This window comes from Eublepharis macularius, chromosome 6 (assembly GCF_028583425.1).
Source record: "Eublepharis macularius isolate TG4126 chromosome 6, MPM_Emac_v1.0, whole genome shotgun sequence".
NCBI lineage: Eukaryota > Metazoa > Chordata > Lepidosauria > Squamata > Eublepharidae > Eublepharis > Eublepharis macularius.
Genome location: NC_072795.1, coordinates 86,904,354 through 87,048,532, shown reverse-complemented (window position 1 = coordinate 87,048,532; position 144,179 = coordinate 86,904,354). Strand labels below are relative to the sequence as shown.

General features: G+C 42.9%; 1 protein-coding gene across 4 annotated transcripts; it reads right to left on the bottom strand.

Moving 5' to 3' along the window:
- Positions 1-43,819: 43,819 nt before the first annotated feature.
- Positions 43,820-139,242, bottom strand: LOC129331768 (deleted in malignant brain tumors 1 protein-like). 4 transcript variants are annotated; one of them, XM_054982270.1, is made up of 28 exons: positions 139,169-139,242; positions 134,971-134,997; positions 130,585-130,611; positions 130,428-130,460; positions 126,753-126,782; positions 126,602-126,628; positions 126,448-126,477; positions 126,291-126,317; positions 125,995-126,021; positions 125,853-125,879; positions 122,910-122,930; positions 122,189-122,203; positions 122,045-122,065; positions 120,518-120,538; positions 118,011-118,043; positions 115,266-115,586; positions 104,600-104,920; positions 103,324-103,644; positions 92,658-92,978; positions 88,095-88,415; positions 83,866-84,186; positions 82,562-82,882; positions 69,327-69,371; positions 67,793-67,828; positions 66,083-66,261; positions 61,169-61,557; positions 57,575-57,837; positions 43,820-46,106 (listed from the first exon to the last, which is right to left on the bottom strand). In XM_054982270.1, the coding sequence occupies exons 1-27, from the start codon at positions 139,230-139,232 to the stop codon at positions 57,582-57,584; spliced, it is 3,582 nt and encodes a 1,193-aa protein (XP_054838245.1). In that variant the 5' UTR covers positions 139,233-139,242; the 3' UTR covers positions 43,820-46,106; positions 57,575-57,581. The 4 variants fall into 4 exon arrangements, with proteins under 4 accessions (XP_054838245.1, XP_054838246.1, XP_054838247.1 ...); XM_054982271.1 differs by lacking the exon at positions 122,045-122,065; XM_054982272.1 differs by lacking the exon at positions 125,995-126,021.
- Positions 139,243-144,179: the final 4,937 nt, after the last annotated feature.

Sequence of the window (144,179 nt, the reverse complement as noted above, 5' to 3'; positions counted from 1 at the left end):
GTGAACTGTTTGAAGTTACTATAGTCCATACACAATTTTCATTGATTTGATAGTTTCCAGGATAATTAGTGCTGTGGAACGATCCATGTGAATATGTAAGAACACCACCACAATGATGACTTACTGTAAAGAAAAAGACAGCAAGATCAAATGCATAAAGGAATTTATATTTTTGCAATTGTCAGTAAATCAAGCCATCTCCATCCAAGTCAACTTATTCACATTTGGGAACAAAGACAGCAGTGTGGAGCCACAACCCTATGTAATAGAAGTCCACAGAAATGGGGCTGTTTGAGGGTCACTGTCACAGATAGAGCTAGAAATATAGGGGAACTGGTGCAAGATATCATCTAGAAGATGCATTTGCACACAGAAACAGGGCTGGCCCGGCCTCATAGTTAGAAATATCACAAAGGGAGTCTAAAGGCCTAGAACAGAACAACCTTAGAGAGGGGCACAAAACAGAGAAGTAATACAGTTGTATGGCCTTGAGTAGCTTAGCAGAGGTGTCTAACCCATATCAATAGAAACTTTGTGTTGAGAGACCCAGGTGCAGAGAGTGTCTGAGAATGACAAGATGCCCAAGGGAAGATTATAAATTCTCAAGACCTAAGAAAGAAGGTTTCTTATACTGTCTTTTTCTTGTTCATCTTCCTTGGATGGACACAAGCCACAAAAGACTGTCTTAACCTAGGAGCTCCATCTTGACCATGTGTTGAGAGAGAATGGGAGAAGTCCCAGTCTGAAAACTAAGATAATGATGGACTTTTACATGCCGCAACTTCAAGATTTACTGGCTTATCCTAGCAAGAACAGTGCTAGGATATGTGTAGATTTTAGGGTTTAGAGGACTGTGTATTTTCACAATTTCCTTTTGTCCTTGCTCAGCCTGATGCTTGAACAGACCAAGTTTACTCTTTTGATTAGCTTATTAAAATTCCTTATATTTTGAATGCTCAAAGCCTGATCTCTGTAAACAAACTATGTCTATTTGGTCTTGCTTTCCAAAGAGTGACAAAGGGAAGGGGCAGCAATTGATCTCACAGTCCCTAAAGTCTGAAAGTGCCCTGTGCTAACTAGTACAAGCAGGGGATGTGGCAACTAGGTGGAGCCTCTAAATGCCAATGCAGATACAGAATAATGTATATATAAATCCATCTAGCAGATTGTTGGTGGCAGTGGGTACTACCCACAGAAGAGTTGGTATCTCCCCCCCCCCCGGAGTAAGAGAAAGGGTGGCATTGTTGAGCGGAGACTGGGGACACCTGCAGAGTTTTACCAGCCTGGGACCCAAGGTAACAAGGTTTGTGAGTCTGCTCCTTCATAGTTTAGTTTAAAATCAGCCCCACTGAATTCAATGGAATTTCTTCTGAAATAACAATAATAATTGTTATTGTTTATTTATAGTCCACCTTTTCACTGAGATCCAAGGCAGATTACATACTGCAAGTCAATACAATATAATCAATATAAAAGATATTCACAGAGGAAAAATATAAAATGATCAGCAAATAGGACATTCAATAAAAACAGATACAATAGGGTATGGTAGCCACAAGTTTGAAAAACTGTTATGTAGGTTTGGTTGAGACGGTCAAACCGGCTCACGGTCACCCAGAAGCTCCCATGGCAGAGTGAGGATTTGAACCTTGGCATCCCAGATCCTAGTCCAACACTAACCTGCACCATGCTGGTAAGGAACAATGGATTTAGTTCAGAAGAGCAGTTCTGGGTGCTCAAAGACAAATAATGTGTAAATGGAAAGATATGATCGAGCTGGACACAGATGACTGGACAATAGAGTCAGAGAAGCTGGTGGACAAACAAATGGCATACAAGGATCAAGGGATGGAAGAGTTGTGTGTGCAAAGAATTGTGTGGAAATATTGTGGAGATAAATTCAGTGTAAAAAGTAGGCAAAAGTGAGGACCATCTAGTGTTGGTGGAGTTTGTTTCCCCTGCTCTTTTCTTCTTTATTTTCTCTAATCCTCTCTTGCCCTTCTGTCATGCTCTTCTGCTCATTTGAGTTTCTCTTGGTGTGTATGGAGGTACACAAGTGAAACTGTATTTACCAAAATGTTTTCCTGACTCACCTTATCACCTGTTCCTTTTCTATTCTAGAACCAAGCCCAAAATCTGCAGGTAAGTGGCATCTCATTGTTCCATAACATAATGATAAATCCTCATGGATGTAGACAAGAAAGAGCATCTTTCTCATGTGGAAATGTGTGATGGAGGAGTCCAGCAATGCAAATGGTGTGTCCAGTTCTGCCCTAGCACACCTTACCCTATCTGAAGAAGGTAGCTCTGACTCTCTGGAGCCTGAAAATCTTGGTAGTTTCTAGGATGGCAGTAGACTCAAATCCTAAATCCATGTCAAATTCTACAAGGTAAAACTAAGAAAGGAATATTTTATTCGTTCAGAAGCTATGTGTGATGTTTCTGCAGGTCATCCTTTCCCTAATTATCATGTCTTTTTAAATTGCTGTTATTGTTGTTTTTTTAAATAATAATGGTATACTGGTCAGGATCTGAGAAAACCATGTTCGAATGGGTGCTCTTGGGACAGTCACATAGTCTCAGCCTAACTTACCTCACTGGGTTGTTATGGGGATAAAATGGATGAAAGGAGAATCATGTAAGCTACCACGGCCATGCCTCCAGGCAGCTTTAGCTGCTCACGGAAGGGGCCATGCATTGCCCTCCTGGAAGGAGGGGAGCAGAGCAGCTTTCCCGGGCATCCGGGGCTTTGCCGGGTGGGTGGAGCCAACAGCCCTTTTAGGCAGTTCTGCCTGCCCAGCTTCAGTTGCTCTCAACACTTAAAACAGGATATTATTTGTCTACAAGAGACTCATATTAGAAAAAAGATATAAAATATTTGGTTTATAAAGCATTGGGTGAAGAATTTATTTCAGCAGATATCAAAAAGACAAATGGGGGTGTTTTATATATTAAATTTCATCTGAAATCTAAATTGGTATTGAGTGATGAGCATGGAAGATTTGTGGGGGGGATCAAGACTATGGTGGCAGGAATCTATGCCCAAAATAAAGATAAAAATGAATTTTATAAAAGACTCTTGGAGAGTATAATAGATTTACCATACAAACGTTAGTATTTGATGGGGGATTGGAATGGAGTTATTTCCGCACAAACGGATAGGAGTTCTGAGAAAATATTAAAATGTTCCAAGGTAAACTACCAAAGATTTTTTTGATTTGTTGGATAACTTGGGGTTAATTGATTTATGGAGACAGAAAAATGGTAATACAAGAGAATATACATATATTTCAGAATGGCGTAGATTCTTTTCAAGAACAGGTAAGATTTTGGCATCAAGAGATTTAGCTACCAAGATGTCTAATGTAGAGATTTTTACCGAAGAATTTTTCAGATTACAATCCTGTGACTATGATTTATAAATGAAAAAATTGTATCTATGGACTGAGACAAAATGAAGTATTGTTACAAAATGAAACCATTGTTAAAGATTGTAAAAGGAAATTTTACAATCCTGAATTTCCTCCTTAGATTAAAGACTGGGCTTGGAGACTCCCATGTGGCTACTCCCATACACCTATTGGCTAAAACTCATATTCAGTCTGGTGAGTCTAACACCTTTGATTCTTGTTGATAGTCACCACCCAACGCAGCAAAGAACAATTGGGGGGAAACTCCAGGAACATGGTCTTTCTCCCCAAGCCTTATTGCATCTTGGGTACCAAAAAGGAAAAGAAACAATTAAACAGTGGCTCTGGGATCATGTCCGACAATCAGATAGGGCACAAATACAGAAATATCCAATTATTCTGCAGCATGCCTGTCCAGTGACAGCAGCGGCCTCTGGGACCTCCCCCCCCGGCGCTCCCCACCCTGACAGTGCACCGCTGGGGTACTCATCAGGTGGCAAAAGAGCCCAGATGGACAAGGAAGGCTACAGCAGCCTGCAACAACGTTGACTGAGCCAGCATGAAGGCAGAGAAGGTCATGCAGGCCTGACCAGCACAGATCCCGAAGAAATAGGCAATGTCCACAGGGGCCTGGACACCATTACATTCACAGCCAAGAGCCCCACAGCAGAAGAAGGCTGCCCCAGCCAGCAGCCCAGTAGCAGTCAGGGGGCCAATCCAAGGCAGGAGGGCTGCTTGGGAGCAAGACAGGGAAGGGAAGCACAGTAGGCGGGCAAAAGGGGAAGGAGGAGCTGGATGCAGAGAGGCAGGGGTCCTGCAAGCATTAGGAATTAAGATCCAGCAGGTGTGGCTGCCAAGGCAGCTAGAGAAGCCGTCCAGTTGCTGGGCATGGGACTGGGGGCTGGGGGCTGGAACTGAGTGGAGATAAATAGACAGTCATCTAACAAGCTAGGGAGGAGTGGATAGTATCTTACCAAGAGCATCCAGGGGTCAGAGCTAGTCCCAGAGAGGAGGGACTCGGGTGCTGTTAACCCCCTACTCTCTTTCTGAGGCTTGTGAAGCTCCAACCAGCCAGCAGGGGTCACCACAGCCATGGCTGACCAGGCTGATAGGGGTCCAGACAAGGGGGACCCTCACAATGCCAAATGCTTCTAACCAGCATGTTATCTTAGATCCCTTGAGATCTCAAAATATCAGAGATCCTTTACCCTTGCATGCTTCAGTGCTTCACCTACAGCCCTCCTGGAAGGCAGATACCATCGTGTCCCACTCCTTCAGTGGCTCTGCCTATGCCATATAGGGAAAGTCGAGTCTGTTGGTGACCAGCTTGAGAGCTAGTTTGGTGTAGTGGTTAAGAGCGCAGGTTTGATTCCCCACTCTTCCACTTGAAGCCAGCTGGGTGACCTTGGATCAGTCACAGCTCTCTGGAGGTCTCACAGCCCCACCCCACAGTGTGTTTGTTGTGGGGATAATAATAGCATACTTTGTAAATAACTCTGAGTGGGTGTTAAGTCATCCTGAAGGGCAGTATATAAATCGAATGTTGTTGCCTTGAAAACCCCACCATGGGTCACCATAAGTCAGCTATGACTTGAGGGTATTCTCCACTCCATAAACTGTTAGAGACTTCTATGAAGTTGATTAATTAGAATTCAGAAAGAGAAGGACATAATATTTCAATGCTTCTTGCTCAGGATGTGGTTACATTTCTAGCCTCTACTCCTGATTCATATTGTGAGGTACCTGGGTATACAGATGTGGGCTGAAAGACATGTGGAGGCAAAGAAATGTCTGAAAATGGGGCCTTCTGATCTAAAAGTACCAAAAGAAGCAGCAGAGGTCAGCACTCGCAGAAGCTTAGCTGCTGCCTCTACTTTCTAGCCATGTTACTGTACAGATTCCCCTGAGAAAACATAGGTAAAACACAAAGGGGTTGTGGAGTTTCATAAATTATTTTTTCCCCACAGCACCAATCATTTTTTTACCTTTTCTTGTTCTGTTTACTGCTGTGGCCCTCTCTTCTGGTCCATTAAAAAACAGGAGAGACAAAATTACCACCCCCATGAAAGTGGGGCAAAGGCCAGCATGTAAATCTTTCAGTTCCTCAAAGCCAAATCTTCAATGAGGTCAGCATATTGAGAATTAGCATTTATCATTATATGATTGAGGTGGAGAGATGTCTCTTAATAGTTATTTCCTGCCTTATTGTTCAAATGGCAAAAGGGGGGCATTTTCAGAGGAATCAAAATATGGCCACTTCTGCAAGCGCTGTGCAGTTCAGCAAGTGATGCTTTTACTTTTCCTCCCCATTCTGAACAGAGGTGAGATACATTGGCACTGTGAAGATAATGCTTTTTATAGTATGGGTATGGTTTTTAGATATAAGTTGCCTAGAGCAAGACTCTGGAGAGGTGGCATATAAATCCCCTAAGTAAGGAAGGAAGGAAGGAACTAAAATAAAATAAATAAATAAATAACTTCATCCCCATTCCCAGCCAGCTATAAGTAGTTGAGGGCTCTTTCTTGACAAAGAAGAACAAAATGCGAGTCTGGAAAATATTGTGGTCAATTCAGCTCAATTCACTGAACTCAGATTAGAGGTTTACAATGAACCAATGCAGAAGATGCTTACCTGTGGATGTTTGCGTGGTTGTTGGTGCTTGAGCAGAAAAAGAATAGCAAAATGCAAATCAGGAAAATATTGTAGTCAATTCAGTTCAATTCACTGAACTCATATTACCGGTGTGCACTAAACTAATGCTGTCTAATATGTAGCAGAAGATGCTTACCAGTGGAAGTTTGCGCAGTTGTTGGTGCTTGAGCATAAAAAGAAAAGCAAAATGCTAGTCAGGAAAATACTGTTGTTAGTTCAATGTACTGAACTCAAAGTAGAGGTGTACACTGAATCAATGCTGTCTCATATGTAGCAGAAGATGCTTACCAGTGGAATGTGGAATGCTTGTTGCTGTTTCTTGAAAAGAAAAAGAAGAGCAAAAAGAGAGTTAGGAAATGTTGTGATCAGTTCAGTTCACTGAAATCAAAATATAGGTGGCCCATGAGCCAGTGCTGTCTACTGCTATCACACGCCTAAAATGAGGATGCCAAACAACAGTATTGGTTTAACTAAACGAACAACTTTAACCAGGACTGCTTTCACAGTTTAACCAGGGCTGCTTGTTGTTGTTTCTTGAACAGAAAAAGAAGAGCAAAATGTGAGTTACAAAATGTTGTGGTCAGTTCAGTTCACTGAAATCAAAATACAGGCTGGGTCCTCCTGAACCAGTGTTGTCTATTGCTACCACACACAAAATTAGATGAGACTATTGTAATGCCCTATACATAGGTCTCGCCTCATAGGCCCTAGCTGAAGCAGAATACCACAGCTCTATTATAGAGATGGGCATGAACAGCAATATGAACAAAAAAACCCCACAAACAGCCCAATCTGCTGATCGCAAACAAGCTGTTTGTGAGGCCCCATTCTAAACAAACAGGTGGTCATTGCAAGCCTGGTTCATTGCTGATCGTCTTGCTGTTGGTCAAGCCAGACAGTCTGGCACCTACAATCAATTCCCTTGGCAATTTAGGCAGGGATTGTCTGAATTCTGTCTGAACTCCTGCTGTTGCCCTGGAAACCCCAATCTAAGCCCAATTTAGCTTGATAGGCAGGTTTTCCTTTCAAGTGTGGAGTTCCAAATTTGTTACAAGGGCACAAAGACCAGGGGGGAGGGGGGCTCCCAGCTCTGGCTTTGCAGACAGTGGAGAGGGAGAGAGACAGCTGCTGTTGGTATTTTGATAGAGTGCATTGGAGCTTGAATTTTCTTTGTGTGTGGTGGGATAGGGATCTACCCCTTCAGGTTCCAGGGCTGCTGCCAGGCTCTGGGCCAAGCTATTATTTATTATTGGTAACTTTCCTGGTGCCTGCTCAGGTCAGGTTTCTGGGAGTAGTGCAGTAGGGATCTTGACCAAACTTGGATGATGGCTGGAGGAGAGCCTGCTGGCCCCCACGAACATCCAATCACGAACATGTTCATGAACAGGTCATGTTCGTAAGTGTTCGTGAGTCCCTGTTTGTGGATGGCAACGAACAACAAATACCATGTTTGTTTGTTTTTCTGTTCATGCCCCTCTCTAATTATAATCGGAAGCTAGATATTACATGCATATTTCTCCCATTCAGCAGTTACTCCATTAGCTTCTCATCAGTTACCAGGATCAATTCAAAGTATTGGCTATCACACAAAAAGCCCTTCATGTCCATGGTCCCTCATATCTATGGGACCACCTCTCCCCCTATGCTCTACCATGGTAGCTTCACTTATCTGAACAAGCCCTTCTGCAGGTGCCACCCAGCAAATGGGTGAAATCAAAAGTCGCCCATACAGGTGCATTCTCTGTAGTGGCCCCTCATGTTATAAAATAGCCTGTCTAAAGAGGCCAGGAAAACTCCCAGGTTCCTGGCTTTGTGCAAGCAGTGCAAAACCGAATTATTCAGGAGGCCTTTCATATACCGATAATAGAACTATACTGTAAGGAAATGGTTCAAAGTGATGCTTTGATAAAAGATGTCACTATTATTTATTATGCCATGTCAAATTGTTGATAATTCACTCGGTATGGGCCAATTTTGCTGATTCAGTTCCCATACTGCAGTGTTTTTTTCATGACCATCTGCACCCTATTTGCTGCCATTAGTAGTCACTATGTGTAAAAAACAATGGCTTCTCCCGTAATATACCACCAGAATTACCAGAGAGAAAACTCTCGTGAGAAATCAACCACAGCCTTGTAACTTATCACATTTATTTCAAAAGTGCAATGTGCTATACATCAAATTCATATCCAATAAATATATATCCATATACAATCATTCATATACATATACAAGAATAACCCAAACAAGACGGGCAATAAAGTCCAAAGAGGATCTCCTTCAGTATATAACTTCTTTTGCCTTTTTGTAAACACTCATATGCATGTATGGAAGTAACCCAACCGGGAACGGCAATAAAGGCCAGAGAAAACTCTTTTTCAGTGATGTGTCTTCTTTTCTCTTTTTCTTATCCTTTAAGCGGCAGAAAACGGAACGGATGGAATACAGTTCCACGCCATTTTTCAGTCAGCTGTTTCCCCATGCACACTCATTATTCTGTTTTTAGTGCTCCACCCTCTTCTACCCCCCTTCCACCCTCTGCCAGCCCACTTCATTATGATTGGCCATTGTTGTCTATCCAGTGACTCCCTCTCCCCTCCTTTCCATAGCTCCCCTTTCCCTCTTTTCTCTCCCACTCTTTAAATTTTTTTAAAAGATCCAGTCTTAGATTAATGCACAGATGGTTTCAAAGTGTGCTGGAGGAGAGCAATTCCCCCTTGCTTTTTTATTGCCTATCTTCCTCCCCCTCCCCCAGCTGTGATTTTTGCTTTTCCACACAAACATTTCAGTTTGTCAGGCCCTTCCCCTCCCACTATTCCCGTCAAAGACTCTGCAGGGAGATATAGCAGAAATTTGAGGAAGCTGTTTGAGGCACTCTGCAAGCTGCTTTGACGAATTTCAAAAAGAGTTTGACTTGTCCACCACCATCATCCCCCACAACCTTGAAGAGTCCATACTTGGAGAGCAACTTCTGCTCTCCGTAACATTTGTGTTTAAAACCATTTCATGTATTAAAAAAAAGAACGGCCCAAAGAGAAGCTAAGGGGAAGCTTCTAGAAATTCTGGCTATGGTTTCCCTTCTTTTCAATGATTCTCCACTCCATACCAAACAGAATCAACAAAGGGAGGGGCGGAGAAGGAGAAATCCAAGAAATAGGTTGATCCAGCATTCCAGCAATGCATCAATTCACCGCATCCCTCCCCCCTGCCCCGGCAATGCTGGCTTTGTGATGTCATCAGTGGTGAAAGCATTTTGACATGGTACAGACTGAAAAAAGGCACTACACCGATCAAACCTAAGAGCGGCAAAACAACCCAGACAAGCCAATTCCATGCCTTTTGCTTTGACTTCTGAGATAGTGAGAAGTTATGTCCCTGGCACAGAAGTTGCTTATGTTTAGTCTCAACCTTGTTTTAAATTTCTGCAATGTACATCTTATTGTATTGTTTATTGAATATCTCTGCTGTTGATTGTATTGACTCACACTGTGTAATCAGACTTGAGTTTCAGAGAAAGGCAGACTATAAATAATGTAAATAAAAATAACATAAATAAATAAGATGTCGAACAACAGTATGGGTTAGACTTAATTAAGAACTTTAACTAGGGCTGCTGTCACACCAAGGGTTTGCCCTGTTTCAGTCACCTGAACGGTCATTTTTTACCCCCCCCGCCCCCCCGTTTCCACATGATGTCATCCTCTGTGCAGAGACCATTAATAGACTGTTCCTTCCACGCACACGCGCGCGCGCACACACACACACACACACAAACCCCACCCTGCTTTATTTTAAACTTGTTAAAAAACCTCCAGTGTTTCCTGGGCAGGACACTATCAACAGAAGCAGTTTCTTGTGGATGAAGAGGGAAACAGCATAATTGAAGGACTTAAGCAGAGTGATACCCAGTTATTCTATTCATTTGTTGTTGAATTCAAGGAGCCAATCCCCAGAAGAAATTAACTTAAGAGAGGACAATGGCCTGCTTTTTAGACAAGTAGAAGGGGATCCCTAAACTGCTTGTAATTGTGAGGTTTTTTTTTTAAAAAAAAATCATTAAAGGTGTTGCGTTATTCTGCAAAGATGGAGTTCTTTTAAGGAAGTTTTTAAAAAGATATTGTGTTATTTTCATGCAAAAATTTCCTCAATTTTTTTTTTAAAAATGAAAACAGGGTGGGTGAAGAATCCCGAGGTTCATGTGAAAACATGGGGGGGGGGGGCTTCTCTGCATATCAGCTGTGAAAAGGAAATTACATCTAAAAATCAAGAGAAAATGGACTACTCTGGCTTGTCTAGAATCTCTGAGTCTTTCTAAACGAGACACCTGGGGGTGCGTTTGTCAAGTGTCAGGAGACACTATGTTAGCCGGGAAGCATAGTTTTGCAAGACAGAGCCAGCTGAGATCACTCCAGAGGGGACGGATTCTCTCACAGCCCTCTGCTGCCTTTGGTGTCTCCCCTTCTGGAGCCTTTGCCCCGTCAAGGTTCACTTAATTCAAAGTTTTAAACAGTGGTAGCGGCAGGATAAAAGCTCCTCAAGGGGAGACAGCCCAGCATGCAAGAGGTGGTGAAGGCTGTGAGAGAATCTGTTCCCTCTGGAGTGATCTCTGCTGGTTCTGCCTTTCAAAACTACACTTTCCAGCTAACATTGATTCTCCAGACACTTGATGAACGTGCATCCTGATGTCTCATCTAGAGATGCCCTCTGTCACAAGGGCAATTTCACACAGATTCACATGAGCAACCAGGCTACCACAGAATATCACTCTGATGTGGAAACAGCCCTGAACTGGTAAAAATTTAAACTCAAAGTTTTAATTTGGTTATTAGTGGGGGGGGGGGGTCCTGAAAGGCTTCTGCACAGGATTGCCAACATTTGGGCAGACCCACCCTGGCTCCAAGTCTGGTTTTGTAACATCGCCATTCCTTGCTCTTCCTTGCTGGCTCATCAAAGCTGAGTTAAGGGATGTTGTTCATCAACACCATTCCCATTGGTTAATTCATGGGTTGGAATGATGTGGTTCAACTCTGAGGGAATTCATTCCCCAGGCACACAGACAGTGTTTAATTTGGTCACCTCTCTCCATATGTAGATGTCTCAGAGAGTTTGCCAATTTCACCAAAATGATAAAATGTCCAGACCACACTAATCTTATCATAGCTATGGCCTAAGCAGCTAAAGACAGTGCTAATAGTATATTTTCCTTCTAACATCTACTCCCCCACAGTGTGTTAAAAAAGAGAGCCTTTCAAGATCAATGAACCCATAAAATTCTTGGATCATCTTCCTGAGGCAATCAGCTAATTCCATGTGGCTTTGAAGAGAAGGAAGGTCAAACAGCTCCAGCAACTATGCTGAGCCAAAGGCTCAAGCAGCTTGTCAGCCTTGCACCTTCCATGGCCCCTGGCTGAGCCCCAGCAACAAGCTGGCCAATATGGGCTACAGTGGCATGGAAATCAGATCCTAATGAATCAGAATCCTATCTATTTGTAGAGAAAGATGCTTACCAGGGCTGGTTTCTGTGACAATAGTTTCCAGGGTTGAGGTTTCTTGAACAGAAAAGGAAAAGAAAAAAGCAAGTTAGGAAAATATTGTGGTCAGTTCAGCTCAGTTCATTGCACTGAACTAACACAAAACAGAGGTAGGCACTCAACCAGTGCTGTTTAATACGTAGCTGAAGACGCTCAGCAGAGGAAGGAGAGTCTAAGGAGGTTGAAGGAGAAGATAAGGGGAAAGAAAGGGTAATTTCTGAACAAGATGATATTTGCTGCAATTAGAATGGTATCCTACTCCCCAATCCTGAGCATGCTAATACGTATGTAGCTAAAGTTCTAAAACGGGGAATTGTTGCAGAAACACCTCAAAGGTCACATAGCTGTGACTCACGAAAACTCATCCCCTACCACAAATTTTGTTAGTCTTATAGGTGCTACTAGGCTCTTGCTCTTTTCTACTGCTACAGACCAACTAACACAGCTACCCATCTCAACAATGCAGTAAGATATTATTATAGCTAAAATATAAGACATTTCAAGGTGTCTTAAGGAAACTAAAGTTTGCAAATTAAGAAATAAGATAAACATTAGCACATAGAACCAGGTATTATTCCTTATATTACTAGATATATTTGAGATATTTATGCTTTATTATGTGATCTCCAAGAAGGAATTTACCATTATATATTTCTAAAGCAAAGTCATAAGCCAGGAACCAAAAAACGCATAAAATTGTCCATAAGCCCAAGTGGTCTTTCTGTATATTATTCATTATGCCATATAGTAAACCACTTTTGAAATTGGTGAAAGCTTCAGAAACAGTTGTATATATGTTGCCAGTGCCTACTCCAAAAAGAGAATGGCCAGCATAACAACTCTGAGCAGTTAAAGTTACTATTTGGATCCTAGCATTGCTAAAATGAGTCCCTCTTTGTGAGGGAATGTGTGCATTCATCTTATGCGCCTAATGCTATCCTGTGTCTTCTCTTTAGCTGTACAAAGTTTCTTTGGTTTATACTCCAAGAAACTTAAGAATGCTTCAGTGCAGAGAAGACACTGACGTTTTATGGATGACCAGTGTCTGCACTACGTGCAGCCTTCACATCTGCTGTAGTCCTAATAAATCCTTCACTGTCTTCATTGCAGTCCTTGGCACTCCTCTGAAACAGGTTTTCTCTCATTTTAACTAGCAGCTGATGAGAAATTCCATGAATGCATGTGTGTGTATGGGGGAAAGAAGAAAAAAGGAAAAGAGAGATAATGCAGATAATTATAGCTACATTACCTGATGCCCATAGACATCCTCCATGCAATAGTAATAACCAAGTAAAAATCAACATGGAATCCATTTTTACTGGATTATCTGCAAAACTACTGAAATATGCTTCAGAATATATATTGTAAAAAGGTGAAGGGGCGTGCCATGCAATTTGATATCTTTACCTCAATATGAATGAACAAAGGAGGTACAGTATATTTTTTCTGGCAATTCTAGGCTTACGATAATGCTGTATTTTTGTTATTTCAAGTTTTTAAAAAAACCCTTTAACTTATTCAGAGGCACAATTTTCTGTATACTTTTCTTGGAATGGAAGAGATAAGAATCAGTTGCGTCAGATGCAATGCAAATATTGGCGGAACATTCTGACTTTAATGCTGCCTTGGAACATAGACATGATTCCTTATTGGCCTTGTCATTATAAGTGGAAAAGGCATTTGATAGATTGAGATGGGAGTTCTGGTAGATAACAGAATAGTTTGTTGCTGCTTCCCTGGTATTAATTTTTTGTACATAGAAAACTTTGCTTTAGAATACCTACTAATCCTTCAATCTGTACATGTACTGTAGCCTTTGGCACATGCCAGGAGTTCCCTCTTTCATATCTGTTATTTAATTTGTTTTTTAGGATGACTGACATTTGCTCTCAGCCAAAAAGATTACAGAATTTCCTTTATGAATATGAAGTCACAAGTCAGGCACACATGAACCTTCACAGGGAACTGCCTGCTGGCTCCCAAATTCCTCTCTTGCTCATCCTTCATCTTCACTTTTACACTCCACCGAACTCCTACAGTCATTTCCCTCATTGCAATTTTTCTTCCCCTTCCCTTCTCATCAACAGTTTCTCCACCGCATCCTTTTCCATTGCCACTTTATGCATCCTACCCCTCTCCTGTCACTACTTCTCCCTCCACAGCATCACTTTCTCCACCCATTCCTTGTCACTACTTTCTTCCCTGTTGCCACTTTTTCCACTCCCACCCTCAATTTTCACCATTTTGTCCAAGCATCTGTACTACTTTCTCCCCATCACCACTTTCTCCATCCCAGCCCCCTCCCCACTGAGACTTCTGTTGCTCACCTTCAAATATCTCCATTATCACTTTTGCCTCTCCTTGGCCAATTGCTAGGGATTTTACCACAAAGTCTTGGTTGCTAGGCACCCACACAGTGCTCACCAGGCTCATAGAGATCTTGGTTGCCATTGCTTTACTTGTTTTGAGACTTCAACCCCCCTCCTAACTTTCTGGATTCTTCTGCAAACCTAGGACTTTTCCTGCTTTGCAGAAACATCCTCCATTCTGACCCTGGTCTGATTGTGTGGCTTTTATGATCAATACCCTGGAGCCAGGCTCATGTTACATACTGATGAAGCACTGGTGTTGGTTTCAAAGCCGAAATATTCTATGCCCCAGATGATACCTCTTGTTATCATTCCAAATACCTAACCCCTCAGGTTCAGCCCAGAAGTAAACATGAATTAATCCCTGATGAAAGCACTATGCAAGTGTTAAATACCCATATCTCATGGCTATTTTTATTAACATGAAGAGTACTGTGACAAGCATATTCAAGATCCAGAAAGGTGAGCTTTCTTGACAATGAATCTCTGCAGCAAAGTCAATGTTTCTTTATGTGAAGAGGATCGTATGTAAAATTGACACCTGGAGAGACTTGCCGCTTTGTTCCATTAAAATTAGATCTTTACTTAGAGAATGTATATGAAATCTGGTGGACAGGCTCCGAGTTGCTTGCAAATACCTTCCACTACTTGAGAAAAAGGCACGGCTAATCATCCTTACATTAATCAGTATCCTAGCCTTCATGTTCTCTAATGTCAGATATTGACTTTTGAATCTTGCTCAAGGAAATCCTGGGTAGGCTCATTTAGAAATGGGTTGGTTATGTCAATTCTTTAACTAATTAATTATATCTTGCCACCCCTCCTCCAATGAGTACCCAAAGTGGCTTACATCCTTCTCTTCTCCTTTTTATCCTGACAACAGCACTGGGAGATAGGTTAGGCTGAAAGTAAGTGTGACTGAACCGAGGTCACCCAGCAAGCTTTCATGGCAGAGAGGAGATTCAAACTCTCAGATGTCTCTCAGATCCTAGTTTGAAACTCTAAGTACACTGGCTCTCAAATAAATGGGCAGTGATGACTTCCAGCCTTTTGAAATATTCTAAAGCTTTGATTGTGCTTTGATTAAAACTAACAGACTGGCATGGCATGAAATGGGTATTTATTCAGCTGGGTTTTCATCTAGCACACACATACCTGAACACACATGATGATGTCACTCCTAGAAGTGATATTGTTGTGCCAGCCACAGGAGCACTCCCATGCTCCATGTGGGACCGATTCTGCCCATTTGGGGCCAAAATCAGCCCCAAACAAAGCATGGGAGTGCTCCCCACAGCTGGTGTACTGACATTACTTCCAGGAGTGATGTTATCATGCTTGTTGGGAGCATGCGGGCGGCATGTGTTCCTGGGGTGCCTGCCAGTGGTGGCCAACTTCTGGGAGCTTGCCACCTTCCACCAATTGCTGGGCAATTGGCGGGCAAGGGGGCAAACCCCCAGGAGTTTTCCCACCACAGGAGAATGGGTTTTGAGGGAGAGGGATTAGAAGCAGAGAAATTAGCCGTGTCAGTCTGTGGTAGCAAAATCAAAAAGAGTCCAGTAGCACCTTTAAGACTAACCAATTTTATTTTAGCATAAGCTTTCGAGAATCAAGTTCTCTTCGTCAGATGCCTGATACAGAGACATCTGACGAAGAGAACTTGATTCTCGAAAGCTTATGTTAAAATAAAATTGGTTAGTCTTAAAGGTGCTACTGGACTCTTTTTGATTTAGGGATTAGAAGGTATCCTGATTTGGCAGGGAGTTCAGTAGGGACTTATGTGCAGGACAGGTTTGAGTGCTGTTCCTTTCAAAAACAGTTAAAAGGAAAAACTGCATCTATTGTGGTGGTCATGACTATAAGCCTCACAAAGATTTCAGACTGTAAATGTATACACTCTTCAGACCCATCTCACAGTTACTTTGTTATGGTGACCAGTTAAACATTTGTATTTTGTTTCATTCTCTATGTCTCCATTAAAAAGCACTAAAATAAATTTCAGAGGTAATAGATAAATAAAGGACAAGCTGTCCTGGTCAACTATAAATCTGTCTCAGGATTATCTATCTATTCAAAGTATATATCTTTGCCTTACATTTAAACATCCTGGCACAGATACAAGGAATGGTGTGGTTGGTGAAGTGTAATACCCCAATTCGTCCTGAGCAACTTTAAGAGAAAGGTTGGAAGAAAAAGAGGGTGTAATGACAAGAGGCATCTAACTGTGCCTAAATCTGAGTCAGCAGCTTCTGGACTTCACAGTGATATAGTTTGGAATGCACAAAAAGGTACTTTTTGACTGTTCAGTGCACAACAACCTATAGACAATCAATTTAATGCTGTGAGTCTAAGAACAAAGCCTGCAGAATACTGAACAGCCAGCAAGCTCACCTTTTGTAAATATGTGAAGAAGTTCTCTTTGTTTTTCACAGAATTAACATTTAAATTTTCAGATCTTTAAAGCAACTGAGTAAAATGAATTCTTTTCATTCTTCATGATGTTTATTTTCATTAATCCCTGTCTTTATTTTGGAAATAGAGCAGTTTAACTGGGACTACCAGGCAATTTCCCATGTCAGCAATTTCAAAAGCTGTGACCTGCTTCTGTTTAATGAAATAACATATGGCCTTGGACTATTATCTGGGTGTTCAGTCTAAAGTTTCATATAACTGAATCAAAATAGTAATTAGTTATATTTATACTTATATGTATTGTCGAAGGCTTTCACGGCTGGAGAACGATGGTTGTTGTGAGTTTTCCGGGCTGTATTGCCGTGGTCTTGGCATTGCAGTTCCTGACGTTTCGCCAGCAGCTGTGGCTGGCATCTTCAGAGGTGTAGCACCAAAAGATAGAGATCTCTCAGTGTCACAGTGATTCTTATGTGATTCTTTTTCTCTTTTCACTATCACTATCATTCAGCTTTTTGAGAGATCTCTGTTTTTTGGTGCTACATCTCTGAAGATGCCAGCCACAGCTGCTGGCGAAATGTCAGGAACTACAATGCCAAGACCACGGCAATACAGCCCGGAAAACTCACAACAACCATTTATACTTATAGTCTGCTGTCCCCATGAGTGGGCTCTGAATGGATCACAATAACAAATAAAACATATAAAGAATAAAAACATGGTAGTGTAAAAAATAAATAAATATAATACTATAATACAATTCATTAAAAACAACAGTGCACATATTGCACCTCCTATCAGACAACAATGAAGTCCATGGGGCTGGGTGGCTGGCTTCCAGATAAACAGCAGAATCTGGGTACATGCCCCCTATGGCAAGAGGCCAGTAGGGTAGCTCGCCCACCTCAACCTCCATATGCCTGGCAGAACAACTCTGTCTTACAGTGCTGAACAGAAAGACAGCAGATCCCACTTGGCCTGGGTTTCCATAGACAGAGTTCCACCAGGTTGGTGTCAGGGCCAAAAAAAGCCCTGGCCCTGGTTGAGGCAAAGCCATGGGGCAGGGGACCACTAGTAGGTACTTATCTGCTGAATGCAGCACTCTCCAGGGAACATATGGTGAAATGCGGTCCTGCAGGAATGCTGGCCCCAGTCCACTAAGGGCTTTAAAGGTTAAAACCAAATCCTTGAAACTGATCTGGAATTCCACTGGAAGCAAGTGCAGCTGGTGCAAAACTGGTTTTATGTGTAGCTGGAGCGGAGTCCCAGTCAATACTAGACATGGGCATGAACAGCATTACGAAAGAAAAAAACCATCAAACAGGCCGCTCAGCTGCATGCAAACGGGCCTTTCATGATGCGCAATTCCAGCCGAACAGGTGGTCAGCGCAAGCCTTGTTTGTTGCGCTCATCCGCCGTTCGGGAATCTAGACACTCAGGCGCCTTCAATCAATTGCCTCAGCAACAGAGCGAGGGAGTGCCTGAACTCTGTCTGCACTCCCTCTGTCGTCCCGGACACCCCAATCAAAACCCAACTTAGCTTGATGGGCAGGTCTTCCTTCTAAGAGTGGAGCTGCAAATCGGTTACAAATTGGTAATGTGGGAGGAGACACCAGGGGGGAGGGAGGGAGGAGGGGGATGTTCTGTGGCCATGGGTACTCCAATCACATCCCTGCAAACCCTGTTAGTCAGTTCTAACTGCCAACCACAGGCCTCCTGCATTTCTCAATGAGTCCTCAGCTTATAAAAGGGCACTGCACTCCCAGTTCTGGTTTCACTTTCAGCAAGCAGTGGAGTGGGAAAGAGATGTTAATAGCATTGAGGGAGAGTGCATTGGAGCTGGGCTTTTTTCTGTGTGTGGTGGGTGGGATAGGGAGCTTCTGGTTCCAGGGCTGCTGCCAGGCCCTGGGGCCAAGCTCAGTGGGCACCTCGGCTGAGGGCTCACCCTGATTATTAGTGCCTGATCTGGCCAGGTCTCTAGGAGTGCTGGGCTAGGGCTCTAGCCCATCCGTCTGGGTCCAGGGCTGCTGCCAGGCCCTGTGTTGTCTCCTTTTCTTTCCTCCTTGTTTGCTGGCACAATGAGGGTTTGAGTGGGGGCAAAGGGTGGTCATGGGGGGAAGTGCAAAGATTGTCCTGGTTGCCCAGTGGGAAGCAGTACTGGGCAGGGCTCTACGGCAGCAGAGACTCCCACTCCCCAAAAATCACCTGTGGAGGCTGTGGAGGAGGCCAAAGAGCTCTTGCCACCAGGGGAAGAGGAACTCTTTCAAATGTTTGAGGAGGAGGAGGCCAAGGGATCCATGGAGGAATGGTTTGGGTTTGATGAAACATCCATTACGTCCCCATACAAAACTCCTGGCGCTCTCCCTGCCTGCAGTCCACCCCTCACTCCATCTTCCGTTGCCTGCTCCACAGCACATCCAACAACCCTTCGTCCTCCTTCCCCTGGGTCGAATCCACATTCACCCATTACCCGCCTGTTTATCGGATATCTTCCGTTTGCCTCCAATCCACGATTTTTTCCTCTTCATTCACATTCCTGCTTGCAATCCGTCTTTCTCGCACATCCCTCCGGTTACACGGCCGCTCGAAAACCGCTTTTTTGGGCGGGACCTTTTTTTCCCACCCATTTTTTTTTAATTTTTTAGAGCGCACTTTTCCGTTATTTCGATCTTGCCTTATAAAGAAACATCATTGAAGATAATGATGCCTCTCTTTCCCCCACTGACAGCACTCATGGCTCTCTCTCGTTTCTTTTTTGGAAATTTGGAAGCATGTGGGAAGCTTTCGTGGGCATTTCCTATGCAGGACAGTTCAGTGCCTGAATTTTACTGACGTTTCACTTCCTTGGAGTATCATTATTTCGATATTTCGTAATTTTGATATTACAGTAATATAAAATAAAAAAAATAAAAAACAGTTAAAAAGGAAGTTTCGCGAGTCCGTTCTGAGGATGGATTCACCCCAAAATGATTTTTCAAACTACCAGATTTGATTCAGAAACAGCATAATCAATAAATCCAATGCTATGAAGTCAAAAACAGTCTTTTGCAGACTACGGAGCACTTGCAAGTTGAATCAGCCAATAGGAACTCTCGGAACGGCCGGAGAGACAGGAAGGGGGGTGGTTTTTAAAAAAAATGCGTAAATTGCGCATTGACCCATTCACGGCCACCATGAAACTCCCGTTGAAAACCTGTGACCACATATTCGGGAGAAATGCGAATGAAATGCGTCTGTTTAATGAGGTAATGTGACTGGCACTCGGGATTGCGTGGGGAATGCAGGGAACATGCGACTTAGAATGAGTAATGTGGATTTGACCCTGGAAGAGTTAGTGGGACACAGTTCAAATCGGTTGCATGGAGGCCCTTCCAGGCCCTTCCAAATGACCCGTGTGGTATGGTGCAGTTTCTGTGATGAGCTGGTGCACAGGGGCAATGACCCAAAGCACCTGTCATTGATGGTCCTGACTAGGCACCTGAAGATGCACCACCCGAGCCTGTGGCCTCCGTCCTCGGCCAGCGAAGCATCCGGTGGGGGGAGACAGAGGGCTACCAGCTCCTCTGAGCAGGGATCAGTGGGATGGTCACCAGAATCCACCCCAAGCAAGATGCCTTGCCTCGAGGGTGCTGCCAGAGGGAGCGGAATGGTCAGGCAGGCCTCCCTTGGGGAGGTTGTTCCATCGGGGTCGGGTATAGTGCCATTGAAAAGGGTGAGGTCAAGGGCTCAGGAGGTGGGCATTCGTGTGGTGGCGGAGATGATTGCCCTGCAAGGATTCCCCCAATCCATCGTAGAGGGTGTGGGCTTCTGAAGGCTGCTTCAGCACTTTGCCCTATGGTTCTCTATGCCATCATGGTGCACCGTTGGGCATTGAGTCCTGACTGCCCTCTACCAGTCCGTGTGAGACATGGTGCTCAGGGAGCTGTCGGCCACCAAAGGCTGTACCGTCCACTTCATGGCTGACCTGTGGAGTGGCTGCCACCACGGGTACCTTGCCATCACCGCCCACTGGTGGCAACCAGAGAACCTCCGCTGCCCCAGGCCAAGAACTGTTCCCCGGAAAAAGGCACCATGCTTGACACCGGGCTACAGGGTGCTTCTTCTCCAGGCCCAGGGGATGTATGAGGTCCATATGGGGAAGTACATTGCCCACCGTGAAGCCGACTCTGAGGCAGTGGATGGTGGGGGCAGAAGGGTTTGTCCGTGGATTCATGGTGACGGACGCTGGAAGCAACATGTTGGCAGCCCTGAAAGAGGCATCCCTCCCTGGCCTGGTGTGCATGGCGCACAAGCTGCACCTGGTGATGAGGGATGTGCTCAGGCTGGGGAGCAAGCCAAGGGACAGCTGGGACGAGGGAACTTTGTGGATGCGCAATCTGCTGGAGAGCTGCTGCCGCATCTCTTCCCACTTCTCCCACAGCATCAATTCTTCCTGCGAGCTGTTCAAGAGGCAGGGGGAGGAGGGGGGGACCCTGAGCACCAACTCTTTCAGGACTTGCCCACACACTAGAACTCCATGTACGACATGATATGTTGTCTGGTGGAGCAGAGGGGCCCTTTGCAGGACATCCTGTCATCCATGGATGTTCTGAGGAGGGGAAAGGAGCTGAGCCTCAGCTCCATGGAATGGAGAGTCCTTGCCCAGATGTCCCGGATGCTGAAACCCTTCAAGGAGGCCACCGAGCTCCTGTGCTCCTATGAGGCCATCCTGGATCAGGTCATCCCCCTGATCCACGGGCTTGACCAGTTTCTGGCCAAGGAGCTTGAACGCAAGAAAAAGCTGCTCCCCAGGGTCCAGGACTTCGTGAGGAGGATCCAGGCGTGCGTGGTTGAGTGCTTGCATCCTCTGCGCCATGAGGTGCCGTACCAAATGGCCTCCCTCTGTGACCCTGGATCAAGGGCAGCATCGCCATAAGGGCAGGTCAGATGCTGTGCTGGAAAAGGAGCTCTGTAAAACGGTGGTCCGTTACCAGAAAGAGAAGGCTAGCCTGAGGGAACCGGGCAGGGGCTAGGGGTGGGCAGTGAAGAAGGAGGAGCAGCAGCAGGAGGAGGAGCAGCAGGAGGAAGAGGGATGGGGGGAGTTGGGAAGAGAGCCATGCCAGGAGAGACCCTCCCAAACAGCCCCATTTGATCTCTGGGCCACATCGGTGGGCTGTGTTGGCCACAGCACAGTGGGCGCATCGCTCTTGGTGGAGGACTCGGTGGGGGCTATGGTGCGAGAGTACCTGGTGGAGCCCACTGAGCCCCCCCACTCTAATCCCTTGGAGTATTGGGTGAGCAAATCTTCCATCTGGCCGTACCTGTCCCTCGTGGCAACCGACATCCTGTCCTGCCCTTCCACCAGCATGCAGAGCAAATGGGTGTTCTCCCACCTGGGCGACCTCCTCCGTCCCCGCCATGCATGTCTGCACGGGGGAATACAATACTTTGGCTGCCATCTTTGGACCTTCCCTGTCCAGCTCTGTGATGTGGCTGTGACAAGCAACCCGTTTTGCTCCTCTCCCTGGCAAGGTCTTGGATGTTCCCTCTTTCGACCTCTCCCTCTCTGGAACCCTCTGGCCCCTGCCAACCTCTCATTTCCTGCCCACCCCATTCTTTCTGCAAAGGCAGGAAGGTGGGTGATGCCGGCGACAGCCTCCACTGTGACACAGGAGGGGCAGACCAGTCTATGCTGCAGCAGTTTGCGCAATCTGACACATTGGATGTTGGGATCCTCCTCGTCCTCCTCTCTCTGTCAATCTCCCCCTCCCTCGATGAAAATGACCCTCTCTGGAACCACTCCAACTCTCCCCAATGACCTCTCTTGTCCTGCCCATCACCATCCCATCCTTTCTGCGAAGGCAGGAAGGTGGGTAATGGCTGCTTCCACCACTGACAAGATCAGTGGCTTTCAAAGACGAAGGCTCTCAAATCTTTGGGTGTTCCTGAATGAGGCAAATATTACCTTGATACCAAAAGAGTCACAGGAACTGACTGATGTTAAAAACTACAGACCAATTTCATTAATAAACAATGATTATAAAATATTGGCAAGAATACTAGCAGATAGACTTAAAATATGGTTAATGGATTTTGTAGGAGATGATCAGGTGGGGTTTCTACCGAACAGACAATTAAAAGACAATCTGAGAGTGGTTATAAATGCCATTGAATATTATGACAAGTGTCCAGACAAAGAAGTTGGGGTTTTTTTTGAGGATGCAGAGAAAGCCTTTGACAACTTGAATTGGGATTTTATGTTTGCATCTATGGAAAAGATGGACCTAGGTAAAGAGTTTATAGAAGCTGTAAAAACAATCTATAAGAACCAAAGAGCAGCAATTTGTGTTAATGATGATCTGATGGAGAAATTTGAAATAAGGAAAGGAACAAGTCAAGATTGTCCACTGTCGCCACTGTTATTTGTAATGGTCTTAGAAATATTATTGAGGCAGATAAGAGAAGATGAGAATATAAAAGGGATTAAATTAAAGGGGTCTTCGTACAAGCTAAGAGCATTTGCAGATGATGTGATGTTTATAGTGGAAGACCCAGTACAAATTCTGCCAAGACTGTTAGCAAAGATCAAAGAGTTTGGAGATTTAGCAGGCTTTTATATAAATAAAAAGAAGTTGAAAATAATAACAAAAAATATGACGAAGAAGAAACAACAAGAATTGATGGAAGTAACGGATTGCGAAGTGGTACAAAAAACAAAGTATTTGGGAATAGAGCTGACAGTTAAAAATATTGATCTGTTTAAAAACAACTATGAAAAGCTCTGGAGTCAAATTGAAAAAGACATGATAAAATGGAACAAATTGAATTTATCATGGTTAGATAGGATTGCTACAATCAAAATGAACGTGCTGCCTAAAGTTATGTTTTTGATGCAAATGATACCAATTGTTAAGGACAAAAAACAGTGTAAAAAATGGCAGAGGAAAATATCAGAATTTGTGTGGGCAGGAAAGAAACCTAGAGTAAAAATGAAGGTGCTCTGTGACGCAAGAGAAAGAGGTGGCATGCAATTACTGGATTTTTGACTGTACCATGAAGCAATATGCTTGGTATGGCTAAAAGAATGGGTGTCCTTATCTAATCATAAGTTGTTAAATTTGGAAGGCAATAACAAACTTTTTGGATGGCATGCATACTTATGGTATGATAAGTATAAAATGGATGCAATGTTCCAGCACCATTACTTGAGAAGAAATTTACTGTCAACTTGGTTAAAATACAAAAAATTTATAGAGCAAGAGAAACCAATGTGGATTGTTCCTGTAGAAGTAATTAACCTGAATTTGGAATATAAAGGAGATGAATGGCTTACTTATAAGGAACTAATAAAAACCGAAAACAATGAGTTGAAACTTAAATTGAATGAAGAATTACCATTTAAATATGGTTGGCTGCAATATCGACAAATTAAAGACTTATTTGAATCAGATCAAAGGAAATGTATAAAGTATTGTTAAAATAGTATACTGAAGATGAGATGATTAAGGTTCAAATGGTAAAATGGGCAATAAATTGTATTAATGAGATTATGATGGATGCATGGGAACAGTTGTGGAAAAATACTTTAAAAATTTCAACTTGTACCAGTATCAAAGAGGATGGCTATAAAATGACATATAGATGGTATTTAAAACTGAAAAAGTTAGCCATTGCTAATAAGCAGCTATCCAATAAGAGTTGGAACTGTAAAGAGCATGAAGGCTTTCTATTTCATATGTGGTGGACTTGTGATAATGCTAGAGACTATTGGACTAAAATATGTACTGAAATGTCTTTAATACTCCAAAATAATGTAGTTAAGAATCCAGAAATGTTATTGTTATCTTTGCATTTAGAGGACATGGATAGAAAGGATAGAGTAATACTGTACTATATGATAACGGTGGCAAGAACTTTGTACGCACAATATTGGAAGAAAGAAGAAATACCGAAAACTGAAGAGTGGATACCAAGAGTGCTATATATGGCGGAAATGGACAAATTAACAAGGAAACTGAGAGAGCAAGACCCAAAGGAATTTTTTGAGGACTGGGGGAAATTGAAAAAATACTTAGAAAAAAGATGGGATGTTAAAGGACAATTATGGTCTTTTGAGTGTTATTAAGTAAGATAAGATATAATGTAAATCTTTACCATTAAGTTTAAAATGACAATTAAGAGGTAGTATTTGTAACAAGAAACGGGGGGTTGCACAAGGAAGCTCAGAGACCTTGATCCAGGACAGTTTAATATGGATTGGGAGAAACTGAAGCAATATTTGGAGAAAAAATGGGATGTGGGAGGGAAACTGTGTCAGTTTGAAAATTACTGAGATTCTATAAAAGAAGAGAGAGGTGGCTTTACCGGGAAAGGGGGATTTAATTATTATTCTAAGCTAGTATTAGGGTTAAGATGAAAATTATGTTTTATTATACACAGTACTAAATAACAGATGTATTATTATGAATAGATATTATGAATATATGTGAGTATGCCAGACAGGTATTTTTTATTGTAGTTAAGTTTTTAGTGTAACAGATATGCCATATAATTAAAATAGACTGAGAATAAGAATAAGAAATGTTTAAAGAAATATATAGATTATAAGTTAAATTGATTAATTTATAGGGGGAAGAGTAAAGAGATTAAATAAGGGAATAGAAAATGGATAAAATGTTATACTAATAATATAAAGGCTATCAATATATATTAGCAATGTGTTATTTAGAATATAAGATCTAGTAAAGGAGGGGAGAACAACAAGCTTAGAAGAGAGTTATACAGTGCAATCCTAAGTAGAGTTACTCCAGTCTAAGCCCATTTAATTCAATGGGCTTAGACTTGAGTAACTCTGTTTAGGATTGCACTGTAAGTGTATGTTTAATAGATTATATGAGGTATTAAGGAAGTGAGCAATAAGATAGATAAAGGGTTGGAAAACTGTTGGAAGTCAAATAAAGGGGGGAGGAAAGGGAGGGGGTTAGAAGTAGACATTAATAAAGGGGGGATGTTTGTATTTTATGATTAAGTAATCTAATCCAATAAAATCTTTCAAAAAAAAAGAAACAGGGGGTTGCAGTGCTGTTGGAAGTCAACAGAGGAAAGGGGGTGGGGAACATACTATATATATAGGGGATAATTAGTAAATAAGATGTAATAATATTATATATGTTATGTTAACCATCCAATAAAAATTTTAAAATGGAAAAAAAATCTGTGGGTGTTCCCCAGTCCTGCTCTGCAAGGCAGCCAGGAAGTAGTAACCCTCTATCCCTGTCTCCCTGAAAAGTTCACCATCCATCTTCGAACCTTGCCGGCTCTTATACCACTCTGACCCCTCCAAAGAATATCTCCTCTCCCTCCCATCCTCTCTGCGAAAGCTGCCCCTCTAATGCCATAATGGTCCCATCTGGTGGACGTGTGTTGGTGTCTCCCCTCCCCCCACAACTGACCCACCAGGGAGTGTGTTTGTGTGATCAAGGCCTCTGTCATGGCCCAGTCTGAGAGTGAGGTCTCCTCTGGAGGAGAGGAGCCTCGTGTAGCCAGCCAGGACTCCTCAGGAGAAGAGGAGCCCTGTGTAGCCAGCCCTAGCCCTGATTCAGCAGAAGCCAGCAATCAGGAGCAACAGCTGCTGGCTGATCAGAGCTTACAGCCAGCAGCTGAGGCACCAGAACCCTCTAGCTCCAATACTACAGAGGAAGCTCAGCCAGGGACTTCTACAGGTGCAGTGCAGCCAAGAGCCTCCACCCCCCCAGGTTCACCCACGCCCAAGGAACGCCGCAGGCAGCTCCAGAGACTGGAACTGCAGGAGAGACGGCGCAGTGCTCGCCTCTTAAGCCAACGCCAGCTGCTGGAGAGTGATGATGAGTAGTGGCAGGATAGAGCCCCAGCAGCTGGCTGAAAACCACGCCTGGCTATAAGAGCCAGTCTGGAGGAACTGCTGGGCATGGAAGCAACATGTCTACTGCCTGCAACCACTCTGTGTTCCGTGACCCTTGCCTGTGCCTGCTTTTGGACCTGACACTATCGGTGACTGACCTTGGACTGTGTCTGACCTTGCTTTTGGACTCTGGACTCACTCCTGGCTTTATCTCGTTCTCTGACCACCGGTTTGACTTGGCTTTTGCTCTTGGAACTCCCCCTTTGACTTTGGCCTTAAGGTTCGGACTTGAACCACCCTGCTTGGGCTGGCCCAGCCCATGACAGCCTCTGTGCATGCCATCATGTCTTGCTGGAGGGTAGGGGTGTGCAAAGGCACATCGTTTCGTGTTTCTTGTTTCGGGTTTACCCGAAACAAGAATCTGTTTCGGAAACAGCAAAATAGCGTTTCAGGTTTTTTTCGGGTTGTTTCGGGTTTCATTCGGGTTTTTTCAATGGGAAAATGCCTCCATCTTCCCGGATGCCTGGATGAGGCATTTTCCAACTGAATCAAGCCAAAATTGGTGGGGACCTTCCTCTAACTCCTCTATAACAACCTCCCAAGTTTCAGACCGATTGGACCAGGTCCCCCTATCTTCGCATAAGAAAGGGAAGGGTGAGCATATTGTTAGCTTGCTGCTGCTCATCTTCTTCTTCATTATTTCCTATGGGGAAAAAATGAAGCGGCAGGCTTCCTTTGCCAGGGGTGGCATTTTGCATGCAAAATGCCCCCCAACCCTCTGGGGCCCTTCTCCCACCTTTCCTCACCCCCCCCCCACCAAGGCTCAGCCTGCTCCCACTTGGGGGGGGGGGCATTTCATGGCCTCCCCAAGTAGGTGCTCTTTTCTCTACTACTTACAGCTGGGGGAGGCTTGTCTTGCCAGGGGTGGCATTTTGCATGGGAGCCAGCATTGCTGGACAGTGCCTGGCCTTGTTTGAATGGAATGGGGAAGGAAGGTGAAAACTCCAGGGCAGGGCAGCTGGATTTCCAGTCCTGCTTACCTGTCATTTTGTGCTTACCCCTAGGGCCAGGGCCTCTGAAGATAGGGTGCTTGTTAGGGTTCTGAAAAGAGATGTTAGCCACCCAGTCTGGACTTTAATCTCTCTCTTGAGTGTTATTGGTAAGTGCTCTCCAGTAGTGCTAAGTTCATACTCTGTGCTTCTCTTGCCACTGAGGTGTGACAATGTGCACTCTAAGTCCACATTGCAAAGAGCTCTGAGACAGAGTCCCATGCTGTACACCCTACCTGTTGAATTGTGGGGTATCCTGGTTGGGGTTTATGCTGTTGGGAGGCAGTGATTGGGAGCTGGAGAGGGGGGTTGGCTACCACTGGGAAAGAGGGGATTAGTGTTGTCAGGTCTCCCAGGGCTGAAAACGAGGGATGGGGGGGGTCAATGAGGGGCCACACCAGCGGAGCATTAACGTCCATCATTCTCCCACATCATTTTGGAAATGATGTCATTCCAGCATGATGCAGAAGCAACAGGTAGCACTGGGGGTTAAGTAGGTAAAAATCAGCCCCAAATTTAGTGTTTGGGGCCAATTTTTACAGTGCAATCCGGCACTTCTGTATCACACCAAGAATGACATCCTTCATAGAGCAACCTTTACCTCCTTCACCCCCTCCCCACCAGCCTGATGAGAGGTGTCAGAGGTGAAGGCTGGGAGTAGGGGATCCCCACCTCCACCAGGTTGGGGCTTGTAACCCTAGATATGATTGGTTGTGGCTGCAGTTGGCATTCCCCACTAATCTTAATGTTGCATATGTTTGCCCTGGCTGTAAATCTCTTGAACCACAACTCATCACAAAATGTTCAACATCACTGCCACTTTCACCCAAGCTGTTCTTCAAAACTTCATAAAGACCTCAACATAAGGTTGATGTGCCCTTTGCACAGATGTTGCTTCTTGAACCCAAAATCAATAACTTTCCCATTCAGGGCTGCTGCTGCTATTGATTGAATGGGTGCAGATCCTTTCCTAAGTTCCAGAATTCTAGGTTTGTCTTTGATGATTATAGAACGATTGCAATCTAGCATTTGTCCTGTCTGTGATAGTGTGTCTTCTTCTTTCAGCATTTTATCATGTCTAATTTCACTGCTAAAAATGTGTCTCCTTTTCCTTGATGTCGGTGCATCGCTAGCACTGTACTTGTGATCAACCATGATTAGGATTTTCTGGTACCCTTATTTGCCCAGCTGGAAGCCAGTGAAAAGGATATTGTGAGGTGTATTCCCTCACTGGCATCAGTGAGTTGTGCTGTTCCTGAATTCATCAAGCTGACTCAGAATAGTTCAAGGATGCCTACCTGGCCTCAACCTGGCACCTACCTGGTGGAACTCTCTCTCAGTGGAAACCAGGGCCCAGACAGATTTGCTGTCTTTCCGCTGGGCCTGCAAGACAGAGATGTTCCACCAGGCATATGGCTGAGGCTGGAGTTGTGCAGGACTCCTTGTTTAATCGTTTTTAGGCGGTCTTTTGTTGAGGAGAGAACACAGCTCCCCTCTTCCCAACAGTCTGCCAACCCTCTTAATAAGTATACCATCACCATCCTGTGGGATTTATGGGATTTATCTGATTGGGCTTCAGCATGTGGGTCACAGGAAAATTGTTGCCCCTTGCAATGATTTGTATGATTTTTTGTGATTTTATGTGCTAATATAATATAATGTATGCAGAGCTTTTTTATGGGGAAAGAGGTGGTGGAACTTGCTGGGTATCATACGGGTGCGCTTTGCAAGTGTGCGCTCCCAGGACCATGCGATAACATCACTTCTGGGAAGTGATGTCATCATGCAGGCTGTGGCTGTCCTGAGAGCACTCCCGCTCCACAGAGGACCCAATTTGGGCACAAATCAGCCTGGAACATGCTGCTTCTGTGTGGGAGAGCACTCCCCTGCCCAGCTGTGGCCTGATCCTGTCTGTCTTGAGTCCATATTGGGCCAAATTGGGCCCAAAACAGCCTGGATTAGGCCCAAATTGGCCTGGAATGAGCCGCTGCCATGTGGTGGAACCCTCCCCCACCTGGCAACAGCCTGATCCTGGCCATTTCAGGCCCAAATGGGGCTGAAACTGGCCCAAAATAGCCAAAACGAGCCCAAAACAGTCCAGATCAGGCCCGAATTGGCCTGAATTGGGCCACTGCCATGAAAGGGAACCCACCCCCCACTCAGCAGTGGCCCAATCCTGGCCATGCCAAAACAGGCCTGAAACAGGCTGGATTGAGCCTGATTCGGCCTGGATTGGGCCACTGCCGTGCAGGGGAGTGCTTCCAGCACTGTACTCCCACCCTCCTTCTGTGTGTGCTTACTGCCCCCCTCGCATGAGCAGGCTTACCTTAACAGCCATTTGCTCCAGGGGAACTGATCTCTATTTGGAGATCAGGGGGCAGGGCCACCACACACATACAGGTGCCGGAACGCTGTTCTAGAGCATTCCAGCAGGAAAAAAAGCCCTGGTTTTAATGCAATTTTTATATAATGTATTTTAATGTGTTTGATTGTTGTTTGCCACTCTGAGCCTGAATGTGGGGACAGCGGGGCACAAATGCAAAATAAATAAATAAAAATAGTGGTTCTCCCACCTGATTTGCTTTTCCTGTGAAGCAAACACTAAAGCACATGTGCTCTTCCAGCACCAGCCAGCTCACTCAGCTTCACTTCCAGTGTCTGTCCAGGGACTCCCTGATATGTTTGTAACTCAAGCAATCACAACTTGGACTTACTGTATAGAGATTTGCTCTATTTGAATGTTGTGTAAATTGGTAGTAGCTAGGAAAAATTACTTTGGTAATCTGACTCAGCGCTAGGATGTTGCACCAAGAAGTATCAGTTTGGGTTGTAACTAGACATGGGCACGAATGGGGGAAAAACCCGAACAGGCTGTTCAGTGTTCATTCTTGATGACAAACACGAACAGCTGACCGGAATCGAACATGTCCCATTAACAAATGTATTCATTGTTTGGTGTTCTTCGGTGCCAGAGCGGCCCCCTTAGCACTTAGAGAATCCACATTCAAAGGAAATGTGCAGCAGGCTCTCCTCCAGCCATCACCCAAATTTGCTCAAGATTGCAGTATGGATCTGTATGGATCTGTATGCAGATTGCAGTATGGCTGTGAGGAGATAATAGACTGTGAGAAAGCTTCTACCATCGCGAGAGCTGCTGTGAGGAGACGGGAAACAGGAAGTACGTAATTGTGATAGAGCTGCTGGAGAGAGACGGCCCTAAGGCAGACAGGAAGAGGGCAATCGCCATCTTTGAAGAGGGAAGGGCACGGGCTTCAGCAGAAGAGGAAGTATGCCATATTGGATTACAAAAATATAGAAAAACCATAGAGAAAAGACGCCCGGCATTTTGGATTTTGTAAGTGCTTTTTTTTCCTTTTGAAACCGGGACATCTGAATTAAATTAAATTAAAGGGACACTTAGCCAAGCGCCACGGAGTTAAGGAAACGAGCAGATTCGTGGGAGCGAGGCAAGTCAAGCCCCACGATGTCGAAAAAAGAGTGGCAGACGGCTATGGAAAATTTAGACAAAAGATTTTCGGAAATGTTAAAGGTCCAGCAGGAGCTGGTGAAAGAGATCAAAGAAGTTAAAGAGACAGTTAAAAGTGAATTGGCAGAAATGAAAAAGGGAATGGAAGCAACACAGCAAAAAGTTAACGTGGTGGAGAAGGCGATGGAGAATCTCTCAGACGCGCAACAGACAGATATGAGGACGATGAGGGGCAGAATGGCTATTGCGGAGAGCAAGTATATGGAAAAGCAGCTAAGGTTTCGCAGTTTGCCGGAGATGGAGGGAAAGACAGCTCAAGAGCAAGTTGCTGAAGTGTTAGCTGGATACCTGGGGAAGGAAGAAGAAGAAATCGTGGCTATCCTAGATGTGGTGTATCGTATAAACTCAAGATTGGCGACCCAGAGGAAGTTACCAAGAGACGTGATTGTGCAATTTACAACCAGAAATATGAAAGAAATGATTGTGAGCAAGCAATTCCAAGACCCATTGGAGGTTGATGGCAAGACGGTGATTATTATGAAGGAGTTACCTAGATCGGTGTTGCTTGATCGGAAAAAATATAAAGCCTTAGTCCAAATTTTGAAGGACATGAAAATAAGGTATAGATGGGAATTACCGGAAGGACTGGCATTTGAGTTTGGAGGAGTGAAAAAGCACATCAGATCTGAATTTGAAATGGAAAAGTTTATGAGGGACAATGAAAAGGACTTACCAGCAACAAGGCTATGAATATGGAATGTAAGGTTATATCTTGGAATGTAAATGGACTTAATTCACCCAATAAGAGAAAAAGTACTTTTCACTGGCTATTAAAACAGAAATGTGATATTGTTTGTTTACAAGAGACTCATATTAGAAAACAGGATGTAAAATATCTAAAACTGAGCAAATTGGGCACTCATTTTGCAGCGGCCACAAAAAAGAAAAAAAGGGGAGTGGTCTTGTATATTAGAGAGGAGCTGCAGCCAAAGTTAGTGTTTAAGGACCCAGAAGCCAGATTTTTAGTGGTGGAATGTACATGGAATTTAAAGAAAGTGCTGGTGATTGGAATCTATGCACCTAATGGAGCAAAAGAAAGCTTCTTTGAGGATTTGAGGAAGCAATTAGATGAACTTTCTTACGACCAGATAATTCTTGCAGGAGACTTCAATGGAGTTACAAATTTGGAGCAGGACAAGAAATCAGCAACTGCACAAAAGAAAAGAGGACTACTACCAAAAACTTTTTTTGCATTAATGCAGCAGGAAACTTTGGAAGATGTATGGAGAATACAGAATCCCAAGGGCAGACAATTCACATTTTTCTCCGCAAGACACTCTACTTTATCACGAATCGACATGATCTGGGCCTCAAAGGACTTAGTGTTATGGACTAAAGAGGTGGAAATAATGCCTATGGTAGGCTCAGATCACAATCCAATTATGTGGAAGTTTGGGAAAAGAACTAAGAGGAAAGGATGGAGAATAAATGAGGACTTGTTGCAAGAGGGAGAAAACTTGGAGATGTTGAGAAGGGAAACTAAGTTCTTCATACAATACAACATGAATCGAGAAGTACCAACCAACAAGGTATGGGATACCTATAAGGCAGTAATTAGAGGCATACTAATGGACTTAAACGGAAGAGCCAGGAAAAAAACAAGAGGAGAAGAGACAGGAGATTACAGAGAAAATAAAAGCCAAAGAAATACTACTAAAGAAAAGACCAGGGAAGAAGAAAGTTTACAAAGACATTAAAATTTTACAAGAACAGTTGACAGCAATGAATAATAAAGAACTGGAATGGAATCTGAAGAGAATGAATCAAAAGTCGTTTGAAGGAGCAAATAAACCTGGGAAATATTTGGCATGGCAATTGAAGAAGAGAAAGGAGAAGAAGACAATAAATAAAATATGTGAGGATAATAAAGTATATCTGGAACAGACTGCTATTAGTAGAGCCTTCTACAAATTTTACGGTAAATTGTATAATAAAAAAGAGGTGAATAAAGATTCAATAGCGACATATCTGGGGAAAATGAGGCTCCCAGTGATCTCGGAAGATTGGAGAAATAAATTGAATAGTGAAGTGACAGAGGAAGAGACAAGGAAGGCAATACAGTCAACAAATCTGGGTAAGGCGCCAGGGCCTGATGGACTCACAGCTAAATTTTATAAGGTAATGGTCAATGAACTGGTGTCATTCCTAAAAGAAGTGATCAATGGTGTTATGAGAGACCAAAGAATTCCAGATACTTGGAGTGAAGCTAATATATCATTGATCCCTAAAGAAGGACAGGACTTGACTAACGTCAAAAATTACAGACCTATTTCCTTACTTAACAATGACTATAAGATCTTTGCGAAGATCTTAGCGGAAAGAGCAAAGGGATGGCTATCCGAAGTTATTGGGGAAGAACAAGCTGGTTTTTACCGAATAGACAAATCAGAGACAATTTAGGGACAGTTATAAATGCTATTGAATATTATGATAGGCGTTGTTGTTGAGCACAGATTTGTGCCTCTGTGGTTGCTCTCTTTTTTCCCAACCAACCACAATAAAAATTAAAATAAAATCCAGGAGTCCTTCTTGAATTGAAGCAAAACAGATGGTTCTTTATTAACCCGGGGGATGAGCTTCTTCCCTTACACAGAAGTAGACGGTCTCCTTGTGTGTAAAAAGCTCAACCCCTTACAATAGAAGTGTAGAGTAATTAATACTTTCAGATAATCATAACAATATTACAATATTCTAATATTTGCTATCTTATTGGCTCATAAGGTATCTAGGGTCAGTTCTGATTTGAAGATGCAATTCTGGGTTGGCTCTTCTTCTGGGGAGAATTCCAAATCCTGCAAAATCCTTTATCTTGTCCTAAAATCAGAAGGACATAGGCTAACCTCTCACCCACTTTCCTCTGGGCACACCACCTTCAACAGCGCCAATGCGTCTCGATCTAGCAACCTTGATACCCTCTGATAACTGAATTCTGCTGATAAAAAGGATGTTTTATTTTCTCTGTTCCTTTCCTCCAGTTCCTTCTCTGCCTTAAAGAAAGTAGGCCACAGGAGGCCAAAACCAGCTTGCTGCATCAAATCAGATTTTTTTTACAAAAGGCTCTCTGGTACTGATTTCTTCTGGAATCTTATAGAATAATATAACATATGCATAACATTTTATAAGTGCATCTCTAAAAGCAGTATATCAGTTCTTATACAGTTTCAAGTCTTCTTGTTTCAAGTGTCATATTCTTACAGGTTGCATTACAAGTACTACATTGGCTCCTGAGCATAGGAAGAAAGTGCAAGGCATATATGTGTTGTATAAAAGTAATATATAAAATCCTTTTCTTTAATTCTATATCCATCATTGTGATAAGGAGGTTGGGTTCTTCTTTGTGGACGCTGAAAAAGCATTTGACAATTTGAACTGGGATTTTATGTTCGCCACTATGGAACAGCTACAGTTGGGAGAAAGATTTATCAGAGCAGTAAAAGAAATTTACAGAGACCAGAGTGCAGCAATTGTGGTGAATGACGAGGTGACTAAGAAATTGACTATAGGCAAAGGTACAAGACAAGGTTGCCCGTTGTCTCCACTGTTGTTTATAATGGTTTTGGAAATTTTGATGATACAGATCCGAGAAGATAATGCAATCCGTGGAATAAAGATAAAAGACTTTTCCTATAAGGTCAGAGCATTTGCAGACGATATAATGTTAATTGTGGAAGATCCAATTGAAAACATGCCAAGGGTAATAGAAAAAATCACAGAATTTGGAGATTTGGCAGGTTTTTTTGTAAACAAAAAGAAGTCAAAGATACTGTGTAAAAATATGACTAAACAAAAACAACAGCAACTTATGGAAATAACAGACTGTGAAGTAACAAATAAGGTGAAATATTTGGGAATTGAACTGACTGCAAAGAATATAGATCTATTCAAGAACAATTATGAGAAATTGTGGACTCAAATAGAGCGAGACTTGATTAAATGGAATAGATTGAATTTGTCATGGTTGGGAAGAATTGCAGCAGTCAAGATGAATGTGCTGCCAAGAGTGATGTTTTTGCTACAGACAATACCAGTTATTCGGGATTCCAAGCAGTTTGAGAAATGGCAGAGAAAGATATCGGACTTTGTTTGGGCAGGCAAAAAGCCTCGAGTGAAAATGAAAGTGTTACAGGATGCGAAAGAGAGAGGCGGAATGCAACTGCCCAACCTAAGACTTTACTATGAGGCAATCTGCTTGGTTTGGCTGAAGGACTGGATGATGCTTAAAAATCGCAAATTGCTGGCCTTAGAGGGATACAAAAAAATATTTGGATGGCATGCATACTTATGGTATGATAAAGTAAAAGCAGACTCTATGTTTTTACACCATTACATTCGGAGAAGCCTCTTCACAATATGGAAAAAGTACAGAGATTACCTACAAGAAGGAATTCCCTCCTGGGTTGTTCCTTATGAAGCGATAGATCTGAGAACTGTTGATAATGAACAACAGTGTTTAACGTATAAGGAGATAACACGAATAGAATTTTCTAAATTAAGAATAAAGACGCAAGAAGAGTTGTCTCCAAATTATGACTGGTTTCAATATAGACAGCTCAGAGACCTTTATAAATCGGATTGTGCCAAGGGAGGGATAAGAATGGAGAACTCGGACTTGGAGGAAGTAATTTTACAAGAAGACAAAAAGGAAATTTCAAAGGTCTATAAAGTGTTGTTAAAATGGTATACTGAAGAAGAGGTAGTTAAGGTGCAAATGGTGAAGTGGGCTATAAATTTTAATAAAGAAATAACAATGGAGGCGTGGGAATATTTGTGGAAAAATACTTTGAAGATTACGACATGCACTAACATTAAAGAGAATGTCTATAAAATGATCTATCGTTGGTACCTGACACCAAAGAAAATTGCGCTAGGGAATGTGAACACGTCTAATAAATGCTGGAAATGTAAAAAGCATGAAGGATCTTTGTACCATATGTGGTGGACTTGTGAGGTAGTCAGGCAGTACTGTCAGGCAATAATAAGAGTAATAAGTGAGATTTTACAGTTTCAAGTCAATAAGAACCCAGAAATCCTGCTACTGAATTTGGGAATGGAAGATATTCCAGCACAACATAGGACACTGCTTTTTTACATGACAGCAGCGGCTAGACTTTTGTATGCGCAAAAGTGGAAAGTACAAGAAGTGCCAACTATCGAGGACTGGATTCACAAATTGCTGTACATGGCGGAGATGGATAAACTGACAAGAAAACTAAGAGACCTTGATCCAGGACAGTATAACACAGATTGGGAGAAGCTGAAACAATATTTGGTGAAAAAATGGGAGGTGGGAGGAGAACTGTGGCAGTTTGAAAATTATTGAAGAAAAACAAAAGAAGAGAGAAGTGACTATACCGGGGGGAGGAGAGTTAAAGAAGAATTACTAAGCAATTATTCTATTTGATTATTCTATACAGTATTAAGTAATAGTTATTATGTGATATATAAGAATAGAAATTAATTAATTAATTATGTTGCTGGCAGATAGGGGTGTAATTGAGAATTAACAGAATTAAAATTCATGAATACAAGAAGGGGGGGAATGAGAAGTAGCATATAGAATATAGGTTAAATTGATTGACTTATGCTGAAGGTATTTTTGGTTATAGCGATATTTAGAAATGTGCAGAACATGGGTCAAATTGATTGACTTATGTCGAATGTATATGGTGTTTATAGGTATATTTAGAAATGTGTAGAATACGAGTCAAATTGATTGACTTTATGTTATAAAGATAAGAGATATAAGAGGAAGTAAAGAGTAACATATAGAGTATAAGTTAAATTGGTTGAATTATAAATGTATTCATCACTCATGAGTACTCAAGTTATGTATAGGGAGGGATAAATTGTTTGTCCCATATTGATGACATTAGAATGAATAAGTTAGAGTACAGGATATTGAGAATATTACCAGTATTATTACTATTGAATAATATGCCAGGAATGTATTAGTTAGTTGATAAGTGAAGGGAAATTGACTTAGCACTGTGTTATAATAGACTAGTTTGAAGAGTGTGAAAGTATATGTTTAATTGACAAAATAAGTTGAAATGAGTAGGGGAAGAATAGACAAAGGGTTGGAAAACTGTTGGAAGTCAACAAACGGGGGGGGAAAGGGAGGGGGTTAGAACTGGAATATTAAAGTAATTTGATTGTTATAAATGACAAAATATTTCTAATTCCAATAAAAAATTTTTTTTAAAAAAGATTGCAGTATGGATCTCTCCGTGCATGCCATCATGTCTTGCAGTACTGTGTGTGTGTGTGTGTGTGTGTAGGGGGAGCTGGCAGGCCCTCCCAGAATCAAGGCCCATGCCATGCAGGGCAGATGGCCAGAGCAATGTTCCAGGGTAGCCATTGCTGCACATGTCTCTGTTTTGCATCTGTACAGGTGGTGATTCAGCAGGGAGACCTTGAAGCATGACCATTGCAGTTCCTGCCACTCTGCCCAGTCAGCAGTACCAGCCAGGCTCCTGGAGCCAGGCTACCTTGGGCAGATTTTCAACCTGGCAGTACACCTCACTCTGATCCATACTCTGCTAAGAGTGGCTCAACCTGTGTCTACATAGCCCCTGAAAGCAGCTTCCAGTTCATAAAGGCACAAGCACCACACTGGACAAAGGGAGTTGGCAACACTGTTCATTGGACCTCTTTGTAATTTGCAGTTAAGTCAAGTCTGAGGTGTTCTATGACTCTGTCCCTTTGGAATGTTCTATGACTCTGTTTGTTTGTGACTGGATGGGAGTAGCAACACTCTCATCCCTGCTCCCCCTCCCCCCACAACTGTGATTTCCCCTTAGGGCTGCCTCTTCACGCATCCAAGAGGATGGACTGTGGTTTGTCTTTCCTTGGAGACAACTCATCCAGTGCTTACTCACTCACTTGCTCTCGCTCTCCTTCCTCTGACAGCCTCTCCTTTCCTCCTTCTTGGCCTGCATTGAGAATAGACATGGGCACAAACGGGGAAAAAAAACCCAAACAGGCTGTTCGGTGTTCGTTCCCGACAACGAACACAAACAGCTGACTGGAACTGAACATGTCCCATTACCGAAAGTGTTTGGTGTTCAGTGTTTGTCGGCACCAGAACACCCCGCTTAGCACTTAGAGAGCCCATATTCACAGGAAATGTGCAGCAGGCTCTTCTCCAGCCACCACCCAAGTTTGGTCAATATTGCAGTATAGATCTTGGAGTTATACATTCCCAAATTTGACACCCCCAGGAAACTGCCAATCAACACAAATGGAGCCACCCTCCCCAGTTCACTTGTGCCCCGTGCAGTGGTCCTGAAGACGTGCTGCCTCCCCTCTTGGGGGCAGGGGGTCTGGTCGCTGGCCGTCAGCACCTCCCATTTGCCCGCCCGCCAGGCCTCCGGGTTGGAGGCAGACAATGCATCCACTTGCGCAGCAAGGTGGGTGAAGACTGTGGCCGCCAGGCCTGGAGGTCATGGGGAGGTGGTGGCATGCTGCCTCCCATCTTGGGGGTGGGGGGTCTGGCCGCTAGCTGGTGGCACCCCCATGTGCCTGCCCACCAGGCCTCCAGATTGGAGGCAGACAACGCATCCGCTTGTGCAGCAAGGTGGGTGAAGAGTGCAGCCGCCGGGCCTGGCGGGCACAGGGAAATGGTGGCATGCCACCTCCCATCTCGAGGGCAGGGGGTCTGGCCACTGGCTGGCAGCACCCCCCATGTGCCCCCCAGGCCTCCGGGTCAGAGGCGGACAACACATCCTCTTGCACAGCAACATGGGTGAAGAGTGTGACTGCTGGGCCTAGCGAGCATGGGGAGGCGGTGGCATGCCACCTCCCATCTCAGGGGTGGGGGGTCTGACCACTAACCAGTGGCACCTCCCATGTGCCCGCCCGACAGGCCTCCAGGTTGGAGGCGGACAACGCATCCGCTTACGCAGCAAGGTGGTTGATGACTGCGGCCACCAGGTGGTCACAGAGAGGGGGACCCAGGGGTTCTGGCCCCGGCGATGAGCTACACCTGGAAGATCCTGTGAGGGGGACGAGATGACCCAATCTGTCAGCAGCTGCTGTCTTCACCCACCTCCCTGCCATCATGGAAAGGAGGGGATGGGACGGTGCAAGTCTTGGGGAAGGGACTCATGGCAGTACCCAAGACGGAGCGGAAGAAAGAGGGAACACGAAGTGGTCTGGGTGGGAGAGGGGGACCCAGGGGTTCTGGCCGTGGTGATGAGCCATACCTGGAAGATCCTGCAACTGGGCCTGGAAGACCCCAATCCGTCAGTGGCTGCTAGCATCAACCACCTCCCTGCCATCACAGAAAGGACGAGGTGGTGCAAGTCGTGGGGAAGGGACTCCTGGCAGTACCTGGGAGGGAGAGATATGGACTGGGAACTGGAAAGCTCCCAAGCAAGAGGTAGTTGGGAGGGTTCGGAGTGGGCCCAGAGAGGGAGAGGAAGAAATAGGTCAGCGGCAGCAGCTGCCATCGCCCACCTTCCTGCCTTTGCAGAAAGGACGGGAGTCACAGGACACATTCCCACCCTGCTCAAAAGGGTCCAGTCACTCTTGTTGACAGAGGAGCCCCCATGCTGTGCAACGATGCCGTATCCCTATATGATACAATGAGCTGCCGATCGCAGCTGAGCTGTCCCTCATGACCAAGGAAGGAGCAGTAACAGGATAGTCCCTTATGAAGCTGACATGGCCCGCTGTCCTGCCTTTGCGGAAAGAAGGGGATGGGCAGGAGAGGAGACATTGCTGGGATGGGTCAGAGTGGTTCCAGAGAGGGAGAGACAGAAATAGGACAGCAGTAGGAGCAGCTGACATCAGCCACCTTGAGTCAAGGGACCCATTTCCCCCTGCTCAGAGGGCACAGCATTTGCAATGGATAGGGGCACTGTGTGGCTCAACTACATGTGCAACAGCTCCTGAGCTGTTGTGCAAGTGCCCAAAGGAGGCTGCCGCCAGCATCACCCACTTTCCTGCCTTCGCAGAAAGGAGGTGTCATGATGACCTGGCTGTGCCAGGAAGGCCTATCAAGGTCTCAGAAGCCTGTTAGCAGTGGGACTGGACCTGGCTAAACCTGACCCAAATGTGCCAGCCCTCATTCAAGATACCCACAGGACTTGATGGGCAAGGGTGCGCAGCGACGGCATGGAGAATCAAGGGGCAAAATGTTTTAGTAGCCTGTGGAAGCCCATGCACTCCACAATGGCTATGAGCAAGCCATGTAGGGCAATCATCTCTGCCAAGACACGAAGGCCCGCCTCTTGAGCCCTCAACCTCAACGTTCTAAGTAGTGATGCTTCCCCCGACCCCGAGGGGACAACCTCCGTGAGCATGGCCTTCCAGAATGCTCCGCTCCCACCAGCGTCACCCTCAGGGCACGCTGACCCTCCCACTGATCCCCACTCAGAAGGGCTGGTCACCTCCTTTCTCCCCCCAATGGATGTTTCACGGGGCGAGAATTGAGACCACAGGCCCAGGTGGTGCATCTTCAGATGCTGAGTCAGGGCTGTCGATGACAGGTACTTTGGGGTTTTGCCCCTGCGAACCAGGACATCACAGGTATGGCACCGCACCACATGGGGGTCATTGAAAGGGCCCGAAAGTGCCTCCATACGGAAGTGTTGAAACGTGGACCACTAACTGTCCCAGGAGAAGGAGGACAAACGGTTACAGGCTGCGCTGTGGAACTGGCCACAGATGACGGGGTGAGGGGTGAACTGCAGGCGGGGACACCACCGAGAGTTTCAGATGGGAATGGGAGGGGTATTTCATAAAACACAAACCATTCCTCCAGGGATCCGTCACCCACCCCCTCCTCAAAATGTTGAGAGAGATCCTCTCCCCGCAGCAGAAAGACCTCTTTGGCCTCCTCCACAGCCCCCACAGGCAAATTTGGGGGAGCGGGAGGACTCTCTGCTCCCCATGAGCCACACCCAGTACTGCTTTCCACAAGTAAACCAGGAGGACTGCCTTCGCACTTCACCCCACGGCCACCCTTGGCAGCAAACACAACTTGAAGACTCATTGTGCCAACAAACTGGAATTAAGGAGGACAGAAAAGGAGAGAACACTGTGAGCCCTTAGCCAAGGTGCTTGTCCCCAGGGCCTGGCAGCAGCCCTGGAACCGGAGGGAGGGAGTAGAGCCCTATCCCAGTACTCCCAGAGACCTGAGTAGATCAGGCAGTGATAATAATGTGAGCCCTCAGCTGAGGTGCCCACTGAGTTTGGCCCCAGGGCCTGGCACAAGCCCTGGAACTAGAGGCTGGGGCTAGAGCGCTAGCCCAGCAGCACTCCCAGAAGCCTGATCAGATCAGGCATTGATAATAATGTGAGCCCTCAGCCGAGGTGCCCACTGAGCTGGGCCCCAGGGCCTGGCAGCAGCCCTGGAACCAGAAGGGATAGCTCCCTGTCCTACCCACCACACACAGAAAAAAGCCCAGCTCCAATGCATTCTCCCACTCTCTCCTCCCAAACGCTATTAACAGCTCTGTCCTACTCCACTGCTTGCTGAAAGTGAAACCAGAACTGGGAGCACAGTGCCGTTTTATAAGCTGAGGACCACAGGAGGCCTGTGGTTGGCAGTCAGAACTGCCTAACAGGGTTTGCAAGGATGAGATTGGAGTTCCCATGGCCACAGAACAACCCCCTCCTCCCCCGCCCCCAGTGTCTGCTCCCATGTTACCAATTTGCAGCTCCATGCTTGGAAGGAAAACCTGCCCATCAAGATAAGTTAGGCTTTGATTGGGGTGTCCGGGGCGACAGAGGGAGTGCAGACAGAGTTCAGGCACTCCCCTCCCTCCGTTGCCGAGGCAATTGATTGAAGGCACCTGAATGTCTAGCTTCCTGAACAGTGGCTGAGCGCAATGAATAAGGCTTGTGCTGACTGCCAGTTCGGCTGGAGTGGCGCATCATGAACAGCCCATTCGCGAGCAGCCGAGCGGCCTGTTTGGTGTTTTTTTTCATTCGTAACGCTGTTCGTGCCTATGTCTAATTGAGAATTCTCCTTATTTCTCTCTCCCATTCCCAGCTCCATCCCCCAAGGCCAGTCCCCAGAATGTGGGCCAGTCCCAGGGCCAGGGTCTGGAGCAGGGCCAAAGAGCAGCCCTCCTCCTGGACCTCCCGGGCCTCAACCCCGGAAGCCTCCAGCTGGGGCCATGCATGCAGGAGCGGCCACATCCCACACTCGCTACCTCCTGTCTCTTCCCCTTCTATTGTGGAGCCAGGCAGCTTCCCTGCACTGCCTGGTCCTTGTGGCAGTTCCTGGACAGGGTCAGGGCTGGGGTCATGCAGCCAGCCCCTGCCAAAGCCAAGTGCCCATCTTTTTGGGCAGCCCCATCCCTCCTGGCCAGAGGGGAGGCACTGGCCCAGCCCCCAGATCAGCAGTGGCCTCACCCTCTTCCCCTGCAGCTCCTCTGTCTCCTTTTTCTGCTGTCCAGCAGCCACTCCCCCTCATGTCTCCCTCATTGTTCTCTGCCAAAACAGGCCTGAAACAGGCCGGGGCAAGGTCCAGATTGGTGGCTGGTGATTGGCTGTGCCTATGTGTGCCGCTCATGTGGCCGTTACTGGTTGCTATTGTCGATGGTTCCAGGGTTGCTATGGACACCACTTTGCTTTCTATGTCACCTGTGTCTTTTGGAAGGGTGTTGTTTCCCCCTGCATAATATCTATTTGGATTGCCACTGCTTTTGCATCAGCAGCCACCTGATTCCACTGTGTTGGCCCTCAGGACAGAGCTGCCCAAGAAGCTTTTCTTAAAAGAAGAAGGAACCATGCCGGAATATAAAACAGTAAATGACTGCCTATGTCTTTCACTTGGCGTGAATGCTGCTGGAGATTTTAAGATCAATCCTCTTGTCTACCATTCAGAGAACCTTAGATCAATGAAAGGCTTAACAAATGCGTCCCTGCCTCTTGTGTGAAAATCAAATCATGTGGCCTTGGTGGTTTTTGATGTTTCTTTCATTAAGATTTTACTGAAACAAGACTTGATTGTGCCCAACAGGATATCCCCGTCAAAACTTTGCTCGTGCTGGATGATACACCCAACCACTTAGTTACCCTGAATGATATTCATGCTGACATCAAGGTTTCCACCTCCTAATACAACCTTCCTGCTGCAATGGATGGACCAAGGGAGTTATAAAGATGTTTAAGATTTACTACACTACTACATTTTTAGAGCTTTCACCTAGGCTATCAGGGCCCCAGAAGGACTAGAAGCTCCCACCCTCAAAGATTTCTAGAAGGGTTTCAACAGTTATGCTACATTAAAAATCACTGGTGGGGAGGGCCTTGGCATAAAGTCACACAGAGCAATGTGAACGGGGCTGGGAAAAATCTTTCCCCAAAGTTTGTTACTGGTTCTACGAAGGCTGAAGATACTCTAGAGAATATTCCCGAACACATAGTTAACATGCGAAAGGAACTCAATCTTGACTGGGAGATGGAAGATATATACTGGATTCACATGAAGAAGACCTAATGAAACTGGAGATACAGAAGGTTGCAGCAAAGGTGTTGGATGAAACAACACAACCGAGAAGATTCACAACTAAGAAACTGACCAAAGTCTTAAGGATGACTGATGGGTATACCCCAGACCTTTCTTGCATAGTAAAACCCTTGTATGAGCTGCTGAACTTTTCCATAGGATCTAACACAAATGAATCTCACCGATCAACCCATAGGAGGAAGCAGATGGCTGGACAAAGAAGGATTTCTGGACATATATTATCCACACAACTAGTAAAATGGTTTAAGACTGCAGATCATATTGAATGAGCTACTTGATCATTTAATTTTTTCTCCATCCTCCAGTAATGGCACACCCAAATACGTTACTCTTTTATTTTACATGTGGATGCCTCCAATGAAGAACTTGGTGCTGTTCTCTATCAGTGGCAGGAATGTCAACTTTGAGTTATTGGATATGGTTTAAGGACACTCAAAGCAGCAGAGGGAAATTATCATCTGCATGCAGAGAAAATGGAATTCTTGGCCTTGAAGTGGACAGCCACAGACAAGTTCCAACATTTTATTTATTAGGCACCAACAATCATCGTGTACAGAGATAATAGTATATCAACATACATTTGTGTTACGATCCCTTCTGACCAGTCCAGTGACTATGACACAGAATGCTCAGAGGTAAAGCTGAGGGGGTCCTATGGCTGAGGAAGACCAGAGTATGAACCAGCAGCAGCAGAGGCCACCCTGCCAGAGCCCGAAGACCTTGCCACCAGCCCTTGAGATAGCCATTAGGCCTAATGGTTGCTGGCAGGCCTAGCTCCCAAAAGTTCTCAGTCAAATGTCAAAGTGGCTGTGCAAAGCCCCCCTCCCTCCCCACACTGCTGCTGCCTTTTATTGACACAAACCAAGGCTTGAAATTTGGCAGTACTGTTATGGATTAGCAAACAGTGGTTGAATAGTTTAAAACATCACTTTTTGTACCCGCTGTGTTAGCAATCAAATGTTGTAATTTAGTGTCCAAGTGGATCCATGGTTTTTAAACGTTTTCTGTTACAATAAGTATGTATTTTCATGGATGTTGATGAAAGAGATGGAAGTGGCCAGCTAGTCATCTTGCATGTCTGAGATTCTCATGCTAGGGTTGCCAGGCACTGCCTGGCCACCAGTAAGAGACTGGGGAGGCAGGGACATGGGAAACTCTGTGGGTGACAGCATGACATTACTTCTGGGGAAAAACTGGAAGTAATGTCATGCCACTATAGGAATTGCCAAAAAATCTATGATAAAACCATAGAGTTTCCAACAATTCCTAGAGAAGATTGATGTTCCTTCTGAGTTTTCTGCATGAGTTTTCTGCAGAAGTGACATCAGACCATTGTCTAACAGTGATTGTTTGAAGTTATTTTTCTCCTCTTGGCTGTGGTAGTGGAAAAGGAAGTCATGGGTAGGGGATTCCTTGCCCCTATTGGGGACTTTACAGCCCTATCACTTGCATATATTTGAATCTAGCTAATGTGTGGATGCACTCTTTTGATTATTACTTAAATGTGTAGCACCTCTTACTATGTGGAGAACATTTATCTGTAGCCTCATGGTGAACTGAGTATTTCTGCTGTCCTAAGGCAATTTTAAATTTTAGGGAAGAAGAGGTAGTGGTAATGTTCATCCCGTTATATAGCAGAAGCCACAGGCCCTGTTGCTACTAGATCCAGCTTCACTGGTAATCAGTGTTTGGAAGGCCTCCTTTACAATTACAAGCCCTCCTTTCTGATCCATAGAATGTGGAGATTCATTGCAAGTACTCTACAGAAAGTACTCTACTGGTACAGGAGCTTTTCAGTTCTAATTCATAAATCCAAAGCTCACTGTTGACATTGAGAAAAGGTTCTAACTTCTAACATATACTGTGGGATTTCAAATGGAGATGAATATATCTGAGGAAAGTGAGAATAGTTTAAATGACACAAATCAAAATGCCTTACTTTGGAGTAGAATACTGGAACAAGACAAAGGTGACTGACACTTCATCCTAATCCTTTATTTCCATTTATCATTCCAATTTATAAAGTTGTGTTTGTTGATGAGATGATGAAAAAATGTCATAGTGTTCATTTGGAAGGATGTAGAAAATTTAATGCAAATAAATTGAAATCAAAATACATTTTTTTTTGCATTTTTGGCCAGCATTACATGCTCGTCAAAGAAATATACCAAACTTATAGAGCTTGAAATCATCACACCTGGAGCAAGGCTTGCTATTTATTGTGAAGGACTATTCCATATATGTTCTTATTTAAATAAATAAGCCATGACAGTTTACCAGGTGGCCACTATAGATATCTGATGCCTAGTGTTTACATTGCAACATATACAAATGGCTATCACATGATTAATTAACATACATGCCATATGGTGATTATTTATCAAGATACAATAGTTAGGAACAAAAGATGACAGCCATTTCACAAACCAAAGTAATTGGATGAACAATTTGATTTTGATTAGAATAAATGTCCGTGTCCCAATACTTTGACAACTGGGTTGTGTGACTATCAGTAACAAGAATTTCAATAACTTTTTTTGGAAGACACCGATCACTTTAAAAGTTGTATTCAAAAGCTGCACTTTGAAATATTGTGCTGGAATTTTAAAATGCAATTCTATAGACTGGTTCAGTGACATACCAATGATCAGTATGTATCTTGTAATTTCCCCTTCATCAATTTGCTACTCAGAAATAAGCGAGATAGAACAAACAGTATGGTACCAAAAGAACAGTAGTAACAGCAAATGAACTGATGGCTACATCTGTTGTGAGAGTTGCACGCTTCTCCAATTCTGAAAATAAAAAAGACAGTTTGGAATAAATTGTTGGTAACTACATGTATGCTAGTTGTTCACAGTTGTCTGTTTATCATTTGCTGACAACAACATAAAGAGATGATTGACAGATATGAATTATCCCAGATCAAACATCCTGACATTTTCCTTTCCCCATCATCTTAGACAGAATACTTTTTGAAAGAAGCAATTTACACATTCATCTGCAGTCATCAGTTGATGAATATGCTCATATTAATTCTTCTTAATAGCCAAGAGCTGCATTTTATGCTTAAGTTTACCGAAATACTAGACTTGGTTCCAATCTAATGACAGTACTATCTAATCTATATCTTACCATGGTGTTATAAGATACTGTCTCCATCTGTACCAAAGAATTTATCAACACAGATATCCTACACAATTAGCTGAATGATAAATCAATCGTCAGGGCTGCCGAGAAGGTGATAAAATGGCAATGACTCATAGAACTCTTTCATATAGGCTCTTTTATCTATTTTGGCTTCTGAAAGCAAAAGGATTTTTGAAAAAGGTTTCATACAGCACAGTGATATATTCTGCGTTGACTTCTGATTTTATAGAAAATGTTTTAAACACATTAAAGATAAAATGCTGTCCTGCCACAGGCAATAAAGTTTTAATCTTGGTTTTCCAAACTGGTATCATCTGCATGGTCATTTTTCAGCATATTGTACTCCATTCTGCTTCCCATGTTCATCTCATTTCCAGATGTCCAAGTTAGTGATTTGACGCAGATACAACATTTTCCTCATATTTCCCCCCTGCGCACATTCTGTGATTTATTTTTTAAGCTAATGCCTAGTTGATGCTGCCACATGTTATGTCTGTGTGAAACACTATACTCCCATTCTGCTTCTTATGCCCCCATCTTCCGTTCCCCCAGGAGCTGATTGGTCTGTCTGTCGGTAACCACTCCCACTCTACTCAGCTCCCTGAACTCCTTTTCTGCCATATTTATCAGTAAAGCAAGGTAAGGGTCATAAGGCTGCTTCTCCGTTCACTTCCTTCCTCCCAGGTATGCACAAACTCTCTTTATTTTTTTCACAGCCAGAAACAAGTCCTAACATCGCTGTTTATTCCCTGCTGGCTTTAAAAGCCATGAAAGGGTTAAATGTCTGCTTTCCCCTCCCTCTCTCCCTTCCTGCTGTTTTAGGCTTCTCCTAATGCCAAAGAGAAAAAAAAAGAAGCTGCCCGAGGGAATGAAGCAGCAGCATTTTAACTCTTTCCTGGCTTGGCTTTTAAAAAAAATGAGAGTAGAACAAGCACCAAAAGTACATTTTGCCCCAGAACTCTGCCACCAATTGCCTCTCCAGTGAGCATGGGACAGCTCAACATTACTATGTTACCATGCATATAATTTTTTTAATATATAAAATAATGATGTCCGCTTCAGCCCCCACAAAATGCGGCTTCAAACAGACACGTCAACTTGTCTGGAATAAGAAAACAGACACCAAAATCACCTCTAGCTGTTTCAGCACCCATCAGCGTGAAAGCTCAGCATTAACGGCCTAAAGTGTGCCATGCACAATGGTCCTCTGTTGTGCTCCAATGATTTTGTTTCGTTGTGCTTTATTCTTAAGGTATGGTCTTTATTCTTATAGTGTATGAAACCTTTAAAATCAGTTTTCCTTAAGAAGCTGAATAGGTTTTGGTTTTTTTTATAATATTTTTTTTTATTGGATGGGTCAATATAGTCAAATTAAGATACAAATACAATCCATTTCAATTCCTATGAATATATTTCCCCACCCCTCCCTTCCCCCCTTTTCAATGTTGACTTACAACAGCACTCCAACCCCCCGTTATTAATAACACATTATTTCTATACTAAAATTGTTCTTATCTTGTTATTAGTAAAGATCTTAACTAAGAAGCTGAATAGGTTTTGAAGAGCCTGTATGAAGGGATGTTTAGAGAGTTCCACCTCTTAAAGCACTTACAGATACAGCCTAAAATGGACTGAGAGAATTATCTTTCCAATGCATGGTGATTTTACAGTGGGATCCATGTAGAGTACAGCTATGTGAATGGCACTGCTGTGTGATAGACTTCCATACTACTACATTTTCACTCACACAACCAGAAAATAAATTGATACAGGAAAATACATGTGGTTAAATTGATTAGGCTATCAAATTTAGCAATTTATTCAGTATCACCTTGCATTCTTTGGAACTATTCTTGAATATGTTTTATTTTACAAAAATTATACCCCGCCTTTCTTCCTCATAATGGCTACTAATGTGGCTAACAAATTAAAACATAAATAAATAAAACATAAATAAAATTACAGAACCATTAACATCAACAAAAAGCAAATCATTCAAACAATTAAAACTTGAGCTAAAATATGTACTAAAGTGGTTTAGTGGTTGGGCTGCAAATTAGCACTCTGCTGGTTTGAATCCCACTACTGCCATGAGCTCAGCTGATGGCCTTGGGTAAGCCACTACTCTCCGCCCCATTTCACCAGCTGTATTGTGGGGATAACAACAACACAAACTTTATTCACTGCTGTGAGTGGGCACTAATCTATCCAGATGGGTGGTAGATAAGCACACTGTTATTATTGTAAAAACAACAATTGAAACACTGGACAGAAAGGAGGGATCAATGAGGAACCCAAAACAAAACAAAAGTGTTTTCACTTGCTCGCAGAAAATGGCAACAAAGGGGGACATATGAATCTCCACAGGGATAGAATTCCAGAGTTTTGGTGCACCAACCAAGAAGGTCTTCTCCCATGCTATCTGCCCAATCTCAGAAAGTGGTAGCACCCAAAGCCAAGCCTCAGAAGATGACCACAGTGGGTGAGTAGGTTCATAAGGATGTTCCTTCAGGTATGTTGGTTCCAAACCATATAGGGTTTTAAAGATCAATACCAGCACCCTGAATTGTGCCCAGAAATATATTAGAAGCCAATATAGATGGGACAATACTGGAGTGATATGGTTCCTATGACCCACTCCAGTCAATATCCTGGCAGCAGCATTCTGCACCAATTGAAGTTTCTGAACACTTTTCAAGGGCAAGCCCACACAGAGCACATGGCAGTAATATAATCTAGATGTAACCAGCACATGCATCATGGTGGCCAGATAGTTTCTGCCTAGGAAAGGCCACAGCTAGCTAAGCAGTTGAAGTTAGTAAAAGGAAATCCTGGCCACAGCTGCAACTTACTTATCCAGCAGTAGGCCTAGATCCAAGATTACCCTCCAGACTATGGACCTGTTCCTTCAAGAAGAGTACAACCTTCCATTCATCAGTACCACTTCAGTATTATCAAGATTAAACTTCAGTTTACTAGCTCTTATCCACTCCAAAACTACTTCCAGGCATCAGTTTAGAGTTTCCACAGCCTCCCTGGGATCAGCTAGAAGCAGATAAAGCTGACTGTCACCCTCATATTGGTGACAACCCAGCCCAAATCTCTGGATGACCTTACCCAGCAGTTTCATGTTAAAGAGTCCCAAAGGCCAAGGGGCTGAGTAGCAGTCCCTCAGCACCACCTTCAGAAACCTACCAGTTCGGACTGGAATCACCACAATCCTAACCTGGAAAAGCAGTCCAGAAGGCTACCATGATTGAGAGCTGCATAGTGGTTAAGTGGCTGGGCTGAGAATCAGCCACTCTGCTCCCCAGCTGTATTTTGGGACTAATAATAATGCAGACTTTGTTCACCGCTCTGAGTGTGGCACTAATCTGTCCAGAAGGGCAGAAAATAAGCATGCTGTCCTTCTTCTTCTTCTTCTTCTTCTTCTTCTTCTTCTTCTTCTTCTCGATGCTGAGAGGTCCAGGAAAATAAACAGTCACACACCCTCTGTCCATCTCCTGATGCAGGTCATCCACGAGGGCTATCAAGGCTGTTTCAGTGCCATGATCAGTCCTGAAACTGGATTGGAAAGGATCCAAACAATCCACTTCATAAATGAAAGCTTGACGTTGTCCAGCTACCTCTATCTTGTTCATGATTCCAACGTTTGAGACCAGTCAATAGTTAATGAGATCTCCAGGTCAGACTTCTTTAGAAATGGATGGGCCACAGCCTGTTTCAAGACTAGGTGACCATCCCCAGAATGATTAAAGGCAATATATTATAAATGTTGTGAAGATATATTAGCAATACCCTTGCAAAGAGTAATGAATGAAATACAAGAGAGAAAGCATATACCACTACCTTGGCAAGAAGCAAATATAACTTTAATATACAAGGAAGGGATTGAGCCGTTGTTACCACAAAGCCAGCCTGATAACGACTGCATATGGGGGAAGGAGAGTTGCTGCCAGGAGGTGAGGGATGTGGAGCAACATGATGGGATCTCTGGGGATCCTCCTCTGGGAGGATGGACCACCCTCCTTTTTGCTGTTTGGGGAGGTAGGGATGGACTTGAGAAATCTGGCACAGGGAGGGGGTGGATGATGGCCCCCAAAGTGGTTTCTCTGGTTCTGTAGGCCATCAGTCCACTCGGGGGGGGGGCATTACCTCAGGACAGGAGCATGGCTCTCGAGGTACAACCCGTGTTCTCCTTGCATCTTTGTGGTGCAGTGATGTGTTCAAATGGTGCTGTCACAAGTCCATAGGCGTTTTTTACTCCCATCACCTCCAATGGGCCTTCTGGTCTCTCACGTGGTTTCCAATGGGCATTCCTGTCACTCATTGAAGAACCCACACACTCTCCACCCCTTTGGGACCTGGGGCCTGATCCCAAGTGGTGCAGGCTGCAAGTGTGGCCTTCAATGGGTCCTGCCACCTTTCTGGGCTCACTTTTCAGAGAGGGGATGCATCTTCCTTGGGACAGCAGTAGCAGTGGTGGTGGAGATTGCAAGTGAGTGGTGTTTCTGCTGCCAGCCTGCCCTTTGTTGGGAACAAGGTTGGACAAGCAAGTGGGCAAGCACCCCATCTGCACCGTAAATGTCCCATCCCCCTGGGGCAGGGCTCCTCTCAGGGCAAGTGTCTCAGTTGGTGTGCGGCAAGCCCAACCTGGGGGTCTCTTCCTGTGGGGCAGTGGTATGGCAGCTGGGGATGGAAAATGCTGCCTGGGACTGGATACACTTTCCCTTGATAATCATGGTGCTGTCAACTGCTACTGCCCTGCAATTGGTCGATTCTGGCAACATTGCCTGAGCAACGATGGCACATTCACTCCTGGCCGCAACTCGCTTGGCCTGGCTGGCTGGCCCAACTTTCCCGAGAAAGTCCTTAGGAAGCAGACAAGTTGCGCTGCATTTATGCTGATGCATGGCTGTGGGTGCCAGATGGGGCCTTAGGATTGCACAGTAAGTTTGTGATGAATCCAAAAAATACGTTACTAAATATTTTAACAAGTAAAATTACAAAAATGCAAAACGAATATTTAAGTACTAGCTTGATACCCGTGCTTCACTACAGTATTTAACTACTTTAAATCCAGTTATAATATTTATGGATATATAACATTTTTTGGAGCTTCACAAAGGTGTTTGAATAAAGCGAAGCGTGTTGATGCCGAAAACTGATGAAGTGAATTTTGAAACCAAGGGTTTGAAAGAGAGAATGGCTGTGGAATGTAAGCATATAGAAAAACAACTTAGATTTCGCAGAGTCCTGGAAGTGGAAGGGAAATCAACCCAAGAGCAGATTTCAGAAGTACTAGCAGAATTTTTGAATAAGGAACCGGAGGAAGTGGCAGCCTTTCTGGATGTGACATACAGAATCAACTCAAAATATGCAGCACAAAAAAACCTACCAAGGGATATAATAGTCCAATTTACAACGAAAAGAACAAGAAAAGAAATTGTGAGTAAGCAATTTCAAAACCCTCTGGAAATTGGTGGAAAAAGAGTGAGAATAATGAAGGAACTTCCTAGGGGGGGTTTGTTGGAGAGGAAGAAATACAGAGAACTAGTACAAATGTTGAAAGAATTGAACATCAGATATAGATGGGAAATACCAGAAGGATTGAGTTTTGAGTTTCGTGAGACCAGAAGAACACTCAGATCTGGACAGGAGATGGAAATGTTCATAAAGGACTATGAAAAAGACTTACCCAAAAGATCTAAAATTTGATAATGGAGTGCAAAATTATATCTTGGAACATAAACGGACTAAATTCACCTTCGAAACGTAAAGCTACTTTCCACTGGCTATCTAATCAACATTGTAATATAATTTGTCTGCAGGAGACACATATTAGGAAACAAGATGTGAAATATTTAAAATTTGTTAAACTGGGGAAAGAATTTGCAGCTGCGTCAAATCAGAAAAAAAGAGGAGTTGTTTTATATATTAAAGAGGAGCTGCAACCGAAAATGATTTTAAATGATCTGGAAGCTAGATATATAGCAGTGGAAATAATTTGGAATAAAAAGAAAATACTTTTGATTGGGATTTATGCACCTAATGGTGCTAAAGAGAACTTTTTTAAAGATTTACAGAACCAACTGGATGGACTAACATATGCTCAAATAATTCTGGCAGGTGACTTTAATGGAGTAACAAATTTGGACGATGATAAAAAAACGAAGGCTGCTCACAAAAAAAGAGGACTTTTGCCAAAATCCTTTTTTGAAATTAAAGATCAGGAAAATTTGGAAGATGTATGGAGAAGAAGTAATTCTAAAACAAAACAATACACGTTCTATTCTGTGAGACACTCGACATTATCAAGAATTGATATGATCTGGGCCTCCAAAGATTTGGCGGTGTGGACTAAAGATGTGGAAATAATGCCTAAAGTAGGCTCAGATCATAATCCAGTAATGTGGAAATTTGGGAAAGGCACCAAAAAACGAGGATGGAGGATAAATGAAGATATGCTGCAACTAGAAGATAATATAGTGCTACTACAAAGAGAGACCAAATCCTTTATACAATATAATCTAAATAAAGATGTTTCAATTGATAAAGTTTGGGACACCTACAAAGCAGTGATTAGAGGAACTTTAATGGGTTTAAATGCAAGAGACAAGAGGAGAAAAGAAGAAAAAAGGCAAGAAATTATGGAAAAGATAAAGGCCAAGGAGTTACAATTAAAGAAAAGACCAGGGAAGAAAAAGCTGTATCAAGAAATAAAAATTTTGCAAGAACAGCTGAGAGTAATGAATAATAAAGAATTAGAGTGGGAACTGAAAAAAATGAATCAAAAGTCATTTGAAGGTGCGAATAAACCTGGGAAATATTTAGCGTGGCAGCTGAAAAAGAAAAGGGAGAAAAAAGTAATAACCAAGATTCAAGAAGATGGCAAGACGTTAACAGATCAATTGGCTATTAGTAGACCTTTTTTTAAGTATTTTGCAAAACTGTATCAAAGAAAGGAAGTGAATCTGGACACTATTGATCAATATCTGAACAAGATCAATTTACCAATATTATCAGGAAAATGGAAAGAAAAGCTGAATGCAGAAATAACAGAGATGGAAATAAAAGAGGCTATTCGGATGACTAAGTTAGGGAAGGCACCAGGCCCAGATGGAATTACGGCTAGGTTCTACAAATTATTGGAAAATGAACTGGTACCTTTCTTGAAAGTGGTAATGAATGAAATCTTAAAAGGACAAAAGATACCAGAGTCTTGGAATGAGGCCAATATATCATTGATACCAAAAGAAAATCAAGATTTAAGCAATGTCAAGAACTATCATCCTATTTCATTGTTAAATAATGATTACAAAATTTTTGCAAAAATTTTGGCGGAGAGATTAAAGGACTGGTTAGTCGAGTTTATTGCAGAAGAGCAAGCAGGGTTCCTTCCAAACAGGCAAATTAGAGACAATTTGAGAACTGTAGTAAATGCTATAGAATATTACGATAAACATTGTGAAAAGGAAGTTGGTTTCTTCTTTGTGGATGCAGAAAAAGCTTTTGATAATTTGAACTGGAATTTTATGTTTGCCACAATGGAGAGGCTGCAAATGGGAAAAGATTTTATTCAAGCAGTAAAAGCAATATACAGAGACCAATGTGCGGCAATTGTAGTAAATGACGATTTAACAAAAAAATTGGAAATAAGAAAGCGTACAAGACAGGGATGCCCATTATCTCCATCGTTGTTCATTTTGATTTTGGAACTGCTATTGATTCAAATACGAGAAGATGATACTATAAGAGGCATAAAGATTAAAGAATTTACCTACAAGGTTAGAGCTTTTGCGGATGATGTGATGGTTATAGTGGAAGACCCAATACAAAACATGCCGAAGTTGCTTGATAAGATAAAAGAGTTCGGAGATCTGGCTGGATTTTATGTTAATAAGAATAAATCAAAGACACTATGCAAGAATATGACTAAACAAAAGCAACAAGAGTTAATGGAACTTATTGATTGTGAAGTAACACATAAAGTTAAATATCTTGGAATTGAGATAACTGCGAAAAATATTGATTTATCTAAGAACAACTATGAAAAGCTATGGCAACAGATTGATAGAGACTTGATTAAATGGAATAAATTAAATCTGTCATGGCTGGGAAGAATAGCGGCAGTTAAGATGAATGTGTTACCACGGATTATGTTCCTATTACAAACAATTCCAATTATTAGAGATACAAAACAATTTGAAAAATGGCAGAGGAAGATCTCTGACTTTGTGTGGGCAGGCAAGAAACCTCGAGTAAAAATGAAAGTTCTGTGTGATGCTAAAGAAAGAGGTGGACTGCAGTTGCCAAACATTAGATTATATCATGAAGCAATATGTTTGGTTTGGCTAAAAGAGTGGATGTCACTGAAAGACCGCAAACTCTTAACATTGGAAGGTTATAAGAAGTTGTTTGGATGGCATGCCTATTTGTGGCAGGATAAAATAAAAGCTGAGTCTATGTTTTTGCACCATTATATTAGAAGGAGCCTCTTCACGATCTGGAAAAAATATAAAAAATATCTGGGTGAAGGTATCCCCTCTTGGGTGGCACCATATGAAGTGATCAATCCGAGAGCTATCTATAATGAAGAACAATGTTTACCATATAAAGAGATACTGATTATGGAACAAAAAATGGTAAGAATCAAAACGGAGGAAGAGTTATCCTCCTGTTATGGATGGTTCCAATATAGACAGATTAGAGACCTTTACATCTCGGATTGTTCAAAAGGAGGAATCAAATGGAAAAACTCAGAGTTGGAAGAGACTATACTACAAGAAAATAAAAAGAAGATATCAAAAATTTATAAAATACTTTTGAAGTGGTATACAGAGGATGAGACAGTCAAAGTACAGATGGTGAAGTGGGCAATTAACTGTCACAAAGAAATAACAATGGAGTCATGGGAACATTTATGGAAAACTACATTGAAGATTTCAACTTGTACCAGTATTAAAGAGAATGTCTATAAGATGATTTATAGATGGTATTTAACGCCTAAAAAAATTGCGCTTGGAAATGCAAATATGTCAGATAAATGCTGGAAATGTAAAAAGCATGAAGGATCATTGTATCATATGTGGTGGACGTGTGAAGTAGCTAGACAGTACTGGGGAGATATTTTAGAAGTAATAAATGAGATTTTGCAGACCCAAATAAAGAAGAACCCAGAGCTATTGCTACTGAATTTAACTATGGAAGATGTTCCTATGCAATACAGAACATTACTATTCTATATGACAACGGCAGCAAGACTTTTATATGCGCAGAAATGGAAAGTGCAAGAAATACCAACTATTGAAGACTGGATGTATAAATTGCTGTACATGGCAGAAATGGACAAAATGACAAGAAAGCTGAGAGATTAGAATCTGGCAGAATTCTTTACTGATTGGGGAAGACTGAAAACATATTTAGAAAAGAAGTGGGACGTGAAAGGGGAACTATGGCAATTCAAAAATTATTATAATGTTGTTTTTTTTACTGGAAGAGATGGAATCTTTACCATATGGAGAGAAGTATTAGCTAATTGTTAGCTTAAATTTAAGTGGATTTGGAGTTAATAGATATTGGTAAAATTAATAAAGTAGATATTGGCTGTTGTGGGTTTTCCGGGCTGTATTGCCGTGGTCTTGGCATTGTAGTTCCCAGCAGCTGTGGCTGGCATCTTCAGAGGTGTAGCACCAAAAGACAGAGATCTCTCAGTGTCACTGAGAGATCTCTGTCTTTTGGTGACACTCAGTGACACTGAGAGATCTCTGTCTTTTGGTGCTACACCTCTGAAGATGCCAGCCACAGCTGCTGGCGAAACGTCAGGAACTACAATGCCAAGACCACGGCAATACAGCCCGGAAAACCCACAACAGCCATCGTTCTCCGGCCGTGAAAGCCTTCGACAATACAAAGTAGATATTTTATTTAATTGTTAGCTTAAATTTAAATATATCTGAAGTTAACAGATAGTAATAGATAACAGATTTTAAGTTAATAATAATAAATCTGAAGCTAACAGATAGAGCTTAGCTTAACAAAGCAGAATGTAAACATGATATAATGAGTTATAGAAAAAGGGGATAGATTAGGAATAGATTAAGATATAGGGTTGGAAAGCTGTTGGAAGTCCTGAAAAAGGGGGAGGAGGGAAAGGGTGGGGGAAAATGATATTGAGATGTTATTTGAAAGTTGTATGTATTAATATTCTCACCTAATAAAAAATGTTAAATAATAAAAAAAAAGATCTGTACTCTATTTCTGCCCCTTCGAGGGAGTTGTGTTTCATTAATGATGGCAGCCTTGTCATTCTTGGGGGTCAGAATGGCATGCTGGCACAGCCAGTCCATGGACTCTCCTGGGAGTAATCTTGTCAACTGCCCAGAACATTTCCTCATCCCAGAGTTCAACCAGGGCATCAACAGAAGCACCAGCCATATCAACAGGCAAACCCCCTACAGCCATCAGAAAGCCATTTGGATCCATCTGGCTCTGGGAACAGATCTAGAGATACCAGCCTGTAGGTGGGGCCTGGAGTTCTCCCAGAATTACAACTGATCTCCAGACTACAAAATGGCACCTTCAGAGAGCAAACTCCATATATTCTAGGTGGACCCCCCCCAAAAATTCCCCCCTCCACAGACACTTCCCCAAATCTCCAGGAATTTTCCAGGACACAGGTGTCAACCTTAGGTGGATCATTTTAATACATCCCCCATCCCTGCATAGTCTTTGTATCCCTGTAGGTCTAAACCCAAGCAAATAGTCCATGACAAAGGAATCCTCATCCATTCCTCCACCTGCATAACAAAATACCAGACCCAGACAGGCCCATGGTTGGCAAGGAAGCCATGAAATCCTGAGATGCTCTTTACAGGACAACCTCAGCATGAATGTTGCAGTCACCCATGAATAGCGATCCTCAACACCATGCTGGAGACCACCTCTATCAGCTTAGGTAGGGACTGGGAGACTATTAGACAACAAGATGGGTGGTACACCAAGAGAATCCCAATTCTGTCTTCCAATTCTAAATTAAGTACACATTCTTAAAACCAGATGGGGCACTGATTTTAAGGATCATTGCCATAGCAAGAGAAGGAAAATAAATTACCGTGTTTTCAATCTTCTTTGAGAAGTTGGAATGGTCCCACAACTACATCCTCCTGGTTCTGGAGTGCATCTGCATCCCTCTTTGTTCTATGTGAGCACCCCTGGTAGCAGCGGGATGCATAATCATATAATCTGCATACTTCAATCCGACATCTCAAGTAAACTGTATTGTGTTCCTGAAGAAACTTAAAGGCATTGAATTTAGAGCGTGCAACATTGTTACTTGGTGAAGGCAACGTTTGATAGGTAGGATCTTGTATACATCTGGAAAGAAAGAAATCACAAATGTTCCAGATTTGTTTAAATAAATATATCTTATTCTCAACATGATCAAATCTGTGGATACTTAATTGCAGATAGTGAAGCCATGATGGTGTGTATTTCATGTGTGTGTGCTACCAACCTCATTATTTTGAAATGCTAACTGTAACAGCAAAAACAGATATTTAAACAAATAGGCCTCTGGATTCACTGAGAGTTTTAATTTCTCCTCCTACCCAAGCTATCCAAACTATTCTCAGGAAGATAAAGAAGATATTGCAGGGTTGCCAGCTCTTAAACTGGTCCTTCTTGCTGTCTCTTTAATATCTCTTTGATCTTCTGCAATTACCTGGTGATGTTATTTAACCATGAAAAACTTCAACCAAAGATTTCTTCATTTTAAACCTGTTTCAAAGAGACAGGACATACTTCTCCTGGGAAGCTGGCAACCATAAGTACAGAAGGAGCTTGAAGCAGTGTTAATTGTGGAGTTAAGTGGTTCTTCATGATCAGTAGCCCTGTTGGATATCAAGGGTCCATCTCCAGCTGTTCCTCTAAACCAATTTCCTGACACGCGTGTATTTTTTATTGATGGACTGCATGATTTCTCTCTAAAGCGACCAGAGCAGCTTTGCTACAACCACATGACATGGCTAGCATAAACTTGCTAAAGAAACAAAATGGCACCCAAACTAGCATGGGATAAAGATATCCTAGAAACATTTGCAGATCCTTTCTGTACATGCACAACATGCTGTGCCTTATTTAAAAAGGACTGGGCAGAGGCTGTAAAGGATTAGCTCCTGCTCCTGCCTGGATTTACAGAGAAAAGATAAGGAGGACCAGGGCTAAGGCTAACCACTTCATCCAGGGATGAGGTCAAAAGGCCTCCATTTTCTACCATCAGTGATTCAGTTAAGAACTTTGGGGTTATAGTGGACCCACTATTATTGTTAGAGAAGCAAGTTGACTCACGTGAGAAAAATGCTTACTTCTTTCTACATTTAGCCCGGAGGATAGCTCCCTACCATGACTCAGCCAGTCTCGCCACATGGATTCATGCCACAGCAACCTTGAGGTCAGACTACTGTAATGATCTCTACATTAATTTGTCCTTGAAGACAACTTGGAAACTCCAGCTGGTAAAGAACACCACAATTCAACTATTATTGGGAGCTAAGTGGAGCATACTTGTTACTCCTATAATGCAGTTGCTCTATTGATTATTCTACTGTTCCTTCTCAGGAGTTAAGATTACAGGGAAAGGCCCTCCCGACTGCCCCATCAGCTAAAGAAGCTTATTCAGGGGGTACATGAAAGAGGGCCTTTTCAGTGGCAGCCCCATGATTATGGAACCACCTCCCCAGGGAAGTGAGCCTACCCTCTCTCTGTTCATCTTTAGAAGGCAGCTGAAGGCAGTGTTCTTTAGGACTGCTTTTAATTAACAATTTTCTTTACTAGCAGTCTTAACCTGTGTTTTTAAATTCTGGGGGTGAGGGGGAGGTTAGTATATTTCTTATTTTTTTTATCTTGTAAGTGGCTTTGAGTTCCTGCACTGTAGTGGCTAATAAATGTTTTCAATAAATAAATAAAATTCACTTCCCACGTTCAGTTCAAAGTGCTGGTCATCACCTACAGAGCCTTTCATGGCCTAGGTACCACATATCTACAGAAGGGTCTCTCTTGATATGCTCTTCTGTGGCAGCTCTGCTCATTTGAACAAAGACTTCAGAAGGGACCACCTGCAAAGGGGCAAGGCTAATAGCTTTCTGTACCAGAGCTTTCTCTGTTGTGGTTCCCACCTTGTGGAATGGCCTTCCAGAGGAAATCCGAAAGGTTCCAACACTTCTGTCATTCCATAGAATATAAAATAAAGGGGGATTTTATAAAGGTAGTTAGGGTTATAGTTAATGTCTCTGAAATTTTGGATAGCTTTCATTACTTTGCTCATTGTACATATTACATTATGGTTTTTCTGATTTTGTAATTCAGTTTTGTACCATTATTGTATATGCCTTATTGTTTCATTGTGTATATCAGCTTATTTTGGATGTCCTGTTCTCTAATTTTGTGATGCAGTTTTACTACACTATTGGTTGTAGGTATTAGAGTATTCTTACTGCATTGTTTTAAATTTGTGCAGTCTTCTTGGAATCTCAGTGAGAAAGGTGGACTAAATAAGATAAGTGCTGCGTTATCTACCTGGGTAACAAAAATGCAAAGCATCCATACTGGATGAGAGATACACTTTTGTACAGCAGTGTGTGTGAAGATCTTGGGATATGGGTGGATGAAAAGTTAAATATGAGCAGTCAGTGTAATGCAGCAGCAAAAAAGGTGTACACAATTTTGAGGTGTATCAACAAAAACATAACATCAAAATCACAGGATGTTATTGTCTCCCTATATACCATGTTGATCAGGAACCCTGTGGAGTATTGCAAGCAGTTCTGGAAGCCTCATTTCAAAAAGGATGTGGACAAATGGGAATGGGTGCACAGGAGAGCAACCAGGATGATCAGGGGCCTGGAGAACAAGCCCTATGAGGAAAAACTGAGGGAGCTGGGAATGTTCAGTTTGGAGAAGAGAAAGTTGAGGGGAGACATGACTGCTTTCTAAGTATTTAAAAGGCTGTCATTTAGAGGAGGGAAGGCAGCTGTTCCAGTTGGCAACAGAGAGGACTACAAATAATAGATTAAAACTGCAGGAGGGAAAGTACTGGCTAGACATTTGGAAAAACTTCTTCATGTTAAGAGTAATTCAGCAGTGGAACCAGCTGCCTAGGGATGTGGTGGGTTCCCCCTCATTGGCAGTCTTCAAGGAGTGGCTGGACGAATACTTGTCAGGGATACTTTTGACTGTACCTGCATTTGGCAGGGGTTGGACTAGATGCTCTGTTAAACCCCTTCCAACTCTATGATTTTATGAGTCTATGATTCTAAGTATAATAAAGAAAAAGCTGGTCATAGTCAAAAGGATTTCTGACAGGACGATTAACATATGAATCCACACAATAGATCAATGCATTCAATTGCCAGTCTTTGACAATATTTGGATGTGAACCATCCTGCTATATACCATATTTATGATTCGTTTATATATCAAATACTTTGGGACTGAAAGTTCTTTCCATAATTTCCCCTAGAAATACTGGACTTTTCTTAAGAAATATGATGCATCAATGTAATAAAACTGTGAGTTTCTATGGTACTTTTAGACCATCTTTCCTTTGTAAATTTTATGCGTTACAAAAAAAAAGCCTTTCATTCTTTTACTATATGAACTAGAAAGACAGTGAGATTCCTCTCTTCTTACTTCTTTAAAACATACTCACCCACTCCTGATCAAGTCATAGGTCAAGGTTTCAAAATCATCATGATTTGGAGATGCCTCACATGTGTCAATAAATATTGTCAAGTATGGATCAGAACTATTCAGAGTGATTTGGAGGAATAAATTCTGATTGAGATGAACCATGTATGGATAACTTGTAACTCGGCTGTGATAAGATGGTGATTTATAGAATGCAATAATAATGGGGTAATTTCCTTGCTGTCTTTTAGTGAGGTCAGTGGGATTTCTGGCAACAAACTTTGCTTCAACAACTACGTCCTTCTTCATTTCACATGAAATATGATATTCAAAGTCTGGTTCCCTTGTAATGATATAACCAGAGCGGGATGTCATAATTACATTGGAATAGATTATAGATTCAGTACTCCTCTGCAAAAAGGCAGAAAAAAAATATGAAACCATGTCAATATCATATGTAAATTGGCAGGTAAACTAATTTTAAATTGTACTTAACCATTCTAATGAAAGTTACGAAACATTTTCTCTGAGAATTTTACAAGTGTCTTTCTCCCCCCCTGCATACACCAAAACAAAAGAAATGGGGCCCAAAAAGCTAGTTACACACACATTTCTTATTTTTAAAAATGCACAGCATACTTAGGGCCCTGCAAACATAATGCTGCCTCGCTCTTAACCGAAGTCATGTAGATCAAAAGTTGTTTTGGAAACTCATATGCTTCAGACCCTTCCAGGACAAAATTCTTCTTCCTGCTTTAGCTATAGTTAAGGTCAATGCTAACTTTAACCTTAAATTGGATTCCCCCAACCAAGATTTGAAATTCTGATCAGTGTTGATGTTTCTCTTAACTAGACATGGGCACGAACCAAAAAAAATTAATGAACCAGCATTTCATGGTTTGGTGCTGACGACAATCCTGAGGTTGTGAACTGCAACGAACATTTTACATTGCCGAACCAGTTCACGATTCGTGGGGTGCGGAATGGCCCCCGTGGCACTTAGAGAGCGCATATTCCCGGGGAGTCTTTTGCAGGCTCTCCTACAGCCATCACCCAAGTTTGGACAAGATTGCAAAAGGGATCTTGGAGTTATACCCTCTCCAATCCAAGGCCCCCAGGAAACTCCCACTTGATACAATTAGAGCCACCGGTTGACGTTGGCCCAGTGTACAGAAGGTGTGTGTTGTTGGCGGCTGCTGGGCCTGGCGGGCATGGGGAGGCAGTGACGAGCCGCCTCCCCTCAGGTGGCGGGGGATCTGGCCACTCACCAGCAGCACCCCCATGTGCCCGCCCGCCAGGCCAAAAAGGAGCATGCTGGTATTCCCAGCGATGTAGGAAGGTGGGTACTGGCGGTGGCTGCCATACCTGGCAGGCATGGGGAGGCGGTGATGAACCGCCTCCCCTCAGGGAGTGGGGGGTCTGGCCGCTCGCCATCAGCACCCCCCATGTGCCCGCCTGCCAGGCCAAAAAGGAGCACGCTGGTATTCCCGGTGCAGAGGAGCCAGGAATCTCTATCTGTCTCTACATACAGTTCTCCAACCATATACCATTCTCTAACTGTTAACATTCATTCTCTAATGTTTGTGCATAGATTCTAGTGTCTTTTTCATTATACTGATACATTCTGTACTGTTTGTCTCTTTCTCTGTTTTTGATTTTCAATCCTTTTCTCCATGGATGTGGCGTGTTCTGTTCAATTCTGTATCTCCTTGATGCATTCACATTCTATTTCTTCTTCTAGAACGGTTGATATCTGTGTGCCCCGTTCTATCTGTTTCTCTGTTTCTCCCTCTCACTGTCTATTTGCAACTTTCTATCTCTCTCTGTCTCTTCCTGTGTGATTCCACCACTATTTATCTGAATCTATCTCTTTCTATATCTGCCCTTTATTATTTCTTTCCATCTCTAGCTGTCTTTTTTATGTTTCTATAACTATATTGTTTTCTATATTCCTTTCCCTATCATCATCCATATGTAAGCTTGTGTGTCCATCTTTTCCCAATGGTTTTGTTTTTGTTTTTCAATACATCTTTCTATCTGTCTCTCTGTCTTGTTCTGTCTGACATGAGGAGGGGGAGGGGGAAGATCCCCCAGCAGCTGTGGGTCCTCACCTGAGGGCCCCAATGAGGAGTAATATGGTGGCAGTCGACAGTACCCACCTTCCTGCCTTGACGGAAAGGACGGGAGTTGCGGGACACATTCCCACCCAGCTGAAAGGGGTTCCATCAGTCCCGTTGACAGGGGAGCCGCCACGTTGTCAACTGACTGTATCCGTATACAATACAATCAGTTGCGTGATCACAAACGAGCTGTGTAACCAAGGAGGGAGCAGTAACAGGATAGTCCCTTGTGAAGCAGGGCCTGACCTGATCCGTCATCCTGCCTGTGCGGAAAGTAGGGGATGGGCAGGACAGGAGACATTGCTTGGACGGATCAGAGTGGTTTCTGAGCGGGGGAGACAGAAACATGACAGCAGCAGCAGCTTATATCGGCCACCTTCCTGCCTTTGCGGGATGGACATGAGTCGAGGGACCCATTCCCCCCTGCTCAGAGAGCTCAGCATTTGCGATGGATAGAGGCACCGTGCAGCTTAACTATATGTGCAACAGTTCCTGAGCTGCTGCACAAGTGCCCAAAGGAGGCTGCTATCAGCATCACCCACCTTCCTGCCTTGCTGGAAAGGATGGGAGGGAGAGGACCTGTCATGTGGGGGGTAAGTAGAAAGATTCCCCCAAAACTGCCAGTCCAAAGAGGAGTGTGCTGGTATTCCCGGCGTGGGAGGGAGAGGACGTGACATTCGGACTGGGGGCCTGAACACCCAGTCAGCGCGGGTACTCACCCGAGTGTCTGACTGAGGAACAGTGCAGCAGCAGCCACCTCCTGAGCCATCAGCCTCGAGGTTCTAAGTGGCACTTTCCCAGACCCTGAAGGGACAACCTCCGCAAGTGCAGCCTGCTGGAGCGCTCTGCTCCCACTAGGATCACCCTCAGGGCAAAGTGACCCTCCCACTGACCCCCCTCACAGAAGAGCTAGTGGCTCCCTTTCTCCTCCCAATGGATGTTTCACTAGGTGAGGAGGGATACAGGCTCAGGTGGTGCCTCTTCAGGTGCCAAATCAGGGCCATCAAAGACAGGTGCTTCAGGTTTTTGCCCCTGCGCACCAGGACATCACAGGCACGGCACTGCACTACACGGGGGTCATCAGGAAGAGCCAAAAAGGCATTGAAATGTCGACCACTATCTGTCCCAGGGGAAGGAGGACGAACGGTTACAGGCTTTGCTGCGGGGCTGGACATGGACGACAGGGTGAGGGGTGGACTGCGGGAGGGGACACTACCAAGAGTTTGGGATGGGGACAGGAGGGATCTTTCATAACACACATACCATTCCTCCAGGGATCCATCACCCACCCACCCCTCCTCAAAATGTTGAGAGATTCTCTCCCCACTGCGGAAAGACCTCTTTGGCCTCCTCCACAGCCCCCACAGGTGAATTGGGGGGAGTGGGAGGACTCTCTGTGGCCCCTGAGCCACACCCAATATTGCTTTCCACAACTGAACCAGGAGGACTGCCATCGCACTTCACCCCACAACCACCCTTGGTGGCCAACACAACAGGAAGACTCATTGTGCCACCAAACTAGAATTAAGGAGGGCAGGAAAGGAGATGACTCTATGTGCCCTCTGCCGTGGTGCCCACTGAGCTTGGCCCCAGGGCCTGGCAGCAGCCCTGGAACCAGAGGCTGAGGCTAGAGCCCTAGCCCAGAACACCAAGCTGCCTGACCACCAGATCAGGCACTGGAAATAATACTGTGACTGTGAGTCCTCAGCCCAGGTGCACACTGAGCTTGGCCCCAGAGCCAGGCAGCAGCCTTGGCACCAGAGGGAGGGAGGGACTAGAGCCCTAGCCCACCACTCCCACAGACCTGAACAGATCAGGCACTGATTAATAATAATCAATGTGAGCCCTCAGCTGAGGTGCCCACTGAGCTTGGCCCCAGGGCCTGGCAGCAGCCCTGGCACCAGAGGGAGGGAGGGACTAGAGCCCTAGCCCACCACTCACACAGACCTGAACAGATCAGGCACTACTAATACTGTGTGAGCCCTCAGCTGAGATGCCCACTGAGCTTGGCCCCAGGGCCTGGCAGCAGCCCTGGCACCAGAGGGAGGGAGGGACTAGAGCCCTAGCCCACCACTCCCACAGACCTGACCCGATCAGGCACTGATCAATAATCAATGTGAGCTTTCAGCCAAAGTGCCCACTGAGCTTGGCCCCAGAGCCAGGCAGCAGCCCTGGCACCAGAGGAGATAGATTCCTATCCCCCGAATTCAAGCTCAATTGTACTTTCTCAGTCTCTCTCCCCAAAGGCTAGCAAGTGGCAAGCAAGAGCTCCCAACTTGTAACCACTTTGTAGCTCCATGGTTGCAAGGTAAGCTGGGCTTCCATTCGGGTTTCCAGGGTGACAGAAGGAGTGCAGACAGAGTTCAGGCATTCCCCCGGCTCCATTGCCAGGAGAATTGATTGCTGGCGCCTGACTGTCTGGCTTCCTGAACCACGGCCGAACGCACCGAACTAGGCCTCTTCCGAATGCTGGTTCATTGGCCATGGACAATCACAAACCGCCAGATCGCGATCACGCGATCGCCAATTTCGTGGGTTTTTAAAGTTCGTAATGTGGTTCGTGCCCTTCTCTACTCTTAACTATAAGTGAGGTAGGAGGGGCAAGCCACCATTGGGTTTTGTGGGTTGGGGTAGGGGTAGGGGACATACATTTCCAGCTCACAGTTTTTCTACCCATGGTGAAGAGGGAGCTGGTTTTGCGTCTCCATCAGCTCACACAGTGAATAAAAGAAATACTTCCCCCACCCATATAAATTAGACACGTAACAAAAAATAATATATTTTTGTTTCAAAGTTTTTACCCCCCCCTTTCTTACTTGTATTATTGTGCCACAACCGTTGAATGGTATCTTGAATTTAACGTAGTCTGGAGTAATTTCACGTGTACAGGAAGAGTCTGAATGGTTCAGATGCAAATCCTGGGGATTGTAGCCCAATGTCTGTAGGTAGACTCTGCTGATGTATGCATGCATGAATTCTCCAGAACATGAGAGCACTAATTGATGGACAGAAATAACAGAGTCACACAACTAAACATTAATTCCTAACTTTGTTCATGATTGAGTAGCAATTAATTAAAGAGGAATTCTTGTGGATTTGACTGTCCATTCAAGGATGGCTCACATAACTGATTGAGAAATAATGTCATCAATTATCATAACTGATTGAGAAATGATGTCATCAATACTCAAAATATGAACACTATGCTTGTAATGCTACCTCAGCAAGGCCACTGACTTGTTGTCTGGCCAGAGAACTCGCACCCTACTGCTGCACTGGTGACTAGCTGGCTGTTCCTTCCTTCCCCTTCTACATGGCAATGGTGGCAGCCCTCTGCCATTTTTCTCTCAGACATGGTCTTCACTCCTTTCCCCACTTACTAGATGCTTGAAACATAGGTTGTGCTCCCAAACACTCAAAACACCAGGACGTCATTTCCTCAGGATTCTTGGAACTAGTTAACCACCTTAGGAAAACTACATATCTGTATATATAGTACCAGGAATCCTAACCTAGCCATATCCAATCCATAGAAGAGAAGAAGATCTGGAGCAGGAGAATCAGAGAGCTGCCAATCAAGGAAAAGAAAAGGGGTAACTGAGATAAACTGCCTCTGCCACCATAGATGGGGAGTGGGGGGTGAGGAGAACTGCCAGAGCATCAGCAGCACCTACCAAGTAGGGGAGTTGAGGGACTTATAAACTGAGTCAAGCAAATGCAAGACAATTGGAATTTCTTTTTAAAAACCATTTTCCCCTTTTAGTTGCCTGACCAATCTGAATTGTGCTGGAGGAATTTGCTTATTAGTATAGCAGCTGTGTCCTGAGATATTTTTAGTAACAGAAGTGTAAATCTAATAAGTAAGTGATGATTTGCTGTTCTGTAATGGCAATGTTATAGGCTTCCATTTTCTAGGTGGTAACAGGTGGCTTTCTATCCCTTCTTGCTCTTGTTAACTTTAGTGCTGGGAGAAAAGAGGAGGGGGGGCTGTTGATGGTGACATGGGCTTTTACCACATTATTTAGTATAGAAATGTGTCTTTACTATAGAGATTGGAATAATTCCTTGAACATCATCCAGAATTGAAGTCACAACCAGCTATCTCTCCACCTGGAAATGACATCACTTCTGGTTGATAGTCTAGGAATTACCACAGAGACTAGGATAATTCTTTACAGGGGAATGGAGGAAGTGACATCAGTCTCCCTAAACTCTACCTTCCCTAAGCTCTGCTCTCAAAATGTCCCACATATAATAAAATCTTGGTGACTTTTTTCTTTTGAAATCAGCTCTCAAGAAATAATGGTTGCATTTCTACAGTGGAATCTCTGTGGGTGCTTTGCAAGAGTGATGGAGCTATTGTGTATTTTTTCCACATGAAGTGTGCTCTTGAGAGGGAGATATGTAAACAAAGCATCACAGTTTCCAAATGTCAGACAATTTGTTTTTGTCTCATACTCAATTCCCTTTTTTATTGTATCTTTTATTGTATATACTGTATTCTGAATGGGGAAAATACAACTTACTCGTTGAAGATGCTGATGTTCTGTCTATCTGAGCAGCTGTACACATGAAAAAAAAGAAAAATGAGGTTCTATCTATGTCTAATGTCATGATAGCTGTTCAATCAAACATATTCTACATGCCATGGCATTTCCCCCCATTTCCTTATATGACAGAATAATGAGGCAAATTGTAGGGAATCTTTAAGCATCCTGTAAAAGTAGGCCTCCCTGTCTTCTGTGGGTAAGGAAGTGGATCTTTTGGACTAAATTTCATATTTAGCTAGATATGATTCAAAGAACACCACTTTGCCCCATTTGCGTACATAAGATGCTTTTTATGCCACTGCCAATTTAAAACTGCCTGGGAGAACAGGGAGGACAATAAAAAAGTAACCTTTATGGGAAATGCTCAGATAATCAGGAGACGAAAGAGATTAAGACATCTCTATTTTTTTTCACAACTGGCAGTGCTTGGTGCAACTATTACAATACTCATCATCAACAATATGATGCACCCAATACCTCTGAATTTACTACCCATGCAGAAAACAACAGATGACACCAGCCACATGGTCTCTGTGATAAGAGCCCTATTGAAAGACCAAAGGACTGAGATGCATAGTCATGGTATGAGGATATGTGCTCATAGCCCCATATCATTTGACCAAGGGACAGGGATGAGAAAGGAATTCACACAAACAGGACTACACATGAAAAACACACACTCAGGGCCAAACTACAAGTGATGAATGACACGGGTTGGACACTTGTCAGCTTCCCTCAAGTTTTGATGGGAAATGTAGGCAGCTTGGCAGAATGTTGGACAAGTGACAGTTGAAAAATCCATTGGACAGCAGTCGGAGAGCCAAGCTGCAAGACCAGGATGCTTACATTTCCCATAAAAACTTGAAGGAAGCTGACAAGTGTCCAACCTGTGTCATTCATCACTTGTAGCTTGGCCCTCATTTGTCTAAATTCTGACAAGTAAACCACTTTGCTTCAGAATTCAATTGTTGCCAGTTACAGACCACAAACATCTACTGTTAAGTCTAATCTACTGTTAAATCTAGTCAACTAAATCTATTGTTTCCCCCCCCCCCCACTGCAACGGGACTAATTGTATTAAATCACAAGTTTGTGGCAGGGGAGAAACATCCATGGAGTTTGAGCACACAATCTTCTTCAGGCTAGGAGAGCATCTATTTGTGAGATTCAGTGTATTGTACTGGTTGGAATTTCAGACATGAATCTGGGTGTCCCTGGTTTACATCCCCCCTCTTCAATGAAGCTCACTTCAGGTCAGTCATTCTCTCTAAGCCTAATCTACCACACAGGGTTGTTGTAAGGTTAAATGAAACAAGTGAGTACTACTTACCTGCCCTGAGCTCCATGGGGGGGGGAAATGGGATAAAAATAAACAAATTAAATAAATTTTAAAAACTCTATTACCCCACCTGAAAGTAAAATAGGAGGACCTTATCCCTTTGACAGTTAGGACTAGGGAACTGTTTAAAAGTGTAACAAACTGGACAAATAAAAAGGAGCAATGTCTCACCTGATGATTGCACAACAGAAGGCGGAATACTAGGAGTTACTGGTCCTAATAAAACAAAAAGAAGGATCACTAAAACAACTGAGATACAGTTACAAAGATTGTAGCAGCTATTCATTAACTAATAATGAATATCTTGCTGGATGTCTCTCACTCAGTAACTTCACAGAAATAAAGTTAAACCAATCAAATTAAACCAGCTATTGACTTCCGGTTTGGACTCATGGCAGTCTGAAGCAGCCTAAGACTTGGGCTGTCCGAGACACTGTTTTTCTTGGAAAGCAAGATGCCTCAACGCCCATTTCCACCCCAACTTCAGGGAGAAGTTGGGCTCGAACGCTACGCAACCCCGAGAGAGTGTGATCTCGGTGAGGGAGGGGGTTCTGAATCAAGGACTCCCACCACCACCTTGAGGTCCCCTCAGAAAAGGGCGAGCTTCTATCTCTGCAGTGCCTCAGGAGTCATTAAATTGGCATAAGATCATCAGAACCAAGCTTCTGCAACCGCTTTTACCAAAGAATAAGCAAAGGGAAAAATGCAGACAACCCGCAGAATCGGCAAAGGTAAAGATCGTTATCAGACTTTTAAAAACGGAACGACAGTAAAAAGACCAAGGGAAAATAAAGTAATGGGCAGAGTATAAAAGAAGAGACGTTCAGTAATAGAAGTAGAGTAAAATTGAAGATGCTGGGGAAGTAAATAAGGACTAAAAATCTGAAAAGAAATATTGTTTATACTTACTGCGGTTAGAACTGAGATAACCAGCGTGAGAAAGTGGAGGGGGGACTGGAAAAACATCATGAGATGGGAAGTTAACAACAGAGCAGACAATTGGATTCCTAGCAAGGACAGTAAAGCGAAAGGGAAGAGGATTGACGGGAAAAGGAAGCAAAATAAGCATACTACTGGGAGGCTATGAAGGCAACAGGAACAGGAAGTGCGCCATCTTAAGTAAGGTACGAAGCTAAGCCAGAAATCATAGAGACGTTGCAATGGCACCATAGAGACTTTAAAAAGACTTCCCCCCCTTTTTAAAGACATTTTAAGAAAAGGCAAGGTTTAAATGATTCAACACGGATTTGAGGAAAAGAGCAGACACGTGGGGAGGCTCGAAACCGAACCCCACGATGGCCGGGAAAAAAGGAGCAGATAAGGAATGGCAAATCTCGGTGGATGCTGCGACCGAAGGACTGGGGGAAAAAGTGGCAGAGAATCACAAAGAGTTGTTACAGAAGATGCAAGAAAGCTGGCAAAGGATTTTAAAGAGATGAGAGATGTTATTCAAGCTGATGTAGCTGCACTGGCAAAAAAGATAGAGGGAGTAAAGGAAGATTTGCAAGTGACAACTAAAAAAGTGGAGCAGGTGGAACAAAAGACAAATGATATAAAAGTAGAAATGAAACATGAAAATCAAGTGATTCAGACAAGAGTGGCAATGATAGAGTGTAAGGTGACGGAAAAGCAGTTAAGATTTCGTGGCATTCAGGAATCTGAGACTCAAACCACACAAGAGCAGATGACAGAGATATTGGCAGAATTCTTAGGGAAAGAGAAGGCTGAAATAACAGCAAATATGGATTTGGCGTACATAATCAATTCGGCTTTTGCGCAAAAAGAAAGCTACCAAGAGATATTATTGTGCAATTAGTGACAAAGAGAGCGCAGGAAGAGAGACTTAAGAGGCATTTTGAAAAACTCCTAATAAAGGAGGGGAGTAGAATTAAGATCATGAAAGAAGTCCCAAAACAGATTCTCCAAGAGCGGAAAAAATACAGGGAATTGACCCAGAAACTAAGAGACAAAGACATCAGATATAGATGGGAAATCCCAGAAGGTCTAAGCTTTTATTACAAAGCTTTGAGAATTATCATCAAAACAAAGGAGCAAATGGAAAATTTTTTACAGGAAAATGCAGAGGACTTTCCTGGACTATTAAAAATGTAAAATATGGAGTACAAATTAATATCGTGGAATGTGAATGGACTAAACTCACCTCAAAAGAGAAAGACAATTTTTCATTGGCTAAAGAAGCAATATTGTAATATAGTATGTCTACAAGAGACACACATTAAAGATAAAGACACAAAATATTTAAAAAACAAACAATTGGGGAAAGAATATATATCAGCATCTAAACAAAAGAAGAAAGGAGTAGTGATTTATGTAAATGAGGCTGTATAATCAAAATTAATTTTTCAGGATCAAGATGGAAGATATGTGGCCGTGGAAATAAATATAAATGCGAAAAAAAATTGGTAATAGCTCTCTATGCGCCAAATGGAGCAAAAGACCAATTTTTCAAAGATTTATTGAACAAATTAGATCAGGATGTATTTGATCAGATGATATTGGTTGGAGATTTTAATGGTGTGGTGGACTTGCAATTAGACAAAAAATCAAAAACAACCATTAAAAATTCAGGGAAGCTACCAAAAACTTTTTTTGGAATTAGTTCAACAAGAACATTTGGAAGACGTATGGAGAAAAGAAAATCCGAAAAGTACTGAATTTACATACTACTCTGCAAGGCACTTATCATTTTCACATATTGACATGATTTGGGCAACAAAAGATTTGACTCTATTGACAAAAAAAGTGGAAATTTTACTGAAGGTGAGCGCAGACCACAATCCAATGTTATGGAAATGGACAATGGGTCGAAGAAAATTTAGATGGAGAATAAATGAGGATTTATTACAAAATCAGGAAAATTTGAAGCATTTGAAAGAAGAATCTAAGCAATTTTTTGTAACAAATAATAACAATGAAGTCTCAACACAGATGGTATGGGATACCTATAAGGCTGTAATGAGAGGAAATTTAACCTTACTTAATAACAAGGATAAGAAAAGAAAGCAGGAGAAATGGCAAGGAATACAAGAAAAAATATATAAAAAAGAACAACAATTGAAGAAAAGACCAGGAAAAAAGTCGATTATACAGGAAATCAAAATATTGCAGGATCAAATAACAGCCATTAGTAATAAAGAGCTAGAATGGAAGTTAAAGACATTAAAGCAGAAGTCATTTGAAGGAGCAAATAAACCAGGAAAGTATTTAGCCTGGCAACTGAAAAAAGGAAGGAAATGAAAATCATTAATACAATAATGGAGGAAGGTAAAGAATTGAAAGATCATCAATTAATTAAGCGTGCATTCTTTAAATACTACGCTAAATTATTTCAAAAGAAATCTGTGAATGTACAAGAGATAGATAGGTATTTAAAGAATGCCCACTTACCAAAAGTACCAGAAGAGATGAAACAGAGACTAAATGCTCCAATAACAGAAGAAGAAGTCATACAGGCAATTGAAGCGGCTAAGATTGGGAAAGCACAATCTTAGATTGGGATCACAGCTAAATTTTATAAAGTAATGAAGGAGGACCTAGTACCGATTTTAAAAAATGTAATGAACGATATGCTTCAAGGAAAGGGTCTCCCAGATACATGGAATGAAGCTAGTATTGCACTGATCCCAAAAGAAAGTCAAGATTTGACAGAGTTGAAAAATTATAGAGCCATATCGCTTATAAACAATGACTACAAAATAATGGCAAGAATACTGGCGGATAGGCTCAAAATATGGTTAATGGACTTTATAGATGAAGATCAGGCCGGATTCTTACCAAACAGGCAGTTAAAAGACAATTTGAGAGTAGTGATAAATGCTATTGAATATTATGATAAGCGACCTGATAAGGAAGTTGGCCTATTCTTTGCGGATGCAGAGAAGGCTTTTGACAATTTGAACTGGGATTTTATGTTTGCAACCATGGAGAAGATGGATCTAGGTAATGAATTTATACAAGCAGTGAAAACAATTTATAACTTACAAAGGGCAACAATATGTGTTAATGACAACCTGACAGAGAAGTTGGAAATAAGGAAGGGAACCAGACAAGGATGTCCACTATCGCTGCTTTTGTTTGTGATAGTCTTAGAAGTATTATTGAGGAGGATTAGAGAAGATGATAGTATAAAAGGAATAAAAATAAAAGGATCATCCTACAAATTGAGAGCATTTGCAGATGATGTAATGTTTGTAGTGGAAGACCCTCTACAAACCCTGCCAAGACTGCTGGACAAAATAAAGGAGTTTGGAGATTTGGGGGGTTTCTACATAAACAAAAAGAAGTCAAAAATAATAACCAAAAATATGACTAAGAAGAAACAACAAGAATTAAGTGAGTTAACAAACTGCGAAGTGGTACACAGAACTAAATATTTGGGGATAGAGCTGACAGCTAAGAATATAGACTTGTTCAAGAATAACTACGAAAAGCTCTGGGCTCAAATTGAAAGAGACATGATAAAATGGAATAAATTAAATTTGTCGTGGTTAGGCCGAATTGCCACAATTAAAATGAATGTACTGCCCAGAGTGATGTTTTAATGCAAACAATTCCAATTGTGAAAGATAAGAAACAATTTGAAAAATGGCAGAGGAAGATATCAGAATTTGTCTGGGCAGGAAAGAAACCAAGAGTCAAGATGAAAGTTCTTTGTGATGCTAAGGAAAGAGGAGGAATGCAGTTACCTGATTTAAGACTTTACCATGAAGCGATATGTTTGGTGTGGCTAAAAGAATGGGTGTCTTTGACCAATCATAAGCTATTAACGTTGGAAGGATATAATAAACTATTTGGATGGCACACATATATGTGGTATGGAAATTATAATATGGATGCAATGTTTCAGCACCACTACCTTAGAAGAAATCTACTGTCAACCTGGCTCAAGTACAAGAAATTTATAGAGCTAAAGAAACCACTTTGGATTGTTCCAGCTGAAGTAATCAACCCAAATATGGAATATCAGGGAAAGGAATGGCTTACCCTCAAAGAATTAGCAGTATTAGAAAATGATGGGTTGAAACTTAAGAGAAATGAGGAGTTGCCATTTAAATATGGTTGGTTACAATATAGACAAATTAAAGATTTATTTGATTCAGAACATAGAAAGAATGGTTTTAGAATTAAAAATTCAAAACTAGAGGGACTATTATTGGGGGATAATAGTAAAGCAATATCTAAAATGTATAAGTTGTTATTGAAGTGGTTTACAGAAGATGAAACAGTCAAGGTGCAAATGGTAAAGTGGACCATAAATTGTAATAAGGAAATAGCAATGGAAGCATGGGAACAATTATGGAAAAATACCTTAAAAATATCAACTTGTACCAGTATTAAAGAGAACGGTTACGAAAATGCTGTATAGATGGTACTTAACACCGAAAAAATTAGCCATAGCTAACAAACAGCTATCGAATAAATGATGGAAATGTAAGGAGCATGAAGGTTCTCTATTTCATATGTGGTGGACTTGCCAAAAGGCTAGAGACTTCTGGTCTAGAATATGTGCTGAAATGTCTTTGATATTACAATATAATGTTGCTAAAAATCCAGAAATGTTATTACTAATAGTGAATGTTATTACTATTTAGAAGAAGTCAATAGAAATGATAAGATATTGTTGTATTATATGATAGTAGCAGCAAGAATTCTATATGCTCAATATTGGAAAAAAGAAGTACTGAATATTGAAGAATGGACAAGGAAGCTGTTATACATGGCCGAAATGGACAAACTAACAAGAAATCTGAAAGAGCAAGATCCAGAAACTTTCCTGGAAGACTGGAAGACGTTTAAGAAATATTTGGAAAAGAAATGCGATGTTAAAGGACAATTGTGGTCTTTGGAGGGATTTTAAACTTAATTAAGTAATATTTTAATGAAGGGAATATATATTAAGATCTGTACCATGGTTAACATAATATAATTGTAATAAAGTGAAATAATAATCTTTATGAATAAACGGGGGGTTCGAGTGTTGTTGGAAGTCAATAGAGAATAGAGGGAGGGGAGGGGTGGGGTTATATATTTATAAAGGTTTAATTTGGATAAGTTGTATGTATTAACCAACTATTTTATATCACCTCATCCAATAAAATCTATTTTTTTAAAAAAAATTAAACCAGCTATCAAAAAAAAAATCTCAAGCTTCAAATAACTGGAAAAATATGCCACTTAGAGAAAAAAAATCATATCTAAATCGTCCTGTGAAAAAACTTGGTTCTTACTAACATGCCCATCACCACCAGCCTAGGAAGACAGAACTGACAAGTACTAGAGTTCTAAAACAAAAAGGAAGCAATGAATCTTCCTAAAGCGGATTAATATTATATGATTGATTGCAATAGTTTCTCATCTATATCAAAATGGAAATATCAATATGTAGTTCTTTAGGTCTTCAGAAATGTAATTTAATATGTGACATAAAACATATATCATTGAGGTCATAATCATAACTCAAGTGGCTGCAATACCTTGACAGATGACACTAGCATCTTTGTGATGACCACAGTTACGTGTGCCCCAGAAAGAATGAGAGTACTGAGGCAAGGGAGGATTCATTTCACCTGCACTCAACATGGAAACCTCCCTCCCCTCATAATCCCATGAGAATACAGCCCTCCTGGCAGGTGGCACGAGCCGCTACTGCCAGGCACCACTTTTTGACTTCCTGGAGGAAGAGGAGGCAGCCATGCTTTGCCAAGCATCCAAGAATTGCAAGGGGGTGGAGCTGGAGGCCATATAAGGCTGCTCTGCCCCCTCAGCACTCAGTTGCACCTCATGCTCAGTTAGAGCAGGAGTTTGCCAGTTTCCTCCTGAGCATCACGGGAGAAAGCGGCAACAGCGGTGGAGGCAGCCTTGTCAGCAGTGAATTTGGACTGTGTGGCTTTGGCCTCGCTGCTGCCCACAGCCTTGCCTGCCTTCATGACCTTTTGCTGGGGCCTTGGCCTCTTCTCTCCAGAATAGTTTTCGTGCAGGTCATCTCCACACATTGCAGCAGCTTGCTGCACAGCTCTGTCCCTGGTGGGTAACCAGGCCAGCGGCCACACTGGGCTAGCTGCCATTCGGTTGAGAGCAGGGCTACCATCCCGGACCGTGTTCCCATTGCAGTGGCCATCCATAATTGCCCACACACCCCCTCTTTTCCCCTTTGAGTCTCTTCGTGGGTGTTCCCCCCTCCCTTTTAGGCCTCTGCTTTGGCAGTGGCTGCCACAGCACAGGGGTAACAATTGGTGGCCTTGGGTAAGGCAACACATTTAACCTTTGGCCTAGTGATTGAGCCTATCCCCCCTTTTTCTTTAGTGGTCTAGGACCGATCTGGCCCAGTGGGGTGGCCATTTTATGGCCCGGTGGCCATTTTTTATTACAAGCCATAGGCGGCCATTTTCTTATTTGGGCCTAGTGGCCTTTAGAAGCAAGTAGGGATTAATTTGACACTGTCGCTGTTCATTGCTCAAATGGGTCACTAGCTGTCTAAAAAGTGGTATATGGACATAGTTATTATGCCTCCTAAAAAAGGGCTAGTGCCCTCCAAGGGCAAGCAACCTGCAAAAAGGCCCGCTTCTAGGCAGGCCCCAGTAGTGTTGTCATCCTAAGATGAGGACGAAGTGGGGCCAAGCTGCCAGGAAATTTTTGATCAGCTTGCTGCACTTGAACAAGCCAGAAGTGCCCCTGGAGTAGCATCAGGTAAGACTAAAAGGAAAAGGCCAACTAGGCTTGCATCTAGTTCTGCCTCTAAAAAGGATATAATGTCTTGGACCCTTGAGGGTTCATCTGGCATGGGAGGATCATCCAATGTACGTGTTGGTGATGTGGTTGGCGAGCAGTCTCCAGAGGACATGACTGAAGAAGCTGATGTGGATTTGGCTGAAATTGGCTGGTCGTCAGGGCCTGGGCTGGTAGCTGTGGCAATGCAACTACCCATCAGCGAGGGTAAGTTGATATAGCCCCAGCAGTGGCAGACGTGGCCATAGGGGCCCTGGAGTCAGGCTACTGCCTCCGCACTCTCTGGCCGAATGCATCCCACAATTGCACAGGTGGGTCCCTCTCAAGCACCAACCGCACCGAGTGCGTGGCCACAGTCTGGTCAGCCATCATTTACAGGACAGTTGACAGGGATGGCTGGGGTGCCGCCCACCCACACACCAATGAACACAATCCCCTGGAGAGGGATTGATAGTCAGGCAGGCATGGGGTTGGTGGTGCCATGGGGCAGCTATTTGAGTTCCCCTTGGAGCACCTACGGGTCACTGCCATTGGTGATACAGCCATGCCCTTAAGAGATCACCTGACACAAGCCACCAGGGACAAAATTTTAAAAGGCAAGTATGTCGATGTCTTCACCCTTCTGTTCAGGAAGCTGGAGAAGAAGGATAAGGAAGACTTCGATGAGGGGGAATAAGGAGTGCTTCAAGCACCACAAGGTGGATCGTACCTAGGCCAATTGGCTGCCATGTTTCCTGATCTACGCAGGTGTCATTACTCATGCTCAGCCATGGAGGGCAGCTCTCCTGTTTCAATACATTCATATTATATACAGAGGGTACTCTGATTTCACTGGTGCAATATGACGAAAAATTCAGAATGAGGGCTGCCCTTAACCCCTTTTTGCCTTGGGACCAAGTTCATCAGCAGCTTCGGCTGCAAGTGATGTCTCGAGCCCAACCCAATTCTGGTGACTGCTCTGATAGCAGCCACTTCATCCAGTGTACCTTGGCACCCGCGGCCCCACGGGGCAGTTGGTTCAGCCTGGGCTGCTTTCCTGGGAGTTTTCCTCTCAAGGGTCTGCTCTAGGAAAGTCTGTAAGTTTGGGCATGAGTGCCTGACCTGTAGGTGTCCCCACCCTTTTACAGCCTGAGAACAGCAGAAAGCGCTCAACAGTTGCAGTGGGGGCTTTGGCACTCAGCAGTCAGCTGGTAAAGGGGCCCAGCCCAACAAGACTGAAAGTGCTTGAATAGATGTTAATGACCTACCTCAAACAGGAAGAGGCTTTGTTCCTTTTAAGAGGTTTCCAGTTTGGCTTTAGAATCCCCTTTCAAGGCCTTAGATTCCCCTGTTCGGCTAACTTATGTTACATGGCTGGTATGGAGGGGGTAGTTTGCACTAAGGTATGTGCTGCAGGGATGGGTACTGGGGCTGTTTTCCTCCTTCCCAGCGCCATGTTTATGGGTATCTTCCTTGGGTGCAGTTCCTAAAAAACTGGCCAGCAAATTACAGCTTATACACCACCTTTCCTACCCTAGGGGAGGCTCTGTGAACGATGCCATTCCTGAGCAGCTATGCTTGGTGCATTATACTTCCTTTGACCAGGCTGTTAAGGTGGTGCAGAGGTCTGGGACTGGCACTGAGATGGCAAAATGCCATCTGCATTTCGCCTCCTTTCTGTTCATCCTGAGGGCTTTGAGCTGCTAGGCTTTTTATTTGAAGGCCAGTTTTACATGGATAGGACGCTTCCAATGGGGTGCTCCATTTCATGCATTGCCTTTGAGTGATTCAGTTCCTTCCTCAAATGGGCCTTGCATCAGCTGCAGCATTACCGTGACATGGCCCACTATTTGGATTACTTGAAGGTTCAGGCCAATGTGCCAGACTACTGAAAGGCTTTCTCAGCCTCACAGGTGAGCTGGGGGTCCCCTTAGCCCATGAAAAGACAGAGGGTCCAGCACAGCTATTGACATTTTTGGGGATCGAGCTTGACACCATCTAGCAAACCTCATGGATACTGACTGAGAAGCTGAGTGACCTCAAGGCCCAACTGGACAGTTTCAAAGGAAAGGATAAAAGTTTCCTTGCTCAAGCTCCATCAAATACTGGGGCATCTGAAAGTTGCCTGCAGGATGGTGGTACCAGGAAGGGCGCTTCTTCAACATCTATATGAAGCTATGGGTACCCTTAGGTTCCTCCACCACAGACTGATCAGTGCAGACATGTGGGAGGATCTCAAGATTTGGGAAGAGTTTCTGAACTTTTCAACAGGGTTTCTTTTTGGAGAGATGACCTGTTGCTGGAAGGGGAGCTTCAGGTTTCCTCTGATGCTTCTGGGTCTACTGATTTTAGGGTGTTTGGGAGGAGCATGGGAATAGGCTGATCAGGGTCTCTTGATAGAGACCTGAGATTCCTGGAATTTTTCCCATTCTGGTGGTGGTCTGTTTGTGGGACAACTAGGCAGTGGTTCACATGGTTAACTCACATCCAAATTGCCCAGGGTCATGATGAGATGGGTCTGGGATTTCACTGTTAGGTGCCTACAGTTGAACATATTGTTCACTTCCAGGCATGTCCCCAGTGTGAGCAATAGAGTGGCACATTGTCTCGCCTGTAGATGGACCGGTTTCAATGGCTTGCCTCCGAAGCTGATTTGCTGCTGGCTCAGATGCCCAGGGAACTTTGGCAGATTGGAAATCAGAGGTATTCAGGGCTATTCAGTTAGCTATTGTCCCCAGCACCAAGAGGGCCTATGATTGAGCAGTGCTTCAGATCTCTGGGTTCAAGCATGAGATAGGTCTCCGCCAGCTATGGCCAATCATGTGGAACACCTAATGCAGTTTGCGTTGCACAGAAAGGTAAGGGTTTAACTGTCAAGTACATTAGGAGCCAGTTGGCAGCTCTAGCCTTCTCCTGAAAGGCTCATGGCTTAGCAGAACCACAGGGGATTTCTGCATTAGAAAAATATTGGAAGGTTGGTCTTGAGATTCAGGGACTCCCAAGGATGAGAGGCAGCCTATCTCCCCAGATATACTTCAAGGGCTGAAGTCAGTTTGCGCTTCAGTTTGCCATTCTTGCTTTGAGGAGAAATTGTTCCATGCTGCTCCTCTAATTGCCTTTTTTTGGAGCACTTAGGGTTAGTGAGCTTATTTTATTTTATTTTATTTATTTAATTAATTTATAGTCTGCTCTCCATACAAGTGGGGAGAGCAATCTCTTAAGGATGGGTCTGGCTGAGCTTTGATGGCCTGGGACACTACATTTGTCGGGAATCAGGTTTCCATTTGGGGCAGGTGCTCCAAAACTGACCAAAGGCAGAAGGGGACAGTTATTCTTAGTCCTGCGCTGACCAGGATATTTGCCTAGTCCTCACTCTAAAGAGGTATGTCAAGGTCTGGGATGACGATGAAGGGGTACTTTTTCGACATTGCAGTGGCTCCCCCTTCACCAAATACCAGTTTTGAACAGTTACTGAAAGGGCTCTGTCTAAACAGGGTTTGGCAGATGGCAAATTCAGCACCCGCTCTTTTCAGACTTGGGCAGCTTCTATGACAGTAGCTATGGGCCATCTGGGGCCAGCCATTCAAAGGGTAGGTTCCTCTGCCTACCAGTCTTGGTCTGGTAAAGGGCAAGACCCTGACTTTGCAGGCTCAGGCAGACTTGTAAATGATTGGCAAGTGGTGGCCTGGAGTCCTGATCTCCTGGTCAGCAATGCTTCTGCACCATGCGTGGCAGGAAGCTAAGGTCACAAAGGGAATTGAGAGGGCTAGGAGGAAGGCCAATAGAGCCCTCTTTAAGACATTGGTGGATGGGCTGGGAATTTATCTGCCCCATTTGCAAACCAGGGCTGAATTTCTGAACTCTACAGAGGGTATGGAGTTCTCCTTTTGGTGAAGGGGAACATCTTTCAGAATGATCTACAGCAAGGGCTCAGGTTGGCTTTAGCCACCTGTGGGGTGCAGAGGCTTCACCTTGGTGGTGATAGGTAAGAAGTTGAGGGAAATGAGCGGGCCAGTGAGTACCCTTGGCATTTTCCCATTTTTCTCCTTATCCCACAATTGGCAAACGGGAAGATAGTTTTTTGCCTACTTGGCACTGCCTGCATGGCTTGTGGTGGACCTCTGCTGTTATCTCCTACTGGCAGATTAGTAGTTGGGGAAAGTGAGCAGGCTGGTGAGAACCCTTGGCATATTCCCACTGGTAGGGAATTGGGGTCCATCAGGAGTGCCTGGCTGCTTCATGGCCCAGTTGCAAGGACAGATTTCCTGGTGGGGAACCCCTCAAAAAGCAGGTCCACCCCAAGCTTCACAACTGGATGGTTGGAGCTTTAATGGAGGAACGACTTGAACTGGCTGGCTAGGTCCCAACCGTGCAGTCAGGGAAGTGGGGCTAACACAGATAGGTCAAAGAGGAGGTCCAGGGGTGACCCCAGGGCTTGACCTGAGCTACTAATTAGAGCATGAGAGCAATGAGACAAGGAAGATTCATTTCCCCTGCAGGCAACATCATCCAACATAACATCGCCTGAGCCTGGACCAAAGGGGGCACTTTCCAGTGCTAATAGGGCCTGTCCACATCCAAGCTGTCGGCATGCAACTTCTGCATCTCGCATGTCCCAAAGATCATCACAGACTGTTCCACACTGGCCTTTATGATATATTTCAACACAACCTTGACATACATTGTCTCCATTCACTAATCGTAAGGATCCTTCCTGGGGAACTTTTCAAAAACAACAATATATTTCAAAGGTAAATGTTCCCTCATTTAGTTGAACTGGTCAAGCTAACTTTAGTATGGAGGATAATAAATTTTTACTGATACCGTGAATTAAAGCCGACCGCAACATTTCAAAACAAGTTAATTTCAAAGTAAATGTGGTGGCTTAGTTCTGTAATCAATCTCGCAATGATGCTGAATTTTGAACCATAGCAAATCACCATAAGTAACTCCCTAATTATACATTAGTCTATTACCATTTCAAAAACATAAGTTGATGTGAAGCTCTTAAGGTCATGTGAAACCGCCCAATGAGAAAACGGGGAGACTATAAAACTTCTTGATCTACAGAGAAGACTAACAAAATAACATTTCAGATCAAGGTAATTTCAAAGTAAATGTGATGGATTATTTCTATAATCATTTCTAGAATCATTCTCGAAATGATACTGAATTTTTAAACCACAGCATACCCCTATGTAACGATACCTTAATCTCTTAAAAGGATTTTCTTACAACATATCCTTATACTTCCAGTACCCTAAGCATGTTAAATGAAAGGGAATGTCTCTATGTTCCGTCACTACACATTCCAACTTTTTACCATTTACGATGAGTAGAGGTTCATAATGTATTCATGTTAAAGTTAATATATATATAATATATAAATGGTAATATATATAATATATATAAATGGTAAATAGGATGACGTTTTTGAAATACATTTCTTTCAGAATGTATGCATAAAGAAGGCATCATGATGGATATTTGAGTCAGATATTCCATATTAATTGCCAAGAAAGTGCTTCAAAGTCTCAGCTAAGGCATGTGATTTACAAGGCCAATTAGAACCCTACCTGTGGTACATATTTGCTTTTTTCTTTTCTTAATAACATTCTTGAAATGTCTGACAAAACAAAAGATTACAAGTTACAAGGTAAATAAGTGTCATGTAGGCATACCTGAACATATGACACCGGCATCTTCGTGATGACCACAGTTATGTGTGCCCCAGGGAGCATGAGAGCAATGAGACAAGGAAGATTCATCTCCCCTGCAGGAAACATCATCCAACATAACATCGCCTGAGCCTGGACCAAAGGGGGCACTTTCCAGTGCTAATAGGGCCTGTCCACATCCAAGCTGTCGGCATGCAACTTCTGCATCTCGCATGTCCCAAAGATCATCACAGACTGTTCCCCACTGGCCATTATGATATATTTCAACGCGACCTTGGCATACATTGACTCCATTCGCTAATCGTAAGGATCCTTCCTGGGGAACTTTTCAAAAACAACAATATATTTCGAAGGTAAATGTTCCCTCATTTAGTTGAACTGGTCAAGCTAACTTTAGTATGGAGGATAATGAATTTTTACTGATACTGTGAATTAAAGCCGACCTCAACATTTCAAAACAAGTTAATTTCAAAGTAAATGTGGTGGCTTAGTTCTGTAATCAATCTCGCAATGATGCTGAATTTTGAACCATAGCAAAAAACAGTAAGTAACTCCCTAATTATACATTAGTCTATTACCATTTCAAAAACATAAGTTGATGTGAAACTCTTAAGGTCATGTGAAACCTCCCAATGAGAAAACGGGGAGACTATAAAACTTCTTGATCTACAGAGAAGACTAACAAAATAACATTTCAGATCAAGGTAATTTCAAAGTAAATGTGATGGATTATTTCTATAATCATTTCTAGAATCATTCTCGAAATTATTTCTAGAATCATTCTCGAAATGATACTAAATTTTTAAACCACAGCATACTCCTATGTAATGATACCTTAATCTCTTAAAAGGATTTTCTTACAACATATCCTTATACTTCCAGTACCCTAAGCATGTTAAATGAAAGGGAATGTCTCTATGTTCCATCACTACACATTCCAACTTTTTACCATTTACAATGAGTAGAAGTTCATAATGTATTCATGTTAAAGTTAATATATATAATATATATAAATGGTAATATATATAATATATATAAATGGTAAATAGGATGACGTTTTTGAAACACATTTCTCTCAGAATGTATGCATAAAGAAGGCATCATGATGGATATTTGAGTCAGATATTCCATATTAATTGCCAAGAAAGTGCTTCAAAGTCTCAGCTAAGGCATGTGATTTACAAGGCCAATTAGAACCCTACCTGTGGTACATATTTGCTTTTTGCTTTTCTTAATAACATTCTTGAAATGTCTGACAAAACAAAAGATTACAAGTTACAAGGTAAATAAGTGTCATGTAGGCATACCTGAACATATGACACCGGCATCTTCATGATGACCACAGTTATGTGTGCCCCAGGGAGCATGAGAGCAATGAGACAAGGAAGATTCATTTCCCCTGCAGGCAACATCATCCAACATAACATCGCCTGAGCCTGGACCAAAGGGGGCACTTTCCAGTGCTGATAGGGCCTGTCCACATCCAAGCTGTCGGCATGCAACTTCTGCATCTCGCATGTCCCAAAGATCATCACAGATTGTTCCCCACTGGCCATTATGATATATTTCAACGCGGCCTTGGCATACATTGTCTCCATTCGCTAATCGTAAGGATCCTTCCTGGGGAACTTTTCAAAAACAACAATATATTTTGAATGAAAATGGTCCCTCTTTTTGTTGAACTGGTCAAGCTAACTTTAGTATGGAGGATAAATCATTGCTCCCAATACTATGAATTAAAGCCAACCTCAACATTTCAAATCAAGTTAATTTCAAAGTAAATGTGGTGGATTAGTTCTATAATCATTCTCCCAATAATATTGAATTTTGAACCATAGCAAACCACAATAACTATCTATGTAATGATGCATTAGTCTATTACCATTTCAAAAACATGGAAACCATGTGAAACTGCCCAATGAGAAAATGGGGATACTGTAAAACTTCTGGGTCTACAGAGAAGACTAACAAATTGAGAAACATTTAAAAGAAATGCCATATGAAATGCATGAAAATAAACGTGCGTAGCAGTCTGTAACCCCACAGTGGTAAACAGAGTTACAGCCGTTGCAGTCTACTGAAGTCTATCGGCTTAGAACAGTGCAACTCTGTAGAGGGATGTCGTGTCAGACTTGTTCTAGAACAAACACTGTTCCTGTATCCTTACAGCATATTCTTACACTTCCAGTTCCTTAAGAGTATTAAGCGAAAGGGGATGTCTCTATGTTCAGTGCCCACAGATTCTAACGTTTTATCATTTACGTTGTCTTGAAGTTCATAATGTATTAATGTTAAAGCTAATATATATAAATGGTAAATATGATGAAGTTTTTGAAACACATTTCTCTCAGAATGTATGCATAAAAAGGCAACATTATAATGGATATTTGAGTCAGATATTCCATAAATACCAAGACAGTGCTTCAAAGTCTCAGCTAAGGCACGTGATTTACAAGGTCTATTAGAGTTGTATGTTGTGGTACATATGTGCTTTTTTCCTTTCTTAATGTCCTTCTCAAAATGTCTGACAAAAAAAAAGATATAATTGAAGCTAAAAGGTAAAGATCAGCTCAATCCTAAGAGGGAGGGTGGAAACTGCACAGGGCGAGAACTAAGGCTTATGCCGGTGGAACTAGCTCTTACATTGATGTAAACCCTTTTTTGTTGGTGCCTGCCCAAGGCGCACTACCGCAGATTGGTTGCCGCCAGCGGACATGCTTTGAGACCGGGCAGAGGCTCAACTGCTGTGCAAGTTCCCACATCAGTGGGGGGTGGGGGGCAGGGTATGAGTTAGTCCACTTCCAAAGCCACTCCACGGGGAAAACTTGGGCCCCTTTTGTGGTGCCCAACCCTGTACCTGCAGCCCAAAAGAGCATAGGATGGGAACTACCACAGGGGGCAATCCACGTGCACTTCTGGGGTGAGAGAGCCCCCCTCCCCACACCCAGTCACCTGCCCATGCACCCTACAAAACTTCCGGCTGTGCTGCTCATGACCTCAGGTAGGTGAGCACGCTGCCAGAGTCTCTGCCTGTCAACTTCCTGCCATGGGGACTTTGTGCATGAGATGGGAGAGTGGGAACTCACAGTAGTGGGCCCTGAGTGCACTGGGAGGGAAACTGGGAGAACTTTGCATGCGCTCAAGGGAAGAACGGCACAGTCCACAATGTCTAGCAAACTAACAATAACCACCCATGTCTCCTTGCAGGTTATCACACTCCAGCTTGGTAAGGAGCGAGGGAGCACTGACAGGTAAGAAGGAGATGGCGTAGCGGCTAACCCAGCTTGCCAATTCATGTCAGCTGCCCCCTCACCTGACCTCTCTTGATGGCCATCCTCTGCAGGTGATGCTCAGTGGGGGAGAGGGTGGTGGTAGCAGCCACTGCCTGCCACGGAGGCAGTTGCCCAGAAAACCACTCTTGACATAGCCATGGGGGGGGCGGGCACTGGCTACCCATCTGGGTGCTCTGTTCAGACTCCCTCAACCAGGGACCCTCCTGGCAGAGGAGGGAGTGTGGCAATGGGTCAGGTTGACTGGGTCTTCTTAACTTCCCTCACATGATAAGATCACCCCAAGGCAGAGTGCTTCCTCACCAGAGGGTCATGCATGATCTGGTCACTAGCTGCACTTGTGGGTCTGCAGCTGCTGTTTTCAACTATGGGCATCTTCCCGGATGTTGCAGATTGGGCTTGGCCTCAGCCATGGACTGGGCTGGGTCACTTGCAACACATGTCTCTTTCCCTTGTAGGCACATGGCAACTTGTCCGGGAGTCCATGGAGCATGTCTGTTTCAGCCCCCCAGTAATCCCTTGCGAGTGCCATTCAGGTCTAGCCCAAGGAGCAGTTTCCCAAGTCAGCTCGCATCTCAGCCTCACCCCTGGGAGTGCAGAACAAGGGCTGCACAAACTGCCCTGGCTCCCTTCCCAGCCGAGGGACATTGGCACTTTTTCCAGTTTAATAAAACGTGTTGAAAAACAACAGACTGCTGTGTTTTCTTGCTTGCCTGCTATTGAGTAGCTGCCCCCCCCAACTCCCCATAAGAATGTTTCCCAGCTCAGTGCAGGGATGGATGGGGTGACTCTGTTGCCAGAAGGAGCTAGTGTCCAGTGGTGCCCTGTTCAGGTACTCTGCCCCCTTCCTCCCCTCAATGTAACTTCAGGCAGTGGGGTGGGAATTGCAGATGAGTGCTGCATATGAGGGAAGGAAGGAGTTGCTGCCAGAAGATGGAGGATGTGAAGTGACATCTTGGGGTCTCTGGGCTTCCCCTTCCAGGAGGCTGGAACACCTTCCTTTCCACTGTTTGTAGAAGCAGGGATGGACATTGGAAATCTGGTGCGGGGAGCGGCTACGAGTCTGTGGGCACTTTTCACCCCCCTTGCCTCCGATCAGCCTTCTGGCTTCTCATTTGGTTTTCAGAGGGTGTTCCTATCACTCATTGGAGAACCTGCCCCCTCACCTGCCTCTCCAGAACCTGGGGTCTGATTAGGGTTGTCAGTCTCCAGGTGGTGGCTGGAGATCTCCTGGAATTACAACTGATCTCCAGGCAACAGAGATCAGTTCCCCTGAAGGAAATGGCTGCTGTGAAGGATGAACTGTATGGCATTTTACCCCAGTGAGGCGCCTCCATTCCACAAAACCCTACCCCCTGCAGAGTCTACCCCAAAATCTCCAGGAATTTCCCAACCTGGACCTGGCAGCCCACCGACCTCCACTAGACTGCCCCTTGATGAATTGCCCATGCGGCCCGATTGGCTACTGCCAGCCCCATGACTGTGCACAATCATCGTGTGCCTAGGGCCAATGACCTGATGGCTCAGTTTCCACATGCTGGCAGAGGGCATGGACACACCACGTGCACTAGGTGGTCTGATGCACCGGTTGGCACTGGTTTGGTCAGAGGGACCAGCCTCTGGCATGATGAATGCTCAGGAACTGAGGGGGAGCCATGGGCTTGCTACCATGACTGCAACTGGGCATCCCGCCACCCCCATTCTTGTTGTGTGCCCCTACCTCCTGGATGAGTGCGAACACTGATGGCAAAGCGTCCCTGACCACTCATCCCCCCTTCTCCCCATGCCTCCGATGTAGCAGACGTCACTAGCCCGCAGCCACCAAAGGCATGCCAGATTGGGCTGCAGCTGCCGGTTTGCGAGCCCAGCCACGCCCACAGCCATCCCTGTCAATTGCTGGCCTCGCCCAGAACAGGAGGCAGGGCAATCTGCCAGCAAGGGTGCTGTGCGCCTGTCACTCTGAAGGCTGACCTGGATCGCAAGCTGCCCACTGCCTGTGCCTCTCCTCACCCCTCCCACAGCTGTTAGCCAGCAGTGGAGCCTGTTGGCTGTGGGCAGCGGAGCCTACACATCTGCCACACCCACTATGCTTTTTGACACACCCGCTTCACAACTCTGCACTGCTGCCACCACTGCCTCTTTGTCAGCAGAGGAGCCAGACCAGCGGCACCGCTGCTTCTCCTCCGCAGGCACACCGGCATCATGGCCAACCATAGGATTGCACAGTAAGTGTCATGTAGGCATACCTGAACATATGACACCGGCATCTTCGTGATGACCACAGTTATGTGTGCCCCAGGGAGCATGAGAGCAATGAGACAAGGAAGATTCATTTCCACTGCAGACAACATCATCCAACGTAACATTGCCTGTGCCTGGACCAAAGTGGGCACTTCCCGGTGCTGATAGTGCCTGTCCACATCCAAGCTGTCTGCATGCAACTTCTGCATCTTGCATGTTCCAAAGATCATCACAGATTGTTCCCCACTGGCCATTATGATATATTTCAACGCGACCTTGGCATACGTCGTTTCCATTCACTAGTCGCAAGGAACCTTCCTGGGGAACTTTTCAAAAACAACAATATATTTTGAATGAAAATAGTCCCTCCTTTTGATGAATGGGTCAAGCTAACTTTACTATGAAGGATAAATCATTTCTCCTGATACTGTGAATTAAAGCTGACCACAACATTTCAAATCAAGTTAATTTCAAAGTAAATGTGGTGGCTTAGTTCTGTAATCAATCTCGCAATGATGCTGAATTTTGAACCATAGCAAATCACCATAAGTAACTATGTAACGATACCCTAGTCTCTTACCATTTCAAAAACATGGAGACCTACCTCCCCTCATAAGTCCATGTGAAAATGCCCAATGAGAAAACAGGGATATTATAAAACTTCTCAGTCTACAGACTAACAAAATGAGAAATGTTTAAAAACATGAAGAGTAAGAAAACCATCTTGTGTAGCAGTCTGTAACCCACAATGGGAAACACAGTTACAACCTTTGAAGTCTACTGAAGTCTATCTGAAGTCTATGCATGTGGGAATGAACGACACGGCTGTGAATACTGTTGCAAGAATTAAAGAGGATTATGAAGCTCTTGGAAGGCAGTTGAAGACATTGGAGGCTCAGGTGGTATTCTCTTCTATCCTTCCAGTCACAGGAAGAGGAACATGCAGGGAGCGGACCATACTTGAGGTGAATCGTTGGCTGAGTTGGTGGTGCCGGCAGGAGCGCTTTGGGTTCTGGAACCATGGGATATGTTTTCTTAGAGAAGGCCTTCTAGCACATGATGGGCTTCACCTCTCAAGGGCAGGGAAGAAAACGTTTGGAATGAACCTGGAGAACTTCATCAGGAGAGCTTTAAACTGATGCCACAAGGGGAAGGGGACGATCGACATGGTGATTTCAATGACGAAGTGAAAACAGTGGGGACCCACCTGGGTAGGAAAGGTCAAACAAAGGTACAAGGCTACAAGTGTCTATATACCAATGCCCAAAGTATGGGCAATAAGAAAGAGGCGCTTGAGCTTCTATTGCAAACAGAGGGCTACGATATAGTAGGAATTACTGAGACTTGTTGGGATGATTCCCATGACTGGAATGTGCTAGTGGATGGGTATGAGCTGTTCAAGAAAAACCGGAAGGGTAGAAGAGGAGGTAGAGTGGCATTGTATATGAGGAGAGGGCTTGATTGTCAAGAAGTTATGGAGAATGGGGCGGACAGCCTGGTGGAAAGCATATGGGTAGAAATAAGGGGAGGAAGGACAAAGGGTATTATTGTTGTAGTCTGCTACAGACCACCTGACCAGCGAGAAGAAACGGATGCTGCCCTCTTTGAACAGATTGGTAGAGTATCCAGACATCAGAATCTTGTAATTATGGGTGACTTCAACTTCCCTGATGTGTGCTGGGAGACAGGCTCAGCAAAGCATCATGAATCATGCAATTTCCTGACCTGCCTGGCTGATAACTTCCTTTTTTAAAAGGGGGAGGAAGCTACAAGGGGCTCGGCCATACTAGACTTGATATTAACCAACAGGGAAGAATTGGTAGATGAGATGAAGGTGGTGGGGACCTTAGGGGGAAGTGACCATGTCCTCCTTGAATTCCAGTTGCTGTGGGGGGCCAAGGAAGTTCACAGCCAGACTCATAGGTTAGATTTTTGTAGGGCCAACTTTGATGAACTCAGAGGCTTGATGAGAGTCATTCCGTGGGGGAGTGTGCTAGAAGGGAAAGGAGCGAGTGAAGGGTGGGCCCTTCTCAAACACGAGGTTTTGCAAGCTCAAGCCCTCACTATCCCAGCAAGACGGAAACATGGTAAGGGCTCCAAGAAACCGATGTGGATGTACAGAGAGCTCCAGAATAAGCTAAGGGAGAAAAAGGAAATGTTCAGGAAATGGAGAGAAGGACAGACCTCTAAAGAGGAGTATATGAGGGTTACTAGGTACTGCAGATCAGCCATCAGAGAGGCCAAAGCTCAGTACGAGCTGGGTCTGGCCAGGAGGGCTCGCTACAATAAGAAAAACTTCTACAGATATGTGAGAAGCAAACGCAAGGTAAAAGAGGCAATTGGACCGCTGTTGGGAGTAGATGGAGAAACTCTGGTGCAGGACAGAGAAAAAGCAGACAGGCTTAATGACTTTTTGGCCTCTGTTTTCTCCCTGAAGAACTCAGGCACATCTAGAGATAGTAGAAAATGTGGCAGGACACCTGAGTGGCTAATTGACATTGACAGAGAGGTTGTGGAGAGGCATCTGGCTGCACTGGATGAATACAAATCCCCTGGGCTGGATGGGGTGCACCCAAGAGTGCTTAAAGAACTTTCTAGAGAACTTGCAGAACCCCTGTCCATCACCTTCAAGGCCTCCTGGAGGACTGGGGATATGCCACAAGTTTGGAGAAGAGCGAATGTTATCCCAATCTTTAAGAAAGGGAAGAAGGATGACCCGGGAAACTACAGGCCGGTCAGTCTGACTTCTGTTGCTGGGAAGATATTAGAACAGATTTTAAAGGGATCAATCTGTAAGCATCTGAAGGACCAATCAGTGATCCGGGGAAGTCAGCATGGATTTGTTCCTAACAGATCTTGCCAGACCAACCTGGTTTCCTTCTTTGATCGAGTGACCAGCTTACTGGATCAGGGGAACTCTGTTGACGTGATTTATCTGGATTTCAGTAAAGCTTTTGATAAGGTCCCCCATGACATTCTGATGGGCAAACTGGAAGACTGTGGAGTGGACTATAGGACAGTTCGGTGGATAGGGAACTGGTTAGAGGACCGCACTCAAAGAGTGGTGGTCAATGGCATTTCATCAGATTGGAGGGAGGTGTCTAGCGGGGTGCCACAGGGCTCGGTTTTGGGCCCGGTACTTTTCAATATTTTTATCAGTGATCTGGATAAAGGAGTGGCAGGGCTGCTCATTAAATTTGCTGATGATACCAAATTGGGAGGAGTAGCAAACACCCAAGAAGATAGAATTAAAATTCAACAAGACCTGAATACTCTGGAGAAGTGGGCAGCTGTGAATAGGACGCAATTCAACAAAGACAAGTGCACAGTATTACATCTGGGCCACAAAAATGGGAAGCACAAATACTGGATGGGGGATACACTTCTGGGCAGTAGTATATGTGAAAGGGATCTTGGGGTAAGAGTGGACTGTAAACTAAATATGAGCAGTCAGTGTGATGCGGTGGCAAAAAAGGCTAATTCAATCTTGGGATGTATCAAAGGGGCCATAGCGTCGAAATCACAGGCGGTCATAGCCCCTCTCTATACTGCCTTGGTCAGGCCGCACCTGGAGTATTGTGTGCAGTTCTGGAGGCCTCACTTCAAAAAGGATGTGGCCAAAATCGAGAGGGTGCAGAGGAGAGCGACGAGAATGATCAGGGGTCTGGACACTGAGCCCTATGAGGTAAGGCTGAGAGCCTTGGGAACGTTTAGTTTGGAGAAGAGGAGGTTGAGGGGGGACATGATTGCTCTCTTTAAATATTTGAAAGGCTGTCATTTGGAGGAGGGCAAGGAGGTGTTCCAGTTGGCAGTAGAGGGTAGGACCCGAAGCAATGGGCTTAAATTACATGCACAAAGGTACCGGCTGGATATTAGGAAAACCTTTTTCACGGTCAGAGTAGTTCAAAAGTGAAATCAGCTGCCTAGGGAGGTGGTGAGCTCCCCCTCACTGGCAGTTTTCAAGAAGAGGCTGGATGAATACTTGTCAGAGATGCTTTAGGCTGATCCTGCACTGGGCAGGGGGTTGGACTAGATGGTCTGCATGGCCCCTTCCAACTCTATGATTCTATGATTCTATCGGCTTAGAACAGTGCAACTCTGTAGAGGGATGTTGTGTCAGACTTGTTCTAGAACAAACACTGTTCCTGTGTTCTTACAGCATATTCTTACACTTCCAGTTCCTTAAGAGTGTTAAATGGAATGGAACGTCTCTATCTTCAGTCACCACAAATTCCAACCTTTTACCATTTAGGATGACTAGAAGTTCATAATGTATTACTGTTAAAGTTAATATATAAAAAAGGTAAATATGAAGTTTTTGAAACACATTTCTCTCAGAATGTATGCATAAAAAGGAGACATCATGATGGATATTTGAGTCAAATATTCCATATTAATTGCCAAGAAAGTGCTTCAAAGTCTCAGCTAAGGCATGTGATTTACAAGGCCAATTAGAACCCTACCTGTGGTACATATTTGCTTTTTGCTTTTCTTAATAACATTCTTGAAATGTCTGACAAAACAAAAGATTACAAGTTACAAGGTAAATAAGTGTCATGTAGGCATACCTGAACATATGACACCGGCATCTTCGTGATGACCACAGTTATGTGTGCCCCAGGGAGCATGAGAGCAATGAGACAAGGAAGATTCATCTCCCCTGCAGGCAACATCATCCAACATAACATCGCCTGAGCCTGGACCAAAGGGGGCACTTTCCAGTGCTAATAGGGCCTGTCCACATCCAAGCTGTCGGCATGCAACTTCTGCATCTCGCATGTCCCAAAGATCATCACAGATTGTTCCCCACTGGCCATTATGATATATTTCAACGCGACCCTGGCATACATTGTCTCCATTCACTAGTCGCAAGGAACCTTCCTGCGGAACTTTTCAGAAACAACAACATATTTTGAATGAAAATGGTCCCTCATTCAGTTGAACTGGACAAGCTAACTTTACAATGGAGGATAAACCATTCCTTTCGATACTATGAATTAAAGCCAACCTCAACATTTTAAAACAAGTTAATTTCAAAGTAAATGTGGTGGATTAGGGGTGTAATCATTCTTGCAATGATGTTGAATTTTGAACCATAGCAAACCACAATAAGTAACTACCTAATGATACATTAGTCTTTTACCATTTCGAAAACATAAGTCAATGTGAAACTTAAGTCTATGTGAAACTGTCCAATTTTCAGGCGCTTAGCATCACCTGTCATATTCAGCAATACCCTGTGTAATGTTTTTGCTTTAATGCTGTGGGTATTACTAAACACTGAAGCTGTTTCTTGACTGTGATGAGAAAGTATGCAAGGGAGGGGCTGCCTCTACGGTTATCTGTATTTCCTCCTAAACTCCTCTCTCCTTAGCCTGGGAAGAGATGCTTGCACAGACACTCGCAACCTTGAGAATTCATGAACCTTCTCAAACGTCAGCTCTGCTTTTTCCTGCCTTGATATGTCCTCTCAAACTTAGCTGGCAGTTACCTGAAGGTGTGGGGATTTGGGAATGCACCCATACTTAGAATCCTATATCTGACTTGTGCTTGTAGAGAAACATCATTCCTGGGAAAGATGGAGTTAGATCCTGAAACTGGAAGCTTATCAATAAAGTTCTTTAACTCATGCAGTGAAGTCTTTTTGAGAGTTACCTGGCAGATCCTTACACCAATGAGAAAACAGGGAAAGTGTAAAACCTCGGTCTACAGAGAAGACTAACAAAATGAGAAATGTTTAAAACAAATCCAATATGAAGAGCAAGAAAAGCAACTCGCATAGCAGTCTGTTACCTCACAGGGGTAAGCATAGTTACAACCTTTGAAGGCTACTGAAGTCTATCAGCTTAGAACAGTACTACTCTGTAGAGGGATGTCATGTCAGACTTGTTCTAGAACAAACACTGTTCCTGTGTTCTTACAGCATATTCTTACACTTCCAGTTCCCTAAAAGCGTTAATGAAATGGAATGTTTCAGTCATCACAGATTTCTCTCAGAAAGTATGCATAAAAAGGAGACATCATAATGGATATGGTGACAGCAAGGGGGTTCACAAGACCCTCTTTGCTGAGGCAGCTGCTGGAGCGCCACCTCCAACCCATATGCCTGAGGGAGGAGCTTGCACTGGGTGTGGGCCTGCTGCAGAGGCTCCCCCCTCCAGCTGTTGAAACCCAGCAGCAGGAAGAGGGAGAGCATGATGAGTCTTTTGTGATGGATGTGGGGAACATGACTTTTCTGTCCCTTGTGCTCACCCCAGGGACCCAGAGGATATTGGAGGAACAAGCAGAGAACCCCGCCATTGGTGGGACTTCCCCAGTGTTCTCTGAGGCCAGCAGCATGCCTCTCGTGGCTATGCAGGAGTAAAGGGTACTGGAGAAAGAGGAAGAGACTCTGGTAGAAGAGCCCACATCTCTGCCCCTTCATCTTCATCCATCTTCGACTGCCAAGCTGAGGCACTGTGTGTCTGCCCCAAGCACCTCACAGGAGGTATCTCCTGGGGGGGGGGCATAAGTGCAGTCCCTGTGCAGTGTGGGGCCCCATTACCTCTGATATATGGGAGTACTTCCAGAGAACAGCGGACCCCCAGTTTGCCCGGTGCAAGCATTGTAGGGCACAGATCAGTTGAAGGAGAGATGTGAACCATCTCTCCATGTCTGGCATGAGAAACCACATGAAGAGGCAACATCAGACGGTGCTTCTTCGGGGGGGGGGATGTTTTAGTGGCACCACATGGTTGTCAGCTCACCAGCAGGAGGCAGGCTCCACTGGTGCTCTCCCCCCATGGTTTCCTGTAGGGCAGGGATGCCAAGCCTCTCTGACGAAGATGCTTGGTATGCACAGCACTAGTGTGCCCAAAGCAGGGATCCAGAAGGTGAGCACGTGCATCATGCACCATATTGTGAACATGATCTCCTTGGAAACTGTGGTTTCCAAGGGCTGCTCCATGATGCCTATCCCTGGTATGCGATCCCTGCTCGCATGATGTTGAGCAGGACCATGGTGCCCTCCTTTTATAGGGCTGCCAGGGACCACATGAAGGCACAGTTGTCCTGCACTGCCGGGAGAACTGTGAACTTCACGTCTGACATATGGACTTGCCCTACTGTGCAGCATACCTACCTGTCCCTTACTGCTAACTGGTGGCAACCTGAAGACCTTCAGGGTGGGGATGGGATGCCCAGTGTTAGGAAGGGACAGATGGATGACCGCTGGGCCAGCTACTGCAAGGCTCTCCTCCATGCTGAGGTTCTCAACATGTCACACATGGCGGAGAACATCACAGCCACCTTGAGGAGGGAATTAGAAGACTGGGTACGCAAGGGTAGCATCACCATGGGATGCATGGTGACAGACGGTGACACAAATATGACGGCAGTGGTGGTGCATATTGGCCAGGAGCACATTTACTGTGTGGCCCACAAATTTCACCTCGTGGTGAAGGGTATGCTTGGTTTGGGCTCCCCCAGAGAACCTCAGGACCCTGCAACTCGTGAGCTCCAGTATCTTCTGCAGAAATGTCAGAGAGTCATGAGTCACTTCTCACGCAGTGTGAGGTCCACTCACAAACTGTGCCAGAAGCAGGTCAGGGCAGACATTCTGGAGCATCGCCTGATCTTTGATGTTGTCACTCGCCGGGACTCCATCTGTGCCATGCTTGAGAACTTAGTGGAACAGCTGGCCGCCCTCAAGGTGTGGGTCTCAGAGAGTGAACTTTGGAGGTAGGAGGATGAGTTCAGCTGAGAGGATTGGCTCACCATCTCCCAGACAGTGGAGATCCTGAAGCCCTTCAAGGACTTCGCTGTGGCAGTCTCATCTGACATGGGTCTGGTCATTCCTCTGGGTCTGGCAATTCCTCTGGTGCATACACTCTAGAGTTCTATGACCTTCTTTGTGGACCCAGACACACCACATGCAGACTTAGTTCCAGGAATGCGCATACTCATGAAAAGGCTGCAGCTCAGCATCATTGCCAGACTAAAGCCTCTCACTGAGAAGGAGCCATACATGTTGGCGACCATGCGCAACTTATGCATTAAAGATATTTTCACCAAGCAGGACGGGAATGTCACAAGCACCAGAGATGCCCTGGTTGCCAGGTCCAGGTTGGGAAATTGGGAAATTCCTGGAGATTTTGGAGGTGGAGCCTGGAGAGGGTGGGGTTTGGGGAAGGGAGGGGCCACCGCAGGGTATAATGCATTAGAGTCCATCCTTCAAAGCAGCCATTTTCTCCAGGAAAACTGATCTCTGTTACCTGGAGATCAGTTGTAATTCTGAGAGATCTTCAGCCACCACCTGGAAGCTGGCAACCCAGTTTGGTTCTGTTGGGCTGTTGGGGGTGTAGATTGTAAGTGGGACTGTGGCTGCAGCAGCCATGATCCATGTGTTTCTGCTGTGTTGGAGTCTTCCCCACAGTAGAAAGAAATGGTGTGGCAGCGAGAACCACCTTTGGTAGGCCATAAAATAGCCCCCCAAAATCCAATCTACCTTAAACGTGAGGAAGCATGGGAGGACAGGTAGGAGCAGGTCCCCAGAAAATTTGGTGCATTTTGCTTGCAAAATTCCACTCCAAGCCATCTAGTACGGCATCCAGAATATATCTCCCCAACAGTCTCTGGCAGTGCAAACCTTAGAGGCCAAGACGACTGCGTCTGCCCCCATGGAAAAGGATGCAGGTTAAAGGAGCCCCCCCCACCATGTAGAAGCGGGTGTCACAGACAGAACCCACTTTGCTGACGGGGTGCCTTTAACAGAGCAGATGACTACCCCACTGTTGGAGGAAGGCGATTCTAAGTCCCCTGGAGGGGGGCATTCTTCCCCCCAGTAAGGAAAGAAATGGATGGATGTCTTGCCCACCTTTTGAGAAGGTTTTAAGTTTCCTTAAAGGGTGGGCCCAAACCCATAGGAAACGCATCATCAACAAATGGCCTTCCCCCTATTGAAGAGTATTGCCACCACCCAAATCCACCTCATTGGAATGATAGAACAAATAAATGCCTACAATGGAACGAATGGATGCCTTCCCCACACAGCCGGGACAGGTGCTCAAAACCAGAACCTTTCCTACACCCTTGCGGGAGTGGGGTGATGTGTTCACATCCCTTGTGGATTTGTTTCTGCTGCCAATGTGGTGACTGCCAGGGACACCTTCCCCCATTGAACTCCAGTTTTGTGTGGAAAGGAAAAACCATTTAATGTGGAGATGGAATGTGGGTGGAGTTGCCACAGTTATCAGGAATACCGCCTCTCTGATGGGGTGCTTGCGATGGAGCAGAAGGGAATGGAAGGATGCCTTCCCTACCATTGGAGGAAGGTGAGTCTAAGTCCGCTATAGGGGGAGCTGCCTCTCCCCCAGGAATGGGACATGGACATGGATGGAAGGAGGCCCCCTTTTGCAAGTGCAGTGTCCACCTCCAAAACCCAACTTACCGACGGGGTGCCTGCAATGGAATGGAAGGGAACTGATGCCTTCCCCATCTATATCTGTCCCCAATGGTCTCTATGGCAGAGCAAACTTCAAGGGCCAAGACTTGCATGTGTGCCACTCGCCACACAGGTTGACTTTCACTGGCAAGGAGGTTGGCATCCTCCAAAAGCCACCTCACCGACACATTGCACATAATGAAAAGGGAATGGAAGGATGCCTTCCCACCATTAGGGAAGGTGATTCTAAGTCCCCTAGAGGGGGGGGGGCTAATTCCCACCCATGAAACTTGATGGAGACAGAAGCATACCCCATTGACTGAGAAGACGTGTACACCAGCAAGACCTAGGTCATAGATGGGATGTCCGTGACAGAACAGAATGCAATGTATGCCTTCCACACCTATATTTCCCCAATGGTCTATGAGGCAGTGTGCACCCAGAAAGCAAGCAAGTCAGCAACCACCCAAACCCACCTCTCCAACCAGTAAGCTGTGAGAGAGGCCTCTCCCACCCCATGGTGCAGAAGAGGCAGCAGACTTAAATTCCCCTGGGGGTGGGGTTTATCTCCTAAGAAAACTGGAGGCAGCCACTACACAGACACACCAATACACCAGTCCTCTGAGTCATGTACTAGCACAGAGACTGGGGTAGAGTTGGAGCCCACCTCTAGACAACCAACTCCCCCAATTGGGATGCAGCCAGGAACATCTGTCATTGGTAGACCAGGGGCAAAGGAGATTTCAGTTGCCCTTGTGGGTGGTTCCCCCACCTCCTGTCAGCCGAAACATACCTCACTGATGACGTGGCTGTGAGGGAGGCTTTCCCCCATCAAACTTCATCTCCCCAAGGGGGGGGGGATGCAATGCTGTATTCTTGGTATATTTTGGAAGGTGGGAGCAGTGAGCCACAGCCAGAAACCATCTCCCCAATGGTTCGGGAGAGGGGGGTATAGCAGCCTGAAAGGAAAACCCCACTTATGCAACAGATCCTGGGTAGCAGTTGCCACAACACCCAGAAGAAACCTGTGCACCAAAGGGGGGCCACACGGGAAGCTTGCCACTGATAGAGTCATGGGGATGGAGGTATACATTCTCCCTGCTCTGTCACTGGGCTCTAGCTATGATCTACAACTGCAAACAGACTAACACACCCTTCCTCCACGAGGTGGTGTGGGTGGCCCAGAGCCTGACGGTAGGCAACTGAGTCTGGCAGCAACACAGAGACTGGGGAGGGTTTGGACCCCAGCGGTCCACAGGGAGGTGTGGGTGGCCCAGCGTCTGATGTCAGGTGACTTAGTCTGGCGGCAACACAAGAGACTGTTGTGGCTCAGAGCCCTGATATGTCCCCAAGGTCCAGGGAGGGGTACACTAGCAGGGGGAGGTTGACCTTTATAAAGGACAATTGATCCACCAAGGCCAGATCCAGACATGAGCAGCGGGTACGGAGGAGGCCATATCCAGACATGAGCACCTGCTCACTCTGGACACTGGTGGGAGGGCAGGAGAGGATGTTCATGACTACAGTCAACAGGTTAAGCCAGATGGCAGATTTTCGTGCCCAATACTCCAGGGGATTGGAAAGTGTGTGTGTGTGTGTGGGGGGGTCTTAGGGAGCTTGGCAAGGTACTCTTGCACCGTCACCTCCGCTGAGTCTTCTGCAAAGACAGACATGCCATCCCTGATGCCACCAACCTCCCAGCTCCCAACCGAGGACCAGAATTGTGAGGGGGTGGTGTTGGGTGGGCTCTAATGGCCTGAGACACTGGGCTCATTTACCTCCTCCTCCTCCTCCTCTGCCCCCTCTTCCATGCCCTCTTCCCTCCAGCCTGCTCTTTTAGCCTGGAACCTGTGCACCTCTCTGTGCAGGTCCTTCTTCCATCATTGGAGCTCAGCGTTACGCGTGGTGATGCTGCCCTGTATACAGGGGTCGTGCATGCAGGCCAGTATGTATGATGGCACCTGGAAGAGAGGATGTAAGTGGAAGGCCATGCCTGCCTGCAACCTCCCAACCAAGTCCCTGACCCTGGGGAGAAGAGCATCCCCCTGCTCCAGCTCCTTGCCAGCACCTGGTCCAGCCCTCAGATCAGGGGGATGACTTGCCCCAGGCTGGGCTTGTAGGAGCAGAGGAGGTCAGGGGTGTCCTTAAACAGCTTCAGGACATGAACCATTTTGGAGAGGGCTCGCCAGTCCATGGAGCTGATGCTGAGCAACTATTCCTCCTGCAAAATTGGCACAGAGGACATGATGCCCTGCACTGCATTTTTTTGCTTCACCATATGACCTACTATGTCGTAGGTGGCGTTCTAACAGGTGGCCATGTCCTGGTAGAGGTGGTGCTCGGGATCCCCCCTCCCCCTGCCTCTCAAGCAGCTGGTGTGCAGATTTTATGCTGTGGGAAAAGTGGGCAGCCAGATGCGGGCAGCTGTCCAAGGCACGCATGGCCAACATTCTCTGGTCCCAGCTGGCCTTGACATTGCTACCTAGCCCAAGAGCATCCCTCATGATCAGCTGCAGCTTGTGCACCAGGCAGACAATGCCCTCTAGGGATGCCTCATTCAGGGTTGCCCCATGTTTCTACTCGTGTTCGTGACCATGTAGCCATGGACAAAATCACCTGTGGGTGCCCACTCCATCAGTCAAGCACTGATCTTTGTGGCAATGTTCTTCCTTGTGTGATCCACATCCATCCCCCGTGCCTGGACAGAACTACTCTGTAGCCTTAGACTATATTATAGAGAAAAAAAAGCCTGACATTTTGAGTAATGGGAGGTTGTGAATCTGCCGTGAAATGCATGGTCTGTCCTTTGGCACACAACAGCTGTTTCCTTACCCACTCTCACACACAGTGATAGAGGGTGGGAAAAACTTGCCAGCCAACAATCCGCTGTGATGCCATTGTGAACCAGTGGGCAAAATGATGCAGTGCCCTCTGAAAGCCCACACCCTCCACAATGGACAAAGGGAGTCCCAGGGCAATCATCTCCACCACCACATGAGTGCCTGCCTCTTGAGCCCTCCCCCTGATTCTTTTGCTTGGCAGTGCCACCGACCCCGAGGGAACAACCTCCCACAGGGTACCCTGCCCAGAAGTTCCACTCCCATCCACAGCAACCTTGGTGCAAGCCTTTTTCCTTGGGGTGGACTCCCATTCCCTTCCTCCTTCTTCCCCATCAGAAGCCCTCTTCATCCCCTTTTGGGATGGTTAGTGTTGCTCCACAGGCAACAGCCTTGAATGGTGCCTTTGCAGACGCCTGCGGAGGGTGGTGGATGACAGGTACTTGGGGTCCGAGCCCCTACACACCATGGCATCACAGGCCCAGCAATGTGCCACACAGGGGTCATTGGGAAGGGTTTGGAAGTGCTGCCAGAGTGTGGGCCTGAAATGGGGACTGGGAGTTGGTGGGTCGGGAGGAGGACAGAGGATTACTCATTGAGGTATGGGGCTGGGCTGGGAAGACAGAGTGAGGGATGGACTGCAGGCAGGGGCAGGCCCAAGATTTTGGGATGTGGAGGAGCTGGATGTTTCTCCAAATCCCCGCCATTCACCCTGAGATCTCTCATCCTCATCCTCAAAAAATTTTCAGAGCTGCTCTTCCCCTGGCAACACTAAGAGCTCGTCTGCCTCCTTCACAGCTCCTGCAGGCTGATCTTTTGTAAGAGTCTCTGGTGCCTCTGAGACCTCCCACCCAGTACATCTGGTCACTGGTGGGCAGCCAGGACAAGCTTTGCACTTCACTTCTCTCCACAACCACCTTACCCCCCACTTTAAACCTCATAGTGCTGCACAGAAGAACAATAATTAAGAAACAGAAGGAGCAAGAAAAGTGTGAGCTCTCAACAGAGAAACCCAGTAAGCTTGGCCCCAGAGTCTAGCAGTAGCTCTGAAACAAGGGGATGGGGGGGAGCACCCAAACTCAGCACCCAGACACCTTCCCAGGTGAGACAGGAGCACAAATTGAGAATTAATAACAAACAAAAGAAACAAGAAGAGTGTGAGACCCTCAATAGAGGAATCCACCAAGCTGGGCCCCAGAGCCTAGCAGTAGCCCTGAAGTGGGGTGGGGGTGGAGAGGAAAGAGTACCCAAACCCACCACCCAGACACCTTCCTAGCTGGGAGAGGTGCTCAAAATAATAACAATAATTAAGAAACAAAAGAAAAAAAAGAAACTTCTGAGCCCTCCACAGAGGAACTCACTAAGCTGGGCCCCAGAGCCTAGCAGTAGCCTTGAGACTGGGGTGGGTGAGACGAAAGCACTCAAACCCAGCAGCCAGACACCTTCCCAGCCAGGACAGGTGCTCAAAATAATACTAATGATAATTAAGAAACATAAGAAAAAAAGAAAATTCTGAGCCTTCAGCAAAGGAACTTACAAAGCTGGACCCCAGAGCAGTAGCCCTGAGATGGAGTGTGTGTGTGTGTGGGGGGGGGGTACCCAGACAAACCCAGACACCTTCCCAGCTGGGACAGGTGCTCTAAAGAAGCAAGAGACTGTCAGTCTCTTTTTCAGCTGCAACCCCACCCAAATGCTTCAAAATCCTCCCTCTCTCCAACTTCCCATGGCAATTCGTGCTTCTCTCTCTGCTTGCTGGAAAATGAAAGCATGCAGCTGAGACCTGTGTCCTATATACTAAATGCTCTCATAGAGCAGAATGGGGACTCTCCAGTTGGCAGCCAGACCTGCCGATCAAGGTTTTGAGGGCTAAGATTGGTGTTCCCAGGGCTATGGAAGGTCTCAATCTACTCCTTTGCCTAGGGAATTGGTCCTTGTTCCTTTATCTATAGAGCAGAATGGGAGCTCTCTGATTGGCAGGGAGAGCTGCCTATCAAGGTTTTGAGGGATCATATTGGTGTTCCCACGGCTGCACAAGGTCTGCAGACTTCATGGCCTCCATTGCCTAGAGAATTAATGGATTGGTGGCACACTGTTTGGATTCCCAAACCAATTACGACCCTAAAAAATCAGCCAAAAAAGTTGTGGCATTCATGAAAAACATGGCACCAAAAGCTGCGTGTTCGCAAACTCCAAACCAACCCAGTACAGGCCGCACTTTGGGTCATAAAACAGATCGTGCCCACCTCTATTCATAATGTATTAATGCTAAAGTTAATATTAATAGTTAAAGTTAATAAAGTTAAAGTTAATACAGTGGTAAGCAGAGTTACAACCTTTAAAGTCTACTGAAGTCTATCAGCTTAGAGCATTGCAACTCTGTAGAGGGATTTCGATGTAACTGAAGTTAAAAGGGAAATGAATTTCCTGCATTGTGCAGGGGGTAGGACTAGATGACTCTAGAGGTCTACTGAAGTCTATCGGCTTAGAACAGTGCAACTCTGTAGAGGGATGTTGTGTCAGATTTATTCTAGAACAAACACTGTTCCTGTGTTCTAACAGCATATACTTACACTTCCAGTTTCCTAAGAGTGCTAAATGAACTGGAACGTCTCTATGTTCAGTCACCACAAATTCCAACTTTTTACCATTTAGGATGACTAAAAGTTCATAATATATTAATGTTAAAGTTAATATATATAAATGGTAAATATGATGACGTTTTTGAAACACATTTGTCTCGGAATGTATACATAAAAAGGAGACATCATGATGGATATTTGAGTCAGATATTCCATAATAATTACCAAGAGAGTGCTTCAAAGTCTCAGCTAAGGCATGTGATTTACGAGACCAATTAGAATTGTACCTTGCAATACATATTTGCATTTTTCCTTTCATAATAACATTCTCGAATTATCTGACCAAAAAAAAGTTATAATTGAAGTTACAAGGTATATAAGTGTCATGCAGGCATACCTGAACATATGACACCAGCATCTTCGTGATGACCACAGTTATGTGTGCCCCAGGGAGCATGAGAGCAATGAGACAAGGAAGATTCATTTCCCCTGCAGGCAACATCATCCAACGTAACATTGCCTGTGCCTGGACCAAAGTGGGCACTTCCCGGTGCTGATAGTGCCTGTCCACATCCAAGCTGTCTGCATGCAACTTCTGCATCTTGCACGTTCCAAAGATCATCACAGACTGTTCCCCACTGGCCATTATGATATATTTCAACGCGACCTTGGCATACATCGTTTCCATTTGCTAGTCGCAAGGAACCTTCCTGCGGAACTTTTCAAAAACAACAATATATATTGAAGGCAAATGGTCCCTTATTTAGTTGAACTGGTCAAGCTAACTTTATTATGGAGGATAAATCATTCCTCCTGATACTGTGAATTAAAGCTGACCTCAAGTTAATTTCAAAGTAAATGTGGTAGATTAGTTCTGTAATCATTCTCCCAATGATATTGAATTTTGAACTATAGCAAACCACAATAAGTAACTATGTAATGATGCATTAGTCTATTACCATTTCAAAAACATGGAAACCCACCTCCCCTCATAAGTCCATGTGAAACTGCCCAATGAGAAAATTGAGATATTGTAAAACTTCTCAGTTTACAGACTAACAAAATGAGAAATGTTTAAAAGAAATCCAACATGAAGAATAAGAAAACCATCTTGCATAGCAGTCTGTAACCCACAGTGGGAAACAAAGTTACAACCTTTGAAGTCTACTGAAGTCTATCAGCTCAGAACAGTGCAACTCTGTAGAAGGATGTCGTGTCAGACTTATTCTAGAACAAACACTGTTCCTGTGTTCTTACAGCATATTCTTACACTTCCAGTTCCCTAAGAGTGTTAAACAAACTAGAACATCTCTATATTCAATCACCACAAATTCCAACTTTTTATCATTAACGATGACTAGAAGTTCATAATGTATTAATGTTAAAGTTAATATATATAAATGGTAAATATGATGACGTTTTGGAAACATTTTTCTCAGAAGGTATGCATAAAAAGACGACATTATGATGGATATTTGAGTCAGATATTCCATAATAATTACCAAGAGAGTGCTTCAAAGTCTTAGCTAAAGTATGTGATTTAAAAGGCCAATTAGAATTGTACCTTGTGGTACATATTTGCTTTTTCCCTTTCTTAATAACATTCTCGAAATGTCTGACAAAAAAAAAGTATAATGGAAGTTACAAGGTAAATAAGTGTCATGTAGGCATACCTGAACATATGACACCGGCATCTTCGTGATGACCACAGTTATGTGTGCCCCAGGGAGCATGAGAGCAATGAGACAAGGAAGATTCATTTCCCCTGCAGGAAACATCATCCAACATAACATCGCCTGAGCCTGGACCAAAGGGGGCACTTTCCAGTGCTAATAGGGCCTGTCCACATCCAAGCTGTCGGCATGCAACTTCTGCATCTCGCATGTCCCAAAGATCATCACAGATTGTTCCCCACCGGCCATTATGATATATTTCAACACGACCTTGGCATACGTCATTTCCATTTGCTAGTCGCAAGGAACCTTCCTGAGGAACTTTTCAAAAGCAACAACATATTTTAAAGGCAAATGGTCCCTCATTTAGTTGAACTGGTCAAGCTAACTTTATTATGGAAGAGAAACCATTCCTCCAGATAATATGAATTAAAGTCGACCTCAGCATTTCAAATCAACTTAATTTCCATGTAAATGTGGTGGACTGGTTGTTTAATCATTCCCCCAATGATGCTGAATTTTGAATCATACAACAAAACAATGGCACTTCCCGTACTATAACAGTAAATCTAAAGAGAACCCTCACGGGAAGGAACAACAATTACAAATTAATAAACAACTCTATTATAAGTGCCCAAAGGGCCATATGTATTTCTTATATAAATCAATCAGTGAGATGACCAAATACAATTTATACAATGATTCTTCCTTAAATCAGTGAGATGACCAAATATAATTTATACAATGATTCTTCCTTAAACTTGAAAAATACAAAGGTCCAAACAAAATGTGTCCTGTATCTTCTTTAAATAAAGTAGCATTCATGCACAGCTATGTCCACACATGGTAAGGGAATCCACGGCTGCACACCCAATCTGGGGCCGGCTGAAAAGCTCAGATTTCGTATAGAATCTTCCTCAGGGGCGTGGCCAAACACTGTGTGGTAGACCCTTAAACACTGTAACAATTATTCACTCCCGGACCTGAGCAGCTGTATCTTCTTTTAGCAGGGCGGCTGTATCTTCTAAAGCACGCCCTGCTTTTGGCGTGCTTTAGAAGATACAGCCGCCCTGCTAAAAGAAGATACAGCTGCTCAGGTCCGGGAGTGAATAATTGTTACAGTGTTTAAGGGTCTACCACACAGTGTTTGGCCACGCCCCTGAGGAAGATTCTATACGAAATCTGAGCTTTTCAGCCGGCCCCAGATTGGGTGTGCAGCCGTGGATTCCCTTACCATGTGTGGACATAGCTGTGCATGAATGCTACTTTATTTAAAGAAGATACAGGACACATTTTGTTTGGACCTTTGTATTTTTCAAGTTTAAGGAAGAATCATTGTATAAATTGTATTTGGTCATCTCACTGATTTAAGGAAGAATCATTGTATAAATTGTATTTGGTCATCTCACTGATTGATTTATATAAGAAATACATATGGCCCTTTGGGCACTTATAATAGAGTTGTTTATTAATTTGTAATTGTTGTTCCTTCCCGTGAGGGTTCTCTTTAGATTTACTGAATTTTGAATCATAGCAGACCACAATAAATAACTATGTAATGATACCTTAGTCTCTTACCATTTCAAAAACATGGAAACCCACCTCCCCTCATAAGTCCATGTGAAACTGCCCAATGAGAAAATGGAGATACTGTAAAACTTCTCGATCTACAGAGAAGACTAAGAAAATGAGAAATGTTTAAAAGAAATCCAATATAAAGAGCAAGAAAACGAACTCGCATAGCAGTCTGTAACCGCTTAGTTGTAAACAGAGTTACAGCCTTTGAAGGTGAACAAATTACAAAGTTCACAAGGAGACGAGGCACCATGGTCATGGGACATTTCAATTACCCAGATATCTGTTGGAAGTCTAACTCTGCTAAAAATAAAAGATCAAATAAATTCCTGACTTGTCTTGCTGACTTCATTTTTCAGAAAGTAAAGAGTGAAACAAGAGTTTTAGCTATCTTGGACTTGATACTCACCAACAAGGAAGAACTGGTTGATGAGGTGAAAGTAGTGGGCACCCTGGATAGCAGTGACCAAGTAATCTGGGAATTTATAGTCTTGGGGAAGGGAAAAGCTGTACGTAATCAGACATAGAGGTTGGACTTCAGGAAAGCTAATTTTAACAAATTGAAAGCTATGCTGGGTAGAATTATATGGTCAGAAATAGTTAAGGAGAAGGGAGTTCAAGAGGGTGGGAGTTTCTTAAAAGTGAAATATTGAAAGCACAATCACAAATGATTCCTATGAGAAGGAAAAATGGGAGGAGCTTAAAGAAGCCATGGTGGCTTCATAAACAACTTACTAATGAATTGAGAAATAAAAAAAACTCATTTAGGAAATGGACGGAGGGCCTTATAAACAAGGATGAATATAAACAAATAACCAATGCTTACAGGGAGAGTGTCAGAAAAGCTAACGCTCAGTATGAGCTTATGCTAGCAACAGATGTTTAAAGGGGGGTGTTTTTTGCTTATTTTCAAAGTAAGAAAAAGAGCAAGGGCATGGTAGGCCCATTGCAGGGTCAGGGAAGTGAAATTGTAACAGGTGATGAAGAGAGGGCAGAACTGCTCAATACCTACTTTTCATCAGTCTTCTCCGGTAAAGGAAATGGTGCTCAACATGGCAATAATAGAACAAATGATGGGGGGGGGGGGAGTTACAGCCTAGAATCAGCATAGAAGTAGTATGTAAACACCTAGTTTCTTTAAATGGAACTAAGTCCTAAAGGCTAGATGAATTGCACACAAGGGTACTAAAAGAACTCAGAGATGTAATCTCTGAGCCTCTGTTCATTATTTTTGAGAATTCTTGGAGGTCAGGTGAGGTTCCAGAAGATTGAAGGTGGGCAAATGTTGTCCCCACCTTCAAGAAGGGGGAAAAGGAGGATCCAAGTAACTACTGATCCATCAGCTTGACATCTATACCTGGAAAAGTCTTAGGACAAATCATCAAATCATCAAACAGTCAGTCCTTGAGCATTTAGAAAGGATGGCTGTGATTACCAAGAGCCTGCATGGGTTTCTCAAGAACAAGTCATATCAGACTAATCTCTTTTTTTGAGAAAATTACTACCTTGCTGGATCAGGGGAATGCTATAGACATAGTTCATCTCGATTTCAGTAAGGCTTTTGATAAAGTTCCTCATAATATCCTTGTTGACAAGTTGGTAAAATGTGGTTTGGATCCTATTATTATTTGGTGGATCTGTAACTGGTTGACAGATAGCACCCAAAGAGTGCTAGTTAATGGTTCCCCATCCTCTTGGAGAAGGGTGACAAATGGAGTTCCTCAGGGATCAGTCCTGGGACCTGTTCTGTTCAACATTTTTATAAATGATATGGATGAAGGAATAAAGGGAATGCTTATTAAATTTGCAGATGATACTAAATTGAGAAGTATCGCAAATATAGTCGAAGACAGAGTACAGATACAGGATGATCTTGACAGGCTGGAAAACTGGACTAAAACAAATAAAATTAATTTCAACAGAGATAAATGGAAAGTTCTGCATTTATGAAGGAAAAATCAAACGCATAATTATAGGATGGGGGAGACTTGTCTTGGCAGTAGTATGTATGAAAAGGATCTAGGGGTCTTAGTAGACCAACCACTGAACATGAGTCAGCAATGTGATTTGGTAGCTAAAAAGGCAAATGCAGTTTGGGGCTGTATCAACAGAAGCATAGTGTCCATCCAGATCACAAGATGTGATGGTATCTCTCTACTCTGCTCTGATTAGACCTCACCTAGAGTATTGTCTTCAGTTTTGGGCACCACAATTTAAGAAGGATATAGACAAGCTGGAACGTGTCCCGAGGAGGGCAACAAAGACGGTGAGGGGTCTGGAGACCAAATCCTATAAGGAAAGGTTGCTCGGAATGTTAAGCCTGGAGAAGTGGTGACTAAGAGGTGATATGATAATCATCTTCAAGTACTTGAAGGGCTGTCATATAGAGGATGGTGCAGAGTTGTTTTTGTTACCCCAGAAAGTTGGGAAGTTGGACCAGAACCAATGGCTTGAAATAAAATCAAAAGAGCTTTCGGCTAAACATTAGGAAGAACTTCCTGACAGTTAGAGCACACCCTCAGTGGAAAAGGCTTCCTCAGGAGGTGGTGGGCTCTCCTTCGGAGGTTTTAAGCAGAGGCTAGATGGTCATCTGACAGCAATGTTGATTCTGTTAACTTGGGCAGATCAAGAAGGAGAGGGCAGAATGGGTTAAATCAGTTCTGAGTTCTCGTGGTCTTCTTACATGCCCGGGGTAATGCCAATCGCCACCTTAGGGGTTAGGTAGCAATTTACCACAGACCACTTTGGCTAGGAATCCTGGAGGTGTTTTGCCATCTTCTGGGCATGGAGTGGGGTCACTGGGGCAGTCGGAGGGATAGTTGTTAATTTCCTGCATTGTGCAGGGGGTAGGACTAGATGACTCTAGAGGTCCCTTCCAACCCTATGATTCTATGATTCTAAGTCTACTGAAGTCTATTGGCTTAGAACAGTGCAACTCTGTAGAGGGATGTCGTGTCAGACTTATTCTAGAACAAACACTGTTCCTGTGTTCTAACAGCATATTCTTACACTTCCAGTTCCCTAAGAGTGTTAAACAAACTAGAACATCTCTATATTCAATCACCACAAATTCCAACTTTTTACCATTTAGGATGACTAGAAGTTCGTAATATATTAATATTAAAGTTAATATATGTAAATGGTAAATATGATGAAGTTTTTGAAACACATTTCTCTCGGAATGTATGCATAAAAAGAACTTAAAGTAAACTGATAATGAAGGACACCCTCCCAGAGGTAAATTAGACTGTAGGAGCTGTCTTCAAACCTGGGACTGGGGTGAGTAATATCTTTTCACTGCTCGAAAGCTCCTTATCTACGAACGTCTAACAAGATGGCGAAGTCATTGAAGGAGCTGGGGGAGATGATCCAGTGCTCAGAAGCTAATGAAAGGGCTGACATGCAGGATCTAAAGGCAGAGATGAGACGAATGATGACAGCTGTGGAAAAGGTTAAGAAAACAGCAGAGCATGCTAAAGAATTAGCTGAGGCAAATAAAGATAAGATTGAAATTTTGACAAAAAGGATCGCCCAGATGAATGATAGACAACGCAGATGAAACCTAAAATTTGCTCATAGATCCAGAGGATCTATGATTCTCGAAAGCTTATGCTACAATAAAATAAAATTGGTTAGTCTTAAAGGTGCTACTGGACTCTTTTTGATTTTGCTAAAATTTGCTGGAATTGCAGAAGATATTCAGAATAAGGACTTGGAAGAAATCATGTTGAACTGGCTCAAGGAGCAAGGAATTCGGATTAAGCAAGACGATATAGAGAGAGCACATCGGCTTGTTACACCAAGGAGAGGGGCTGGAGCCCTCAGAGATGTTATAGTGGCATTTGCAAGAGAGAAGATAAGAGATCAGATCTATAAATCTTTGCAGCAGAAGACAGACCTTCAGTTCAAAGAATGAAAGGTTATAGTGCGACAGGATTTCTCCTAGGAAACACTGCAAGCCAGAAGACATATGCAGCAATTTGCGCAAGCTTTGTTTAATGACAGAATTCTTTTCACCTGGGCATATCCAGCAACTCTGTTGGTGTTCAGAGATGGTAGGAAACGCTAGGCTCGGGACCCAGAAGAAGCAAGGAAAATGTTGGCAGATTTGGGCGTTGGATTGCAAGAACAGAGTGAGCAAGAGCTTTCAAGTGTGGAGGAGGACATACAAAATGAGCAGGAAGAATCTCCAGTGCAAGAGAAGGAGAGAGAAAAAAAAAGGGACTGGGGGGTAGTAATAAGTAAAAGCAAAGTATACACGGGGATATATAAAACAGGCTTTTTGTTAAGATAAGGTGTGGTATTCTTAGTGTTCCAGGAGGGATGGGGGAGGAACGTGGGCCTCCAAGGTTACCATGAGACAGAGTTCGCAGAGATCTCTATCCAAGTCTCAGGTGGGAAGGGAGAGGGGGGAAGTAAGAGTTACAAATCAGTTGAAAACATATGTGCATGGAGGAATTCAAGGAATAAACTTAGAATGGGATGATGGATAGTACTTTAAAAGTTTTGTCTCTTAATGTGAACGGGTTGACTTCAGACACTAAGCGTTATAGGGTTTTGGAGCTGGCAAGGAAAATGAAAGTTGATTTATTATGTCTTCAAGAAATGCATAGAGCTAAAGAAAATAATAAACCTTTGCTGTCTCCCAACAATGGGGATTAAAAATAGAGTCAAAAGCAACAAATAAGGCCAGAGGCGTTGCTATATTATGTAATAAAAATCTCAATTTCGAGGTTTTGAAGCAGAAGAAAGATAATGATGGTAGATATGTGTTTTTAAAAATTAAAATGATGCAGAAGATCTTCACAGTGGCTAGCATTTACGTGCCGAATAAAGGGCAAAAAAAAATTATAAGGAAGACTTTGGATAAATTACAGACCTTTGCTGAGGGGGAAAATATAATTGTTGCTGGAGATTTTAATTGGAGTTTAAAGACAGACCATTCTCTCAAGTTGAATAAATGGGGATTAAAAGATGCTTTTGAGATGGGGGACACTAGTACTAAACCCACTTTCTTTTCTAATATACAAAAGATTTATACATATATAGATTATCTGCTAATTACAAACAGGAAGGAACTTCAGATTAAGAGAGCCCAGACTTTAGGAATATGGATTTCAGATCATGCCCCATTGTTTGTGGAGCTAGGATGTGAAGGGGGAGAGCAAAGTAGGAGATCGAGATATAATAACCTAATAATGGCTAAAGACAGGGATAGGGAATATATCAGAAAACAAAGCAGCTGGTACTTTAAAGAGAACAGTGGTATGGGAGAGATCCCGATAGTGTGGGATGCATTTAAAGCTGTCATAAGAGGGCATTGCATAATAACAGAGAAACTTATTAAGAGGGAATGGTATCTGGGAAGGCAGAAGAAAATTAAAGAAATTGAAGCACTCCAACAACAGCAGCAAAGCAAATATTTAAGAAGTAGACAGGGGCAGTTAAGAAAATTAAAACAAGAATGGGAAGAGTTAGATTGGTTTACAATTTAGAAGAGAGATAATATGATTAAGAATGATTTTCAGAGAACGTCAATAAGATCAACTAGGAGGTTAGCAAATTACTTAAAGAAAAGAAGGGATAAGCAGAGAGTAAAAGCTATTAGGACTAAAAGGAAAATACTTACAGAAAGCTCTAAAGAAATAAGGAAGGAATTTGCGGAATTTTACCAAACATTATATAAAGAGGAAAATAAAAGCATTAGTAGAGTAAGTTTGGAAACCAAGATTGAGGAAGATGATAGACTAGGGTTAAATGAAGAAATTTCTCTGGAGGAAATTGTAGAGGCTGTTAGAACATTTAAGAGAAAGAAGTCCCCGGGATTAGATGGGTTTTCTATGGATTATTATAAAGAAACAATTGATATCATTGGCCCAGAAATGAAAAAGTATTCAATAATATTTTAGAAGGGGGAAGGGCTCCAGATACATGGAAATTAGCTGAAAATGTAGTGATAGGAAAACCACAGAAGGACCCTACAGAGGTGAGTTCATATAGACCAATCAGCTTACTGAATGCAGACTATAAAATATTTACAAAGATTTTGGCAAAACCCTTGGAAAAGGTTCTGCCTAAAATAATCAAAGAAGACCAATATGGTTTCATAAGAGGAAGATATATAGGGCACCCTATACGAAATGTGTTAAACGTATTAACAAGTAGGACAAAAGGGAAATTGGCTTTACTGAAATTAGATGTATATAAGGCCTTCGATACTATAAGGCATACGTTTTTATGGAATATTATGACGAAGGCAGGAATAGGAGAAAACTTTGTGAGGGCGGTTCAAGAATTATATAAAGAGGGGAAGGCAGTGGTAAGGGTGAATGAGGGAGTCTCTGAACAATTTAATATACAAAGAGGTGTTAAACAAGGCTGCCCACTCTCACCACTACTTTTTGTGATGGGTATGGAGTACCTGGAGGATAGGATAAGAAATTCAGTAAGGATACAAGGATATAAAAAGGGTAAGGAGGAAATTAAAATAAATATGTATGCAGACAATATTTTATTATTTTTGGTAAACCCACTAGAGGGAGTAAGAGAACTCTTGATTATCTTGAAGGATTTTAAAGAGGTGTCTGGTTTGGGAGTCAATATGGACAAGTCTGAAATTTTATTTTGGGATGTAAACGGAGAGGAAAGGAAGGAAATAGTAAAAATGACAAGGATGGACTCTAAGAGAAAAAAATTAAATACTTGGGAGTGAATATTATTAAAAATGTGGCCAAGATCCCAGATGTGAATTATAAAGAAGTATGAAGGAAGGTTAAGAAAGATATGAGAGCTTGGAAAAATAAGAACTTGTCCATCTTAGGTAAGGTTAGGGCAGTTAAGATGTTTCTGGTGCCAAAATTATTATATTTATTTCAAGTAATTGCGCTCCCAATAAGAACAAATTGGTTTAAAACCTGGAATAAGGTGCTCAAAAATTGGGTTTTTGGAAGCAAAAGGGCTAGAACTCCAGATATAGTAAATTATGCATCACAGGAGGAGATGGGATGGGGGATACCAAATTTGGAATTGTATTATGAGGCGTTTCAATTGAAATATTTAATAGAGATTGGGCATAATGATAGAGTTAAATGGGTTAGGATGGAGAATGAGATAAATAATAGAATAGGAAGAGAGGGGATCTTTAATAGGGATGTTCAGATGGCTTATAAGAAGGCGATTGGCCCAAGGAAAACGGCGCTAGGTATCTGGAAAAGATGGTATAGGAAATGGATGCCAGTTTACTCAAAGTGGACTCCATTAAAATATATAAATAAGGAATATACAGACACTGGTGGGTGGAAGAAATTAGAAGAATTTGGATTTAATAGATTAAAAGATTTGTTTGCTGAAGGTGGGACTTTAGTTGCAAAAAATAACTTGCTGGAGAAAATAGGAAAACAATACTGGTTGGAGGTGCAAGGATTATATGCGTTAATTAAATCTGAAAAAGTAGAGGAGATAATTGGGGTAAAAACAGAAATTGATGATATACTAAGTAAAAGACAAATAAAAGAGAAAGGGCTAGCAGGGGCGTTATATAAATTAATGATAAGAGATAAGGAAAGGTTGATAAGGATAATACAGAATAAATGGAAGCGAGAAGGCTTATTTCATCAGGAAACGATTCAAGAAATAATGAAATGTATAAATAAAATTAAAATGGATAAAGATAAAGAATTGGCCAGGAAATTTATATGGAAATGGTATAGAACACCGGCTCAGATATCGTATATAGTTAAAGGAATGAGCCCTAAATGCTGGCATTGTGGTCAAGAAGTGGGCATATATGCGCATATGTGGTGGGATTGTAATGTGGTCAAGGAATATTGGCAAAAGATTATAAGGGTAATGTCTGGTTTATTTCAAGTTAATATAGAGGTTAATAGGGATCTGCTTATCTCCGGAATATTGGGAAATAAAAGAGTAGATGGAAATAAGCAAGACCTATATAAAGTTATGATTTTAGCCAGAATGGCTGTAATAGCATTGGGATGGAAGGACAAGCATAAATGGACAATGGAAAAATGGAACAATTATGTCTTTGAACGTGTACAATCGGATATATTTGTACAGATAACTGCTGATGAGACATGGGAGGATAAGCGTCAAAAGATTGCAAGTAAATGGTCATGTTATAGGCACTGGGTGGAAAGGGGGGAAGCCAACCCAAGCATTCAAGCCCGAATGAAGAATCTGTGCACATGGCTAAAGATATGAAGATATTTTGGAAGAAAGTATTAGATAGGATAAAAGATAAGATAGGGGTATCAATACCAATAGATATCAACCTAGTGACATTGGGTATCTTAAAGACTGAGAAAATAGAAAGTAAATATGAAGAGGTTCTCAAGGCTATGATATTAGCTGGGAAAGCCGTGATAGTATTGGGATGGAAAAAATGAGAGCAAATGGACTATGGAGAACTGGAATAGTTATCTTTCTGAATTTATACAATCAGACATTGTGGCTTTACTTACCGAAGAGAAGACCTGGGAGGAAAAGAAGAGCTTGATTACAAAGAAATGGTCACCTTATTTTGACTGGATTATGGAGGAAGAAGCCAAGAAGGATATTAATTGGAAGCTTTGGACCTTGTGCCCATGGCTGAAGCAATGACAGAAGAAGATTAGGGGAGGGAAGGGAGGGAGGGGAGGGTAAGGAAAAGGAACCTGTATAGCATTACTGGGGAGTTTGTCTTGTAAAAATTGTTGGTAAAAATAAAAGGAACAAGTGATTAAAAAAAAAAAGATATGAAGATATAATGGGGGGGGAAGGGAAGGGGTAAAAATAGAAGTATACGGTTCAATGTATGATTATGTACATATGTTATAAAAAAGAGAGAGAGAGAGAGAAAAGGAATGTATGCATAAAAAGGAGACATCATGATGGATATTTGAGTCAGATATTCCATAATAATTACCAAGAGAGTGCTTCAAAGTCTCAGCTAAGGCATGTGATTTACGAGACCAATTAGAATTGTACCTTGCAATACATATTTGCATTTTTCCTTTCATAATAACATTCTCGAATTATCTGACCAAAAAAAGTTATAATTGAAGTTACAAGGTATATAAGTGTCATGTAGGCATACCTGAACATATGACACCGGCATCTTCGTGATGACCACAGTTATGTGTGCCCCAGGGAGCATGAGAGCAATGAGACAAGGAAGATTCATCTCCCCTGCAGGCAACATCATCCAACGTAACATTGCCTGTGCCTGGACCAAAGTAGGCATTTCCCAGAGCTGATAGGGCCTGTCCACATCCAAGCTGTCTGCATGCAACTTCTGCATTTCGCATGTTCCAAAGATCATCACAGACTGTTCCCCACTGGCCATTATGATATATTTCAACACGACCTTGGCATACATTGTCTCCATTCGCTAATCGTAAGGATCCTTCCTGGGGAACTTTTCAAAAACAACAATATATTTTTAATGAAAATGGTCACTCCTTTTGTTGAATTGGGCAAGCTAACTTTCCTATGGAGGATAAATAATTCTTCCTGATAGAAGTCCATGGACTAAAATTAGCAGAGTGCCATGAAGAAGATTCCACAGAGTATCATCCATTAAAAGCTCTTCTAAATAAAACACTCCAAATTTTTAAAACTGTGAAAAGTGCATCCTGTGCACATCTGTATCAGAAGCCCATTCCTTAATCCAGACTAGCAATTGCAAATGTTTTGTAATGGGCTGCTTCAGACTACACCTTTAGACAATTGTGTCAGACAATTTTAATTGGCTCATGGTCTCCTTTAGGCAGAGGTGATTTGTTAGATATCTAGATTGTTGACTGTATATTTATCTAAATATTAAAACCAACATCTTAAATTCATCTTGGAAAGATATAGGTTGCTGATACAGATGTTCTAAACTGGTGAAATATTCTTGCAGAGTAAAAAAAAAATCATCTATGTTGGCTACAGTTTCCAAATTGTATGAAATCTGTATCATGCTACATCCATTTAGGACAGGCCATAGAGTTGATAGTAAGTGACATCAAACAATTCCAGGGCTGTCCTTCTTCTATGTTAGAGCTGAAGTCATTTTAATTGATTTCATAGAAATATTTGCTTCCTGATGAAAATGGAGATGTTGATTCTACGGCAATGCAGATATTGGTCATGAGGAATATATTCAAATTCCAAACTCCTGTGTGTGCATTGTCCGGCAATGATTTGCTAATTCCTAATCTACTGTATTGTGGTAGAATGCAAAATCATCCTGAACCTTTGATAATATAGCAGTTCACTCTTTGTCCTGATTTTTGGCATGGTATGTGCCCAATAAACCAATTTCTCTTTCTATCTTTGAAGTTTATTATCACTGACTATGGGTTTAAGGCACAGACATTCTTACACCACTAAATGATAATGTTGGGACCCATAGAAATTGTGATAACTCTACCAGCTAGTTGTTATGAACTGGAAACTCAAAAACTGAATTCAAAGAAGTTCAGAACTAGTTCTGTCTTAAGGTACAAGACATTTATTATTTGAGGTTGTGAGACAAAAATAAAGTGTTTTTTTGAATGAAAACTATGCAACTGGTTTAGATATATAGAATAGACAATAAGACTGTATATAAAAATATTTTTATATACAAGTGCTAAAAGAACTGTCCTTAGTTGCTCACCATCTCTTTCACTCCAAAACCCTGAACAAGGAAGCATGACTATTGGTTAGTGTTGTACTTCAACCAGGAATACCTGGGACTAACTCATGAAGCTAAGTTTGGCCAAGTCACTACCTTTCAGCCTAACTTACTTCACTGGGTTGCTGGGAAGGCAAAAATGGGATTGCCCCATCTGTGGATGATAGCCTGATAATTCTGGAGTAAGAGTGATGTACAAATGCAAGGAATAAAAATAGAATGATGAATGAATTTTACTTCATGTTTACTCATATCTACCCTGATGTTATCACTATTCCTTTTGCTGATGATTTAAATATCTACAGAAATGTAAATGTCAAGCTCATGCTACAAGGTGATCAAGGTAATACAAAACAGATAGGGAGTAAAATGCTGAATGCAATGGAGGTAAGGCCATTTTTGTGAACAAAAACTGTCATCCATCCTTAAGTGAGCATCCTATGAAAGGTGGCGAAAACTTACTCACATGCATTATGCAATTGAAATTCACATCTCCATATGGCTGTTAAGTTAATTGCCTAGAACTGGAATACTTTTCATATCTGACTGAAATTGAAAAGAAGTATCTCTTGGTTAAAGGTGGGGAAAAACAGTTAAACCCTGCAGTGTTCAGCACTCTGGTACAATTCAGCAGGTCACAGAAAGGGGTATTTCACGCCTCTTTCCTCATACCCTATGAGAGCTACAGGAGCTGGCAGTGAGCATACATCCCCCAGCTTTAATTTCACCCACTTTCCAGGAGGATGCCCTAAGCCGTTAGCGGTTCTTATGTAAGTGATTAATTGGAGTTCAGAAAGAGCAGGGCAAGGATGCAAGTGACGTGATGTGTCAGGGCTTCCTTATCTAAGCACACCATTGGCAAAGGACAAAGGTTTGAACTGGGAAATCAAGCATTATAGTTATTACACAATATTTATTGGTTTCTCACTCATGAAATATTCCTTCCATGACATACAGAATCCTCAGTGTCAATATACTGAAAAAATAGCATTTAAGGAAAGATGGAGAAGGAAATAAATCCTTTTACTAAGAAGTTTATTGTCCTGTTACTTGAGATGGAAAAGGAGGGGAGAGAGGATAGCCAGAGAGATATTGTGGTGACTACAACTTTACACCAATCAAAATGACACTGTGCACTGAACAGATGCTCTCTAACAGGTAGTGGAAAATGTTTCTTACTTGTGCTTCCTTCCTGGGTACTTGTGGGTAGTCCTTGGGACAAAAAAAAAAGAAATGGGAAAGGATAAGACTAAGAGCACTATCAAAGTACATCAAAGCAACAATTAAAATGGCATGTTATTTTGATCAACTGGACATATTCAGAGTAAAATAAAGGGGATGGTTGCAAACTCTTAAGGAGAGAAAAGAGCAATAAAATACATTGTACCATTTTGGCTGTTGGCAATGGTGCTCACTAAATGTATTCACATCTCAGATTAGTCATGTACAAAATTCTGTTTCCCCAGTCTAACAGCTAGGTTTTAAAAACCAGCATCCTTTTGATAGCTGAAAAAGTATTTTTTGCTCACAAGAAGCAAAAGACAGGAAAGAAAGGTGAGAGGCTCTAACTCAGTGGAAGAGCATTTGCTTTGAATGCAGATAGTCCTGGGTTCAATCCCTGACATCTCCAGTCATGAAAGGACCAGCTAGTAGGTGATGTGAATGAGTTCTGCCGGGAAAGCTGCTGCCTGTCAAAGTATTCAATTGTGACCTTGAAGCATAGGTGGTCTCATCCATTTTAAGGCAGTTTCAAGTGTTTATGTTTGAATGAGAATAACATTGTGTGAAATACAATAGGAAAGGAAGAGGGGGGTTGAGAGAGGCATGCATTTTACACTTACATACACCAGACCAAGCGTGAGTTGGCAGCTGAGGCCAAAAAAATTTGCCATTATTTCTGCAGCCAGATACCATGGGGAAAACCTAACATAGCCCAGAGCCACATCACATGACTAGCTCGGAAGTGTAAAAGGCAGACAAACATGGGATGCAAAACCGGTAATGAATGCGCTGTAAAGACTGAGCATGAAAGGGGGCCACAGTTTTAGAAGTGCAGACAGACATCAGTCACAGCCTTTGCATAGGCTTTGTCTCTCCTCTCTTGGTAAACCATTGGCAACTCTAATTAGGAGTCATTCAGCCTTGGTATCCAGCTGTCTGAGGAATACATTTTATTTTTATTTCCCAAGCACTCCAGCCTGTTTCTGCAGAAGCTAATGGAATTTTAAATATGCAGAACAAGCGGAGGGGGGCATCTAATCTCCCCCATCCTATTTCTTCTTTCTCTTCCCTGAAAGTCACTATAGGCTCTCCCCTTTTTAATAGAAAGTAAGGAAAGAAAGGAAAGGCAGAAAGGCAACACAAGGCAAAAGGAGAGGGAGGGAGGGGGAAGGAAGGAAGGATCAGAGAGATATTGTGATCATTACCATTTGAGTGAAATAAAAATGAAAGTGTGCATTTTACTGATGCATCCTATGGGATGAATTAAATGTGGATTTTTGACACATGATTGTTACCACCATGTCTTCATTCTTTGTGTAACACAATTTCTTCTAAATGCACATGAGTGGGAGTTCACTTTGAACCTTCCTCTTGCTTTGCAACTACTGTGTAAGTCTATATTCATATCCTGGCATTTCTTGGCATGGGAAGGATATGATGTGCCATTATTTACTCTTCAGGCATTGCCTTTTGGGATGGGAAAGACTAAACAATCAAACCAAAGTTGAGTGAAAGATATATGTGGAGAGTTTAAAAAACAACACTTTTTAGACTGCCCCTTTGCTCTCAGAATAGGTTTTTGGGTACGTCTTTAGTTGTAAGTTGCACTGAGGAGAAGGGATAAGAGTAGGGTTGTTAAGAAATATTCTCTTTATTCCTCTTTACCCATTTTCTCCCTGAAATCCAACTCTCCTTTTCTTTTCCTCTTTTAAGAATTTGGAGTCAGTTTCTAATCAACTGCTTTTTGATCAAAGAGAAATTTGAAGAGGAGGAGGAGCAGGAAGGGGGGTTCTGCAAAATTTCAGAATTTCACTCTGTAAATGCTCAGAGATAGGCAGTGTCTTCCCAAGCCTTCCTATCTTCCTGCTAAGAGCACCACCGTGAGGTGTATAATATAAAACAACTGCAAGGGCTGAAGTTACAAAAGGACATCTCTTCAAAGAGAAATGAAAGAGAAATATTGCTCTTAAAAGATAAATAAAAGAGGAATCATGGACTATATCTAAAAAAGTGAATTTTAGAAACAGACATGCTCCACATCCACTATATCTAAAAAAGTGAATTTTAGAAACAGACATGCTCCACATCATAACAACCTGATAAGAGAGCAAGAAGAATTTGAGAAATGTTTCAATTAAGAATCTGTAAATGCTCCTGGAAAGATCCAAGAATGCAAAAAAGAAAGAAAACAATTACTAGAATGTTTGTTAAGAGGGTATGATTTCTAGTGTTTCAATAGGACTTCAGAATTGCAGAGACTTCATTGTCACTCACATTCACCTTTATATGTACTTGACAAGGAAGGAATAGTATACCAAAAAGCTTCTCTGGAATTGCAAAGACAACAGTGTGGAAGAGCTTTTACCCTTCACTTCATCCACGGTCTCAGTTCAATTTCCACATGGGCAACATAAAGTTTAAACCAGGCCTTAATTATAGCAGAAGATGCTGCTTATGCTGCTTACCAGTGCTGGCTGTGCTGGTTTCTTGGGGAAAAGAAAGGAAGGAGGAAGGAAGTATAAGAGCAGTCTTGCAATAAATCCTATTTCAACTGCAATTAGAATGTGATTTTGTTAGAAACCTTGACCAACTAATTAATAGGATATGTGTGTCAAGGTCAGCAAAGTGAAATTGTTGAAAATAAGAACGAACAAACAAAAGGCAAGAGGTACCAAACCTTAGGCAGAAGATGCACATGGGGTCCCTCTACTTCTGGACTGCAGTGTTGAAACAGGGTGACCAAACCCCATTCCCAGATATTATGAACTGTTAGGGACTCTTTTGGAGGTGATTATTATTATTTATTATTTCGATTTATAAACAGCACGTCCTCAGGGGCTCTGGGCGGTTTGATTAGCATCAAAAAAAGTGCTGTCCTTCCCATTCTAATTAATCCTCCAATAGTACTCTTTCCATAATAAACTGTTCAGAGGCTTTCTAATATCCTGGACTGAAGGAACAAAACTGAAAGACACACCCCAAATTGCTCTCTCCATGATGTTCTACATATTTGTGCCCCAACTGGCTCTCTCTCTTATGCTTTCCCCCCATTTAAGCGATGCTCAATTGCCTTCTATATCCTAGGGCTTTTGGAAGGCAAGAAGTATGCTGAGGTCTCATTAGGCTTTTTCTAAATCTATTTCTCCTTATTTTATTTAGAAATTAATGTTTAAAGAAATTACTTTAAGCAATCTTTCCACATCATTCTCTCTTATGCTCTGTGAAAGAAAATTAATGGTTAATGTTTGACCCATCCTAGCTCAAGAGCAAAAGCAAGACATTTTAGACCATATTTCAGAAGGGGATAATCCCTTGTCTAAACTCCACACATAACTGGTGGTGCACACGAGAAATCGATGCCAAATTGGGAAGCATGTGGAGGGAAAGACATTTCTGAGACTGGAGGAATAACTGACCAAACACCAGCTAACCGAATGCCCTCAGTAGTGTTCTCCCACTGGCTGGCGGGGAGAGCTGTGGTTATCGAGGGCTTATACTACATAGGAATTGGATACCTTCACTGCGGCAAACTAACACGGCAAACTGACTCCACACCAAAAGGAGATGTTTACATTTACAAGCAAAGGAATGTTTTGATTGCCTTCACACTAATTGCATCCTGTCCTCTTGTGATATATGTCCCCTTCTTTCCCCTCCCCTTCTCTTCTGTATTTGACCAGTTCGGATCAGGCATCTGATGAAGAGAACTTGATTCTCGAAAGCTTATGCTACAATAAAATAAAATTGGTTAGTCTTAAAGGTGCTACTGGACTCTTTTTGATTTTGCTACTACAGACTAACACGGCTAACTCCTCTGGATCTATCCTCAGTAGAGAGGCAGTGATACACTGGCATTGGCATATGAAGTGACACACCAGCCGTATTACTTGGCTCCTCACTGGAAAATACTGGCACAAGAATGGTAGTCTACAGATTCTTAAAGGTCCGTACAGAATAGGATTGTTTTATGGAGACAGCGATGAGCCACTTACCTGTACTTGATGAGCTTGGTTCTTCAACAGAAAAGAAGAACAAAAGGCGAGTCCAGAAAATATTGGGATAAATATACTTTTATAAAAGTGACAATATTGATTTGAATCCATTTCATCTAAAGCATAGCAGAATATGTAACTTACCAATTGTTGATGGTGCTATTAATTTGCGTAAAAAAACAAAAATGAAAAGAGAATAAGATCAATATTCAGTTTTTACTGAAATTAGCTATCCTGAATCTTAGCAGTCTAGTACTGTGTTCCAATTTTCTTGCAGTGCTGACTGCTGAAGAATCAATTAGCTCATAACTTGAATATAGGCATGGCAGGGACTGCTCTACATATGTACATAAATGCTTTAGAAGAGTGAAGCCAACAGGGCTCTAATTTTACATCCATTCCAGAGGGATACTCTTAAGTTGTTAGGGGTTCTTCTGGAGATGATTAATCAGAATTCAGAGAAAGAGACATAGCATTTCAGTGCTATTGCAGTCACAGCAGCAAACTCATGGTATGAGCAATCTTGTCATATAAATATCGATTGTAAGGCACCTGGACACAGTAATGGGTCCATTATTTTTCCAGACTCAACACAAGTCATGGTTCAAACACATATTTATAAAGATGTGGATTGGAAAGCACCTTGAGTCTAGGACATTTCTCAGGCTGATGGGATACTGAAAACTTCCTAGCCTAACTTGCCCACTAGAGAGGCAGTTAACTTTGTTATAGGCAAAACAAGCGGCATGCCATTTGCCTCGCTGGACTCCTCAACAGCACATTTCTGCATGAGGAAGATGCTTTTTCATACCTATATACATGAGGATTTCTCATTATGTCATGGAGAAACTGAGATGCTGCTTACCAGAATCTGTTGAGATTGACCCTTGAATCAAAAAAGGAAGAGCAAAAAGTGAGTCAGGAAAATATTGTGATAGATACAACTTCACTTAAATCAAATGAATGCTGTCTAATATGTAGTAAAAGATGCTGCATACCAGAGATTCCCATCAGGGGCATAGACTTTCCAGTTTCTGGGGGAAGGAGCTGGGGCTGGGCCAGAGGCATTGCTATGCCAGATCCTTAAAAGAACAGGGGCCTGGTGATATCATAGGGAGGGGCCTCTACAATCTATGGAGGTGGGGCCATGGAGGATGTAGGGAAGGGCTCCCCACAAATTTAGGTGGGCCTGGGCACCCCTGGACACCCCCGAACAACATCCCTGGAAAGGGCCAAACCTAGGAAAAGGTGGGTGTTGGCCAGTGGTTATACTGGTATCTCAGCAATCTCCTGCTGTGACCTGTTTTTGAAATTCACTTTTAGGATAGTCACTTTAAGATCTACAAATATACACACTTTGTGCATAGGACAAACTAAGGACCACAAATTTGACACTAAGAAAGGCACCACAGAAAAGCCTGTAGGGGAACATTTTTAAAGTTTTTCTGGTTGTTCATTTACAGAAGTCTTGTTTCTGCCTTATTCCTAAGGGTGACTTAGTACTGGAATTTACTAAATTATAGTTCAAAATAGTAGCCATCTTCTTCTCACTTCAAACTCATATCCTATAAGTGAGTAGAAGCACATTTTGAGGCAACTGAGAACAGTGCTCATACCCATGACCTCAAAGAAAACTCACAGTTATGCCATCTTGGATTTGAAGTTACACTGAATGTGTTTGTTCTAATTGATGTTCTTTGAATGAACTCATTTCTCAGAATACTGACCATGCTGAGGTTTTTTTCCTCATTGAAGGTTTATCTTTGAGGAGCTTAGAGATTTAAGTGTTGACCTTTTCTCCACTTTCAGGAGTGTGGTCGTGTATGTGTGTGTGTGTGTGTTCTGCCCAGAAGAGGGGGGTCACATCAGGAAGCAGAACAAAAAATGGCAAAAAAGGTGCATGAACAAAATTGGGGGATGGATGCAAATCAGGGGCCTTTTAAAAATTTCCTTTTGCTCTGTGTGCAGCCCAGAGAGAATGTTGAAAAGGAATGTGCACTCTGTACATGTTCATGCTCTTCATTTTGCAGTTACCTAAAACTGTGTGGTACAGTTTCAAAGGGGCAACCAACTAGCTAATGCTTAGAGAAGAAATAGGGGGAAAAAGTTGAGTAGCACTTTCAAAACTGCAGCAAATGTATTGCGGTAGGATTTGGGGATTCTTTTGGTAGAGAGATATTTTGAGTCTTCATCAAGCCTGTTGTTTCCTATGTTTGCTGAAGTGGATGCTGAACCAGTTCCTTTAAGCATTCTTTTTAGAATGTCTGTACTCTGAAGAGTTTGGTCAAGTAATTGTTTATTGACAACTGTTCACCACCTAGGCAACTACAACTAACATAAACTGGTTTCAAACATATAATAGTATTATTGCACTGTGGCTTACTTTGCCTGGTGGTTGTTTTGAATCCACTGCTCTGCGCTTTCAGATGATGCAGACAGCTCTTTTGGCAAGGCGTTATTCTCACACCCCTATGGAACATCACACCTGCATTTGTGGATTACCTACAGTGGAGAACCTTTCCCACTACCTACTTTATTGTCCATTATATAGTGTACCCAGAGCTAAATTTTTGGCTAGAATCCTATCAGTGACAAACACATACTCTGAAATGGAGAAGATTGTGTTTTTGTTATCTGACACTGAGAATCATGTGTCCTATAGAGTCTCTCAGTTTGCACTCACAGCCAAAAAGATAAGATCTAAGGTGGTAATGAATGAGGCTGTTTCGTGACTCCTAGGATAGTTTGGCATACTGTATTGTTTTAATTAATTTTAGTAACCTATATAAACTGTGATAAGGGATTTAATTGTTTATTAGTCAATGTTTGGTAAATTGTGACGGCCTATGGCTATAGACAATAAACTCTCTCTTGACTTTGACTTTGGAAAATTTGAACTGCTATTACAAAAAGTTAGAAGTTTCAGGGATTACAGCTTGCCTGCACAACCTAGGCAAGCCTGTCCCAGCAGACATTTGCACATATTTGCCAAGACCAAAAATATAACATCTAATGTGTACAGGCCAGAATATTCAGACAAGGAAAATGTCTGCATCAGCTACTACCAGAATTAGCTAAACTTATCAGAATAGGCCTCACCATACCTGTTTCCTCCTGCACCTCAGAAAGTTCGTAGAATAAAGACCTTTCTATGGTCAAGCATGAGACTCAAACACATGGTTCTTCTTCACGGACATAGACAGATATCTCAGGAAATTTATCTTAATGGTATAGCTAATCAGTTCATTCAAAGAACAATTACCATTTATATGATGGAGCTTGAGATTTGCCTCTTAATCGTTATTTCCTGCCTTATTGCTCCAATGGCAAAAAGGAGGGCATTTTCAGAGGAATCAAAACAGGGACACTTCTGCAAGCACTGTGCAGTTCAGCAAGGGATGCTTTTACTTTTCCTCCCCGCTCTGAATAGGAATTTTGGAGTGATACACATTGGCATTGTGAAGTTGATGTTTTTTATAGTATGGTATTATTTTTAAATGTAAGTTGCCTAGAGCAGGGCTCTGGAGAGGCAGCATATAAATCCCCGAAGGAAGGAAGGAAGGAAGGAAGGAAGGAAGGAAGGAAGGAAGGAAGGAAGGAAGGAAGGAAGGAAGGAAGGAAGGAAGGAAGGAAGGAAGGAAGGAAGGAAGGAAGGAACTTCATCCCTATTTCCAGCTAGCTATAAGTGGTTGAAGGCTGTTAAAAAAGAAGAGCAAAATACAAGTCAGGACAAAATTGTGGTCAATTCAGCGCAATTCACTGAACTCAAATAAGAGGTTTGTAATGAACCAACGCAGAAGATGCTTACTTGTGGATGTTTGCATGGTTGTTGGTGCTTGAGCAGAAAAAGAAAAGCAAAATGCAAATCAGGAAAATATTGTGGTCAATTCAGCACAATTCACTGAACTCAAATTAGAGGTTTATAATGAACCAACACAGAAGATGCTTACTTGTGGATGTTTGCATGGTTGTTGGTGCTTGAGCAGAAAAAGAAGAGCAAAATACAAGTCAGGAAAGAATTGTGGTCAATTCAGCTCAATTCACTGAACTCAAATAAGAGGTTTGTAATAAACCAACGCTGTCTAATATGTTGCAGAAGATGCTTACTAGTGGACATTAGCACAGTTGGTGTTTGGGCTTAAAAAGAAAAGCAAAATGCAAATCAGGAAAATATTGTGGTCAATTCAGCACAATTCACTGAACTCAAATTAGAGGTTTATAATGAACCAACACAGAAGATGCTTACTTGTGGATGTTTGCATGGTTGTTGGTGCTTGAGCAGAAAAAGAAGAGCAAAATACAAGTCAGGAAAGAATTGTGGTCAATTCAGCTCAATTCACTGAACTCAAATAAGAGGTTTGTAATAAACCAACGCTGTCTAATATGTTGCAGAAGATGCTTACCAGTGGACATTAGCACAGTTGGTGTTTGGGCTTAAAAAGAAAAGCAAAATGCAAATCAGGAAAATATTGTGGTCAATTCAGCTCAAGTCACTGAATTCATATTCCAGATGTGCACTAAACAAATGGTGTCCAATATATAGCAGAAAATGCTTACCCATGGAAGTTTGCACAGTTGATGGTGCTTGAACATAAAAAAAAAGTAAAATGCAAGTCAGGAAAATATTGATGTCAGTTCTGTTTACTGAACTCAGCGTGGAGGTTTGCAATGTACCGTTCCTATCTAATATGGAGGAGAAGATGCTTACCAGTGGAATGTGGAATGCTTGTTGTTGTTTCTTGAAAAGAAAAAGAAGAGCAAAAAGTGAATTAGGAAATGTGGTCAATTCAGTTCACTGAAATCAAAATATAGATGGGCCATGAACCAGTGCTGTCTACTGCCCTCACACACCTAACATGAAGATGCCAAACAACAGCATTAGTTAAATTAAACTGACAACTTTAACTAGGGTTACTTTCACGCTAAGGCTTTCCCATGGTTCAGCCACCAGAATGGTGGATTTTTTCATATTTTCACTTGATATCATCCTTTATTTGTGTAGAGAACATTAACACCCTGTTCCTTCCACAAAAATATCTGCCTTATTTTAAACTTTTAAAAACCCAGTGTTTCCTGGGAAAGAAACTATCAAAACAAGCAGTTTCTTATGTCTAATGGGGAAACAGTGTAACTGAAGGACTTCAGCAAAGTGCTAGTCAGTTATTCTATTCATTTCTTGTTGACTTCAAGTAGCCAATCTCCAAAAGAAATTAGCATAAGAGAAGACAATGGCCTGACTTTTAGGCAGAGGGAAGGGGATCTTAAACTTCTTTGTAAGTATAAGGTTTCTTATATGCCTTAGCAGCATTAACTCATGCATATAGTTTTTTTAAAAAATGAAGAGAAGCATATGCATTTCAGCCTGCCTTTTAGGGAGTGGGAAGCAGATGAATAGAGGTGTCTGCAAATATGTGGAGTTTTTTATAAACAAGTTTTTAGAAAGATATTTTGTTATTTCTATGCAATATTACCTATGATTCTCAAAACAAAAATAATTAAAACAGGGTGGGCAGAGAATTTGGGTGGGGGGGGAGTTGCTTCACTGCATAGCAGATGTGAAAGAGAAATCACATCTAAAAATGGAGAGAAACTGGACTACCCTGGACTGTCTGGAATCTCTGTCACAAGGGCAATTTTGCATAGATTCGCATGAGCAACCAGACTACCACAGAAAAATCACCCTGATAAAAATTTAAAATAAATTTTATGTTTAAATTTGGTTATTGGTGGGGGTACCCTGATCTCAGGGTAGGGCTTGGTTAGTAACTGGATGGGAGACCTCCAACAAAGACCAGGGATACAGAGGTAGGCAATGGCAAACCACCTCTGTTAGTCTCTTGCCCTGAAAACCCCACCAGGGTTTGCTGTAAGCCAGCTATGACTTGAGAGCACTCTCCACCACCACCATTAGTGGGGGCATCCTGAAAGGCTTCTGCACAGGATTGCCACCATTTGGGCAGACCCACGTTGGCGACGAGCCTGGTTTTGTAACATTGCTGTACCTTGTTCTTCCTTGCCAGCGCATCAAACCTGTGTTAAGGGAAGTTGTTCATCAACAGCATTCCCATTGGTTAATGCATGAGTTGAAATAATGTGGTTCAACACTGAGTAAGTTCCTTTCCTAGGCAATTGGACTGGTTAGTCATAAGGACTTGGTTACCTCTCCTCAAACTCAGAGCCAAGCTACAAGTGATGCCTGACACAGGCTGGACACTTGTCAGCTTCCCTCAAGTTTTGATGGGAAATGTAGGCGTCCTGGTCTTGCAGCTTGGCTTTCCATTCAAGTGAAGTTTACAGAGAGGTAGTCTATAGGAGGGAGAACATGCGGTCGGGAGGGGAGTGCAGGCGTTGAGCTCCCACTGGGCGCCCCCCTTCCCCTTCTCTGGGTGTGTGTGTGTGGGGGGGGGGTTCTGTAAACTTCAATTAAATGGAGAGCCAAGCTGTAAGACCAGGATGCCTACATTTCCCATCAAAACTTGAGGTAAGCTGACATGTGTCCAACCTGTGTCAGGCATCACTTGTAGCTTGGCTCTCAGAGACCTCAGAGAGTTTGCAAATCTCATGGCATGAGCAACGTTGTTATATACATATCAACTGTAAGTCACCTGGAAATGGTAGTGTATCCATTACTTTTCCAGACTCAACACATGAGTCGTTGTTAAAACACTTACTCATAGAGACATGGATTGGAAAGTTACCAGAGTCCAGGGCACTTCTGGAGTTGGTGATATACTTAGAGCATCTTTATCTGGCTTAATGCACCCATTAGAAAGGCAGGTAAATACTGACATAAGCAGAACAAGGGAGGGACACACCATCTACCTTGCTGGACTCCTCAATTGCACATTTCCACATGAGAAAGGTGCTCTTTTTTGTCTACATCCATAAGGATTTATCATTATGTTACGGAACAACTGAGATGCTGATGTTGAGCTTGATTCTTTAATAGAAAAAGAATGAGTGATAAATGAGTCAGAAAAGCATTGTGTTAAATACAGCTTCACTTAAATCAAATGATCTTTGTACATGATCTGCCACCAATGGCATTTACTTATCAGCTCTGTCTCTCTCACTGTTTCAAAATTCCAAGAGCCTCTGAGGAAGCATTGGAGGAAGGAGGTGGTGGAATGGGAAATTCTCTTCACATGCTGTGATATGAGAAGTCCGTAGAGCTCTGATGCTATTGTGATAGCTTTTTACAAAGCTGTCCTGAACCTCTGAAGTTGAGCACAGTGATCCATTTGTCCTGAAATTCTGACTGCTGACAAGTAAACTAGTTTGAAATCTGAACAGTAAAGCATGGAAGGGAGGGGTTACTTTCCTTGTCTTGGAACACTTCCTTAGTTCTAATTTCTGCCCTTATTTTAGGGTATCAGAAGTTGTTAGAGACTCCTATAAAGGTGATTAATTAGAATTCAGAGAGAGAAGGGCACAGTATTCCAATTCTTCTTGCTGCAAGATGTGGTTACTTTTCTAGCCTTGACCCCTGATTCTGTGAGGCACCTGTGTATACAGATATGGGCTGAAAGGCATGTGGAGGCAAAGAAATGTCTGAAGATGGAGCCCTTCTAATCTAATAGCACCAACAGAAGCAGCAGAGTTTGGCACTTGGAGAAGTTTAGCTGCTGCCTGAACTTTCTACACACATTACTGTACAGATTCCCCTGACAAAGCATAGGTGAAACACAAAGGGGTTGTGGAATCTCATAAATCATTGTTTCCTACAATACCAATCATTTTTTGTTTCTTCCTATTCTGTTTACTGGAGTCACCCTCTCTTCTGGACCATTAAAAGAGAGGAGAGGCACAATTATTCCCCTCCCACAAGAAGGTAGGGCAAAGGCCAGCACGTAAATCTTTCAGTTCCTCAAAGCCAAATCTTCAGTGAGGTCAGCATACCGAGAATTAGCATTTATCATTACATGATGGAGGCGGAGAGATGCCTCTTATTTCCTGCCTTACTGCTTAAATGGCAAAAAGGACATTTTCAGAGGAATCAAAATAGAGACACTTTTGCAAACACTGTGCATTTCAGCAAGGGATGCTTTACTTTTCCTCCCATTGTGAATAGGACTGATACATTGGTACTGTGAAGATGTTTTTTACAGTATGGTATTGTTTTCAGATGTAAGTTGCCTAGAGCAGGGCTCTGGAGAGGTGGCATATAAATCCCCTAATTGAGTAAGGAAGGTAGTAATTAATTAAATAAATAACTTCATCCCCATTCCCAGCCAGCTATAAGTGGTCGAGGGCTCTTTCTTGACAAAGAAGAGCAAAATGCTTGTCAGGAAAATATTGTGGTCAATTCAGCTCAATTCACTGAACTCATATTAGAAATTTGCAGTGAACCTATACTGTCTAATACATTGCAAAAGATGCTTACCAGTGGAAGTTAGCTCAGTTGTTGGTGTTTGGGCTTAAAAAGAAAAGAAAAATGCACATCAGGAAAACATTGTGGTCAATTCAGCTCAATTCATTGAACTCATATTACAGGTGTGCACTAAACAAATGGTGTCCAATATATAGCAGAAAATGCTTACCCGTAGAAGTTTGCACACTTGATGGTGCTTGAGCATAAAAAGAAAAGTAAAATGCGAGTCAGGAAAATATTGATGTCAGTTCTATTTACTAAACTCAGAGTGGAGGTTTGCAATGTACCATTCCTGTCTAAAATGTAGCAGAAGATGCTTACTACTGGAATATGGAATGCTTGTTGCTGGTTCTTGAAAAGAAAATGAAGAGCAAAAAGTGATTTAGGAAATGTGGTCAGTTCATTTCACTGAAATCAAAATACAGGTTGGGTCTTGAACCAGTGTTGTCTATTGTTACTACACACAGAATTAGATGAGACTATTGTAAAGCACTGTACATAGGTCTCCCCTCATAGACTCTAGCTGGTGCAGAATGCACAGCTATATTATTATTGGAAGCTAGATATTACATGCATATTACTCCCATTCAGCAGTCACTCCATTAGCTTCCCATCAGTTACTGGGCTCAGTTCAAGGTATTGGCTATCACATAAAATGCCCTTCATGGCCTTGGTCTCTCATATCTATGAGACTATCTCTCCCCTTATGCTCTATCAGGGCAGCTTCACTTATCTGAACAAGGCCATCTGCAGGTGCCACCCTGCAAATGGGTGAAATCAAAAGCTGCCCATATTGGCTCATTCTCTGTAGTGGCCCCCATGTTGTAGAATATCCTGCCTGAAGAGGTCAGGAAAACTCCCAGTTCCCTGGCTTTGTGCAAGCTGTGCAAAATCAAATTATTTAGAAGGGTATATTGTTGAAGGCTTTCATGGCCGGAGAACGATGGTTGTTGTGGATTTTCCAGGCTGTATCACCGTGGTCTTGGCATTGTAGTTCCTGACGTTTTGCCAGCAGCTGTGACTGGCATCTTCAGAGGTGTAGCACTGTCTGTGCTATGCCTCTGAAGATGCCAGTCACAGCTGCTGGCGAAACGTCAGGAACTACAATGCCAAGACCACGGCGATACAGCCTGGAAAATCCACAACAACCATCTATTTAGAAGGGCTTTCATACATAGAGTATAGAACTGTACTGTACGGAAATGATTCAAAGTGATGCTTTGATAAAAGTTGTTACCATTATTTATTATGTTGTGTCAAATTGCTGACAACCCATTCTGCACAGGCCAATTTTGCCAGCTCAGTTCCCGTACTGCAGAGGGTTTGGGGTTTTTTTACCATCCGTACCCTATTTGCTGCCATGAGTAGTCACTCTGGATATTGTGCAGCTTTTCTGAGGCTTTCCTGAGAGTGCTTATACCCTGACTTTAAAAAAATTCAATTTTTCAGTCAACTGTTTCCTTGTGCACTCTCTTTATTCTGCCTTTTAGTGCTCCACCCTCTTCCATCTCCTCCCACCCTCTGCCAGCCCACTTCATTGTGATTAGCCATTGGTGTCTATCCAGCCACTCCCTCTCCCTTCCTTTCCATCCCCCCTCCCCTCTTTCCTCTCCCACTATTGTTATTTTTTTAAAAAATTCAGCATTGGATTGATGCACCAATGGTTTCAAAGTGCACTGGAGGAGAGCAATTCCCCATTGTGTTTTTTATTGCATATCTCCCTCCTCCGCACGGTTATTATTTTTGCTTTTCGGTACAAGCATTTCAGTTTGTCAGGCCCTTCCCCTCCCATTACCCTGTCAAATGCTCTGTAGGGAGAAATGTCAGAAGTTTGAGGAAGGTGAAGCACTTTGCAAGCTGCTTGGAGGAATTTCAAAAAAGAGTCTGACTTGTCCACCACCACCACCCTGCAACCTTGAATAGTCCATACTTTGAGAGCAACTTCTGCTCTCCATAACATTTACATTTAAAACCATTTCATGTTTTAAAAACAAAATGGCCCAAGATCTTGTCTGTGGGCAAGGGAAGGCTGCCGGGGGGGGGGGTGGAAGTGGGGGAGCTTCTAGAAATTCTAGCTTTGGTCTCTCTCTCCCCCTTTGAATGATCCCCACCCATGCCAAATAGGATCAACAAAGGGAGGGGCAGAGAGGGAGAAATTGAGGAAACAGGTTGATCCAGAATTCCAGTGATGCATCGATTTACTGCATGCACCACCCTAGTGGTTGGCTCTGTGACATCACCGATGATGGCATCTGTGATGTAAACACCAGTACTCATTGATCCCAATGCATTTTGACATGGTGCAGACTGAAAAAAACAGCACTACACCAATCAAACATGAGAGTTATGAAACGACCCAGACAAGCCAATTTGATGCCTTTCGCCTTGACTTCTGGGATAGTGAGGAGTTATGTCCCAGGAGCAGAGGTGCCTAATTTTTTGTCCCAACCTTGTTTTAAATTGCTGCAATGTACATCTTATTGTATTGTTTATTGAATGTCTCTGCTGTTGATTGTATTGACTCACAGTGTAATCAGCCTTGAGTTTCAGAGAAAGGCAGACTATAAATAATATATATAATATAATATAAATAAAAATAACATAAATAAATAAGATGCCAAACAACAGTATGGGTTAGACTTAACTGAGAAATGTAACCAGGACTGCTTTCACACCAAGACCTTCCCCGTGTTTAAGTCACCTGAATGGTGGGGTTTTTTGTACGTTTCCACATAATGTCATCCTCTCTTTGCGCAGAGACCATTAACAGACTGTTCCTTCCACCAAAAAAGCCCCTGCTTTATTTTAAACGTTTTTTAAAAAACCTCCAGTGTTTCCTGGGCAAGACACTATTGATACAAGCAGTTTCTTGTGTTTGAAGGGGAAACAGCATAACTGAAGGACTTAAGAATAGTGGTAGTCAGTTACTCTATTCATTTGTTGTTGGCTTCAAGGAACCAGTCCTCAGAAGAAATTAACTTAAGAGAAGACTACAGCCTGCCTTTGAGACAGGGGGAAGGGGATCCTTAAACTCTTTGCAGTTGTGAGGTTTTTAAAAATCATTAAAAGTGTTGCATTGTTCTGCAAATGTGGAGTTCTTTTAAAGAAGTTTTTAAAAAGATACTGTGTTATTTACAAGCAGTGTTACCCAGGCTCCTTTAAAAAAAAAAAATTAAAACACAGGGGGTGAAGAATCCTGAGGTTCATGTGAGAACATGGAGGTGGGCTTCTCTGTGTATCAGGTGTGAAAATGAAATCACACTTAAAAATCGAGAGAAACTGGACTACCCTGGCCTATCTGGAATCTCTGAGTCTCACTAGATGAGATGTCTGGGTACATGTTCATCAAGTGTCAGGAGATGCAATATTAACTGGGAAGAATAGTTTTGAAAGACAAAGCCAGCAGAGATCACTCCGGAGAGGACCTCTCACATCCCTCTGCCGTGTCAGGTGTCTCCCTTTCTGGAGCCTTTGCCCTGTTGAGGTTCAGTTAATTCAAAGTTTTAAGCAGTAATGGCAGCGGAGTAAAAGCGTCAGAAGGGGAGACAGCCCAGCATGTGAAAGAATCCATTCCCTCCGGAATGATCTCTGTTGGCTCTGTCTTTCAAAAAAAATTTCCCAGGAAGAAGGGGTAGGAAATTCCCTACCACAAATTTTCTTAGTTTTCCAGGTGCTACTGGACTCTTGCTCTTTTCCACTGCTAGTTAGACAAACTAACACGGCTACCCTTCTTGATCTTTTACAGCTAATGTTATGCTTGGGTAGCAACTGGTCCATTATTCCAAGAAACGTTGAAGTGTATGCCATTAAAGGTATTTGAATTGAATTGAATTGAATTGAAGTCAGCCATATTTAATTACCCTCTTGTTACATAATTGCCATATGGTATCTCTATATTTATGTATTGTGAAATCAGTGCCATGCTAGATGCACTTAGAAATGATACTAGAGTTAGTACTGACATCAGATAAAATTATCTTGCTTTGTGCCAGAGCTGAAGTTATGCTGGATTGAATTTATTAAAGTATTTGCTTCCTGATTAACATGAAGCAGATACTGGATTTGGTTAAATGGGAATATTTTGTCTTGAGGAATATCATTAACTTCCAAAGCTACAGTAACTGTTTATTGAAAGATAGTGTTGTGTTGGGCAAAAGGTTATGTAATGTGTTAATAAGAGTTGCCGATGGTTTCATGCTCAGTTCTATATTCCAAGATTTTATAGACTAATTTTACATTCCAGTAGCAAATGACAGCATGAATGAAATGACATTCATAAATGGCATGAATGACAGCATGAATGAAAGCATTCATAAATATGAACTTTGTACACCGCACTGGATATTACTCAGGAGAATTCTTGTTAAGCTTTCATTAAAATGTGTGTCCTGTGATACCACTTCTGCCAGGTCACAGTGGTCCATTTTGGGGGTGAAATGCAGGACCATATAAAAACAAGGATAAGTCAACTGTTTGCCAATAGGGAGCAGCAATGGCAGCAAAATCAGATCCTAATTAATCAAGATCCTGTCTATATGTAGAGAAAGATACTTACCATGGCTGGTTTCCCAGGTTGAGGTTTCTTGAATAGAAAAGCAAAAGCAAAAAGAAAGTCAGGAAAATATTGCAGTCAATTCAGCTCAGTTCACTGAACTCATATTTTAGGTGTGCACTGAATGAACCCAAAACAGAGGTAGGCACTGAACCAGTGCTGCTTAATATGTAGCTGAAGATGCTCAGCAAAGGAAGGAGAGTCTAAGGAGGATGAAGCTAGTTCAAGGAAAAGGTAAGGGAAAAGAAAGGATAAGCCCAATATTGTTGAACAAGATGATATTTGCTGCAATTAGGATAGCATCCCACTCCTCAGTCCTGAGCATGTTAATATGTATGTAGCTAAAGTTCTAAAAGGGGAGATTGTTGCAGCAACACCCCAAAGGAGTAAGACAAACATTCTTCATAAATTTCAGATTGTCTTCAGTTCAGGCAATCATTATACAAGTTGTGCCACCATCCATACTTGCCTCTAGCCCAGCCTTTCTCTTACCCTCTTTTAATATTTAAAGAGAAAAGTTGCAGGGCTTTCAAGAACCATTGGTGGTGGTGGTGATGGAGGGGAGTAGAATAGGAAATTTCCATCACCTTTTGAGATACCAGAAGCTTATTGATTAGTTTTGTCACAGCCCTTCTCTGCTAGTGAAATGATGATGCTCCTCTTGCCTCTGTGTGTGCTTGGGAGCCAATTTGTCCCATTTCCCCCACTATTTTAAAGGTGAGCATCTGGTGACACAGTAAATGGGAGATGGGTTTGGGTATCCCACAACCACGCTCACTTTAATGTATCGGCTAGTCAGGCCCCTAAATGTTGAATGCACGGATTCCTGGCCCTGTGCCAGTGTGACAGCCAACAGTGTCCTGTTCATGGCTGAGAACTGTGTGACTTCAACCAGTTTCTGCAGAGCACAGGTAAGGCAGATATCAGATGTCAGAATAGATATGCCTGGGAGTTGAATCAGGTGAGTAAAGAAAACTGCTTGTGGGTTGAGACTTATTTTATCTAAGGATTAAGAATGATCTTCCAACTTGTACATACATATAAACATACACATATGTCCATATACATATAAACAACTGTATAACATAAACACAAATATAATTAACACACTTGGCAAATATCAACAAAACAAGAATTACCATATTGTTCGATTGATTATGTACCTGCTGGAAGTTAAAAAAGGAGTCTGTATTAGTTTATACTAAAGCATTTCTTCTGCCAATAAAAGTTTGGTGTTAATCCACAGAAATACTCTTTAACTTTCAAGTAGCTAAGCACTTGATTTCTAGTTACCTTCGTAACATAATATTGTTTCATTTGGAAACATGGTTGTCTCTCATCTTTCAGGCATTGTCAGTATCATGTCATATATCATACATACATGAAGGGATTCAAGTGCTATACCTTGCTAAGAAATCTATTCTTTTTGGATTTCCTTACATACATGTGCCCAATCCTTGAAATGCTAGATAAATTATATACCAATTTGGTACATTAAATATTGAAATCTCACAGTTTTTCAAATATACAAGTTGTCTCCACCAGCATAGCTATAGTATTTTGTACAAAGCAAGAGAAGCTGGTACTTGTTTTACCTTTCTAAAACTACCTGCTGGGCTTTTCTTTCTAGCACTGAACATCATTCTCATTCATCATCATCATCATCATCATCATCATCATCATCTGCCTTTCTCACTGAGATCCAAGGTGAATTACAATAGGCAACTAAACCAGACAGCAAAGACCCCGACAATGCATAAACTTGAAGACCTGCTGTGCAAGCAAGTACGCTTGTCTCAACAATTCCAATCTTTCCCTGTATGCTCTACCTTATACTTTTTCTGTCTTACCTGTTCTTCACTTCCCTGTATAGCATGTAGCGATGTAGTAAACAGAGTTCTGTCCTAAGATTTGCAAAATCAGACTATACAGAAATTTGCAAATTATCATTCCATGTGAGCAAATTGGGGGGGGGGAGGGAAGATTGTGGTTTGGTGGTCCAAAATGTATCATAATCCCTGTCCCAGATGCTAATTCAACTTCCAAATGCCTTCCAGACACTAATAGCCACCTCTGTGGTAAGAAGTTCATGTCTGATTACCTTAAAGAAGAGAACCACATGCCTTTTCAAAAGTTTTCCTTTCCTAGTTACTTATCACAAATGAGTAGGCAAGTGTCTCTTTACAAGCCTGGTAAAAGAGAGGTGGCAGGGCTGAAGCCTGGGCACCCTTTGATGTGGAACCTGTCCCCTAACTCCATATGGATTGGATCCAGTGATATATTCCTGCATTCTACTCCCAGCAGTCCCTTCTGATCCCAGAAAGGCGATTACTGAGGCTGTGTGACCTGCAGAGATTAATAGCCATATGATCAACCCCCTACTTCCTCTTCTGCAAGTGTAGTTTTACTGACCGGAGGGACAGGAGGGCAGTTTTGACCATGTGGGTCATGTAACCATGAGAATCAACTTTCCGGGTTGGAAGGGACTGTTGGGAGGAGGCTAATACAGCCAACAGCTGCCAATGCCTTGCACTAGTGGATTGTTCAATCCAACCTATTGTGTGGAAAGGACTTGTCATTGTTGAGCAATCAGGAGAATGTACTCAACAGCTTTGGCACTTTTCATAGTTGCACCCTGCTGAGCTACCAGTCAAAATCCTGGTTTTGCTGCTTCCACAGCAGATGGGCTAGAAGTATTGTCAGCACAATTCTGGTGACACAGGGAGAAAATAGGATGCTACCTGATTCCATAAAACTTCTGAGTCTGGCTTGGCTTCTCAGCTTAATAGATAAGACCTGGTTGCAGTGATGATGACCCAGGCTTCAAAGACTTACTTTATATATGGAAACATTATTTTAAAGGAGTGGACATTACCTTTAGTCCTGTTCCTACGCATGAGCGGTTTTGCTACTCTGTTCATCTCCATAAATTCACTTTAGAGCAGAACTCCATTATGAAAGTTCTCCTTCTACATCATCCTCAAATTAAAAGCATACTTAAACTTGTACTGCATCCATCAGTGTCTGTGCATTATGCATTTAGAGCCTGAGTAAGACAGACAATTGAAAAGGCGTACTCAAATGAATACATTTCTGACAGCCTTCCCTAATGAGCCACTCTGTGATCCAGGATGTAGCAATAGGGGTCCAGTGATGGTCTAGATCACTGCACCTAAACTCCATCTCTGTAAATAGATTAAGATGGGTAGCCGTGTTAGTCTGTCTGTAGCAGCAGAAAAAAGCAAGAGCCTAGTAGCACCTATAAGACTAACAAAATTTGTGGTAGGGGATGAGCTTTTGTGAGTCACAGCTGTGACTCACGAAAGCTCATACCCTACCACAAATTTTGTTAGTCTTATAGGTGCTACTAGGCTCTTGCTCTTTTCTACTGCTACAGACCAACTAACACAGCTACCCATCTCAACAATGCAGTAAGATATTATTATAGCTAAAATATAAGACATTTCAAGGTGTCTTAAGGAAACTAAAGTTTGCAAATTAAGAAATAAGGTAAACATTAGCACATAGAACCAGGTATTATTCCTTATATTACTAGATATATTTGAGATATTTATGCTTTATTATGTGATCTCCAAGAAGGAATTTACCATTATATATTTCTAAAGCAGAGTCATAAGCCACACAAAATTTTCCATAAGCCCAAGTGGTCTTTCTCTATATTATTCATTATGCCACATAGTAAACCACTTTTGAAATTGGTGAAAGCTTCAGAAAGAATTGTATATATGTTGCCAGTGCCTACTCCAAAAAGAGAATGGCCAGCATAACTGTGCAGTTAAAGTTACTATTTGGATCTTAGCATTGCTAAAATGAGTCCCTCGTTGTGAGGGAATGTGTGCATTCATCTTATGCGCCTAATGCTATCCTGTGTCTTCTCTTTAGCTGTACAAAGTTTCTTTGGTTTATACTCCAAGAAACTTAAGAATGCTTCAATGTGGAGAAGACACTGACGTTTTATGGATGACCAGTGTCTGCACTACGTGCAGCCTTTGCATCTGCTGTAGTCCTAATAAATCCTTCACTGTCTTCATTGCAATCCTTTGCACTCCTCTGAAATAGGTTTTCTCTGGTTTTAACTCACAGCTGATGAGAAAGTCCATGAATGCATATGTGTATGAATGAGAGAGAGAAGAAGAAAGGAAAAGGTGAGAGAAAATACAGATAAATATAGCTACATTACCTGATGCCCATAGATATCCTCCATGCAATAGTAATAACCAAGTAAAAATCTGCATGGAATCCATGTTTACTGGATTATCTGCACAACTACTGAAATATGTTTCAGAATATATATTGTAAAAATGTGAAGGGGCGTTCCATGTAATTTGATATTTTTACCTCAATATAAATGAACAAAGGTGGTACAGTATGTTTTTTATGGCAATTCTAGGCTTATGATGATGCTGTATTTTTGTTATTTTAAGTTTTTAAAAAATCCTTTTCCTTGTTCAGAGGCACAATTTTCTGTATACTTTTCTTGGAATAGAAGAGATAAGAATCAGTTGCGTCAAATGCAATGCAAATATTGGCAGAACGTTCTGATTTTAATGCTGCCTTGGAACATAGACATGATTCCTTATTGGCCTTGTCATTATAAGTGGAAAAGGCATTTGATAGATTGAGATGGGAGTTCTGGTAGACAACGAAATAGTCTGTTGCTGCTTCCCTGGTATTAATTTTTCTTTACATAGAAAACTTTGCTTTAGAATACCTACTAATCCTTCAATCTGTACATGTACTGTAGACTTTGGCACATGACAGGAGTTCCCTCTTTCATGCCTGTTATTTATTTTGCTTTTAAGATGGCTGATATTTGCTCTCTGGTAAGGCAAAAAGATTACAGAATTTCCTTTCTGAATATGAACTCACAAGTGGGGCATATATGAACCCTTACAGGGAACTCCCAAATTCCTCTCTTGCTCATCCTTCATTTGCACTTTTCTGCTCCACCTAACTCCTACAGTCATTTCCCTCATTGTGATTTTTCTTCCCCTTCCCTTCTTATCACCAATTTCTCCATCACATCCTTTTTCATTACCACTTTATGCATCCTACCCAGGGCTTTTTTTCAGCAGGACCATGGTGGAATGGAGTTCCAGAACCTCTTGAAAATGGTCACATGGCTGGTGGCCCTGCCCCCCGATCTCCAGACAGAGGGGAGTTTAGATTGCCCTCTGCGCCGCCGAGTGGCACAGAGGGCAATCTAAACTCCCCTCTGTCTGGAGATCGGGGGGCAGGGCCACCAGCCATGTGACCATTTTCAAGAGGGAAACCCACTGAGTTCCACCACCTCTTTTCCCAGAAAAAAGCCCTGATCCTACCCCTCTCCTGTCACAACTTCCCCCTCCACAGCATCACTTTCTCCACCTATTCCTTGTCACTACTTTCTTCCCTGTTGCCACTTTTTCCACTCCCACCCTCAGCTTTCACCATTTTGTCCAAGCATCTGTACTACTTTCTCCCCATCACCACTTTCTCCATCCCAGCCCCCTCCCCACTGCTCACCTTCAAATATCTCCATTATCACTTGTGCCTCTCCTTGGCCAATTGCTAGGGATTTTACCACAAAGTCTTGGTTGCTAGGCACCCACACAGTGCTCACCAGGCTCATAGAGATCTTGGTTGTCATTACTTTACTTGTTTTGAGACTTCAACCCCCCTCCTAACTTTCTGGATTCTTCTGCAAACCTAGGACTTTTTCTGGTTTGATTGTGTGGCTTTTATGATCAATACCCTGGAGCCAGGCTCATGTTACATACTGATGAAGCACTGGTGTTGGTTTCAAAGCCTAAATATTCCATGCCCCAGATAATATCTCTTGTTATCATTCCAAATACATAACCCCTCAGGTTCAGCGCAGAAGTAAACATGAATTGATCCCTGATGTAAGCACTATACAAGTGTTAAATACCCAGATCTCATGGCTATTGTTATTAACATGAAGAGTACTGTGACAAGCATATTCAAGATCCAGAAAGGTGAGCTTTCTTGACAATGAATCTCTGCAGCAAAGTCAATGTTTCTTTATGTGAAGAGGATCATATGTAAAATTGACATCTGGAGAGACTTGCCACTTTGTTCCATTAAAATTAGATCTTTATTTAGAGAATGTATATGAAATCTGGTGGATAGGGTCCGAGTTGCTTGCAAATACCTTCCACTACTTGAGAACAAGGCACAGCTAATCATCCTTACATTAATCAGTATCCTAGCCTTCCTATTCTAGCCTTCTAATGTCAGATATTGACTTTTGAATCTTGCTCAAGAAAATCCTGGGTAGGCTCATTTAGAAATGGGTCGATTATGTCAATTCTTTAACTAATTAATGAATTCTTTAACTAATTTTTTAACTAATTAATTAATTGATTATATCTTGCCACCCCTCCTCCAATGAGTACCCAAAGTGTTTTAAATATTAGAATTCCTGTGGTTCCCAGAGAACTATATACATTTTAAGATAAGATTTTAAATGCTAAATGTATTTTTTTATATCCTTTACATCTTTACACTGGATTTAATTATTTTATTGACTGATAAGGCTGTATTGTCATTGTTATGGTCTCTGACCGCAAATAAATTTCATTCATTCATTCATTCATTCAACTAATGAATGAATTCTTTAACTAATTAATGAATTCTTTAACTAATTCTTTAACTAATTAATTAATTGATTATATCTTGCCACCCCTCCTCCAATGAGTACTCAAAGTGTTTTACATCCTTCTCTTCTCCTTTTTATCCTGACAACAACACTGTGAGATAGGTTAGGATGAGAGAAAGTGTGACTGAATCAAGGTCACCCAGCAAGCTTTCATGGCAGAGAGGAGATTCCAACCTACATCTCTCAGATCCTAGTTTGAAACTCTAACTACAACAGCACACTGGCTTTCAAATAAATGGGCAGTGTTGACTTCCAGCCTTTTGAAATATTCTAAAGCTTTGATTGTGCTTTGATTAAAACTAACAGACGGGCATGGCATGAAATGGGTATTTATTCAGCTGGGTTTTCATCTAGCACACACACACCTGAACACACATGATGATGTCACTCCCAGAAGTTATATCATTCCACCAGCCACAGGAGCACTCCCATGCTCCATGTGGAGCCAATTCTGCCCGTTTGGGGCCAAAATCAGCCCCAAACAAAGCGTGGGAGTGCTCCCACAGCTGGTGTACTGACATTACTTCCAAGAGTAATGTTATCATGCTTGTTGGGAGCACATGGGCGGCATGCATTTCTGGGGTGCCTGACAGTGGTGGCCAACCTCTGGGAGCTTGCCACCTTCCACCAATTGCTGGGCAATTGGCGGGCAAGGGGGCAAACCCCCAGGAGTTTTCCCACCACAGGTGGGCACCTGGAAACCCTACCTACTACCTTGGGTCAGAATTCCAAAGGTGCCCACATGCTCAAAAAGGATGGGAAGCCCTTGTTTGGAGAGTGGGTTTTGAGGGAGAGGGATGAGAAGGTATCCTGATTTGGCAGGGAGTTCAGTAGGAACTTATGTGCAGGACGGGTTTGGGTGCTGTTCCTTTAAAAAACAGTTAAAAGGAAAAAGTGTTTCTATTGTGGTGGTCATGACTATAAGCCTCACAAAGATTTCAGACTGTAAATGTATACACTCTTCAGATCCATCTCACAGTTACTTTGTTATGGTGACCAGTTAAACATTTGTATTTTGTTTCATTCTCTATGTCTCCAGTAAATAATATAAGCACTAAAATAAATTTCAGAGGTAATAGATAAATAAAGGACAAGCTATCCTGGTCAACTATAAATCTGTCTCAGGATTATCTATCTATTCTAAGTATATATCTTTGCCTTACATTTAAACATCCTGGCACAGATACAAGGAATGGTGTGGTTGGTGAAGTGTAATAACCCAATTCAGCTTGAGCAACTTTAAGAGAAAGGTTGGAAGAAAAAGAGGGTGTAATGACAAGAGGCATCTAGCTGTGCCTAAATCTGAGTCAGCAGCTTCTGGACTTCACAGTGATATAGTTTGGAATGCAGAAAAAGGTACTTTTTGACTATTCAGTGCACAACAACCTATAGACAATCAATTTAATGCTGTGAGTCTAAGAACAAAGCCTGCAGAATACTGAACAGCCAGCGAGCTCACCTTTTGTAAATATGTGAACAAGTTCTCTTTGTTTTTCACAGAATTAACATTTAAATTTTCAGATCTTTAAAGCAACCGAGTAAAATGAATTCTTTTCATTCTGTATTCTTCATGATGTTTATTTTCCTTAATCCCTGTCTTTATTTTGGAAATAGAGCACTTTAACTGGGACTACCAGGCAATTTCCCATGTCAGCAATTTCAAAAGCTGTGACCTGCTTCTGTTTAATGAAATAACATATGGCCTTGGACTATTATCTGGGTGTGCAGTCTAAAGTTTCATATAACTGAATCAAAATAGTAATTAGTTATATTTATACTTATAGTCTGCTGTCCCCACGAGTGGGCTCCGAATGGATCACAATAACAAATAAAACATATAAAGAATAAAAACATGGTAGTGTAAAAAATAAATATAATACTATAATACAATTCATTAAAAACAACAGTGCACATATTGCACCTCCTATCAGACAACAATGAAGTCCATGGGGCTGGGTGGCTGGCTTCCAGATAAACAGCAGAATCTGGGTACATGCCCCCTATGGCAAGAGGCCAGTAGGGTAGCTCGCCCACCTCAACCTCCATATGCCTGGCAGAACAACTCTGTCTTACAGTGCTGAACAGAAAGATAGCAAATCCCACTTGGCCTGGGTTTCCATAGACAGAGAGTTCCACCAGGTTGGTGCCAGGGCCCTGGCCAGGGCCCTGGCCCTGGTTGAGGCAAAGCCATGAGGCAGGGGACCACTAGTAGGTACTTATCTGCTGAATGCAGCACTCTCCAGGGAACATATGGTGAGATGCGGTCCTGCAGGAATGCTGGCCCCAGTCCACTAAGGGCTTTAAAGGTTAAAACCAAATCCTTGAAACTGATCTGGAATTCCACTGGAAGCAAGTGCAGCTGGTGCAAAACTGGTATTATGTGTAGCTGGAGCGGAGTCCCAGTCAAGACACATACTGCTGCATTCTCGACCAGTTGCAACTTCCACAGCAGGCCCAAGGGAAGCCCAGCATAGAGCGAGTTGCAGTAGTCCAATCTGGAGGTGATCTTTGCATGGATCACCACAGCTAG

Coding starts and splice junctions, on each gene's coding strand:
- LOC129331768 (XM_054982270.1), bottom strand. CDS start 139,232: ATGGATTCCATGCAGATTTTTACTTGGTTATTACTATTGCATGGAGGA. Junction 126,478..126,601: donor AACTGTGCAAACTTCCATGG/GTAAGCATTTTC, acceptor TTTCTTTTTAAG/CCCAAACACCAACTGTGCTA. Junction 120,539..122,044: donor ACCAAGCTCATCAAGTACAG/GTAAGTGGCTCA, acceptor CTTTTCCCCAAG/AAACCAGCACAGCCAGCACT.